Source organism: Zootoca vivipara, chromosome 6 (genome assembly GCF_963506605.1).
Source record: "Zootoca vivipara chromosome 6, rZooViv1.1, whole genome shotgun sequence".
Taxonomy (NCBI): Eukaryota; Metazoa; Chordata; class Lepidosauria; order Squamata; family Lacertidae; genus Zootoca; species Zootoca vivipara.
This window is the reverse complement of record NC_083281.1, coordinates 34,292,945-34,414,249: the sequence shown is the minus strand read 5'-3', so window position 1 is coordinate 34,414,249 and position 121,305 is coordinate 34,292,945. Positions and strand designations below refer to the sequence as shown.

General features: G+C 45.6%; 4 protein-coding genes across 9 annotated transcripts; all 4 read right to left on the bottom strand.

The window, feature by feature from the left end:
* Nucleotides 1-5,300: 5,300 nt before the first annotated feature.
* On the bottom strand, nt 5,301-66,273 carry SESN2 (sestrin 2). 4 transcript variants are annotated; one of them, XM_060275769.1, is made up of 11 exons: nt 45,339-45,832; nt 29,700-37,256; nt 22,186-22,251; nt 17,531-17,728; nt 15,371-15,553; nt 14,775-14,987; nt 13,955-14,105; nt 13,160-13,275; nt 12,343-12,533; nt 10,763-10,907; nt 5,301-9,831 (listed from the first exon to the last, which is right to left on the bottom strand). In XM_060275769.1, the coding sequence occupies exons 4-11, from the start codon at nt 17,642-17,644 to the stop codon at nt 9,745-9,747; spliced, it is 1,200 nt and encodes a 399-aa protein (XP_060131752.1). In that variant the 5' UTR covers nt 17,645-17,728; nt 22,186-22,251; nt 29,700-37,256; nt 45,339-45,832; the 3' UTR covers nt 5,301-9,744. The 4 variants fall into 4 exon arrangements, with proteins under 4 accessions (XP_060131752.1, XP_060131751.1, XP_034973427.1 ...); XM_060275768.1 differs by lacking the exons at nt 29,700-37,256; nt 45,339-45,832 and adding an exon at nt 65,618-66,273; XM_035117536.2 differs by lacking the exon at nt 29,700-37,256 and having other exon boundaries at nt 44,859-45,833.
* A 4,058-nt stretch (nt 66,274-70,331) lies between these two features.
* Nucleotides 70,332-90,266, bottom strand: FAM76A (family with sequence similarity 76 member A). Of its 2 annotated transcripts, XM_035120025.2 has the most exons (10): nt 90,114-90,264; nt 87,849-87,913; nt 86,960-87,014; nt 86,103-86,255; nt 85,042-85,199; nt 83,484-83,570; nt 82,786-82,917; nt 76,323-76,458; nt 74,564-74,665; nt 70,332-72,370 (listed from the first exon to the last, which is right to left on the bottom strand). In XM_035120025.2, exons 1-10 carry the CDS (start codon nt 90,192-90,194, stop codon nt 72,284-72,286), a joined length of 1,056 nt encoding a protein of 351 aa, XP_034975916.2. In that variant the 5' UTR covers nt 90,195-90,264; the 3' UTR covers nt 70,332-72,283. The 2 variants fall into 2 exon arrangements, with proteins under 2 accessions (XP_034975916.2, XP_034975917.2); XM_035120026.2 differs by lacking the exon at nt 82,786-82,917 and having other exon boundaries at nt 90,114-90,266.
* A 968-nt stretch (nt 90,267-91,234) lies between these two features.
* On the bottom strand, nt 91,235-103,830 carry LOC118087549 (veficolin-1). Of its 2 annotated transcripts, none has more exons than XM_035120308.2 (8): nt 103,672-103,830; nt 101,720-101,860; nt 100,526-100,579; nt 98,457-98,501; nt 97,536-97,672; nt 95,595-95,724; nt 93,667-93,801; nt 91,235-92,682 (listed from the first exon to the last, which is right to left on the bottom strand). In XM_035120308.2, the coding sequence occupies exons 1-8, from the start codon at nt 103,769-103,771 to the stop codon at nt 92,435-92,437; spliced, it is 990 nt and encodes a 329-aa protein (XP_034976199.2). In that variant the 5' UTR covers nt 103,772-103,830; the 3' UTR covers nt 91,235-92,434. The 2 variants fall into 2 exon arrangements, with proteins under 2 accessions (XP_034976199.2, XP_034976200.2); XM_035120309.2 differs by having other exon boundaries at nt 97,536-97,669.
* A 703-nt stretch (nt 103,831-104,533) lies between these two features.
* Nucleotides 104,534-118,716, bottom strand: LOC118087582 (digestive cysteine proteinase 2-like). Its single transcript, XM_035120358.2, has 11 exons — nt 118,505-118,716; nt 116,864-116,935; nt 115,219-115,311; nt 112,752-112,924; nt 112,005-112,245; nt 110,977-111,178; nt 110,664-110,857; nt 109,510-109,601; nt 107,784-107,945; nt 106,420-106,609; nt 104,534-105,361 (listed from the first exon to the last, which is right to left on the bottom strand). Exons 1-11 carry the CDS (start codon nt 118,542-118,544, stop codon nt 105,174-105,176), a joined length of 1,647 nt encoding a protein of 548 aa, XP_034976249.1. The 5' UTR covers nt 118,545-118,716; the 3' UTR covers nt 104,534-105,173.
* Nucleotides 118,717-121,305: the final 2,589 nt, after the last annotated feature.

The window sequence follows — 121,305 nt, the reverse complement described above, 5'->3', positions numbered from 1 at the left end:
TTGGTGAGAGCTGTCTGCCTGTCTCTGACCCAGAAGGGACATAATCTCCATCTGCACCTTGGAGCCTGCACTCAGGAGGGCACATTATTATTGGTGTTGCAGAGTCCAGAATGCCGCGCTGTCTGCAGAAACATTCCTGAGGCCGAGAAATTGGTGAATGATGGGACTTTGGCTGGGCCTACCCAACAGAATGTCTGTGTTCACTGCACTTTTTAAATGGATTTATTTAAATATCCCTTCCTATTCCTTTTACCTTTTTGTATCTTGTTTGTGGCTCATACAGACCATGGGATTTGCATTGGTTTTTTAAAAAATATGTACTGCATTTAGTGGTACATTCAGCACAACAACCAAACACAGGCTAGTGGGCACAATAATATTTGTATTTCAGTTACAGCAGTTCTTTTTGTATGTACATGTATACACTTATAAATTAGCAAGTGCCCATTTTATGCAAACCTTGGTCGTTTTGGGAGCAGAATAGCATTGCAAAATTCAGAGAAGTGCACATTTTGAAGGATGGCGGTGTTTTGGTTTGCATTTCTGAAGTGTGGTTCACCTTTGAATGTGATCTGAATCAAATGTCTCACCCATTCTTACCTTGGACCAGTCACTATAAGTTCTTATTATGAAATCACTACTGCACATGCAGGCAATATTATGTTTTCCACCCCCTCCAACATCTACATAATATTACCAGCATCAAAATGCCTGCCTGTGTTTCTCCCCATCCATTCAGTCAGGATTTACCCTTGGTGCAGAAAATCCAATAACTTAATTTTACAGGAATAATTTGCAGTGTGAAATCCCCATCTGAAAGCCCCCGATCTCTCACCATCATCTACTTCACAGGGTTGTTGTGAGATTAAACTTGGCGAAAGGAGAAGTGGCATGTGACATCACCCTGCATTCCTTGGAAACAGAATAAAAATGTTAAACATACAAAAAATAAATAAAGCATTGGGGTGTTTATCTGATATGTCAGGCTGTTATCCTTGCCCACTCATTCCCCTTATGTTTATGAAGAGATATAAGCCTTACGCAGTAATCGCGATCCAAGGTTCCCCACGTATTAAGCGGGGGGGAATCCACAGATGCAAACGGCAATCCCCACACAACTTGATTGTTGAAATCCTTCTTCTCCAATTGGCCTGATTGCTCAATGTATGATCAAGCCATCCACTGAGCCCTCTTGTCTCGTGCTCTCAGAGACTAATGATGATGGGAGTCACGTGCTGCTCAGAGCGATCATGTGATCCCCGGCCATTGGAGACATCCTGCACGTATTGGCTCTGTCAGCATGAACCATTTTAAGATGTGCAAACAGTAGATGTCAACAAGAGGCAAGGCTGCCCTTGCTTAACTAATCACCGGAAGCGGAGGAGATTTGCAACTGTTATCTCTTGCGTTCATGACATCGGAGAGGCAGCCATTTGGCCAAGACCACCCAAAGAAACCTCAGGACAAAGGAAGAGCTAAGCCTCCATCCCAGCTGCCACAAACTATCTCCTCACCCATGGCTGGCATCAGAGGTTGGCACCGTCAAGATATTACTGGAGCCCTGACCCATTAAGACTGGGAGGGAAAACTTTTTTCAACTGCCATAGAAAAACTGGGACGTCTTGTTGTTCCCCACAAGAGCACGGTGGCCATTTGGGGCACCTTGTCTTGCATGATTTCGGGCCAAGATCTCTCCCTGGGGAAAGCGGTTTTTTTGGGTCCACAAACTTACACAGTTCACATGACACACAGAGGATTTCAGACCCAATTTTTTGGGCCATGTCATTTTGGAGGGTATGAGGCCATATTCCCTTCTAGGTGTGTGTGTGTGTGTGTGTGTGTGTGTGTGTGTGTGTGTGTGTGTGTGTGTGGTGCATGCCATTGGTGGGCATGGCCAGAGGCAAAAGAGGGTGAAACAACAAATGTTGATTTCACCTTCAAGCCATAGGCTAGTTTCTATACATGCTCCCACACCCATTCATTCATTCATTCATTCATTCATTTATAATATCTCTTTTCGTCCAATAGAAAACATTATCTGAGCAGGTTGCAGTGAATAATAATAAAATAATAATAATAACAACAGCAACTATAAAGTGGGATCCTGCAACCTGGGGCTCTCCAGATGTTGTTGGACTACAACTCCCATCAACCTCAGTCAGCATGGCTAACAGTCAAGGATGATAGGAATTGTAGTCCAACAAAATCCAGAGGGTGGCAGGTTGGGGAAGGCTGCCTTAACGTATGGAAATAAAACATATAAACAGGAAAAGGCAGCAGCAGAATAATACCAACATAAAATAAAATCAGCAACTGGTGATAACAAATGGTGAAAAGGATTTGAAAATCCCTAAATGCTTTTTAAGACCGACACACCAGGCATAGGAAGATGGTCTTCACTTAGTGGGCCTCTCAAAAAGGCTTTGAAAATCTAAATAGGATAGCTATGTTGATTGCATAGGGAGTATCCAGATTTAGGGAGGAGAAAGTGTGGGACAGCAGTAAGTGGAGAATGAAAATGAAACTCTTCTATGAGCAAATTAATCTGGCCCTTTGGCCTAGTATCTATTAGTGCACTTAAAAACACAAAGCACTGCTCACATAGTGTAGAATCAATAATCAGGCCAGAGAAGAGCCCTCCCCGCTCCCCCCCAGCATTTAAGGTGATATATTAATGCTCCGTCTGCACTATTTTATCAGTGCTGATTGACACAAAAGTCTTTGCTTGATACTGCCATCAGGAACATTCATGTGTGAGCCCTCAGGCTATCTGCACCATACCTTTTAGCTCTTATCACCTTGGAAACTTGCTTTTTTGTGTGTGTATTGGTTGATTATATCTTAAAAGCATTCAAGGGTTTGTTCATGGAAATTAGGAAAAGCAAAAGATTAGCTTTATTTGGAAGAGTTGATCTTTTTACTTTAAAGCAATCATTTACAAGAGTTCAGCTCCCTCCGTACAATTGTCAAAATGTGTTGTACTTGCAAGCACACAACTGCAAGATATGTAGAATCAGAAACCTGTATGACTACCTTTCATCTAATTACAGGTAGGTAGCTGTGTTGGTCAAAATAAAAAAAATTCCTTCCAGTAGCACCTAAGAGACCAGCTAAGTTTGTCATTGGTATGAGCTTTTGTGTGCATGCGCACTTCTGGTTTTCTGTCAACAACCGTGTGTCTGTGCTAACTGCAGATCAAGCCCAAGGGAAGCCCCACATAGAGTGCACTGCCTTGAGACACACTTTCTCTCCCTGAGCTACAGGCCTTCCCAAAATATGACCAGTGGGAGGCCCATTTTAAGCAGAGCCCCCCCCCGCCCCGCCTTACAGGGCTGTTACACTTTGGCGGCTAGTCGCATATGAGGTTTGAAATGCCATTGAGCTCTGCCCTTATCTATCACTAACCAGATGAGTTTTGCACTCATAGCAGCACGGAACATTCTCTGCCTTGCTTCATGCCTGCTCACCACTGATAAAAAGTTTGTTATCCCAGAAGCTCTTACAAAACTGATGTTGAGTAACTCCTGTGAACCGAGAACCTTGGGATGGAAAAATCCTTCGATGCTGGTCCTCAAAGCTACTTCTAGCCCTTTCACCCCTCCATCAAACGCAAGCATCAAGCTGCTGGCCAAAGGAGACCCCAAAGGAATGACTGTTTTCAAATGGCAGTGCCCCTCTGATGTACAAACACATGCCCATTGTAGGCATCTCAGCCACGGTTGCAGTAAGGGATAGGAGGCAGGGAGACATTCAACACACATTTAGAGGGGGGGGGGCGCTACTGATGGCTACTGGTATCTGGACATCAGTTGCTGAAAACCACAGTGAGAGGAAGAAATGGCTTTCAAAGAGAATTGGACAAATTCGTGGCGGATAAGGCTGTCGAGGACAGCTACTAGTCATGGGGGTTATGCTCTGCCTTCACTTGTGGAGGTAAGCATTACCAAGAGGTAATGCTTCTGAATGCTGCTACCAGTTGCTGGAAAGCATAGGGGAGAATGTTCTTGCAGTCTAGCAGTCCAGCAGGCTCTTCTTCTGCTCTTAAATGTTACTGTCAACACAAGCACAGAATGATGGGTTCTAGGAGCCTCAGCCTGAACAAGGAAAGCAGTTCCCCTGCTCCTGAACATGAGAGATGTGGCTTAGTGGTTAAGCACACTTGCTTTGCATGCTGAGTGTCCCAGGTTTGATCCCTGGAATCTCCAGGTTGTTGTTGTGTAGTCGTTTAGTCGTGTCCGACTCTTCGTGACCCCATGGACCAGAGCACGCCAGGCACTCCTGTCTTGCACTGCCTCCCGCAGTTTGGTCAAACTCATGTTCGTAGCTTCGAGAACACTGTCCAACCATCTCGTCCTCTGTCGTCCCCTTCTCCTAGTGCCCTCCATCTTTCCCAACATCAGGGTTTTTTCCAAGGATTCTTCTCTTCTCATGAGGTGGCATCTCCAGGTAGGCCTGGATAAAACTCTGTCTCAAACCCTGGAAAGCCACTGCCAGTCAGGGTCTGACTCAGTATAAGGGCAGCTTTCTACGCTCCTAAATCCAGCTTCTCATCTTCTGTTAAAAACCAAGTTTGTTTCCACAAGTGCACATGGGGCCTCACGTTTTGCAAGAATGCCATTGTACCCAATATAATAAGTTGGGCTGCGTGTGCTTACTGTATATTCCTGCGTATAAGACTATTTTTAAACCCAGGAAAATCTTCTCAAAAGTCGGGGGTCGTCTTATACACCGGGTCATATTTCTTATATGGCGAGTATATCCCAAACTCTATATTTTAACTGGAAAAGTTGGGGGGGTCGTCTTATACACCCAGTCGTCTTATACCCCGGAATATACGGTACTTGTGGTATCCACAAGTGTTTCTCCCATTGAAGGACACGAGAAAAAGCTTGCTGGATCAGGCCAGTGGCCCTTCTAGCAAAGCACCCTGTTCTTAGAGTGGCCAAACAGATGTTTGTGGGGAACCGGCAAGCAAGATTCAACCCCAAGAGCACTCTTCCTTCCTGTGGTTGTCAGCACCTGGTATTCAGAAGCATTGCTGATTCCACCTGTGGCATCAGAGCACAGCCGTTCAGGCTAATAGCCCTCTCCTCTGTGAATTTGTCTAATCGCTTTTTTAAAGCCATCCAAATTGGCAGTCATCACTGTCTCCTGTGGAAGCGAGTTCCATAGTTTAACTATGTGTTGCACGGAGAAGCACTTTCTTTTGCAAATGTGTCCACAGGCTCGAAGACGGTTGGCAACCCCTGGCTTCATTGATGTAGGCAAGAACTCGAGTTTAAAAACAAACCAGACAGATGTTTGGAAAAACCAAAAGGCAACTTTATTTCTCAAAAAAACAAACAAGAACTGGTAGCAAAGTCACAACACTGGTACAGTCAAGAGTAAATACATTTTTTAAAAAACACACATACCACAACATAACTTATACGGAGCAGAGGTCCCATCCAGGTTCCAGAGGCATCCAAGCCTGTATTGCTGGAGGGGTGGGGAAGGGGGAGAGGGAGGGAGGGGGGGAAGGGAGAATGATGGTGTGCATGGATTGGTTGTTTTTTTTAAAGTATACTTGATGGCATGAGATTTGAGAATGGTCATTGCACAGAGACTGGGAGAAATGTGAAAGGCAGTGGCACGTTCAGGCTAAAGTCACAGACACAGCCTGCTCTCTCCGCAGGCTGTGGGACCCTCTGCTCCCCCGCCCCACACTGCACCTCTCAAGGTGGAAACAGACAGCACTTTCCTAAGAAAGACCCACCTGAAACGGGACACATGATAATCAATCAACAGAACTGCATTTGGATACGGACAGGACCAGGTTTTTCGCTTCTTAAGAACAAGTGGTGAGTATCTAAATCAGCTCAAAAAGCCGGCTTGGGAAGAAGGGGGGGAGGGCAGGAGGAAGTGAGGAAAAGATCAAAACCAGCTTGAATAAAGAGTCGAGGCCTGCTCAGCTCAGTTTAGTCACGGGCCAAGCTAGCCTTTGAATTTCACAGTGCATTTGCTGCCTTAATGTGCAATACTGCCATGGGCAAAGAAAACGACCCATTATGCTTTATGGGGGCTTTGTTTCTCCAGGGAAGCTGAGCAGCAGGCTACTCTGGTGAAGCCACTTCAAATGTATTTCCCCTGTGAAAAGCGAGGGGGGATGACTTAACCTTGAGTCCTTGCAGAGTGCGGCCTAGAGGTTTAAGTCCTTGCAGAGTCAAGGCCCCACCCTCCGCCTACAAACACCACCACAAGTCTTGCTTTGCAGTGCAGGAAGTGTATGAATGTTAAACACACAGTGACCGTACAGTGTCTTGAAGCAGAGTTAACTAAGCAGCCAAACATAAACCCCAGCCTTTTTGTTTTTCCACCCAGGGAGCAATGTGTTTCAGTTAGAAGAAAGAATATCTTTTCCAGTCTCTCAAGGCATCTACAGAGTCAGTCTGGAAAGCCATGATCACTAGTATCTTGAGAATTTACAAAAGGGTGGCTAACCAGTGGCCCTCCAGATGTCGCTAAGACCCAATTCCCATCAGCCCCCAGCCAACATGGCCAAAGGGCCAGGAATGATAGGAGTTAAAGTCCAAGAGTGTGTGGACGGCCACATGTTAATCACCCTGCTTTGAAAGTCAGCATATAAACGCCAACACCATTCTGAACTCTACACAACCAGGGGAAATTTGAGAAACCCAAGGCTCTGTACCATATCTACTGCATTGGGGGGGACGGGACACGGATGGACTGGGAAGCCATGGGGCAGCCAATGTGCTGCCTTCCAGAAGCTATGGACTACAACACCCATCGGCCCCAGCCAACATGGCCAATGGTCAACAATGTCTGTAGGGCACCATGTTGGCTATCTTAAAATACCAATTTGTGTGCTGTAAAGCCAGTCATATGAGGTAGGCCCCAGCAAATGAATCCTGTGTACCATATCTTTGACCAACAAAGGCCGAAATACTGTTTTAGCTTCCCCGCCTATGCCAGCTCTGTGATATATTTACTTTTCCTAGGGCAGGAACTGGGGGACCTGTGGCCTTCCAGGTGTTGCCAGACTACAAATCTCATCATTCCTGAATATTGGCCATGTTGGCTGGCGGCTGATGGGAGTTGGGAGTCCAGCAACATACAGAGGGGTGCAGGTTCCCCATCCCCTGTCTTAAGGCTTGTAGCATATACTTCCGAAGTCTGGACTCATCACAGGGAGCTCCTAGGGCATATTTACAGCATAACCAACTCAGAGGTAATACAGGCTCTCTCTGACCTGAGCAAATCAGGCCTGGGAGGCAAAGTCAAAGAGGCAGCACTAGCTTTCAGTCAGCACCCCCACCCACCCGCCTATCTCATCCTTCCTGGTGTCCTCCAAATGCTCTGCGCTACAACTCCCATCAACCCTAGTCTGCACAGCTTGGTTGGCCGAGGCTGATGGGAATTGTACCGCAAAATAATCTGAAAGGCAACAGGTTGGGGAACACTAGGCTAGCTTGAGCAACTTCTGCCCATGCCAGTCTTTCATATATTTCAGGAATGCTCCCTACAATCCTGTTCTTCTTACCAGTCAAGCCAACACAGGCTGTTCATGACTAAAGTTTAAAAGAGGGGGGCAGCACATATACACAGAACAACCAAAACAATCTTGCGGGCATACTCCAGGGGTTTGGTACACGCAGTTTCATGGCAACAATCCAAGAGGTAAAAATTCAAGATTGTGAATATGAAAGGAGAAAGCGCCAGAACTTGATATGCATCTACACCACCTTTAGGTATTAAAACTTTTTGAAATTATGGACACTTAGTTCCTTCTTGAAGTGTAAAAAAAAACTACACCCACTAATGGGTTAGCAGTTTGGGGGGGGGGAAAGAGAAAAGTAGCTTAAGAAACCCAACAAGGGTGTGTTGTTGTTTGAAAAGTTATCTTTAAGGTTTGCTTTTTCACAGTTTAGTGATCTACTTTCTGACCAGGGAAATCGGTTAGGGCAGATACACATGAAGAACATTGTGTGTGTGTGTGTGTGTGTGTGTGTGTGTGTGTGTGTGTGTGTGTGTGTGTGGAGCATAGGGCCTGAATGGAGTCTTTCTTGGCAAGGGGGGACCCTCCTAACTTGAGATAGAGATGAAAAGCGCACAATGTAACATTAAGGCATGATGTTTAAATGCTCTCCACTCTCCAGTGGTCAGTGCTCTTTAAATACTTCCACATGTTCACATTTCTGGAGACTGTTTTGGCAACAGGTGAGGGTCTGTCTGCGCTATACACGCAAGAGAATGAGGTGGGAGAATGGAGCACACCACTTCAGCAGCCAGAGAAGAATCACATTTTTTTCATGCTAGCTCTTTACCTACAGGGACATCCATTTATTTACTGTAGGAGAGCATTTAAAAATGGCACCTCTCGCCTGCAATCTAAACTAGTGCAGAGCATTGCATGGCAAGTGTTACCACTTTATTCTATTGCACGAACAGATCAGGCCAACCTCTTTTGAAAATGTCTGTTCAGCCCCCAACTCTGGGTCATCTAGGCGGGCCCAATGTTTCCTAATCAAAACATAGAGGAACTTGTGGGCAGGGCCAGGAGGCTGAGAAAATAACAGCTCCATAAATGCTAAACACCCAAGTTCTGGGATCTGTGAGACAGCCTAAATGCACGCATGCACGCACACACGAGTTGGGAGATGATGCTTTTTAAAGGGAGGCAAGCACAGTTGGACATCCCTATCTATACTCCGATTTTCACAGATGCAGCAGCCTTCTGTTCTGGATCTGGTCCTTGAGAATCTGTATATTCCAAAACTGGTTTCCTCAGCTGAGAGATCTCTCCATCCCTGGCCAAGAGAGAACCTTGCATTTTGCCCACTTTGACAAGGTGAAAAGAAAAAGAAAAATCTGGCCAAACTTAATCACAACCTGGTATTCTTTTGCCCCGTGTGACCCTCTTTGAAGCCAGTCGCCATATGGAGTGCAGTGATCTCAGGCAGGAAACTAAGAAACGTAGTGTAGTCACCAAAATTGCAGTGGGGAAACTGCTTGTTTCATATTATTCTCAGGGCTCACCACCACCACCCCCCCACCTTCCAAAGCGTGACCTCCTCGAACATTCACAGTCCTACATTCAAAGTCCTGCAGCAGGTAGAGAAAGGAAAGCCCGACATTGCGGCAGAGAGATCTCTTTGGTTAATCAAGTCTTTGCCTCAGCTGGTCCAGCAGCGTTGTCGTTGCAAAGGACATGGCCACGAGATCCAACATTCATTGCACTAATCACCTACTGGGTAGGGGTGGGTGTGTAGGGGGAGGTATCTGAGAGCAGCCACAACAGGAAGCCACCACCAATTTCAACACATAACAGGCCAACAAAAGGGCATTGGCAAAACGAGCCTTCCAAGATGGAGGCCGGAAGCCTGGCCATCCAAACATGACCACCTCTCTTCCCTGCTGGTGGCAGAGCCAACAAGCCACACAGCAGGAGGGGGACGGCTCCCAAGTCTCAGCCGAGAAAGCCGGGGTTAGGCAAAGTTGGTTTTCACCCCACGTGTACAGTTTGGTCTCCTGCACCGCCCTCCTTGGCCGGTCGCTTGGCAGGAGATGCTCAGAACAGTGTCAAAAACGCCACACACAGCTCTCCCAAAAGTCACAGGGGGAGCAAGGTGACAGAAGTGTCTTTCGCAACGTAGTCCAGAAACACGCCTTTGTGTGGGGAGGGGGAGGCTCCCCTAAACAGCTGGCCTGCCCCCCTTAGGGACGGCAAAGGGGAGCAGAGTCCCGTCAGGTCATGTAGCGGGTGATGGCACGCAATGCATACAGCAGGGCAGCCTGCATGCGGGCCTCCAGCAGAAGCAGGTTGATATGCACCTGGAAAGTGAGAAGGGATAGGTCAGAATGGAAAGGGGTCAGAGAACAGAGTAAACATGCCAAGGCCCAGCAGGGACTACCGCTGATGCCTGCCTGCGCCCTGAGCCCTCCTTTTTAATTTTGTTTCCTTGGCAACTGGTGCTCCTTTCCCCCAGTTATAATACCCTGGCCTTTCCCTGGGGCATTGTGGGAAATTTAAATGGTGACACCCAATGGAGCCTTTGCTCAGAGCTCAGCATTGATTAGGAGAGCAGCAGATATATATATATCCAATCAATTTCGGAGACAAAAGCTCTTATGAGAAAAGTATAAAAGTATAGGCTATATCCAATACTAGTCCTGACTCACTGAATGTATGCATTACTAACTTAGGCCCATTTATTTCATGGAAGGAGAGGTGAAATTCAAACAGGAAATGAAAATAAATCAGCTATGGTAGTTAGTCATACCTCGGGTTATGTACGTTTCGGGTTGCGTACGCTTCAGGTTACATACGCGGCGGACCTGGAAGCGTTTACTTCTGGGTTCACCGTGCATGCATGCGCAGAAGCGTTTTGCGCAGTTCGCGCATGCGCAGAAGTGCGCTATCGCGGCCGTTCGGGTTACGTACTTTTCGGGTTACGAACGGCACCCCAGAACGGATCAGTACATAACCTGAGGTACCACTGTATTGGGACCCTCCCAGTGTTGTTGGACTGGACCCAAACCTCATCAGCCCAGCCAGGGCAGCCAATGGCCAGTGATGATGGAAATTGCTGTCACACGTCATCACAGGGTGTGTGTTGTATCCTCTGCTTCCCCGTCCCTGCTATCATTCTCTCAGCCGTGAGAAACTCAGACCAGTCCCTTGAGACCCCAGAAAGGGTGAGAGAAAAACAGTCCTCCCTTCTCCTCTCCCTCACCCCCCCAAGGAAACATCATGTGGCTTTACCTTTTCAGAATGTTTGAAATGCCTCCAGAAGTGAGTGTACATGCGCTTGGTGGCTTTCTCTGGATAGCAGGCCACGGTTTTGATGTAGATTTTCAAGCTGCGCTCCAAGAGCTGGTTCACCTCCCTGTAATCATAGTCATCGTACCTGGGGGGGGGGGGAAGCGCAAAGATGTGAACGTTATGGGGCTGCCTTCTATCGAGTCAGAACATTAAGAATGCGAGAAGAGCCCCGATGGGTCGGGCCAGCAACCCGAGCAGGGCAGCATCCTATTCTCACAGCAATCAAGCAGATGCCTAGGGGAAGCCTCCATGCCAGGCCTGAGTGCAAAAGCAACTCCCTCCGCAATTTCCAACAACTGGTATTCCAAGGCCTCTGGCGTTGGTAGCAGAACATAGCCACAAAGTACATCTAATCCTCTTTGAAAACCATCCAAGTTGTTGGCCATCACTACTTCCTGGGGGATTGAATTCCACAGTCTAAGCATGCACTGTGTGTAGAGATTCTCTTTCTTTGTCCATCTTCCAACAGTAGAGTCCATTTTGACTGGCAGCAACTCCCTGGCGTCTTCTGCAAAGGAGCCCTTTCCTGGCTCTGCTAATTAAGGTACGTTTAAACTGGAAGCACCAGAGACTGAGCCAGTGAAATTCTGCATGCAAGCACATGCCCTGTACCCCTGAGCTATGGCGCTTCTCAGAGAAATGACTTCTTTAGCCACACACCAACCAACAGCACAACTGCCCCTTCCCTCTTTGTTTAAGTCAGGGGGTGAGCCCCTGCCTAATTTCATAGGGGGTGGCGAAGAAGGGAAAGAGGGTGGGCAGAAAGAGAAACCAGCGGTAGAAAAAGGTTAGCTACCCCTGCTCTAGGGAAGCTGTTCCGTTCACATGGCAGATCCAGCCGAGGATATGACAGGACTAATCCTCCCACATCCCACAAACGTGCCTAACATCCGACCTCTCTATGAATTAGGTGACTCAACTCCCTTGAGTCACACCTGTTTGGCGAGATCCGTGCAAGGCTAGTCACAGAAATCAATCCAGCCAAAACACACAAAACTGTCAATCTCCTCCTTCAGCCCTATACTAAACAAAGCAACCAGTCTGAGAAGGACGATGAATCTCAGCAGATTTCTTGTGAACCAGGCTATGGTTTAGCATCACATGACTAAGCTTTGGGCTTGTGTGCTTCCTCCTCTCGCCTACGTGTCCTCCTTGATTTGAGGCAAACCATAGTTTGCCATTGATTGTTAGTTGACATGAACCAACAAACTAGGGTTTACCTGCAAAGTTTCTTACAATTTCTAATCCCACTTTTCAGACATTTGTAGTTTCCCAAACGGGTAAGCAACTAATTAAGCAAAATGCATGAAGGATAGATGGCGCACATGAGTACAAGACTCACCCACAAAGTGCCATGCCAGGCTATGGTTTGGTGCTACAAGCAACTTGATCCAATGCTTTCCTTTCTTAGAAGTAATCATTAGGTAATGTAAAGGTCTGGAAAGGTCTCAGGTTAGCCTTGATGACACACAATGCAGCGGGGAGGGGAGAGGAGGGGAAGGGAGAAACCAAAGTCTTACCGAATGCCGAAGACACAGTGCACATAATTCCAGATGGCCCTCCGGAGCATGGATGTGTCCACACCACTGTGCATGGCTATGGTGTTATATGTCAGGTTGTAGACCACCTGAAATTTTTCATCCAGCAATTGCCCCACATCAGGATATAGGCGATTGATGAGTGAGTAGCCATGGTCCTCCCAGGTGTAATCCTGTGTAGATAATGAGACATAAGGTGAGCCTGTTAGATCAAGCCCATGGCCCATCCAGCTCAACATCCTGTTCTCACAGTGGCCAAGCAGATGCCTTGACTTGAGCGCAACAGCACCCTGCCCACCTGCGATTTCCAGCAATTGGTAGTCAGAGGGATGATGCCTCTGACAATGGAGGTAAAGCATAGTCAATGTGGTTAGTAGCTGCTTATAGCCTTGGCTGCCATGGAATGTGACTTATGCTCTTTTAAAGCCATTCAAGTCGGTGGCCACCACCAAACAGCCTCTGTGCCACAAAGCCTACTGATGCTCTTAAGTGGTTTGCCAGTTGGACAGATCTTGCCCTGCACTCAGCTACTTAAAGTAGAACAATATAGTATTGTAGGATGCACAGGTACTAAGTTAATCTATCTATAAGATTTGAACTCTGGCCTCCAAGGTCACAGCCCAGCACTTTTACTGATACACCGCACTGGCAAATATTGCATATTACCAATCTGCTGGATTGCTATCAAAGGACAGAACTGGCAGTGTGTTTTGGAAGAATTTGGAAGAAGGAGGGGGGTTGGGAGAGACTAGGAACCTTCACACACAGCAGGGATTGTGGATGCATGCAGACAAGGTACCTGAGCTCGGAAAGTCGGGGGCGTTTGTTCTCCTCTCCTGGTGAAATCCTTGTATCCAAATTCTGGGTCCTCCACAAAGCACATCACATTGGGGGGCAGGGAGTGTTCAGCAATGTCTAGTGGGAATAAAACCCCAAGAAAGATTAATGTGAGAGCATCAAAAACACCTCCCTCTGGACAGTGCTTTCTCTTAAACCAGAGCAGGTGCTATGTGCAACTAAGCTGTTCAACTAGAATACAATTGTGTCCTAATATACACCCTAGAAAAATAAAGGGAGTTTGGCGCCTAGAATTATGCTTTATCACAGTATTTATTTTGCCAAGAGAGGACAGGAATGGCACGATAGTTTCCATCTTGCATGTGTATAATCCTTCCCTCACAAAGAGAACTTGCTCTCCTTTTTCCAGCTTCAGTGGCTAAATGCAGAACACATCTGTACTATACACGTAAAGCAGCATCGTACCATACCAAGCTGTAGTTTGTTTAGGGGTGCTGAGAGTTGTTAGGAGATCCCTATTCCCTGCAGAGAGCTACAATTCCCAGATTTCCCTAGGAAGAGGGATTGATTGTTAAACCACTCTGGGAACTGTGGCTGTGTGAGCGGGATTACCTTGTTGCACTAAGTTCCAGTGCAAGAGTCTCTACTTCCCTTTGCACAGTCTGTTTTTGGTTGTTGACAGCACAGTCACTGGGAGATCCCCCCCTCAAATCTTTTCCAAGTCTAGCAGGCCGTAGCACTAGGAAACTCTCCACTCAAATGGCCTGGGTCCCATCTGAGAACTTGCCTGTCTTACCCGAGGGAGTAACAAGCAGACTCTCTCTCTTTTCCATCTCGAAGCGGGTCTCCATCTCCTCCTGGGTGACTGCCTCCTCTTCCAGCTGGCACTCTTGCAGAAGCTTCATTCTCTCCATCAGCACTTCCACCTCCTCCATAGCATCTGAGCCCTGAGAACATTGGGACAGAAACCAGTCAGTCCTCGGAATGACGGCTGGAGAGGGGCACATTTGGTTTATAAATTTCTAAAGTGCTTAATTGGGGAACGGCCATAGCTCAGTGGTACAGCACCTGCTTTGCATGCAGAGGGGTCTCTGGTTCAATCCCCAGCATCTCCAGTTGGGGGTGGGAATGTCCCCCTCCTGAAACCTTGGAGAGCCTTGGAGAGCTGCCGCCAGTGTGTAGACAACACTGAGCTATATGGGCCAATGCTCTTTACTTAAGAGCATTGCTTTTTTCGGGGGGGGGGGGATGCAGGGGTAAGCATACCCCTAAATATTTTGTGAATCTAAGTTTGGCCTCATTGAGGGGCAGTATTTAAATATGATTAGGAAAATGAGAGTGTCTCTAAACATTTTTAAAGAAAAAAGCACTGCTTAAGAGTATAAGCTTCCTAAAATAAATCTCTAAAGTTTCATAAGCCATTCTGGAAGCATTTCAGGCTGAAAAGCAGGACAAAGGAGGCTTTCAGGTAAGCAGATATATAACGTGGAAATCACAGCACTCCCAATACTCTCCAAGAATGGACCCTGCCAGTTTTTGGTGCTGTTTTCTACTGGGCTTTAAGGGCCCTCAATGCATTGAGAAATATGGAACCCCCTCCCCTCACTGCCACTCACACTGGAACTGTTCACTCCATCCTCCGAGGCCGGACTGCTATCACAACTGCGTGGCGAGGGTGGCCGAAAGACGTGGCCTCCTTCCTGGTCAATCTCCAGATTGATGCCGCAGCCAAAGACGAAGGATGCAAGCGAGTGGTAATGTGTGAGGAGCACCAGAGCCTGGATGAGTTCTGCCAGAGACCAACTGTTGTCGCCTGTCTTCAGGAGCACCTGTTTAAAGCAAGCACCACCACATTTAGCTCCATGCATCAAAAGAAGAACTGCTCATCTTTAAATGGGAAATGAATAATATTTTGCTTAGAACTCTGCTGTCCATAAGGCTGGCAAGGCTGCGCTGCGCTTCCCAAACAGCAGGGCAATGGGTTTCAACAGGTGGGCGGGGCAACCTACCTGCCCCCCATCTGATGTCATGTGATTGACAGGCAGGTTGTCTTGCCCTGTGGCCTGCCATTAACAAGAAAATGGGGGAGGTTTTTTTTTTTGTTTTTTTTTTAAAAGCAATGGCCTTATGAATCAATACACTTTCCCCTGTGGAGTTCTCAATGGATGTTCGCACAACTCCCAATTCCTTCCTTCCACGCTCAGTTACTCACCTCAATGTGTTCCTTGGTAATCAACCAGGGCCGGTGGGCCAGGATCTTGTTGATTTCGTTGAGGTTCCTCAGTTTCTGTGGGGCATACTGCAAGCCTCGCAGCCACTCTGGGTCCCCACCCACCTGCAGGAACTCCCCCATGTGGAAGCCAACCAGATAGGAACACTGATGTCTTGCAGCAGCCTGAGAAAAAATGGGGTAACTTAGTAAGAGGAGTAACTCATAAAGAAATGCCAGGGATCAGAGAACATGACCACATTAGCAACACGGGACCTAGATTTGGGAGAAAGCTTCCCACTGGGCAGTGCTTAATTTCTAAAAACAAGGGATACACAGGAAGCAGTTTTCTACTGCCAATATCATCGGCCCTCTATGCTCTCTCCAGCTTGGTGCCTTCTAGATTGCTGGGTTCCTAGCCAGCTCCAGCCAGAGTGGCCAATGGTCAGGGATGATGGGAGTTGTAGTCCAGCATCATCTGGAGGACAATAGCCTGAGGGAAGCTGGTCTACACCGATGGACAGTGGCTCCACACAGGTTCAGACAGGCATCTTTCCTGGCCAAATGTGGAGGTGCCAGGAAGGTAACTGGGGACCTGGCCTTCTGCATGACAAGTACACATTCTGCCACTGAGCAGAGGTGCCACTGAGGTGGACCCAAGTTAGTCATGTACCTCAATTTCAATGGATCTTCTTTGAGTAAGACCAACATTGAATGCATCCCTACGGCTATAGGGCCACATCCGCACCAACTGAAGCACGATTATTACCACTTTGTTATGGCTTCCCCCAAAGAATCCCGAGAACTAGAGTGCTGTTAGGCAAGCTCTGTCCCTCTCACAGTAATATTATTTCCCAAGTGGCTTAACAATTCATTCTTCTTCCTAGAGAATTATGGGAATTGTAGGTCTAGGTGGCCTAACTCAGCACCCTTTGCTAACTACAGTTCCCAGGATTCTTGGCCAGACGGACGGACGGACGGACGGACGGGGGGGGGACAATGACTGTTTAAAGAGATATGATACTGCTTTAAATGTGCAGTGCAGATGGGGCCTCTAAAATTCTAGGTCTTGCGAGGGAAGTCTTTTCTTTTGCCTAACTGCCAATCACATTACTTTTAAAAATGTTACATTTATAACTTTTATTTGATTCTCATTTATAATACCTTACTTTCTGATGTTCAGATGCTATTTTGTTTAGCTGTTTTCTATGTGGTGCTGTGGGTTAAACCACAGAGCCTAGAGCTTGCCAATCAGAAGGTCGGCGGTTCGAATCCCTGCGACGGGGTGCGTTCCCGTTGCTTGGTCCCAGCTCCTGCCAACCTAGCAGTTTGAAAGCACGTCAAAGTGCAAGTAGATAAATAGGTACCACTACAGCGGGAAGGTAAACCGTGTTTCCATGTGCTGCTCTGGTTTGCCAGAAGCGGCTTTGTCATGCTGGCCACATGACCTGGAAGCTGTATGCCGGCTCCCTCGGCCAATAATGCGAGATGAGCGCCACAACCCCAGAGTCGGTCACGACTGGACCTAATGGTCAGGGGTCCCTTTACCTTTACCTTTTATCTTCCACACATTTTTGTAGCTTATTCTACGGTGTAATGTTTATTTTGATACTAAAGAGGATTCAGAGGACTTATTATTTTGATACTAAACAGGATTTATTTCGATGCTTAGCCGTGTTTTAGGGAATGTAGAAATGATCTGGGCACTTTTTGTATTTGCTGTGTATTTAAGACATTTTAATCTATGCCATAAACTGCTCAGAGTTTTGTTTAAATATAAGCAGCATGTAGGTTGCTCAAATAAATAAAAATACAAAGTGAAACAGTGATAGAAACAGCCACTCCACTTAAAAAACAAAAAAACTGCCATTTTGTGGGTGTTGTTGGTGAGTAGCTGCCTAGGCCAGGGCAATGCTATGGCCACTGGAAGGATTAGAAACAACTCTGAGGTAATTCAGTCATAATTCAAAATGCAGAATCTAAACAGGTGCAAGGATAGCTAGGGAATAGAAGAAGAAGAAGAAGAAGAAGAAGAAGAAGAAGAAGAAGAAGAAGAAGAAGAAGAAGAAGAAGAAGAAGAAGAAGAAAAAACATTTTTAAATGAGGTGTTCTTTAAAGTCTACACCTGCTGACCCAGGTTCCCGCTTCTCCTCAGTCACTTACCATGATGGCAATGTAATGGCGCTTGTGATATGGCAAAGGCCCATCCATCCGTAGCAGGAGGTACTGAGTTTTCCAGAAGCTTGTCAGGTACTCAGGATGCAGCCCCATCACCATGGTAATGTTATCCACCCTGCCTGTGGAAACAAAGGCCTCAATGAAGAGGCGCCGCTGGGCACTCTCTGCTCCTTCTTGTAGGATCTACAACAGGTTAAAGAAAAAGAGAGGCAGAAATGTAATGGGTTGTCCAGGGGAGCCTCCTTTATTGAGCATTTGTGCCTATTAGCTTGCAAAAAGTATACGCAGAACTTAGATTGCACCCGGTCTTTAACGGGGCATTTGTTCACATTTATTTGCAGGCAGGTTATATGGTGAAGAGCTCCACTAGTTTTCACAGTGTGTTTCCCCATTTCTTCCCTAATCACAAAAAGTACAATCCTTTATGAAAAGTGAATTTGTTGTGCTAGGGTGACAAAGTGCTTTAATTCACTTTAACCGTGCATACCTAGATTTCCCAGTACTGTATGCGCTTGAAACCCTCCTGCAAAATACTGAAAGTCTGGTCTTGGCCCTGAGTGCCTATACAGTACAGTTTTTTGAGCTGCTAAAAGTACTTCAAATACACAATGTCAAATACACAATGTTACCAAAACAACCCTGTCCAAGTAGATTACCATCTCTATGGGCAGATCCAAACCATACCTTTAAAGGACATGACTCCCTACCCCTGACTAGAACTCTGGGAACTGCAGCACCCCTTTCACAGAGCTACAATTCACAGCATCCTTAACAAACTATACGTCCCAGAATTATTTAGGGGAAGTCACTTGTTTATTGCTCTGTATTTTATGCGTTTTTTAAATGTTGTAAGCCGCCTTGAATCCCAACTTGGGAGAAAGACATGATTTAAACCAGGCATCCCCAAACTCCGGCCCTCCAGATGTTTTGGACTACAATTCCCACCTTCTCCGACCACTGGTCCTGTTAGCTAGGAATCATGGGAGTTATAGGCCAAAACATCTGGAGGGCCACAGTTTGGGGATGCCTGATTTAAACTATTAAAGAAATAAACCAATGTGCTTTAAACATGCACTGGATGTGCTTCAAACATATGAGGCGGATCTGCCCCTAGTAAAGTCACAGGAAGCCTGCAATAAATCCATTCAGTTGTCACAGTTTTACCTAAAGGAATCCTCTCCTTTACAGAGAGAGCAGAGCAAAGCCTGGCAGACTTTCTGGCCAACTCGACATTGCACTTTTCAAAGTTTATTGAGCAAACAACTTTGAAAGAGAGAGAGAGAAAAATTTAGCTGTTTCCCACAGCAGCTCAAGGGCTCAGCCATCTGATGCAATCGGGTTGTTTGTTCAAATTCCAGGCCAAAAAAACAACCACCACCAACAGCCCAGCCCATCACACACCTCCTTGCCCCTCCCGCTTGGCAAGGAAATTTGGTTGCTGGAATCAAAATCCTGCCCGGTGACGTCTCTGGAAGCAGACACTGCCCTTGTGGCCAGCACCACAGAGCTGTCCAGGAACAGAACCCATATCATTTCCCCAGCCAGAGAGAAAAGGAGAAAGGGGGCATCTGTCGGCCCAGAAGGAACCCCCCACACCCAAAGGCTGCATACACACCATATATTTAAAGCACCCCTCCAACAATCTTGGGGACTATAGTTTGTTGGGGTGGTGGGAGTTGCAGCTCTGCCGGGGTAAACTACAGTTCCCAGGACTCAGGGGGTTGCTTTGAATGTGGTGTGTGCCTGCAACTGTAGGAGGAGCAGAGTCACAAAGGATTTGAACAGATTTATGCTGCCCGAAGGGTCCCGCCACCCCACCCCACCCCACGCCTTGAAAGGAGGGGTGAGGATGGCACCTGATAGGTGCAACAGTGGCCAGGGAGAGGTAGCTGACACTCAGTCTTTTGATAAGTTGTTTGTGCATACACAGGGAGGGAAGGTCACTCGATAAATAAGGAGATGACGACATCACAGGGCAACGCTCACACATGTGTCACTCCCATCACAGGAAGGAGGGGAAAAAAGCACAAGGGTGGGGGCAGCCAAGGACTTTGCTGTGGTAATAAGCAAATAGCACTCCGTGTTAAGTGTTGCCCTGCTGGAAAGCTAGCAGGCCTGGCTGTCCCCCCAAAACCAGGAAGGGGTGGGGCTGGTGATGGGGAGGGATTAACACCTCAGATGCCTCTGAACCCATGGCCAGCAGTTTTGCAAGACTGCCAGTGGTCAGGGAAAGAAACAAGTAAAAGCATCTCTGTTGCTTTAGGCAAGCAAACCACCACAGAAGGGGACAACCCTTCTTCAAGGTGCAAGGAAAACATGGGGGAAATACAGGATTTTTATTTTTATTTCAGTGCTGGTGGTGAGAGGGGTTGATTTTCATTTGCAGCCTCCCTCCCTTCAACCAAGTGAAATAGGCAGCAGCACCCCAGAAGCAACACAGTTGTACCTTGGATCCCAAAAGCCTTGCGAGTCAAACATTTTTGCTCCCAAACTCCGCAAACCCAGAAGTGAGTGTTCCGGTTTGCGAACGTTCTTTGAAACCCGAACGTCTGATGTGACTTCTGTGGCTTCTGATTGGCTGCAGGAGCTTACTGCAGCCAATCAGAAGCCACGCCTTGGTTTCTGAACGTTTTGGAAGTCGAACGGACTTCCGGAACGGATTATTCGACTTCAAAGGTACCACTGTATTTTGACACACACACAAAACATATATCCTATATACGAATAGCAAATTAGTTCTTAATGCAAATCCTTATATAGGCAAAATAGTACTATCCATGCATGAGGAGGGGAGAGACGTTAGCAGACCCAGGGGAGCGCCAAGATTTGCAGGAATATAATTTTTTATTTGTAAGAATAAAAAGCTCAAGTGGATCCCTTTACCCTCCCAAAAAGCTCACTGACAGCCAAGCATGCTTAACAGCCACAGAAATAAGGTTGGTAGGGGGGAAACCAGAACACAGTGTTCTCAAAAAGTGCATGGGTGCCTGGCCTCCTAGGGGCAGGGGAGAATGGAGTTTTCTCAAAAAGGGCATGGCTGGCTGGTAGGGCTTCTGAAGAAGAGCACTCCTCACTGCAACATTTTCTTGCAGCTCCTACTCATAAAATAATTGATGTTCTGGCATTTGCTTCTTATCAGCAGAACAACAAACTATTTATGTTATCAGTACCAGGGAACAACAAACCTGTTTTTAGCTACTACAGTTTCCCCCTGGGAATTGGAATTTATGAAGCAGTTTGACTGGCTTTTTCTAGCCTCCTTTAAGGAACATGATCCCTAGACTTCAGTAGAGGGCAGTCAGGCTCAGAGACAAGTGACTAAGGTCACCCAGTGAGCATCAGGAGCACCCACTGAGCGGGGACTTGAGGCCTGGTCTCCCAGGACCTAGTCCGACACTCTCTAAGCATAACACTGCCTTGATTAATTTTCATGGAAGCATGGTCTATAATTATCTCAATAAATAGATAAAACAGAAGTTGGAGACAGTGGTGTGTACACAGTGGTGTGTAGTGCTCAGAACAGTGGTAGGTAGAGATTACAAGACGGGGGGGGGGTTCCTGCCCCCTCTTTCCCCCCCCAAAAAGAAATTCATCCCACCCACCCAGAGTGTTGGGGCCCAGCCAGACCTCTCTAGATCTGTTCATGCAATTTACACATCTGTTCCTTCACTGTGTGCACAGAAATGCACCCAGGGCTTTTTTTTCCAGCCAGAACTCGCCAGACCTCAGTTCTGGCACCTCTCAGGTGGGCACCACTGCCATTTTAAGAGGTGGTCATGGTGAGTTCCGGCACCTCTTTTTCTACAGAAATAGCACTGAACACACATGTTCCTTCCTAACATGGATGGGAGGTGGGGATGGAAAGGAATACTAAAGTTTCTGCCACCAACCAACCCCCCCCCAAAAAACCCAGCTCCAGTTCCTTTAGCTGAAACATTCTCTCATTCCAAAGTATTACTTCCTCTAATGCCAAACCGAGGTAGTGAGTGCTGAGAAAAACGAAACCAAAGAACAGGGGCACTGACTAACAAGAGAGAGCTACTGTATTCCCATGCTCAGGACCACTCTGAGGTTTACAGAATTAAAAAATAAATAAATGGTGACGACAATTAAAGAGCAAAGGAAAGTCCTACATACGGCACAAGGAAGATAGAGGATGTTAAGTCACGGAATGTTGAGTGTGGGAACCCTGAACAGCAGGAACCCGGAATAACAGCACTCCTGCTTGTAGCCAGCATGCACACTGCACCTTTGCTAATATTTATTATTTATTGATACTCAGTTCTTTAATATTATAGCACCTGAAGACTACTAGATGCTGAATGCTTGCTGGCATATGAGAGACCTCAAGTACATAGCCTGTTTGTTAAGGGTGCTGGGAACTGTAGCACTGCAAGGAATTAACTATGGTTCCCAGGATTCCTGCCCCAAGGTAGGGAGGATGCATGTGTTTTAAATGCACAATGTGTATGCAGCTAGAGATAACCTTCCCAGCACCCAGGCATCCTCTCCCCGCCCCCCATCCATCCCCATAAATGCAAAAATAATAACTAGCACCATCAATGCAAGGTGCTCTCTAGTAAGGATGATTCCCTAGCCTGGCAGAGAGAGAAAAAGAAGTTCCAAGCTGTGCATCTTACCTCTTCCACCGGGATGAAGGAACTGGGGCCTCTTCCCAACTGCCGGGGGATTTTGACTCCTCTGTCCTGGAAAATGAAAGGAACAGCTGTTTTTTTAAACAACCAACACTCACATCAAAGGGGATTCTGCCCCACCCAGTTACCTCTTCCCTGGGAGGACAGCCATTGCTAGAGGCTGTATGTCACAGTTTGGGGGTGGGGTGGGGAGAATAAGGCAAAGCAGCAAGAGTGAAAGAAAACACGAAGGGGGTGGGGGGGGGGAGAGCGCCAGACCCTAGAGAGCAAAGGCTGCTGGAAACTTCAAGTTGGGCTCTGCTGTCTTTTCTCAACCTCCCCTTCTTGCAAGAGCCGCTTGGAACAATAGCCCCCGAGGAATTGCATCAGATAGAAGACCTGCCCAGAACTGGTTAGCTCAGTGTGAAGTTTGGGGATTTCCATCAACCTCCCCCACGTTGAAAAAAGAAAGCGACAATATCTCTTAAAGGAGGAGGAGCTGGTCACCCTTTGCTTTCGACTCAGGAATTCTGCTACCTGCTGGTGAAAACGGTCCAAAGAGTTACAGGGAGATCTCCCTCTCCCTGCAACAGAGGGCCTAGCCTTGCATCAGCAAGACGATCTCCCCAGGACAGGAGGCGTTTGGTAACCTAGTTCCTCTCTCAAACTCCACAGACCAGTGGTGCCAGGGCAAGAAGAGCTGCAGGCTGGAAGACTTTTATCTAGACAGCTGATCCTAAGAGCCACCTGCTGAATTCCACGACTAGACAAACAGAAGGCAGACAAACCCACATCACCACCTGCCACTTCTCTGCTGTGCTTTAGGCCAATGGCTAAGGGGTTTTTTAGTGAAGGCGTCAACTGAAGACAGCTTACTGCTGCAGGGTCTCTGAGCACTCCCCCACCACCACCACCACTTGAGCGGGGAATTTTCTGGCACTCCTAGACAGGACTGGGAGGTCTGTGTATATCAGAAAGCCAGGCCGACACTCCCCGCTGGCTCAATACTGAAGAGGGAAAGCTGAGCAAGCAGTGCTTATGCGCTACGACACATAGGAAAGCAGCATTGTGCCCTAAGTTTGCAAGAGAGATTGGCTACCAGTGGAGTTATTTCTATGCACAGACCAAGGCTAAGGTCCGCAGATGCAATTGCCAGCTCGCCACTGGTGAGTGCCTCTTTCTAACCTGGCGACTGCAGCATTGGAGAGAGCCTTGGATCCCCCTCCTAGAATCATAGAATCGTAGAGTTGGAAGAGACCACAAGGGCCATCCAGTCCAACTCCCTGCCGAGCAGGAAACACCATCAAAGCATTCTTGACATATGCCTGTCAAGCCTCTGCTTAAAGACCTCCAAAGAAGGAGACTCCACCACACTCCTTGGTAGCAAATTCCACTGCTGAACAGCTCTTACTGTCAGGAAGTTCTTTCTAATGTTTAGGTGGAATCTTCTTTCTTGTAGTTTGAATCCATTGCTCCATGTCCGCTTCTCTGGAGCAGCAGAAAACAACCTTTCTCCCTCCTCTATATGACATCCTTTTATATATTTGAACATGGCTATCATATCACCCCTTAACCTTCTCTTCTCCAGGCTAAACATACCCAGCTCCCTAAGCCGTTCCTCGTAAGACATCGTTTCCAGGCCTTTGACCATTTTGGAAACGATGAATCTGAATCTGGAGAAGAACAAGGATTGTCCTCAAATAGCGTGTGGATTCTAAGAAACTCCTATTCGCACTCTGGAAACTGTACTTCTGTGAGGGGTATAGGGGTTTCGATCCTGCTTTAAATGCACAGTGCATATGGGCCCCCAGAAGTTATACAGGACTTTTCAGCACCACACCCAGAGGTCAAAAAAACTTCAGCTCGATTATCTCAGTGATCTTTCAAAACAACCCTGCAGCACAGGCCCTTATGCAGAAGGAACACGGAGCAGGAAATCCAGTAAAGGAGACTTAAGTGAGCTCTTGATGGAGTCAGGAGTTGAACTAACCTCAGCTGGCTCTTAGCCGCTGCACCACACCAGGGCTGTCCTATGAAAATGTTTCCCCATGCATGGCAATTTCAGGATGAACACTGCTCTATAGGCAACCAGCAACCACATCTTCCCATTTCTTGACTGTGCTGGAGCTTTCAAAAAAGTTAATTACATCCAGCAATAACATGCGAAGTTAGTAACCCCGAGGGCTTATCATCTACTTTTGATGTGGCTGTCAGCACCAAACAAGCTGTTCACCACAAAATTAAGACATGCAATTAGAGGCAGCAGAAACTCCAGTTTTTTTAAAACAAACCCCTTAAGTTACCAAAGGTGGGAGTGTGGAGGCAGAGAGAAAGGACAAGCAGCAACACATTGGCCAACATGTCTTCAAAAGCCACAGTCATGAGATTTAAAACAGCCTTCTCCTGGTGACCTGCAGGTGTTGTGGGACCCCAACTCCCATCAGCCCCAGCCAGAACGGCCCGTGATTAGGGATAATAGAAGCTGTAGGCAAACAACATCTAGTGGGCACCAGGTTGGGGAAGCCTGCAAAAAATGCCCCTCTAAGCAGAATGTAGTGATTTAACACCGTCTTCAGGTGTCCATTCTTTCCTATCACCTCACAGAAGTTCATTGTATTTTTTAAAATGCTGCTTTTACTTATTTGCTGCAGAAATAAATAAAAAAAGTTTTCAGTGTCGTCACAATGAAGGAAAATAAATAAGGAATTAGCCTGCATTTTGGAGGGTTAAGTACTTTCAAATATCACTGCAGGCCAGATTTGCAAATGGATAAAACTGATCAAAGAATAGCATAAAGGAGCCTCCTGAAGAGCTGATGCTGTGAATTTAAAAGGCGAAACAGCCCCCACTTTATAATGGTGCGGGTCACAAACTGAAAGGAAGCATTTTACAAGATCCCCAGTGAAGGTTGCTAAGATATCACCACTTTAGTCTAGCAGCTATGTCCTTCATAAATCAGACTAGTTAAAGCAAACACTTCCTATTTTGACTAGCATTTAGAAGAGCAGAAAGAGTGATAACCCCTTAAGTCTCACTATAAGGAAACTGCAGGTGGAAGTTGACAGGAAATTTGGCAATCAAAAACAGTTACGTTTGGTGTTTTACCCTATTGTTTGTTCTTGCGTTAGTATTCTATTTTCTTTATATACCAGTAAGTACTGTATTGCATTTGTAGAGTTATAGTCATAGAGTTGTAGAGTTGGAAGGGACCAAGGGTCACCTAGTCCAACGCCCTGCAATGCAGGAATCTCAACATGTGTTTCAGTAATAAAAAAGAAACTCAGATTTAGGAACACAAGAAGGTACCTTATGCCAAGTCAGACCACTGGGTCTGTCTACCTCAGTGCTGTCTACACTGACAGGCAGCAGCTCCCCAGGATTTCAGGCACCAGTCTATTTCAGCGGGGATTGAATTTGGGACATTCTGCATGCAAGGCAGATTCTCTACCACCAAACTTGCAGCCCTAGAATCCTTAGGATTGTAGGAATACACACACACTCTTCTCAAAAAGTGAATTTTTCCAGCTGCAACAAATGCAACTATCTTGCTCAGGAGAAACACAAGTCTGGATGAGCCCTAATTAAAATACTATTTTGGTAAAAACCATTTGGGCCTTTTCATATCCCTTTCTATTTTAAAAGTGCACATAAAAAATAAGATAATCAAATACAACAGAACACTACTGTTTGAAAATGTAGGTATGCACACCAGTAGGGATATCAGAGAACATCAACAAAAATGGAAACGGGAGCAGAAATTACTGGTGTTCCCTTATTCATCCCATGTCTGGAAGGCTAAACAATCCAACAAATATTATCTGTGGCCAGTGTTGTCATTCTTCGGTCCACCAATGAAACGTGTTTGATAAATTGTTGTCACACACACACACACACACACACACACACAATTTGCATTGTGTGTGGATTAATGTAACTGATTATGTAATTAATTCACTATCCGGAAAAGAAGATGAATAATGCAGTTCTTGTTGGAAGCCAAATTGCAGTGGAACAGAAACAGCGCAGCATGCAATGCATCCAAGGCGGAACAGAAGTACATTGCCTTCTTACATCCCTACTCACTAGAATGTAGGGATGGGTTTCTGCTGTTTTGAGTGCTCACCATGGGCAAAATGTGATTTTTGTTAGCGAACAGTGAGCAAAACTGTCCTACATGTTCCCTCCATCAAGTCACGGCTGTTCTAACGCTGCTCTCTGCAAGCGTGAGAACACAAGTTGCCTGTGGGTTGGAGGGTGAGCGGGGCCACCCCCTTTTTCTAGACTTTCATTAAACATTGAAAGAGAGAGAGAGAGAGAGAGAGAGAGAGAGAGAGAGAGAGAGAACACACACAAACAAGTAGAAAAACGAAGCCCACAAACCAGTATTTACACTTGCGCAGCTGGCCAAATAAAGGGTTAAAGAAAAGCTTCCTTATTTCACAGTCTCCAAAAATGCTGACTCCCTGGAATGACACTTTTTTTTTTAATGGAAAGAGCCAGAAGCCTATATCCAGAGGCACACACAACCTTTGCCACTCTTCCTTCTCCTCTCCACCCCCCCCATGCACACACCCTAACCAAGCAAGTCTAACTCAGCTCAAATATAAAGCTCTCCAAAACTGCTGACTCGACAGACTTTTTTCCAGCCTCTGAGACACACACAAACACACAGACACAGAGAGAGAGCTTTGATAAAGGGAGGGTTAGAAAGATGAGAAAGAGGGGAGGGAGAATAGGAAGGTCAGGCCTCGCTGGAGGCGCTTCAGATTGCCAAACAGCAACTAAACTGGACTCCTTTTTTGTCGCCAGATACTAGAGCCAGCCAATCACAGCATGGAACAAACACAAGATTTTGTAATCCTTTGAGCTTCCATAAAATAAAGCTTCAAAGCTTCAAAAGTGCAATATAAATCATCACAGGTGGTCATTAGTAATACAGGCTATATTTATATCCCACTCACCTTATTTATTTCCCTGGTCATCTTAATCATCAGTCTTCCCCCCTCCCCTTTTAAAGACAGAGTAAACTTTATTAATTAATTCACTAACAGAGGAACAATGAACCAAGCCAGCATGGTCAATTCCACATCTCTAGCCAGCATGGTCAATTGCATACAGCGCAAATGTGCCATTTTGAGCGGGACGCCTTGGATTGACAGAAGCCACCCCGATCCAAATCCTGTGCTCTGAATGTGCCACCACAGCATGAGACCCAAATACACACATTCTTGGTTCCACACTGTGGCACAAGACAGGTGGCTCACACCAGAGTGCGGAACCAAAAAAATAAAAAATAAATGGAACAGTTGATGTACTTTCGGAAGCTGGCGCTGCACTTCCAGGATTTCAGCCAACGGGGACCAAAGGAGCGTGGAACCAAAAGACACATGTCTTTTGGTTCCGCGCACTTTTGGTTCCGCACAAGTGAAGGCAAGGTGGTGGCGAGCAGGTGGGCAGTGAGCGATTGGGAGCAGAGTTGGGATGCTGCGTGTGTGTGTGTTCCAAATTGCCCTCCCGAAATGTTGGGTATGCAATTGTCAAGGAGGAGAGAATAATAATTATATTATTTATATCCCGCCCATCTGGCTGGGTTTCCGTGCAACATCTGGAGGGCTGCAGGTTCCACATCCCTCTTCAAAGGCAATCACTTGTGATTAAAAGCTGGCCCTTCTTCCATTTCTGAAACTGTCTGGAGGGTGGCGACTAGGGAACATGCCATCCCAACAGTGCCTGCCCCCCCCCCCGCTTATATGGAACGCCCTCATCAGGAAGGAAGACTTAGCTCCCAAAACTGACATATTTTCAGTGCCAGGCAAAGCCATTCCTCTTTTTTTTCAGATATCGGTGGGTTATTGTTTTTCCTTGCAGCAGTTGGGGTATTCCCCTCCACACTTTTGGGGGCTGTCTGTGGTGGTTAGACCTACATTAGATGGATAACTTGTTATTTTATGGTATGATTACCTCATGTTTTGCTTCATTTTAATGATTTTGTTTTCATATGTTGCTTATTTTACTATTACTTGTAAGTAACTCTGAAACACTTGTGTAAAGCTACAGCTAATAAAACACAAATAATAAAATGCCCTCCTTTCCATGGTTTTAAGTGTGATTTCGGGTCTCTTTTCTCCATCCATCCTAATTCAATACTCTTTGTTTTGCAAAGGGATATGCGTTATTTTTATATATATCTTTAAAAAGTGAACACACGGCACAACAACAGAGAACTTAAATAACATAGGATCACTACAACCATCTGAACATAATAGCAAAAAATCTAGCAAGCAGGAGGGTATATGTTGGAGAGTGCAAAGAGGCAAAATGGATTAGGTAATAAACCATGGAAATTTTTTGCTTTGTTAGAGGTAGCATATGGTTGATCTGAGAATGGCTGGTTCCTCCACTGGTCCCTGACAGTTCCAGAAACAGGTATATTGGTCTGGCACCTGTATATGTGCACCACCATTTTGTCAATGGAAGAAATAAAATCTTGCCAAATTGTATTAAATTAATCTGTGGCTTTATAGTCTCTTAAACAGCATGTTCTTCCATTATGGCAAAGTTTCATTGCTTTGGCACACAGGTAGCTACTATTAGCCATTGTTTTCTAGCATGGATACTAGCCAGAGTTGGCATGGGGAGCCTGTGGCTTTGGGATGCTGTTGAACCAAAACTCCCATCAGCCTCAGCTAGCATGATCAATGGCCAGGAATTAAGGGAGTTGTAGTTCAACATCTGGAGGGCTACAGGTTCCCCATCACCGAAGAGAAAAACACAGAAATTACCCAACCAAGATTGGCAGGTCAGTCTAGGGCATGATTTGCTAGCGATCCTTGGCCATTGCAAAAACAGGTCTTAGGCATGCAAAACAAAAGAAAGGAATGCTTTAAAGCACTGAACTGGATTGTGAAGTTCATAATGTAAGCACTCACTTCAAAGCTTGGGTTGGATAAATTTAACTTTCTCTCAACAATAGGACAGATGCCTTGAAACATAAATCAATCAGCAAGGAGCTGTTTGTACTGAATCCCTTTGCATGGAAAAAAAACAAACCTGTGAAAGCAAGCCCAACCATGCCTCTTCCACCCCCATCCTCGCAGCAAGCCAACAGCCTGTATTTTTCACATTTGAAAAGCTCGAAAATTGCTACCAGGTCACTACCTACTTCAAGGGACTAGTCCACATGCTCTCAGTCACTTGAAGACCAGTGGTGCCAAGTTTGGCAGATACATAAAACCAGAAGTTATAAGAGTATCCCATGTAAGGATTAATAGGTGAGTCTCGGATCTGAAAAGACTGAAGAGCTGAACTTTTGCTGCCTCTCCATTCTGTCAGATGGGAATTTCCTGTTGATAATTTATATATAATCTATTTACTCTCAAGTGTTCCCAGTAAGTCAATGAAGCAGTTCAAAGCAAGTAGTTTGTCAACCCAAACAAAAAAGGTCTCTCCCCTTTCAACATGGATCTCTGATGTCAAGCAGCCAAACAACATTTATTTACTCTCATTTCCTTACAACCTACCTTGATTTTGGTCTTTCTCTTGGAGTGGGGTAGCTTCTTTTTGCCTGCCTTCACGACAGAACTTAAGCCCGATCACTTCCCATCCTCAGCGGCTTCTGTGCTTCCTGTTCTAACACATTGCATCCCTAAATAGTCTTGTGTCTGCCCACAGATGCATCACGTCACAGACCAATTCCCTATGATGCAACTTGTTTCCACCAAGAGGGTGGGGAGCTGAAACAGAGGACTCCTCTGGGAAACAGGCAAGTCAGCCCAAACGGATTGTTCTCCCAAAAGGAAAATACTCAGATTATGGATTTTTGCCTCTGCCACCCACCTCCTCTCGATGTCTGATTAATCTCATCCTCCAGCCTCCCACTGACACAGCAGTTGAACCAAATGTCCCCACCTTCTCAGTTAAGACACAAAACCCATGCACAAATCCTACACAGTCTGTTCACCCAAGCCCAGCAACATTGGCTTTATAAAACTCTAGAACATGGGCATAGCAAGGGGGGTCAGGGGGCAGCTGCCATCCCCCCAAATCAATAAAATACATAATTAACTGAGGTTCTCCCCCCCAAAAAAAATCCTGGCTACGCCCATGATCTAGAATGAATGCAGGTGAAAGGAAAAGAATCAACCTGAAAGAGGGCCTCCAGTTCAGAAAATGATTACAGCAACGATCTACCTAGCAGGGTGGTGATAATAAGAAAATAATCTGTAAATCACTTTGTACACTTTTAACAAGACAGTTCTTAGTGCCTCCACTTCCTTGTCTGTTCTGCCAACCATCTCCCCTTCAATGCAAAGATGCTTTTATCTCTTGTCTTTAAAGAAGTAGTTTAAGGCTCCCCTTTACTTTTTGATTAAATGATTTTTGGTTAACCATTTAAAAACTCCACCAACCACTTTTTTGTACCCACCCCCATGCCTCCACTTCCTAATTTCCTTTTGTTTCATAGAACGATGGGGGCGAGAGTATGTTCAGTTGACATTTTACTGAGAAGCTGCCTCATCTTGACTTCCCCATACGATAAGCAAATCAAAATGCAGCTAGCCACACTTCTCCAAATTTTGCAACGCAGTTCTCCAACAATAAAAATGTGCATATTATTGGAAAATCTGCCTAGAAATGTAAATGTAAACAGCTCAGGACTGCAATACCTCAAGAACCACTTTTCTCCACATGAACCTACCTCGACCATGAGATGATTCTCTGAGGTCCTTCTCCATGTGCCTCCTCCATGAGAAGTCTGGAGGGTGACCACATGAGAACAGGCCTTTTCTGCAGTGGCTCCCCTTTTGTGAATACTCTCCCCCAGGGCGCTTTCACTATATACCTTTAGGCGCCAGGTGAAAATGATCCTTGACAATCAGGCCTTTGATTGATTAACATCACAGAGCCTAGGGCTTGCTGATCAGAAGGTTGGTTGTTTGAATCCCCGTGAAGGGGTGAGCTCCCATTACTCGGTCCCTGCTCCTGCCAACCTAGCAGTTTGAAAGCACGTCAAAGTACAAGTAGATAAATAGGGACCGCTCCAGCGGGAAGGTAAACGGCGTTTCCGTGTGCTGCTCTGGCTCGCCAGAAGCAGCTTAGTCATGCTGGCCACATGACCCGGAAGCTGTACGCCGGCTCCCTCGGCTAATAAAGCGAGATGAGCGCCGCAACCCCAGAGTAGTCCACGACTGGACCTAATGGTCAGGGGTCCCTTTACCCTTACCCTTTTAAATATGTCGTGGGAGATTATTGGTTTGTTTTTGTTCTATTTTTATTATGTATTCTGTGTCCTTTATGTTGTATTTTTAGGTTGCGAGCCACCCTGAGATCTACGGGTGAAGGGTGGTACTGCATATAAATTTGATTAATAAATAAATTAATAATAAATATTAAATAACATTGCTTGCAAAGATGTGTTCATTGGGAGAAACATAGCAGGCTACAGGTTGCCTATCTGTGGTCTACACCAGTTGGTACCAACTCTCTTAAGTTTTCAGACAACAGTCTTTTATCAAGCCTGCCTGGAAATGCTGGGGATCGAACCAGGGAACTTTTGCACGCAGAACTTGTGTACTGCTACCGATTCCTCCACTGTAGCTACAGGGAACGGAAAAGCCGGCTCTTTGCCCTTTGCTAGATGTTTCACTCCCCCCTCAACCCCACAGAAAACACACACAACAGTATATTCAAGACGAAGCTGAATGTTGGAAGGCTCCCACAAGAGGTAGTAGTCATGACCAACTTGGATGGTTTTAAAAGGGGCTTAGACAAATTCATAGGAGTACAAGTTCGTGGCTACTGGCTATGATGGCTATTGCTCTGTCTCCATGTTCAGAGGCAGTAATGCTTCTGAATACCAGTTGCTGGGAAGCACAGGAGGGGAAATGGCTCTTGCACTCAGGTCCTGCTTGCGGTTTCTCACAGGCACCTTGTTGGACACTGTGAGAACAGGATGCTGGCCCTCGATCCAGCAGGACCCTTCCTATTCTCCAAGATTCTTATCTGATAATTTGGCAGCAAGTTTAATGCTCCAGTTCATATACTTTTTCCTGTGTTAACTTCGTGTTTGTATAGGGATTGTAATTTTAATACAAACTGTTGTGAACTTTTATGTGGCATTCTAATAAACTTTAAGGCAAAGAGGGGGGAACCCAGGTACCTGGTATTACAGGTCCCTTATAGATGGAAGCACCTCGGAGTCTGAAACAAACATTTCAGGTGAAGCTGGAAAAAAGGAAATACTGACTCTCCCTCCTCCCGTCTAAAATTTAAAGAAAAATTAAGGACTGTAACTGATCCCTATCACCAAAGTACACATGAGATACTACTACAAAAGCAGACAAAACTTCCATGCTTTTCCACAAATGCCCTGACCATCAACTGGTCCAAGGTTGCTCAAGCTCAGACACACCAAAACCCAGCTGAGATACCCAGCACATGCCAACAAAGAAAGTGCATGATAAAGCATCTTGGAATGGTGATTAGGTTTATTAAAACATGTCCTCCATAATAACTAAGGCTTATTAAAACTAATTAACCATAACAACATCCTCCTCCGGCTACAATATCTAGACTGAAGTAGAGGGTGATTGTCTCAATTTGTCTGATCCCACAGGCAACGGTGCCATCAGGCGACCAGACACCTAAACTTGGCGGATTTCAGCCTGGGAAGTGGCTCCACTATTGCTCTGAAAGAGACGATATTGGATACCCAAGTCACCCAACGAGAGCCAGCGTGCTGATTAGGTAGGGTGACTCCGCAGGAGATGAGACGCAACGCTTAGTCAGGAATTGGCAAGAGCATACTTGATAAGCAAGTCAGGAAAGGTTAAGCAAATTACAAGCCGTGCAACAAAACAAGGTTATTATAGTGTCATAAACTCAGGAGGCCAAAGAGGCTGCTCAGTCTGTTGGAGCCTATAGAACCAGAGGCAATCAGCTGAGATGGCTCTTTAGGTTGACCCAACACCCAGAGTTTTATTTTCTTCTTGTGCCACCTTTCTGTTAACCACCCGTCTCGCCTGACAATCCACAAGGTGGCTTTATCTTAAAATCCGACACCAAGCACTAAATAAATTAAACCTTAGCCACATAAACAGCAGCCAAATTACCCATCAGAACTAATACAGATCCATGGCAGATCTCTTACTGGTCCCAAGGTAAGCTGGAATAGCAGTCTTAGGCACCATCCTGGCCTAAGGGCAGTTTGTTAAAGGTGCTGAGAGTTGTTAGGAGACCTTTATTCTTGCCACAGCGCTATAATTCCCAGAGCTCCCTGGGAAGAAGGACTGTTGACAAGAGAGCCCTAGACCTGCTTCAGTAAGGAGGTAGATTCAGTGGGGCCCAGGGAGAAGGGCTGGTTCAGAGGGCCTGGGTTCATCAACCCTAGCCTAGTCAGGGATGATGAGAGCTGTTCAATCAGATCCAGAGAGCTATCCTTGCCATGGGTCAGTCTAGCTCAGGCATCCCCAAACTTCGGCCCTCCAGATGTTTTGGACTACAATTCCCATCTTCCCCGACCACTGGTCCTGTTAGCTAGGGATGATGGCAGTTGTAGTCCCAAAACATCTGGAGGGCCAAGTTTGCCTTTGCCTGGTCTAGAGCTTCCCATCTCCCTCCCTGTTTGTTAAGGCTTCCAACTGAAGCAAAGTCACGCATGCTCTCTCTCTCTCTCTCTCTCTCTCTCTCTCTCTCTCACACACACACACACACACACACACACACTGACTACACTATTCAGGGCAATTCCCATCTTCCCCGACCACTGGTCCTGTTAGCTAGGGATCATGGGAGTAGTAGGCCAAAACATCTGGAGGGCCGCAGTTTGGGGATGCCTGGTCTAGCTCAACATTGTCTACACCAGCTATGGCTGATGGGAAGTTGTAGCCAACACATTCTGAAGGGCACCAGCTTGGCAAAGGCTTGTCTATGGGGACTGGCAGTGGATCTTCAAGTTTCCAGACAAGAGTTTTTCCCAGCCTTATTTGGAGATGCTGAGAACTGAACCCAGGAACTTTTGCATGAGACCATCCCAAACGAAGGACCATGCAAGTTGCTCCTCGATGAGTATTTTTTCCCAGAAGAGCTTTCTACCTCTTTAAATATACGTAGCCCAGTTATTTTACTGACTGAAATGTAAGAACTTGGATTCTGAAATCAGTGCAGTGGAATACATTATTTCAGCTCCTGCACCACTGTTCCATTTCCGAAGGCCGACTGCTTTCTCTTATGCAGCCAAAATGGCACCACTCACACACTCACTAAAGGAAGCTTTCAGAAGGCTCAGGAGACTCGCCAAGGTTTACAGAAGCACAAAAAATACCCTAAGAAACTAAGGGAGCATCCCTCCTCAAAAAGCTCAATAGGGGCTGAGGATGTTTAATGGCTAAAGAATGCTGACTGCCTTCTGGAGATAGGGGGAAAAGAAAACCAGAAATTGAAGGTCTTGAAAGAAGGCAGTGCTGGTTGGCTGGCCCCATGAACAGAAGCACTTCACACTGCAACGTTTTGTTCCAGATTCCATTTGTTGTTCTGTGCCTATTCATCATGAAGTTGGGCATTCCTGCCCAGAGCTGCACCCTCTGCTGGCATATAAGGGACTTGACTGCTGTCGCCTATGCCTTTATGTGGGGCTGCCCATGAAGAGAGCACAAAAAATGCAACAGGTGCTATTGGGTGCTGGTCAGCAATTTCACCAGTACTTGCACTGGGCCCAGAAGCACTCTGGTCACGGGTTCAAGTTAGCCTTGGCCTATGAATCCCTCCTTGTTGACAGATAAGGTGACACAGCTAGGTGCTTCCAGTTTTGCATTTGGCTAGAAAAACAGGATATATAACCTGGCAAGCGAGTAATCTGTGGGCCATTACAGACATAACATTCTTGGCTTGGTAAGCAGAGAACCAGTATTGGGCCTGGTGTGCCAGCTCCCACACTGTGACCCTCCAGTCTCTCTTTAAACCACAGATCTCCCCATCATGTCCAAGGTGGGAAACACTCAATGTTGATTTCAGTAACCGGAGCCTTAAACCCGTAAGGTTTAAAATCCTGATGGGAGCTAAAATACAACATTGGGGGGCAGGGGATAGGTTCCCTACCCATGGCTTCTAAACTATTATTCTTATGTGCACATACTCATATGACCCCTGACATTTTTGCCCAATCTGTTGTTTCCAAACTGAAAAACTGTTCCAGCGAAAAGCCACTTTGTGATGTCACAGACATCAGGTCGTTCAGCCCTCTGTTCTGCCTGAAACTGGCCCATCTCCCCACCCCCAGAGCTCAATCCTCAGACGACTGTACACATGACAACAGCGTCGTGAGTTTACTTTCCAGAAGAGAGAGGCTCTATTCCAAAATCCACATTTGGGCAATACCTTTATTCAGCTAATCAACGTGTTACAGAATAGCAAAAAACATAAGGAATGGAGGATGTTCAAAGAGTACTTAATGAGTAATGGTTTATCTGGCATCCTAATGGCAGACCAAAGCTGAATCTGGTTTCAAATTAATGATATAAAAAAATGTAAATGGAATACGGTAAAATTAACAAGCAGAAATATGTAACTGAGCGATAAAGTAATGTAAATATATAGGTTACAGAGAGAATAACTGGAATTTAATAGCATAAAGGTACAGAATGTATATCTATGGAGATCGAAAAGCTGTGTCAACGTAGATGTTTTTTATACTTTACCTATGTACTTTTTTTTGCTTTACTATTTTTTCTTTTGTTGTTTTTTAATTTTCTTTTCTTTTCAAATCTTGTAAAAATGTTAAATGTATGTTTGTTGTATGTTCAATTTTAAAAACAAATACTTTAAAAAACAGCAACAACAGAGCTCTCTCTGTGGGCACGCGCACCGTTGCCCCAGCAGCGCCATAGCTTCCATGCCGGGGGTAGGGGTGGGGGAGGAGGAGGTTTGCGCACGCCGTCCAAAGCCTGTGGCACCAGGGCCTGGCGAGCATTGAGAGCTGAGTAGGCATTGACTTTTGATGCGCCAGGGCCTCCCGCCAGTCTGTTTTTCCTACTCGGGAGTAAGCCGCCTTGAGTTCAGCAGGGCTTAACTCCCAGGTCAGTAAGCATACAGTATAAAGATGGCGACCTAAGAAGGGGCTGCTGGGTTTACATGTTTGCTGGGCTTTCCCGCAGAAGCCAACAGAGAAATTCATTCCGTGGAGGCTGCGATCAAATGGCAGCTGAAGAAACAGCAAATCCCGCCCACCTGGCTGGGTTTATTTATTTATTTATTTATATTTGTATGTGTGCCCGCAGGCAATCATTATTATCTCATATTAAAAATTGGGAGAGGGTGGCTCTTAGTACAGCCCTCCAGTGTACACTAGTGGCCAAAATTGTGGAACCTTCTGGAAAAAATGTATTTGCTTCGGAGTAACACCAGTGCTTTTTTTTCTGTGGGGACGCAGGAGGACGCATACCCCTAAACATTTTGTGAATTTAACGGGAGAAGAAATTCACTGTATTCCTCCCCTCCTGAATTGAACTGTATTTATTCTTCCCTGGTGGTGATTTTATTGAGTCAAAATGAGAGTACAGTACTTCTAAACCATAGCTGTCTAGTTCTCCGTTTGTTTTTTTTTAAGGGAAATTCCCTCATGCTGAATAGGCTTCCTCGTGAGAAGAGGGAAAACTTGACAGCTATGCCCTAAACATTTTTCTAAGGAGAAAAAGCACAGAGTTATACCATAAAATTTTATATCAATGGAAAGATAATTTAACGAAGAATGTAATGCAATAACTTTTATGAAAATTTATTTATTACAACAGCAGTCATAAAGAAGAAACGTGAAACACACAGAAAAAATGAGATATACAGGTTAAATTGCCGCGTTGGCACTTTGCGATAAATAAGTGGGTTTTGGGTTGCAGTTTGGGCACTCGGTCTCTAAAAGGTTCACCACCACTGCTATAGGCCCTGGTGGTCTGGGACGTTCCTCTGGGTGCTCCTGTCCAACAGCCTCAGACACAATCGTCTCCCTATTTTCTGCAGTCAGTTCTGAGCCCTGAACTTGATCATCTGGTGGCCCTGCAGCCTCCAACTCCATATGAGTGTTAGATCTAAGGGCCAAGACAAATACATTTGAGCTGCATTGTAATCTTAACTGGTATGCCAGGTTAAAAAGGAATTCAAAAGAAGCCAAACTGGGTAGCTTTTCTTACAGACTGGAAGGAATGCTCCCTCAGAAAACAGGCATTTTGGTTGGCTTAATAAAGGTAATCGGTAGTGCTGCTATGGGCCAAAAGAGCTCCTTTGAGCTTGATAGTTTTTATGTAGGTTCTGGCTTTGTATGTCGAAGACGTAGAACATCCCCTTAGTGTAACTTCACCTGTTAGGATACGGAGACTAGGGAGCAATTGTGGCTTTTTGCAGCATACAAAAGGACAATACTAATACAGGAATGAAGCAAAACAGGAAATCTCGAAGGTGCATTTGAAGCACTTCGTTGAAGCCTGTCTGTTTTGAATTAGGGGACTGTTCTTTGGAGGACCACTGAGTCAGTTTCTGCAAGTGCTGGATTTAATGCAATCTTGCAGACTATGTGATAATTCTCTCTTTACATTATCAGATAGAATGCAAAACTGCCTTATCCCTCCTCTGCAGAAACCAGCTCAGAGGTCTTCCAACCTGAAATGTGCTGGGCCTTAAAGAACTTTTTCAAGTGCATATTTTAAGTCCTCTCTTCTCTTTCTCTGCAGCAGATTAGTATACAAGCAGTGAAAATGTGTTTACCTTGCAATGTATAAGTAGGGGTGAGCAAATATGTCAGTTTAGGTTTCTCTTAGTTACTCATCTCCCATGATTAATCTCTGTTCTCCACATTTCCAAATCAGTATGTGATTATTTTTTTAAAAGAGGGTCCCCATGAAAATTCATCAGCATCTTAGTGTGTACTTCTAATATACACATTTGCATAGCAATTTCTGCAAATACAATGTATTTTTGTGTACTCTTTGCACTAACACACACACACATATATATATACATACAAACACAAACACACAAACACACACACACAATTTATCGTAGCATACACATTTTAAGATACACTAATTGGTTACTGAGCACTGCATTGCAAAATTCAGAGATGTGCAAATGTCAAAGGATGGCTGTCTTCGTCTATTGTTGTTTCAGAAAGTGTGAATCAGGTATGCTCACCTCGAAATGTGAACCATCAGATTTCTCCTCCATCCCTACGTATAATTCAAAGGCTGCATTCAGACAGCTTTTTATTTCATTCTCCCAACATTCCTCTGGAAACCAAGCCTTATGAGGAACGGTTGAGGGAGTTGGATATGTTTAGCCTGGCTAAGAGGAGACTGAGAGGAGATATGATAGTAGCCGTCTTCAAATATCTGAAGGGCTGTCACATGGAGGATGGAGTAAGCTTGTTTCCCCCTGCTCTGGTGGGTAGGACCCATACCAATGGATTCCAGTTTCAAGAAAGTACCGTATTTTTCGCTCCATAGGACGCACCTTTTCCCTCCCAAAAAGGAAGGGGAAAAGTCTGTGCATCCTATGGAGCGAAGGATTCTCACCCCCCCCCCGGCTTGAGCGCTTGCAAAAGCGGAGCGCACTGGCGGCGGCTTCAGCGGAGGTGGGGAGAGGAGGAGCAGCCCGGGGGCGTAGAGATGTTTGACAGGGAGCAGGGAAGGAGGGGCGGGCGGCAGCCACCCACCGCCCGCCCCTCCTTCCCTGCTCCCTGTCAAATATCTCCTCCACTACCCCGCCTCACCGCCACGGCTTGCAAAAGCCTGCTTTTACCAGCCGCAGCGGTGGGAGGGAAGAGATGTTTGACAGGGAGCCCACCCCTCTTTCCCTGCTCCATGAAGCATCTCCTCCGCTACCCTGCGCCTCCGCCAGGTTCAGTGCGAAGCGGGGGGCAGCAGAGGGATGCTGCTCGCTCTTCCCCGCCAACCCCGTTTGCTTTCGCGAACGGGGGTGGTGGGGAGCAACCAGCAGCATCTCCTCCGTCCGTCCCCCGCCGCGTTCAGCGAGAAAGCCGGTGTTGGAAGAGGGTGGGGGAGGCAGGGGAAGCTGGACTGGTCCCTCCATCGCCGCTGCCTCCTTCACTCCCCCTCCCAGCCTTTTAGGGGAGGAAAATCAGGGGAAAAAATTCTGGTTTTCCTCCACTAAAAATGAGGGAGGTGCGCCTCGTGCGCCATATGGAGCGGAAAATATGGTAGATTCTGACTAAACATCAAGAAGAACTTTCTGACAGTAAGAGCTGTTAAGATAGTGGAACAGACTCCCATGAGAGGTGGTGGGTTCTCCTTCAGTGGGTGTTTTTAAGCCGAGGTTGGATGGCCATCTGTCATGGATGCTCTTAGCTGAGATTCCTGCACTGTAGGGGATGGGACTAGACTACCCTTGGCATCCCTTCCAACTCTACAATTCTATGATTCTTCATCACACAATTTCCACGTGTTATGTTCCACAAGCCACTTGTGGAATCCAGTGGAAACGTAGCACTCATTTCAGTGCTATTTGCTTCCAGAAAAAAAAAATCTGTTTGTAGCCCCACTAACCCAGAAAACCATACAGCTCTTTCCCACCATTAAAAATTTAGTGCAGCATAGAAGTACCGTATTTTTCCATCTATAAGACGGCCCCATGTATAAGACGCCCCCTGTTTTGGGGGACTCAGATATAAGAAAATGGCAAACAACACGGAAGTCAGCACTAAATTTGCACTATATTTCACTGCAGTTCCAGAAGTGGCTTTTACGTCACGTGAAAGCTCAAATATAATGTTGAACTGAACAGTTAGGGAAAAGTCGTGAAAATTGAATTAACTGCCATGAAGCCTCAGAATAACTTTTAGGCAACCAAACCAATCAGCTTTTGCAAGTAGGAAGGATTATGCCTCTGCCCGCCCCCTCCTCTTTTTAAGGTCAATGATATTTCATAAATGACTAACACAGGTATTTGCAGGCCAAAAACAGGCTAATAAACATTTATGAGCGATTAAACTTTTGTGAACTCGTTTGCAAGGCTGCAATAAATCTAACAGGCAACACGATCCTTAGAAGAAGCAGCTCTTGGATTGCAAAATCACTGGCTGAGATTGAACAGCCTCAAGCAGATAATCTTTCCAACTACCAATGCAGTTCAATGCATGGGTACCTGAGTGTAACCACCACCAAACATAATGGAACTTAGCTACGAGGAAACAGTATGAACCCAAGTGCATAGTTAAACTATGGATGTAGCAATGGCCTCCAACTTGAATGGTTTTTAAAGAGGATTAGGCAAATTCATAGAGGGCAGGTCTATTAATGACCATGTTTGGATGGAGAATATGGCAGTTGTTTTGCTGCGCCCTGGTGCTTTTCTAGTATATTTATTTATTTTATTTCAAAAATTTATCAACTGTTTTATTGTTAAACCACCCTCAAAGCTGTTTACAAAAATAAAACCATGAAAGGTTAGTGTGGCAGCTAAACCAAAGTGTTGTCCAAACCTAGGCTCAAAATTTGTTTTCTGCTTACAGGCCATGGTTAATGAGAGACCTTAACCACAAGTCGGTAGCATTTTAAGATCGCCCCCCCCCCCAAAGCCTTGCAGGAGGAATACCACCACTACAGTCAAGAGTACAATTTTTAAATTAAGAATCTGAAGTGCCTCACCCAATTCTGTTGAAGCAAAGAGTTTGAAACCAGAGATGCGGAAGCTGAGGCGCTTAAGACTACAATCCCCATCACCCCAACCTCTGGCCTCTCCGATTGGGGCTGATGGGAACTGTGAGTCCACCACATCTGGACTGCAATTCCTGATTCAAGAAGCTGAAGAACAGTTTGCCTTTTTGTTGGGGAAGGTATCTTGAGGGTTGGATTTCTCCCTTTCTCGCTTTTCCAAGAGAGAACTGTTTTCTCCTCAAATACGTTAAGTTTTTTTTTTGCCAACTGTCTTCCTTAGTTACAATGAGTTACATCTGTCCGTTTGGGTTTCTCTCAGTTTCTAAAGTTTTCCAATCTTAAATTCAGCTCTCCACATTGGCACATCAGTTTTAAAAGAATGTTAAAAAGTGGGATAGTGTTCAGTAAGTGCCCACCATTGCCAATTCTAAAACCTGAAAAATAAAAGTCCACTTAAACAGACAGGAAAATGATGCAGCCATACCAAACAGAATAAAAAGACTTCTGTAATTAACAAAAGGCATCTCATCTGTACTCCTCCAGATTCACTGCCCTCTGTTGTGTGAAGGTCTCCAGCTTCCTCAAGACTCCATCCCTGCTACCATGCTACCTGCTGCCACTTCTCTTCTTTCAAACACCTCCCTAAAGTCCTAGTTCCCATGTCACTAGTACACCTAAGCTGAGACAGTAGCAAGCTGCCTTATGCTGAGTCAGATATTGAGCCCATCTTGCTCAGTACTTCCTATACCTACCAACTGGCAGCAACCCTCCAGAGTTTCAGGCAGGAATCTCTCCCAGCACTTCTTGGAGATGTTGGGGGTTGACCCTGGGCTCTTCTGCATGCAAGGCAGGTATTCTGTCGCTAAGCTACAGCCCTTTCCCAGGTGCAACTGAAACAACCACATATCGTGGGCCTTCTGGCGGTTCCCTCATTGCGAGAAGTGAGGTTACAGGGAACCAGAGAGAGGGCCTTCTCGGTAGTGGCACCCGCCCTGTGGAACGCCCTCCCAGCAGATGTCAAGGCAATAAACAACTATTTTACTTCTAGAAGACAACTGAAGGCGGCCCTGTTTAGGGAAGTTTTTAATGTTTGATGCTGTACCATTTTTAATATTCGGTTGGAAGCCGCCCAGAGTGGCTGGGGAAACCCAGCCAGATGGGCGGGGTATAAATAATAAATTAATTTGTTGTTGTTGTTGTTGTTGTTGTTGTTGTTGTTGTTTCCCTGTTTATCCCTGCCTCGGCTTCCTCTGTTGTTCAATCGTTGTCAGATTTTAGATTACAAACTCCTTGGGGCAGTGACCTGGCCTCTTTTCACGATGTAAAAGTGGCATGCACCCTGATGGTACTATATTAGACTATCATCAACAATCCCTTTCCTTGTGCCGTTCAATACATACACAGGCATACAGGGAAATTAAAGAGGACCATCACTAAAGCTGTGCATAAATAATTGCAGTTGCTCCCAATTCACAGTGTAGTTCCACATTTAAAACCTTAACAAGTCTGGGTCCACTATACCTTCCATAGCATCTACTCTATTTATATGATTTACTAGGGGCTGTCAGCCCCGCTCATTCTGTAACTGGCCAACCCCTCCTCCCTTCATCCATCCCCTTTCCTATCCTTTCACAGCTCACTCAAATCTCTCCTCCCCTCACAGCTCACACCAAGCCTCTCCCCACATTGCTCCCCAAGCCCCAACTCACAGCACCCCCCCCACCTTGTAAAGGAGAGGGGAGGCACTTCAGAAAACCTCCATTAAGCAACTTGCCTGGGCCACTCACATTGCTTTATAATTCACCCCTCTTCCATTCTGAAATCATGGTGGAATTGGTGTGGCCACCTATTGGTGGCCATGTGAAACGCAGCATGACAACAGCCTTACATTTTTATGTATGTGGGAAGATATTCCACAACTCATCCCAAGTGATCTTGGGGCATGACACAACAACTTAACATACATACAGAAAATAAGATCACAATTAAAAATCATGAATCCATCTATTAAATATTATATGCATTACATAGACAGCACAGGCACACAACCTATTCAAAAAGCTTGATGGGAAGCCTATTTCTGTATTTGCTTCACTACAGACTAAAATTAGAAGAGGCATCTCTGCAAGCTGAGATGAAAACAGGGCCTTCCTAGTGGTGACACCAGTGTCATGAAATTCCTTTCTCAGAGGCATTTGTGTCAAGTCAGTTTAATTCTTACTTATTAGACATAGGAAACGTTTGGTAAACATTTCAACAGGCATTTCAGAGCCTGGTCTGAGTGTTTTTGTGTTTTTTAACTAAGTGACTGATCAAGTGATGGAAAAAATGAATTAAGAGACTGTTTTCAGTCTCTTTGTTTACTTTGTATAATTTTAGCTGTTTTGACTAGTGTAGAAAAGAACTGTTTGCTTTGTTGTAAGCCTCCAAAGCTCTATGCCATACATAGCCTAGGGAGGGGTGCTGTGGGCCAGAAGGGGTGGGCAGGGGCCACCTCTGGTCCATGGCCTAGTAGTTCTCCCTGCCTGCTCTATGGAAAGACACTGGTCAGACAGAAATAAAATCAACAAACAAATGAAAACCAAGGGATTTTTAAAGCTATTCACACTTCCTGCTCCGAATCTAACAGTGGCTGTTGTCCTCCACCCTTGCACTTAAGACAAACAGGACTGAGGAGGGGCAACTGAGGAGCTGCTGCTCTTCCAGCCAACAAGTGCCCACGCAAGGTGTGCATATGTGTGAATGGAAGCGAAGACCCTTGGCTTGTGTCTTGAGCTGCATGATCCAGGGAGGGGCTTCAGCCCAAGCCTCTGTTGCTCTTCACTGCAGGGAAGAGAGATTTAAAGACCCCTTTGCTCCATCCCAGTGGGCTAACAGGCAAAGCCAATATTGGCTCTGTCTTCAGCGCTTGCAAAATTCAAAATATGGCCTGTCAATTTGGGCTTTATGGTGTCCAGAGAAACTTCACAATCCTGATGGGAAGGTTGGGGGGGGGGGGGCGAGGAGAGGGAGAAATGCAACAAAGCCAAACAGGAGGTATTCACCACTCCATTAAAATTATACACTAGATTAACCCTTTGTAAACCATCACCACTACCATATGATATCAATACACACTGACAAACATTTTGAGATCCAAACTGACCCATAAGTATACACAAAAGCAGCGGGGCCAGGAAATCCATAATTTAAAAACCTTCTAGCAATTTAAAAACTCTCTGGCAGCTAAAGCAATCTAAAGAAAGGATGCAGTGTGATTTTCCACCCGATTGCAGTGCTGAGCTGGGTGGGCAGAAAGGTTCAAACCTATCCACTTCTCTCTGCACAGTGATGTTTCCAGGTTCTGTATAATTGGTGGGTGTCCAGGGGACCCAAAAAATTTTTTTTTTTGGGGGGGGGGTGGCGGCTAAAGTGCAATAAGTCACATTTTCTGGAGTCAATCTATAAGTTGCCAAAGGGGCAAAGATGCAACCTTTCTTCTTGAAAAAGTTATCAGTGTTTGCTTAGCTAATCCTGGAGATAGAAGTTATCTCTGCAGAAATCCTGCAGTTAAGCTGCCCCTTTTCCACCCTCGGCAGTGTGGGGCACACAGTGTGGGGCATGCCCGTACATGCTTGACCACTAGAAGAAACAAGTCAAAACGGGAACTTACTGCCTCCCTCTAATTAACACCATGCAAGAGGGAACCCTTGACCCACACAAGCCGATGACCCAAAGCAAGGCTGCAGCAATCCTAACCCCTGCTTACACATGGAACTTAAACAAAAAACAAAAAACCCAGCGGCATTTATTTGCTCCAAAAGTTCACACAGCAGAAGAGTGGGTTCTCTAGAGCACACCAGTAAGTTACCTGGGAGTCAGGCCCGGTGAATTCAATAGGACTTATTTCTGAGGGTAGCCAGGACTGCGGTAAGGTCTATTTAGCCATTTAGGGGGCCGAATGATTGGGGGGGGGCGTGAGGAGGCCATCCTTGCCGTCCTAACGGACCAACACACCAAAATAAAACGTTCGCAACCGCTTACCATTTTGCAGTTTTCAGAAGAAAGGAAGGCACATCCCCGCTTGCGCCGACGGCTCACTCTCCCAGCCCGTTTGATCATTAATCTCACTTAAGTAGCCTCCGGTACAGTACAGCAGGCACGCTCTCACCCCAGATTTGAGGGGAGTATGTTTTTTTTTCAACACCCCAAGCCTTCGTGTGCTTGTTTGTGTCTCTACGGCTGATGCAACTAGGTTCTAATGTATCCTGTTCGGGGGATCATCATAACAACCACCTTTTACGCAACTCTGCAGCAGCAACTGGAGCGCCCCCCCTCGCTCCCCCCTCCCAATCCCCTTAAAATGGCAAAGAACCGGTACGCGGGGAGGGGAAACAAACAAACACCGACGCCGCACAAAGTTAGCCAGGGTTACAGCTGACAGGCAAATGGTAACTTTCCCCTCCCCCAAAAATACCCCCAAGTGGGAGAGAGAGAGGCACGCGTCTCCCTCGTTTGCCTTACCTCTTTACTCCTCAAAGTTCCGAGGCTCTTGCAGGGTAAATAGCCTTGGACTCCGGGGGCGTCGCAACTCTCGGAGTCTGCGACGATCATGGTGCCGTGTAGCGCCGGGGAGCCGCGCGGGGAGCGCACACCAGAATAAAGTGCGCGATCGCTGTCTGCTACCCTTTCCTCCAAAGTTGGGAAGAGCTTTAAAAAGCAATTCTTGAGAGGGGGGGGGGAGGGAGGTGGTGCAAATTCTTAAGTAAGAGAGAGGGAGGAATAAAGTGCAGAGGCAAGAGCGGGCAGGCGGACCCCACCTCTCCTCCCGGGTGCGTCAAGCGTCACAGGGAGATGAACTGTCCTCCTTCTCCGTGCGGGTTCTGCGACAGAACGTCCGAAACTGACGGAGTTCTAGAACGTCCCGGTGCATCGGGGTTCCAGAACGCTCAAGAGGCTCGCGACGCGCCGGACTAAAAACTCTCCTCCAAGTAATCGCTCTCAAGAGCACTGGGGGGAGGGAGGGAAGCCCCGCCCTCTAACAGCTGCTTTACTGAGGGGGAGGGAAAAGAGGCGTCGACGCCCGTCCCGACAAGCCAATCGTTGGGATGCAGGCGGGGCTTTCCCTAGACTGGGGCTTCAAACTGCCGACCTCTTTTGCACCAATCCGAAGGAGAACAACAGCCCGCTTTGGGATCATGGGAGGCGTAGTTCCCGCCGAGGTTGTTTTTCTCCTAACATGCCCCGAGAAAGGGGTGGAAAATTTGGCGGCGGCTGTGCTGCTGCTGCACGGGGCGGGCCCGGGATCTCCGGCCGACTGGAAAGCAGCCTTGGAAGCGCAGCAATCCGCCGGGGGTCTGTTAGGGCCGGTCTAACGCGATATGCGGGCGCCTGAAGACTTTGTCGCCCTTCCGCGCGGTTCTCTGGACACATTCTGGTGGGTTGGTGGCCGCATATGCCCCTAATGCGCAATAAGGGCGCTTCCCAACGGCAGATTTCAGGGTTGTTTACAACATAAAAATACAACATGAAAGCACAAAATACATGATAAAAAAGAACAAAAACCCTACAGACCAATACCTCCCTCCCCAAAAAGTCCGATCGACTGGGGAAAGTGGGCTTGTTGCACAAGTTTACTAAATCAGCTGTAATTGCGCATCCTGAATCTGTTGGAATGTGACTGACAATCACCCGAAGATAGCATCTGTTTGGAAGTGATACAAGAGGGCAACGTTCATAACGCCCCCCCAACCTTCAAAGAAAGCAGGGCTGCATGCAGACTGTCTCTTGCTGGTGGGATTCAAGCATCTGCTGGCAATTTTAGGTTGCTCAGCTAAAGCTCACTTCCAGATAACCAGTTTACTGAGCAAACACCCTGATCTGTTTATGCCAGGTTTGTGGGGAAGTTAGACCAGCGTTTCTCAACCACTGTTCCGTGGCACACTAGTGTGCCGCGAGACGCTGGCTGGTGTGCCGCGACGTGCGGCGACGAGAAGGGCGATTTGCATTGTCACGTGCCTGGCGGCCGCCAATAAACAACACTGACCCGCCGGAAAGCAATATTTCTCCTCTTTCCCAAAGCTCAGTGCGAGCGAGCCTGGCGGCCGCCAATACACAACACTAACCCGCCAGAAAGCAATATTTGGCAAGTGTTTCTTACAGTCATAATCATAATATAGGGCGGCAGAGTTAAATTTTTTAACTTTTTTAATGGTGGTGTGCCTCGTGATTTTTTTCACGGAACAAGTGTGCCGTGGCCCAAAAAAGGTCGAGAAACACTGAGTGGGATTCAATCATGTAAAATTGGGGTTTGTTTAGTTATTAATTGCATTTCTATCCCATCTTTCCTCCAAGGAGCTCAAGGTAGCATACATAGTTCTCCTCCCCATCTTTTATTTTACCTCACAACATACCCGTGAGGTAGGTTAGGCTGAGAGACTGTGACTGGCCCAAGGTCACCCAGTGTGCTTCATAGCTGAGTGAGGACTTGAACCCTAGTCTCACACGTTCTAGACCAGCACTCTAACCACTACACCACAATGGTTGTGCAGTTCGCCTCGGTTTGGAGTTCCCACATAATAAACTGGCTTCCCCAAAAATTGTACAAAGCTGCTTAATCTTTGCCTATCATTTACTGACTATTGATTGACTTTGATGCAATCTTATGCATGGAACGTTTTTCGGGCAGTGGAGGTACATGGGGATTGTATGTCATATGTATGTTTTGAAACTTAAAAATTAAATTTCAGGAGAAAAGCTTTTTTAAAAACAAAAACAAAAAAATCCACAACCCTCAATAAACAGCTCTTCTGGAAGTGAGGGAATCATATATTGAGTAATCATCGTGATTTTTCTGCAAATGTTTGCAGGTTGCTGTCAAGTGGTGGTTATCCTGCACTTTCCACTGTAGTTTTCCATCACTTTTCGTACTGCACAACATCGAGTGAATGGGAGCAGATTTGTTGCGCAAGAGTGCCATTTGCATTGCTCCCAGGCAACCTGTTTATCAAGAATTTATCCTGAATTTGAATCCCACTTGCAAAATAGCAACAGTCTGGAAGTAGCCTTAGGAGTTGGGTATGTTCACATTAGGGGCTTGAAGCGCAGCAAAGTCATCCTGCCCCACTGCGTATTGAGCTACATTTACAAGTATTTCTTCATTTTTCAGGGAGGGGAGCTGGGGATGTCTACACCTGACTGGCATACATTTTTTGTTTTCCCTGCAGCCCCCCTTGGAACTCCTATTCATTAAGCTGCCGCCAGAACTTGCACACACACCTGACCCTGCACAAAGGCTGTTAGGGTATGTTCACATTACCGCTTTCTTTCTCATCCATTTTTCTAACCAGACTGAAGCTGGTGCTGGTTTTAGGGAAAGCGCACCAAACAGCAGTAATAAACTACAGAACTGCTAGGGATTGTGGCTAACGCAGTGGTTCCCAACAGGTGGTCCGGGGACCCCCAGGGGTCCGCGAGCTATGCCAGAGGGGTCCGCAAGATGCTATTAGAATAAAAAATATATTAAATATATTTCGTATGATAACAGATTTTTTGTTTTGGCCGCTTCCTGCATGAGCAGAGTCTAGCGCAAAACTAGAATTAGATAGAGACAGTAGTTCTTCTGTATGCCGTTAGGTGGCGCTTTACAAACACTACTGTTTTGCAAAGAGGCAGCGCGCGCATTCTACTAACGCTCACCTCCCCAAGATGCTTTGCGCGCGTCGGCTTCATTTGTGCGCTACTGCGCAGGTACCCTGTCTTCTCCATTCCCCTCCCTCCTCCCTGGCGCATTTTCTTCCATGTGTTTCATGAAAAACAAATATGGGAATCGGCTCGACATGCAGTCGGATTTCAGAGTGAAAGTTTCACGTTTGGAACCTAATATTTCAGAAATAATGGACTCAAAGGACAGATTTAACTCATCTCATTAAGAACTGAAAATTAAAACTAACTGTATACTGATGGAGTACTCTGTTGTAACTGTAAAAAACGTATAAATATAAAATATAAAAAGACTCTTAATTTGGCTCTCACTTTTTAATTTTAGGATTAGGAATTAATGGGGGTCCTTGTCACAATAGCGGCTCGATGAGGGGTCCTCGAGAAAATTTTGTTGGGAACCCCTGGGCTAACGTGTGAACAGTCGGACCGCACTAGATGCAGAGTAAGCCAAAATGTGAACATATCCTCAGTGTCAGTTCCCCGTTTGTGGAATGTCTTCTGAGTGAGGTGTGCCTGTTGTTATTAGCTGAAAAACACTCCTGTTTACCCAGGCATTTGATCCCTGAAAGATGCAGCTCCTGGCAACCTTGAAATTACTTATTGTATATGTACTTTTAAACTGCATTGTTTTATCACTGGTGTTTGTCACCCTGGGCTCCTTTGGGAGGAAGAACGGGGTGCAAGTTTAATAAATAAATAAATGATTCAGCCAAGGCAGAAATCCTATGCACCCTTTACCTAGGAACAAGCCCCACATGGGACTGACTTCCGAAAGAACATGCACAGGTATTGAGCTGTAACTGTTCTAGTTCGGAAGAATTCACAGTTTAAGGCTGTGGATTCACTGCTTTAAACATCTAGAGAGTTGATTGTCTTCCTTTATTTTCCGAGGCATGACTAAGAGACATTTTCGGTGAGTAACTGGCAAGATAGGTGTCTATTCTTTCCTTCAGTTTCTGAGATGAGTTAAGGAAAAAAGCGAGTACACAGTGATCAAGTGTGGAGAGGGCCCTCTTTTCTCTGGAATGTGCAAAACAACTGCAGTGAGAGAACAACAACAAAGTGATAAAGAGAGAGGAGTATGAAGAGGGGGAGGCAAAGGAGATTAGCACACTGTTCAAATAACATTTGTTCCTTGAACGCCCAGAGCAGTTGATCCAGAGCCATAAAATTGCCCTGAGGTAAGCAGCACTGAAGAAGCATTTCTGAAGTTACAGGAAAGAAGTAATCTACTTATAAACAACACGGCTGTTGTTGTTCTTCAACAACACTTATAATATCATCAAGGGGATGGAGCCACTCCCCAACAAAGGAAGGCTGCAGCTTTTGAGACTTTTTAGTTTAGAGAAAAGACGAGTAAGAAGTGACATGATAGAAGTTTATAAAATAATGCATGGCACAGAGAGAGTGGAGAGAGAGAAGTTTTTCTCTCTGTCTCATGACACCGGGACTCGTGGGCATCCGATGACGCTGAACGTCGGAGGTTTGAGGCCTGATAGAAAAAAGTGCTTTTATGTAGCACTTAGTTAAACTATGGAACTCACTCCCACAGGAGGCAGTAATGGCTGCCAACTTAGATGGCTTTAAAAGAGGATTAGCTATCAATGGCCACTACTAGCCACAGCTATGCTCTGTCTCCACTGTTTGGAGGCAAAGTGCTTCTGAAACCACAGGAGAGGAGAGTCAAATCCTGCTTGTGGGTTTCCCACAGGCATCTGATCAGCCACTGTAAGAGCACGATGCTGGACTAGAGGGGCCATTGGCCTGATCCAGCACTCATCTTCTATTCTTAGAATCCTTAGCTTCCCATACTCATCTCTTCCCAGAGAGCTAGTGTCAGGTAGTGGTTAGAGTGCTGGACTACGACCTGGGAGACCAGGGTTCAAATCCCCACTGGGCCATGATTCTTACTGGGGGACCGTGGGCCAGCCACTGTCTCTCAGACTAACCTAATTCACAGGGTTGTTGTAAGCATAAGATGTGGAAGGGAGAGAACTATGCACACCACCTTGAGCCCCTTGGAGAAAAGGTGGGGCATAAGTGTAAAAAAATATTCAATAGATGACAGATTCAAGTCTGTTGCTCCATTCCTGGGAAACTGAAACTCAATCCATTCCAGACAAAAGAAGCACTGATTGTCCAAAGGTTCACATCATCCTTGCCTGGCCATTCTTTGTTGATGATCAGTCTGGTTAATTCTAACGACAAAGAAATCTGTGGTGTGGTAGTTGGGAATGCAGCTTTTGAAAGCATATTGTACTTATAGGAGCACTTGAATATTGTATCAAATGGAAGAAGTTTCTATGCTGCAAAAATAACGTCTGACCATCGTTTAATCTCTCAAAGCCAAAATTAGTTTGTTCTTAGATTTCAAGGTCTGCAGCCTCCCGTTAAAGTATCCTTTATATAGTAATTTAACAGGAACTGGCAGTTCTAAGATTTTCAAGGCCCTAGTCAAGAAGAAGAAGAAGAAGAAGAAGAAGAAGAAGAAGGAGGAGGAGGAGGAGGAGGAGGAGGAGGAGGAGGAGGAGGAGGAGGAGGAGGAGGAGGAGGAGGAGGAGTTTGGATTTGATATCCCGCTTTATCACTACCCGAAGGAGTCTCAAAGTAGCTAACATTCTCCTCTCCCTTCCTCCTCCACAACAAACACTCTGTGAGGTGAGTGGGGCTGAGAGACTTCAGAGAAGTGTGACTAGCCCAAGGTCACCCAGCAGCTGCAAGTGGAGGAGCAGAGACGCAAACCCGGTTCCCTAGATTACGAGTCTACCGCTCTTAACCACTACACCACTGTGGCTCTCATCTCTTCCAATATGAATTTGGAACAAGTACTTATACTTTATTCTTGATACATTAGGAGGCAGTGTTACTGTACCTTTACAGTGGTATCTCCAATTATGAACTTAATTCGTTCTGGAGGTCCATTCTTAACCCCAAACCATTCTTAACATGAGGCACGATTTTGCTAATGGGGCCTCTCGCTGCCACTGCACCGCCAGCATGCAACTTCCACTTGCATCCCAGGGCAAAGTTTGCAAGCAGGAGCATCTACTTCCGGGTGAGCGGAGCTCGTTACCCAAAGCGTTCGTAAGGAGGACAGTACGTAACCCGAGGTTCCACTGTACTAGTAAAGATAACTCTGGCAGATGTTGCTTGCCCTGTTCTTAGTATTGCAGGAGGGGAAAAAGCCACAGCCATCTCCCCAAATCCTTTATTATTATTATTAAAGGTACAGGTTTCCCAACTTCAATGGCATCTCATCCTATCAATTCACAGTGAAATCCACACATCTTTATTCCGAAGTTAGTCCTGCTAAATTCAGTAGGGCTTCCTTCCTATCGAGTGAGTTCAGGACTGCTGCTTTAGTAAGCCATGAAAACTGATCCTTTCCTGGTCTGCCCTAAAACCTCCACTGGACACACATAGACATCAGTAAAAGGCTGTTTTTAAGATACATGAATTCTTTTTTTTAAAAAAAGGGATTAAACAAAATGAGATCATATATTTTATTTTCAGCAAATGACTCAACAAGTTGAAAACCACAAAAGAGGAAAGATATGTTGGTTGTTGACAATGTTTTTAGGAGCTGTCAGTGGCCCAGTTTGCACGTAATGCTAAGCCAAACCATGGCAAATGAGCAAACCGTGTGGGTTTCTGGAGAGAAGAGTGCAGCCACTTTGCTCCTTCTCATGTCCTGCTGCTGCACTGCTGGGAGCTAAGCCATGGTTTGACTTTGCCTTATGTCCAGACCTGAACAGGTGGTTTCTCTTGCTCTGGAAAAACCACGAGCTGCAGCCAAGGTTCTATGTTCTATGGCTTACTGCTTATGGTTTGTTTGGAGGAAATAAGCCCAGGACTGAACGTAGCACACAGAAGCGTGGAGGCGGGAGGACCAGAGGATGAAAAAGTTACTGTACCATGATCTTCTCTCCAGGAACCTGCCTGTTTGCTTGTGGCTTGGCTTTGTGTTCTGTGCCAAATGGGTCAAATATGATGTGGTTCCAAGATGGCAAATATAGACGGTATTATACCCAGGGTTATTTATACTCAAGAGTTGACCTGTTAAAATGGCTTACTTCAATCATAGATCTTCCCTGCAACATCTAGGAAGACCTTGATACCTTTTCACTGGCTTTGCTTCTGGGTGGTTGCTGTTTTCAGGTGGGATTCAATTACGGGCAAATTCAGTGATGCTATTTGATTTGATATTACTGGCGATTATAATTGATAGGTCTTGCCAAACACCCGCTTTCCCCAAATATCAGATTTTTGTGTGACTGCAATGCACACTATAATAATAATAATAATAATAATAATAATAATAATAATAATAATAATTATTTATTATTTATACAGAAATCCACTGGCTTTATTTCCTGCTGGCACAGTTTTGACACAGTACTGTATTATATTTTTGTTTTGTTTTGGCAGTTTATCACTGCATTTTTCACTGCTTAACAAATTCTGTAAACCACTTAATTAAATAATAATAATCCGAGTGGCATGTATAAAACAATAATGATGAATCCAATACAGATAAAAAAAATAAGCAGAATTTCAAAACAAGTATTCACAACCAATTCATTTCATGTGTCTGGGTGGATCTGCTGAAATAAAAAAAGTTTTTAGCAGGGGCCTAAAACTGTATCATGAAGGTGCCTGCCTCTTGTTTATAGGGAGGGGGTTCCAAAGCACAGCTACTGCAACACAATCTCACATACTGTTTTAATTCTTGTTATAAGCCACCCATAAAACTTTGTAATTGGGCAACATAGGCATACTGTTAAAAAATAAATAAAATAAAAATCTTATCCACTTTTATATTTTATTCCTGCATTTTAAAAAATAATAATAATGTATAGCTATACAAAATTTAAATAGAAATAAACAGTAAGAAATAAAACACTGTACAGATAACTCACAACTTACGCATGTTTAAATTGTGTGCATTCTTCAACTTTAGGTTCTTGGCATTTTAAAATAAATAAATAAAAAGGGGCAGAAATAGGGTGAACATCTTGGGAAAAAATACTTTGACAATTCCACCTGCCATTGAAGGCAGTGTGTTTTGACTGTATACAATTTTGGCTTTGCACAGTATTTCAGGAACATAACCCCAGCAGAAATTGAAAGTCGCCTGTACAGTATTGACAAACAGGCAACAGAATGGTAAATAGTCCAGCAATGTAATTATTAGCGATTTAACAATGGATACTATCAGACAACACACACACACACTTATAATAAATATATAATTACATATAAAAATAGTTACAGTAGGTGTAGTATAGTTATAGAGGGCAATATCTGAAGTAAATGTTATTGAGAGTAGACCCATTGAAATTAATAGATTAACTTATTCAGACTCACTAATTTCAGTGGATCTACTCTGAGTAGTACGAGCATTGCCTACTACGCTCTAGTTTTAGTATATAATTCGAAATTAATTTTCATAGGATCGAAAAAGGAAAGTAACCGATCTTATATTTTTATATTGTTCGCAACTCAGGCGGAGATGGGTGGAGAGCATGTAGGAAAATCAAACAAATACAGAAGCAAGCAACAGTGACTAAAGTGGGAGTTGCTTCCCTATAAGCATGCACAAGATTGGGCCACACATCTCTCCAAGGGTCTCACAATGCTGCTTTGCCACTTGCCACTTACTAATGGATGAAAAATAATAATACATTTGAACCTAGTTGGAAGAAACCTCAACTGTCTCCCACCCTGGTCATTTTCAGCGCCTCTACTTCACGGGTGTCAAACACAAGGCCCGGGGGCCAAATCCGGCCCGCCAGACCTCGTCATGTGGCCCGCCGAGTGCCCCAGCCAGCGGGACCCAGTAGCGGGACCTTGCTGCTGAAGCGCTGCGCCGACAAAGCGTCGACAAACAGCTGGGGGCGGGGTGTGTGTAGAAAGGCGACCAGAGCAGCGCTGCGTGGAGCGCCCCAAGCCACAGCAGGAGAAGGAGGAGGCAGCTTGCCGTGGCAGCGCCCGGCAGCGCCGCACGGAGAGTCCCGAGCCTCTGCGACGCAGCAGTGCTCTGTAGCACTTTGAATCCTCCTCCTCCTGCCATGGCTCGGCGCCTGGAAATGGCTGCTGCTGCTGCTGCTGAAGCACAGACAAAGCACCCAGCAGCGCCGTGTGGAGGAGGAGGAGGATTCAAAGTGCTACAGAGCACTGCTGCGTCCCAGAGGCTCGGGACTCTCCGCACGGCGCTGCCGGGCACCGACCCGGCAAGCCGCCGCCTCCGCCTCCTCTTGCCTCACCTCCTCGTCCTCCTGCCGCGGCTCAGCCTCATGAACGTGAGCTCAGCAGCGGCTCAGCCTCATGAACGTGCAACTCTGAGGCTTTACGCACTTCTCCTAAAACGGACACCCGCTGCCTCACGCTGCACGGGAAATGCTTTTTGCCCCTGGGTCCCTTCGCGCTCTTTTCTGGCGCTGAATCAAGGCAGCGACCCCCCCTTCCCTTTCTTTCTTCCTCTCTCTTGTTCTTATTCTTTCTTTCCCTCTCCTTCCTTCCTTCTTTATCTCTGTCTTCTCTCCCTCTTTCTTTTTCTTTCCTTCCTTCCTACTCTTCTTTCTCTCACCTCTTTCCTTCCTCTCTCCCTCCTGCTCCCTCTTTCCTTCCTTCCTTCCTTCCTTCCTTCCTTCCTTCCTTCCTTCCTTCCGTCCTTCCCATCTTTCTTCCTCTCCCTCATTCTTATTCTTTCTTTCCCTCTACTTCCTTCCTTCTTTCTCCCTTTCCGTCTTCTCTCCCTCTTTCTTTTTCTTTTCTTCTTTATTCCCTTCCTTATTTCCTACTCTTCTTTCTCTCCCCTCTTTCCTTCCTTCCTCTCTCCCTCCCACTCCCTCTTTTCTTCCTTCCTTCCTTCCTTCCTTCCTTCCTTCCTTCCTTCCTTCCTTCCTCCCTCCCTCCCTCCCTCCCTACCCTCCCTCTCCTCAGAAACATAGGATGCTGCTTTATACTTCTGGCCCTTAAACCCTGGAACCAGGAGAGCAGCTCCAGTGAGTCAACCTCAGCCAGTCCCTTTGGTGAAGGGTGGTGGCTCACTGGCAGAACATCTGTCCTGCATGCAGAAGGACCCCAGCATCTCCAGGTACTAGTAACTCTGCAAAGGTCCTGCATGAAACCCTAGCGAGCCTCCACCACCCAGTGCAGTTACCAAAAATCATTTTTCAATAAATTGTACAATAATTGTACATTTGAATATATACTTGCCATTATTCTGACTATGTTTCTGCTTTCAGAGCTAGTTATTACTTACATTATTACAAAAAACAGTAATAATTGAATGCAGTGACAATAATTTATGATAATAAAGAGTGGACACATAGTTCTACAGATACAACCGGCCCTTTGAGGGTGACCAAACTGCTGATGCGGCCCCTGATGAATTTGAGTTTGACACCCCTGCTCTACTTCATTCCAACCAGAAGCTATTTTAAAACCAGGCCCCAGACAGCAATCTCTGCTGTCTGATCTGAAGACTTCCATGCGGCGAAGTCCAGAAAACAGAAATGCTCTGCAACAAAACATCCCAGGTCTTTCTTTGCAATTCCCCCCCCCCCCCGCCCTCTTCTGCCCAGCAACAGCTTGAATCAGGGAAGCCTACCAATTAGAGGACCGTGCCTTTGCACCTTGCCTGAGAGTGAGAGTGCTTCTCAGAGCAGCCAATGAATGGGTCCTTGCGGTGCAGAGGAGAGGCGGGTGGCAGGCAGTTCCTCAGCCAATCTGGGCAAATGACACTACAAATAAAGGGGGGCCGTGGAGGACGAGGCTTCTGCTGTAACTCTAGAGGGCTCCTAACATCCCATATTGACTTTATTAGCTGCAGGAGTGGGGAAAGGCCCACCAGCCTGCAGACAACTAAGCAAGAGCTGGGGTCTTCTTCTTTTTTCGGCATTCGCCATTGCACAACTCTGTGGCTCAACAAAGGGTTTCCTCGAGGAAGATTGTGTTATCTCCAGCCACTGCTGCTTGACAATGGTCCTGGTTCTAATCCTCCTGCTGCATTCTGCTGTTGCATCAAAAATGTTGACCGCAACCACGTTTCAAAGACAGAAGACGTTTGCGGTGGCACGTCCAGCTTTTCACGGGCCTGACCCATGCCACCAGATGTGTGGAGGGGTCGCTTGATCAAGGAGATGAAGCAATTCCACCTATGGGGAAAGGTCACAGCGTTTGGGGCTTTAAAGTTTAGGGAAAAGGCAAGTAAGAGGCGGCAGGAGAGGAGATTATAAAATGGAGCATGGCATGGAGAGAGTGGATGCAGACAAGTTTCCCTCCCATCTCTCATAACACTAACGGACAAAGGAAAGTACTTCTTCATGCTGAGGCGCATAGTTAAACTGTGGAACTCGCTGCCACAGGAGGCAGCGAGGGCCTCCAACTTTAATGGCTTTTAAAAAGGATTAGGCAAATTCCCAGAGGACAAGGCTATGTTCTGCTTCCACTGTCAGAGGCATTGCGCCTCTGCATGCCAATTGCTGGGGGTCACAAGGGGACAGAGTGTTGTTGCGCCAACTTGCCAACTTGCAGGATTCCCAGAGTTATCTGGTCAGCCGCTTTCAGGATGCTGGACTAGATGGGTCATGAGATTGGGTGAGGCACATCTCAGTAAGAAGGGAGGTTCATATACAAGGAGCCACCACCGAAAAGGCCCTTTCCTGGACAACCACATCACATACTTCATCCTGTATAGGGACTACCAGGAGGTGCTCGGCTGCTGATGTTAGAGAACGAGCAGACTGATATGGAAGAAAATGTTATTGCCAGGGAAGGCCAATGAGCTGCCCTCCCCATTTTGCCCGCCCACAATTCCCATCATCCCTGACTGACCATTGCACATGCTGGCTGGGGATGATGGGAGTTGGAGTCCAATGACATATGGAGAGGGCCAAGTCAGCTACCGTAGCTCTTTCCTCCAAATATGGTGATCAGTTTGACCCTAATGGGAGACAAATGAATGCTCCTTCCCCCACGCAGAGGACAGAGGAACCCCCAAAAGAGACCACCAACAGCTGCCAGACTGTGTCCTTCTTACAGACCCAGCTACCCTCTAGGGAACCTATCAGGGAGCCTTTTTGTATTCACATCTTACAAAAAGGCCATAAGTTCAGGGAAAGTCCAGTGATGGACGGAGAGCATCTCCTCCCAGGTTCATTAACCTCCAGGCAGAGGGAAATGTGACTGTGTCAAGCCTCAGAGTGACAGATTGAGTGACAGCTGTGCCTTTTGAGGATGGAGAAGCAGGAGAAATTAGCACTGGGGCTGCTTTTCTTTACAGAAAGGTGTAAGATCAAATGCCACAAATCTGTCACCAAATCAACCCATTTGGGATCATCTCTCAACCTCAGAATCCTCAAAGATTGCTTCAGAACCCGCAATAGAGGGTATGGAGAGAGAGATTCAGTTCTTAATCTCTGCATGGAAAAGCCTTTGAAATCCTCTAGACAGGTGTCATTTGTCTATTTGCAGGTTTATTCACCAACATGTCATTCAGAGTGGATTCATGCCGGACCATCCACACACATCGTTCCATTTTGTTAGTTGTTCTGCGATGCCTCCCCAAAGTTACTGCATTATTGCTACCTGGAGCAGCAGTCTTGCATTCTAGCGCGACTAAAACAGGTCAAACAGTAACAACACCCTGAAACACTGGTGGTACGAAAAGTTTCAGCACGATATTCAGCAAGAAGCTATGGAACATGCACTGATTCAAAGCAAAGCAATATGGCCACCCCAAAACCTTTGCAGGTACAAATGGTATTATGAAAGCAGGATTGTGTATAACTGCCCTAATACCATCATGAACACATATCATCACAAATGCACAATAAAAAGGAAGTCTGGAGAGGCCCAGAGGTGATAATTCTATCCAACTATATCTGTTGCAAAATAGCACAAATGGAAACCTCCCCCCTCCCCCCACCACTGAGAAATCACTATGGAGTCATTCCTTATTCATACAAATGATATTCTACACCTTCCACTTCCATTGACCAATAATTGGTAAAGGAGCCAATCTCAACACTCTTGATAATTAAATGCATGCCATGGTCAACATGTTTACCACTAGTATGATATGTTCCTGCCTGACATGCCCTTTAATTGCTCCAGTTAATATTATTATTAATGCGCTGTTCACCTTAAGTTCCCAGGGCAGGTTGCAACATTAATATGCAATACTAAAAACAGTTTAAAATAACTTAGTCATACAAATAAGGTGGGTCCTCAAAATATCTGTATGTGTGTGTACATGTTTATTGCATTTCTATCCCATCTTTCCTCCAAGGAGCTCAACGCAGCATACATTGTTCTCCCCCTCCCTATTTTGTCCTAAAAACAGCCCTGTAAGGTAGGCTAGGCTGAGAGACAGTGACTGGTCCAAGATCATCTAGTGAGTTTCATGGCAGGGAGGGGGGGATTGTGAACCCAGGTCTCTCAGGTTCTGGTTCCGCACTATGATGCACTGGCATAATCTGACACCCCACTGTGGGGAATTTAAGATGGAGATGCATAACTACCTGCTGTAGCTATGGTTGGGTGGTGGGGAGACCAGTAGAGGAGGGGATTTCCTAAGGGCCTTTTCAACTGGTGTACCCCTCTTTCTCTCAAGCATCAGTGGCCTCCAGGAATATCCCCCGTCTCTCACTTCTAAGGCAGATCCAAGCGAAGCAAGTTCCCTATCTCCCCATCTGCTCCCTTTCAAAGAACCCAACTTTTCCTACTCCATTGCACTCCAGATCACCAATGAGCCTTTAATCTCTTCTTGTTTGCTCCGATTTAAATTGGCCTCATCTGGACATTGTTGCGACTGCGGGGGATCCTCCACTCCTGTTTTGCAACCAAGGAACGGCATGGCATCAAACATCTTGGGGGAATTAGGCCTTTGTTTGCCAAGGTGATTCAGAGAGTCTCCTAAGGGGGAAATGCTTCCATACAAAGGTTGCCGTGCAACATGGTCAGCAGTGGAAGAACACCCTGCTCCCAAAAGAGTCAGGATCCCATATGAGCAGGGTTTACCTATACTCGTGCACCTAAGTGATGTTATCCATCACTTTGGGACACTTCACAGGAAGAGATTCAGAAACGAAATAAATAATAACTAAAGGCGAGGCTTCGTTGTAGGGTAGCCATGTGTCCTATTTTGGAGAGAGCAGTTTTTAAGGGCTACCATGACTAAAGTGGTATGATACTGCTTTAAAGGTATAGTGTTTCAAAGGTATAGGTCTAAGCCCTACTCTGAGTAGACCAACTGAAGTTAATGAACTCGACTACCTTATGTCTATTGATTTTAATGGGTTTGCTCAGAGTAGGGCGTAGGCCCTCATCTGCACTATACAGTACATTTAAAGCAGCATCATACCTCTTGAAACAGACAATGGCTTTTCCTAAGGGATCCTGGGAAGTCTAGTTTCTTATGGTCGCTGTGAGCTGCTATGTACCACCTGTCCCCCTCACAGAGCTACGATTCCCAGTGTTTCCTGTGAAGAGGGGTTGGCTGTAAAACTGCACCTGAAATTGTGTCCTTTTCTCCAGAAATCCTGTCTTTTGATATAAATTTTATATCATTTGATATCGCAGGGCCACAGGTTCTCCATCCCTACTAAAACTAGATGTGCCACCAATTGTATGATCCCATATAACAGAGGTTTTCAACTCTTTTGGTTCCACGGCTCCCTTGACCAACTACATCCTTTCTGTGGGAACCCTTGTGGGGCTCAGAAGCCCAATTATGTCACCCCTTGCCTGTAGAGCTGGCAGCCCCTCGCCCCTTTTCGAACACCCTCCCTTGTGTAGTGTTCCCTCAGCTTCCTCTCTTCTGCCCTCTCCCTGGGAGTCCTCTGGGCAGCTGCCCCTGGTCTCTGAGCTGCCCCCCCTGCCCCAAAGAGAAGTGCCTCCTCACACTGCCCCACAGGGGCCTGGGAAGCACCCCCTGGCCAGTCCCTGAGGCACTATTCGTCTGGGGAGCTTGTAGCTAGGGCTGCTGCAACAAAGAGCAGTGCAAGCCTTTGGGAGGCAGAGATGCAAGAGGGCATCAGAGGAGGGAGGGAAGGAAAGAGGAACGGAGGCCAGTATTGCCTGTGGCACCCCTGACCATCATTAAAGGCACCCCAGGGTGCCACGGCATGCTGGTTGAAAACCACTGCCATATAGGAAGAGTTCATTAGGATGCAATCTGAAAAATCAACAATACTTTACACTTCAGGGAGTTCTGTGAAAGGGCCTCACATCTGCCCAGACGCGTGCTGCTAGCCTTTTCTTCCTCTCTCCCATTTTCTGGACCACTTTGGAGGCTTGGAGTCCAATCTGGACAAAACAGGAAAGACCTTGACCATGCTGCGGTGGGTGACACCTTCAGGAACCAAATGCCAGTATATGTGTGAACTTTCCAGAAATCCTGATGGCACTTGGGGAGAAGGGTTGGGGTGAGGACTAGAAATCCAGAAATGCTAAGGGGGGGGGAAGCTTCCTATCTGCAATATTTGCTTGACTAGATCAAATTATTATATCCTTTGTAATCAGAAGTAATATCTAAGACACCTGGCCTGCCATTAGTGCGCAAATAGAAAAGAAATTCATGATTGCCCAAAGGCACTTGGGAAATCAAAATATATATTCAAAAGCTTGATGAGAAGAGAGACAGAGAGAGAATTTAATGGAATAACTTCTTTTCCAATTTTACCCAGAGTTAATTTTTTCTCTGTTGACAGGCTCTCATCCAGAAAGGAAGAGTGCGGGCGGGAGGGGAAACTGGATTACAATAAATGGGGTTTTGGAGACTAATGGAAACTTCTACCATACTATCAATATATGTTTTTAAAGATTTGAAATGGAACAGTATTCATATTTACCGTCTATTCCTTTCTAATAGCCTAGCATTCTTATTAAACCTCATATCCCCAACTGCACAATCAATTTGCAGCGCAATCCTAAGCATGTCTACTCAGAAGTAAATCCTATTGAATTCAACAGGGCTTACTCCCAGGTAATAATGGGTTAGGACTGCAGCCTCAATTCTCACAGTGCATTTCTTTCTGTTGCCCCCCCCCCCACCGCACTCCTTCATGCTGGAATGAGCACTATCTGCAGCCTACTCCGAAAGCAGTATCGAACCCCTTTAAACAGTCCTGCTTTTCCTGGGAACTGTAATTTATTCAGGATGCTGAGAATTGTTAGGAGACCCCTATTCCAGACTCCCTTGATCTTCGCAAAGGAAAGGCTGCTCTTGCAACTAGACTTGCTGGAACCCCTCAGCCTTTCATCTTCCTAACACAAACAGAAAGGAAAATGGAATCAAGTGGGAGATTTCTAAAAGGAACATGTGGGTTTTTCCACACCTCTCACACCTGCTGGACTCCCCTCTTCCTCCTCTGCCCATTCTGTGGAAGATTCCTATAAAGATACCTGCAAGGCCTCTCTCTACAGGTGGGGGAGTTAGAGCTGGATAGAGAGGGAAAAATCTGTCAATTTCGGTTGCTTTCAGTTCCTCATTTTCCCACTCTTATGTTCTGTCCTCCGCATTGCTACATCAGTTAATCTTATTTTTAAAGTTCTTGTGAAAATTCACCAGCATTAAATAGTAGATTTATTCACATAAACATGTGGGGTTTTTTTAATGTAGTTTTGCCTCACAACTCACTGGGTTGTTATGACGTTGAAATGCAGGTGGGGTGGTGGTATATATAAATACATTAAATCAATTGCCAAAGGTAAAAATACAGACCGTGTAAAAATAGGGCCATGCTTGTAACATCCTATTATATGAAACAAAGGATCATGGTCAGATCATGGTCAAAATAAATAAAAAATTGTCCAGTAGCACCTTAGAGACCAACTAAGTTTGTTCTGAGTATAAAAAGTGTGCATGCACATGAAAGCTTATACCCAGAGTAAACTTAGTTGGTCTCGTAAGGTGCTACTGGACAATTTTTTATTTATTTCGACTGCGTTGTCAGATCAACACGGCTACCTACCTGAATCTAGATCATGGCATGGTCGGATACACAATGGTATGTTGCAGAAACTTAATACATGTGCCCTGCTGCGCTGGTTTCTCTTGCAACACCCTGTCTTCCGCTAATTTAAAAGCCATGGAAGTGTTTGCTCCTTTGGTTTAAGATACGCTTGAAAAAGGTACAGTAGTTGCACTCCAGTTCAAAACACCCCCCTGCAGTTGCAAGCCTCATGTGAAGTGGCAGGATTTGCTCTGCGAGGGGCCTTTTGTGTTCATCACACCTTCCAACATTTCACAAATGAAAATAAGGGCAGGTTTTCAGCAAACACATCTCTGTGTTACACAGAGGGCCTTCATCGTGCAAATGCACCTAGATAATGGAACACCTGGCACCGTGAAGGACAGCTGGCCCCTTCCTTTGCTGCGTTAGTAAAGACTGTTTTGCTCCTGCAGGCTTTCACTCTGTTTGCGGTAGTCAATGTTTTGATGCTTGATTTTTAACCAAGCCAGTCCTGTCCCTTTGGTTGATTGCCTTCTGCCAGGGTTGGGGAGCCCAATTTCAGCTCACCAGCACAGGTCCTCACTTTCCCCCACCACCCAGAAGCCATTGGATGGGCAGGGACAACCGTTTTGTCACATTAAAGGCACTCACTGGCAGCGTCAATCACTAACAGCAAGCCCTTATTTGAGCATTTTGCATTTTGATTCATTCTGTGCCTGCAAATTTGTGTTAGGGGGGCAAGCTTCATGTTAGGAGGGGGGAGGCAGAACCTCAGTTGTTGTTGTTTAGTCGTTCAGTCGTGTCCGACTCTTTGTGACCCCATGGACCATAGCACGCCAGGCACTCCTGTCTTTCACTGTCTCCCGCAGTTTGGTCAAACTCATGTTCGTAGCTTCGAGAACACTGTCCAACCATCTCGTCCTCTGTCGTCCCCTTCTCCTAGTGCCCTCCATCTTTCCCAACATCAAGGTCAGTTAGTTAAGTATTTTTCATCATGGGTGTAGCCAGGATTTTTGTTAGGGGAGCAGACCTTTTCTTTGGGGTGCGGAACCTCAGTTAGGTATGTATTTTTATTGATTTTTATTAAAAAAAAATTGGGGGGGGATGCAGCTGCCCCTCCCTGCCACTGATTGGCTACGCTAATGATTTTTATTGATTTGCTTGATTTGGCGGGGGGGAGCTGCCCACCCCACCCCCTGACTACGCCCATGATCATGCCACTTTAAACAGTCTTGTCTTTGCCCAAAGAATCCTGGGAACTGTAGTTTGCTAAGGGTGCCAAGAGTTGCATACCCTCCAACATTTCTCTGATGAAATTAGGGACGCCGTATTCTGTACCCTCCAACCACTTCTCTGATGAAAATAGCGATACCCTAAGGAAAATGGGATGTGGGTGGGGCTGTGGGTTATACTACAGAGCCTAGGGCTTGCCGATCAGAAGGTCAGCGGTTCAAATCCCCGCAACGGGGTGAGCTCCTGTTGCTCGGTCCCAGCTCCTGCCAACCTAGCAGTTCAAAAGCATGTCAAAGTGCAAGTAGATAAATAGGTACCGCTACAGCGGGAAGGTAAACGGTGTTTCTGTGTGCTGCTCTGGTTCGCCAGACGTGGCTTAGTCATGCTGACCTGGAAGCTGTATGCTGGCTCCCTTGGCCAATAACACGAGATGAGCACCGCAACCCCAGAGTCGGTCACAACTGGACCTAATGGTCAGGGGTCCCTTTACTTTTAAGGAAAAGCAGGACATTTCGGGATCAAATCAGAAACCAGGACAGCTTCTGTAAACCCAGGGGTCTCACTGGAAAATAGAGACACTTGGAGGGTCTGCTTAGGAGACTCCACCTCAAGCTGCAACTGCCAGAGTTGTTTAACAATCCCTCTTCCCAGGGGACACTGGGAATTGTAGCTCTGTGAGGGGAATAGGGGTCAACAGTTCCCAGAATTATTTGGAGGAACTCATGACTGTTTGAAGTCATACAATACTTTAAAAAATACATAGTGCAGTTGGGGCCTCTCTTCCACAGGAAATATATAGGAAGAACTTGCTGCTTCCTTCTCATTTTGGGGACAGTGAAGAAACTATTCCAGGCCTGGTCACAGACAACCTTATCTGAAATTCAGGGACTGTTGTTTCTCTATTGCCCTAGCCCTTAAATTTTATTACATTTATGGTTATATGATTTATTGGTTGCACACATATTGTACAAGCGCACAGAATGGTACTGGCACAGTTCAACATCTTGAAAAGAATTCTAGCCCTTATGGCTGCCTGCAAATATAAGTTGTTATAAAATATAGAATGTTATCATCTATGGTGACATGTCTCAGCTGAGGCCAGTAGGACGGTATGGAAGATTTTGCTAGGCCTTAATTCTGAACTAGGACTGAAAACCTATTTTCTGTTCCACCCTAGTGACCCTGTCACATTAGAAGTAATAACAAATAAGGGAGTGCCCTTGATCATGTGCAGAGTACCTGTTGGCACTGAACATCCACATATTCCCAACACAACATCCCAAACGGGGAGATAGAGCTCCTGCATTGGAGCCATTTCTCTTGTTCCACTAGGGATTTTGGTAGAGCATGAGACTCTTAATCTCAGGGTCGTGTGTTTGAGCTCAATGTTGAGCAAAAGCTTCCTGCATTGCAGGGGGTTGGACTAGATGACTTCGTAACTTATAAAGGAGCACTATATGCGTCGGCGGCTAAGAAGATCAGGAGAAAAGAACTAGATAAAATAGTGGTCAATTGCAAAGGTGATTTGGACATTTAAACTGGCACAGTCTACCTGAGAACCCCCTGCTATTTTATCGTATGCAACAAACAAATTCTAGGTAACTGTGGTTTATTGTATTTGCAGTGCCTGATGTTTTTATGGTTTTTATGGTTATTGTTGTTTTTCTGTTTGTTTCCTTTGTGAATGATGCCATGGCCTTTGGCTAGTGCAATAAAGTTTATGATGATGATGATGATTTTGTATCATAGAATCGTAGAGTGGTCCCTTCCCACTCTACGATTCTATGATATACACAAGTTGTTTCCTGTGAGCTCGTTTAATACAGGTGGTCCTGTCATTCTGCCTTTAACCTGTAACCAGCCTGCCTAGACTTGGCATCTTACCTGGGCAGCCTTTAGCATTTGTGAGCATCGCTCTCTGACCTCAATGAAAGGGCAGCTTCTGGAGAGCCTGAGCAGTAACACCAGGATCTGGTGAAGCTCCAACCCTGCTGCTTCTGACGACAATGAGGAGCGTCCATTTTTCAGGTCATTTCGGGAAGGGCAAGGTTGATGGCCGATGGAACTCAGCAGAGCCTGAGCCAAGGTGTCCATTGCTTTCCCCCGGTCCTTTTCTCCTCGGCTATGGAGCCCAACCCACTTTCCAGAGTCCAGGTGGCCCTGTGGCCCTGCCTGATGTTTTCTCTGGTCCTGTTGGATGGCACTTTGTTGAGCACCTCTGAGAGGCTGTGGATCTTCAGCCCTGATTGGCGCATTAACGCAGACCTCAGCCATGCATTGGCTTGTCATTTTTCTGAGATCAAGCGTACCTGTTCTGCAATCCTGTTTCTCTCTCCCTTCAGCCTTTTACATCTGGAAGTTTCTCAGATCCACTTGCAGCAAGGCGAGGCCACATGAGCAGACAGACATCACTAGTAGCAGTGGCACACCCACCAAGCTTGAGAGGACCATGCCTGCCTGCAATCCAGCCTTGGTGAGCCCAGTCCCCTAATGTTGCTTTCGTTCGGGTGGGAAAAGGCTGCAGAAAACATCTCAGGCTGATGCAATCTGTCGTCTCTGCAGCCGGAGAAAGTACAGAGTTGCAAGCCGTGACAGGTAAAGGGGACCGTAGCTAAGAGCAACGAGCCCTGGTGCATTCTGGGAGCTGTAGTTTTCTTTGTTAATGAATGTCCTGGAAGCTGCGAGATAAGCCCTGATCAAGGGGTATTTACAAGATGCATTATTTTCCAGAGGCAAAGCTGTGTGAAAGCAAACACACAAATACATATGAAGTCTTGGGGGTCCTTAAAGACTAACATTTTGGTACAAGAACTTATGTTACAATAAATCTGTTACAGTTGAAGGTTCCTAACAAGTCCTTTTAAAAATATACATTAAAAATATCTTCTGTCTCTCAGTCCTGCCTTGCGTCAAAATGTGCTTAGGCCTTATATTTGGACACACAGGCTGTACTTATGTATGGGATTGTGCGATAGGGAAGGACAATATTTCTGAAATGGAAATCCCATTTGATGAAAATTTATGAATGGGGGGAAAGGCTGGATTGTGTACTGGTGTGGGGGGGGGCAAATTGTGTGCCCAGATGGCTTATTTGTTTGTTTTTCACAATACAGTAAGATAACAGCTACAAAAACTACAAACAAAACAAGGTGGCATTTATTCGGGAATTTGTGAATTTTATTGTTTTTGAAATGCACACTCGGGAGCATTTATGTGCTAATTCATTAAAATATTCATGCATCTTTTTGCAAATATTAAAAACAAGAATTTGAGTGGGAGGAAAGGACCAGAGTCATGTTAAGAAGAGTTAGAGTGCCTGTGTCCATGCTGTCAGCATTTTGCAAGAGGGATTCAACCACATAGATTTGCACAAAGTCGATTAAAAGCCCTCTGTTGTCCTCGTGCAACAAAACTATGGACTTTTTCCAGGTAGGAGAAGTGTGGGATGAACAAATGACTAACAGGAAGACATTTAAACACCCTAGAAGCAAATCAGGACAACTGTTCATTGTCAATAAAGACTGGGTACTTTTAGACCTGTTGTTGTTTTTAGGTTGTACTAAGATCGTCCTCCTGCAGTTTAGGATCCTGCTGTTGAATGACTAAATTTGGTATTTTCAGGTCACACGAAAAGCAACATGGCTACCTTTGCTTTCGCATGACAGGAGCTGCCGTAGGTTTTGACACACACACACCCCTTAATGGTGTTACTGACTGCCACCCCTTTACTTTCCCCTAAAGGAGCCAGTGGTTCACAGTGAAATCAGTACTATGGGAGAACATGGTACGTACGGTCATGCTGATGGGTGCATCACTAGCTGTAAGAAAGTGATACCCAACCTCAGTAAGGATGTAAGGACCACAGAGACTACATGCCTTTGTCACAGCACTCCTGAAAGGGATGGGTGGGGGCAAGGGTATAGGAAAGTCACATGAAGCTAATGCATCCTCAAGCGGTGAGATCAGGACAAAACACCCACTGCTTAGAAAGCACTGGCAGACGAACCAAAAAATGAACCTGCATGGATATAAATTGTATGGAACCATGGGGAAGAGGGCAGGGAAGACCAGTCAGCCCACTCAGAAGGCAGGTGAAGCAGCTACCTTGGGTGGTGGATGCACAAGGGGTGGCGCCCGGCCCACCCCATTGCTTCTGGTGCGAGGCATTGCTGCTGGCCTTCTCCACCCTTGGAGAAGGAAAGACGAGCAGCAAGGCCTTGTGGAACAACGCTACCCTCTCCAGGTTTGGTGAGAGGGGGGCATTCTGGCAAGCAGCACTACCGCTCGTCTTCCCTGCCCAGGGCAGATAAGATTTAATCACCTAATATGAACAATAAAAGCATTCAACTGATCCTGACTTAAACATAAAAATTGTCAGAACACATCCATCCCTTCCAAGGGGGCTAAATATTGTGCTGCTTGCTGCATGCAAAACGCATCAGGGACTACTTTTAGCAAACTTATCATTTTGTTTTTTATGACTGGCGGGTTATCGTATGATGCAGGAACTAGTAATTTTATTATAATGGTTCTGTGCTCAGTTTGGTATTATTCTATATAGATGTGCAGCTCCCCCCCCCCCGGCCACACTGGTCACTGAGTGTAATAAGAGATTGATTGACCTAATACAGTAGTACTGTAAGTCCATATGTCCAAGTGGATATCCAAATGAAACTGACTATTCTAAGCTGAAAGGGCAGTGGGATCTTCACTGCAGTCCCAATCTTAATTAAGCTGCCTGCACCTATTTTAAAGCCATTCACAAAATTGCTAACTTAGTGTGAAGTCTAGTTTGAATGGTGAATGGTGTCATGTCTAGTTTGGCCATCACTCATGCCTGTTTTTTGCTGAATTAGGATCTGGAGCAGTAAGGAAATTGAATCAGGCCTTCTTATCATTCACACATTTGCACTATCCAATTTCTCCCCGCACCCCGGCATCTGCAAATTGGGAGAGTAGATGCTTTTACCTGTAATCCAACTAACTATAGTACACGCCAAGGTCACACTGACTTGTCAAGTTGCTGTAGTCTAGGAAACAGCTCCTACATCTCTGCATGATTGCCAGGAACAGCTGTTACGATGAATATCTACATCTCCTGTGCAACCGGTTGGCTGGAAAACCCAGATGAATTTTGTGAATGGCTGAAAGTTGAATTAGGTGACTGCTGACATTTATTCACTTATCTCAGCATTTCCAAACAATGAAAAAAAGTTTGTCTCACATTTTAACATTTGTTGCCGACACGAGCATCATAGCAGCCCACTCTACAGGGCTGTTTTAAGGACTCTTTGGAGAATATAGGCGGAGTAATCTCAGAACTAAAATGCACAACATAAATGCTATTGTTTCATTTTATTGTAATATCAGTTATGTGTTTGACACCCTGGGGCCCTTTGGAAGGAACATCTGGATATATATTTAATAAAAGCAAATACTATTCATTGTGTTTATATCCCACCTTTTTCTCCAAAGAGCTCAGGTGGTATCCACGGTTCTCCCCATTTAAACCCAACAACCCTGTGACATGGGTTAGGCTGAGAGGTAGCGATGGGCCCAGTGAGCTTCATGGCCAAGTGGGGATTTGAATCCTGGTCGCCCAAGTCCTATTCCGACACCCTTTGGGGGGAAGCGTGAGGTATAAATTTAATAAGTGAATAGTTTCGTGGGTTTCAGTTGTGTTCCATCTATAATTTTATTATGTGCACTGCTTAGAAAGCTGTTTCAGCTGTTTATAAATATTTCTAAATAAAACAAGCAAGAACATATACTGTACCATATTTTTCTGTGTATAAAACGGCCCCTATTTTGGGGGACTTCAAATTAAGAAAACACCCCTCAGCACTACCCGTGTGTAAGACGAACCCCAAGTTTAAACCTAATTTTTTGGTTTAAAAACCCTAGTCTTATACATGGAAAAATATGGTATATTCTGGTAATGGGTTGTATCCAATGTTCTGCTAAGGAACCTGTTCAGTTAGTGCACAAGGATTAACGCTTGTGCAATGGAATTTCCTCCCTCTCCCATCACCTAAATCTGATCTGGGGGTTCACCACAGCAGATGTGGGGAGGGCACAGGGTGCACATGGGGGCAGGAGGAGAGGAGACCCGTTCCACTGTGCAAGCGTAAATCCTGACACTAAAACATGATAACTGCATTGGGTACCACTCTATGCGACTTGAGCTCTGTTCACTCCCTACCCTGTCTGCATGTGGCAATCAATGAAACAGAGTAGGGGAACTCTTGAGAACAATTATGTTATGCCATGTGCCTTCCTCAACGAAACGTTTTAAAGAAGATGGTGGGGGCAATGGTGGGGGGGGGGAAGGTCTGCATTTCTCATGTTGTGCACTTAAATTTAGGGGAAGTCTGAGATTTTTTTGTGTCGCTTTGTAGAAAACTTCACTCTTTTCCTCACTTGGGTTATTCCAGTTTAGCTCATGAAACTTCTCTACATGGAAAAGAAAAATGATCAAGGACTCGATGTTCGTAGGATTTTTAAAAATCGGAGAGACTAGCTGTCATCCCCCCCACCCTATTTTTTTTAAAGCAAGTGATGATAGCTGAAGGAGACATATCAAACAAGAAACCTTCAATACAGAAAATACTGTTTAATCCTCTACATACATCAAATACCACAGTAGCACCAAAAGGTCTTTGTGCTTCATGCCGATGACCTGCGCGTGGATCAGGCCCACATCAGTGGGGGGGGGGAGGGAATGGTTTATCTTTGCCTACTCAACCAAGAAAGGCATAGGCAAAATATCGAAACATGAAACCACCAAAAGATCTCCCCCTCTCCCCCAAACCTTTTTTTAAAACATTTTTTTGTACAAATCAATGCAACTCTGTTTTTTTAAGATTGCCAATGTTACAAACATAGAAAGAAAAACAGCATCACTATAAATCACCCACTTATATGCATGATCAAGGTGTCACAGTTAAGAAAAAAGACACAATTTACAGGAAAAAATCCTTCTCCTTGTCTTCATTTTCTGTAGGCTGAAGAAGCTAAAAACCACTCCTGCTTAAATTTCTTGTTCCTAAAAATGTTCTTGAATATAAAAATTAGGCTTCTGCTGCTACAACTCCTTCTGGTGCAATCAATTCTTAATGTAAAATGTCTTTTAAACAAAGCAAAAACAAGACTAAAAAATAAATAACCCACAGCAGAGTGCGCGTTTCAATATTCTTCCTTTCACGCTCCAAGGCTTGTAGGTCTTTCAAAGTGCAACCGGACAACAAATCATCCCATATATGTATATATTTTAAAATATCCATAAAAGCCCACCTGCAGCAGATATCCCTCTATCTTATAGAAAGTTAATCTCACACCACCTCAAATTGCTGTGTTAGGTGCATGTCCATAAAGGGGGTGTGTCCCCCATTATTTCGGACTGGGTTCTGTACAAAGGAGCAACCTGGCCAAATAGCTTGCCTGGATCTCAACTGTATTTGAGCTGCTTGCTATTTCCCAAGAGATGCCTTGAGGGGCAGGGCTCAAACAGCTGCAGTTCGTCCCATCTTTCCTCTAATTGGGGGTAGGGGTTTCTTGGCCTTGCTGGCACTCCCAGCAGCTTCTTTCTCCTGAAAACCCATCATCTCGGAAAAGAAAACTAACACAACCTTCTTCCCTCACACCTCTTTGTTCTGCTGCCAAGTTAGCTGGAAACATGGTGCCTGTTCTCTGCCCAGCTTCCTCAAAACTCTGCAGAATTGGGCCTTGTTACTGCCCAGTTACCACCACATTATTGGGGACTGGCCTCACCCAACCACTGACCTTAGGAAAAGGCTCCCTTCCTCCCCTCCCAACTCCAGACAAAAGGGGTTGGGGGAATAGGAGAAATAAGCAGGCAAATCTTGATCAGGGACAAAACCCCAATTCTCAAAGAACCAATGCCATATAAGTGACGACAGCAGCAGCAGCAACAAATGAATAAGCAAAATTGCAATTCATCAACCCCCTTTCTTCCAAATTAATGTCCCCAGTATTTTTCGAAGAGACCATTCAGCCTCCAGAATTCCTGATAGACAGTTGCTGCATTAAACCTCCATTTGGTTTAACGTCCCCCAATTCTACAAACCTAAGGGAAACATTTGAGAGGAGCTCTGCATACTAGAGCAAAACGCAAGCATTCTTACGAGTAAGCAAAGTTAGGTACTGCTCTTTAAAAGGCAGGACGTTAAATGCCTTGGGGGGAAGGGGGGGGAGACAAAGCAGGAGAAGTCCGTGGAGGGATCCTATCCCAAGCCCTGTTTCCCTTACCGACTCGAGGGAGTGGTAGTAAAACTGAATGGGAAAACCCTGACATTGAAAGTATTTGTTGGCGGGCTTGGAGGGATGGTGCCCCCAGCCACCCTCATCGCTGTACTAGGACAGGAGAACAAGATGTGAAAAACCCAACACCCCAAGCATGCTATTGAACGGTCAGACGCAGAGGCTTCCACCACGTCCATTGCAACAACAATCAAAATGAGGTTCTGGAAGGATTCCAACCAAACCAGCTGGGTTTGCAGCCTTACTGCAGGAGGAGCTCCCAGACGGTGTTTAAGGGGAGGTTATTGCTCCTGACTTCTCTGTTTTCTTCCCCTTGGATAAAGCTGCGGCTTGTTTAAGGAGCTCTCGGTTCTTGGCCTGTTGGAAGAAGGATAGAATCCATGTGTTACTTGAATGGGTTGGGAAGTAGTTCCAGTCAAGAGTAACTGCTGCCGATTTACACAGAATTTACACAGAATCCGGGACTGGAAAAGAACGGGGGAGTTCTGCACTGAGAAAAGCTCAATTCTGCAACCTGAATAAATTATGCAAAACAATTTATCCTGCAATTCTCCCAGTCATCATGGGGAAGGCACTGATGCATCCACACAGCCATGGATATAAGCAATATGATCCAACATGCACACCCCTGAGAGTGTGACCCTTGGGAAAGGGCTGGAGCTCAGTTGTGAACTACGTTTTATATTCAGGAGGTCCCAAGTTCGATCCCTATTGCCTCTAGGTAGTGCTGAGAACGCCAGCATGACTAAACCGCTTCTGATGCAAGGGGACACCGTGAGAGTGCCAGAGCACACAGCAGCACTGTTTACCTTCCTGCTGCAGCGGTACCTCTTTATCTACTTGCATTTTTGAACTGTGTCCTTTTGAACTGCTAGGTTGGCAGAAGCTGGGGCAGAGCAACGGGAGCTCAGCCCATCACAGTAATTGGCAAGCCCAAGAGGCTCCATGGTTTAGACCACAACACCACCTGAGTCCTTGTAAATGATACCGCGTCTTGGTAAATGATGCCAAGCTAGGAGGCAAGGAGGCCCACCAACTTATATATTATAATAATAATAATAATAATAATAATAATAATAATAATTTATACCCCGCTCATCTGGCTGGGTTTCCCCAGCCACTCTGGGCGGCTTCCAACAGAAACATTAAAATACACTAATATAGCTTTAAAAGAGGATTAGATCAGGCATCCCCAAACTTCGGCCCTCCAGATGTTTTGGACTACAATTCCTATCATCCCTGACCACTGGTCCTGTTAGCTAGGGATCATGGGAGTTGTAGGCCAAAACATCTGGAGGGCCGCAGTTTGGGGATGCCTGGATTAGATGAGTTTATGGATAAGGCTATTGATTGCTCCTAGCCATATTGGCTATGTTCTGCCTCCAAAGTTGGAGGCAGGAATGCTTCTGGATACAGCTGGAAACCACAAAAGGGGAGTGCTCTTGTGAACTCAGGTCCCGCTTGCAGGGTTCTGACACAGGCATCTGCTTGACCACTGCGAGAACAGGATGCTGGACAAGATGGGCCACTGGCTTGATCCAGCAGACTCTTCTTATGTTCTTATTGCAGCCCTCCGTATCTTCAGGTAGGACTCAGGAAGTTACCTGTCTGAAAACCTGGAATGTTGCTGCCAGTCAGCACAGGCAACAATGAACTAAATGGGCCAAAGGTATTGAAACGGAGAGTATTGAAATCCAGAGTAGAATGTTAGTCTATCTAACAATGCAAAGATTTGCAGAACTGGTCACAGTGTTCCCAGCATCCAATCAGTCATAGAATCATAGAGCTGGAAGAGACCACAAGGGCCATCCAGTCCAACCCCCTGCCAAGCAGGAAACACCATAAAAGCATTCCTGACAGATGGCTGTCAAGCCTCCGCTTAAAGACCTCCAAAGAAGGAGACTCCATCACACTCCTTGGCAGCAAATTCCACTGTTGAACAGCTCCTACTGTCAGAAAGTTCTTATTTCTTGTAGCTTGAATCCATTGCTCCATGTCTGCTTCTCTGGAGCAGCAGAAAACAACCTTTCACCCTCTTCTATATGACATCCTTTTATATATTTGAACATGGCTATCATATCACCCCTTAACCTTCTCTTCTCCAGGCTAAACATACCCAGCTCCCTAAGCCATTCCTCATAAGGCATTGTTTCCAGGCCTTTGACCATTTTGGTTGCCCTCCTCTGGACACATTCCAGCTTGTCAGTATCCTTCTTGAACTGTGGTGCCCAGAACTGGACACAGTATTCCAGGTGAGGTCTGACCAGAGTGGAATACAGTGGTACTATTACTTCCCTTGATCTAGATGCTATACTCCCATTGATGCAGCCCATAATTGCATTGGCTTTTTTAGCTGCTGCATCACACTGTTGACTCATGTCAAGTTTGTGGTCTACCAAGACTCCTAGATCCTTTTCACATGTACTGCTCTCAAGCCAGGTGTCACCCATCCTGTATTTGTGTCTTTCATTTTTTTTGCCCAAGTGTAGTACTTTACATTTCTCCCTGTCTTCTGAATACTAATTAATGAACCAAGTTAAACAAAGTTACCTGCAATTGTTCTGTGACTTCCTTGTGAGTCTTTTCCATCTGGTTCATTTTCACCCTCATCTGGGATTCTTGGTACTGCAGATCAGCCTTCAGTTCAGTTATCTGCAGAACACACACAAGCAAAATATATTTGCCATACAGTGGGAGATATCCTTTTAGAAATCCAGTATGCTAAATAAGCTGCAGGGCTGCCCCTGGAAACAAGGTGATAAGGAGTTTTATTAACTTCCATAGATTTTTAGCTTGAAAAATGAAGCAGGAACATAGCTGAGATACAGCAAAATTCTTACAGAAGCCTTTGCCAACCTGGTGCCCTCCAGATGTTTGGGACTACAACTCCTATCAGCTGTGGCTGTGCTGGCTGAGGTTTATAGGAGTTATAATCCAGAATATCTGGAGGGCACCAGGTTCCCGAAGGCTGCCTTATGGCTTAACTTCTAAAATCATGAAACAGAACCAGTGCCCAACCATCTTTCAGCTTGGGATCCAAACACTCACAAGAGCACCTCTCCTTATACCATCCTGCCCATGTCTTGAGATCTTCAGAGGAGGCTCTTATCCATGTTCTGCTGCCAGGATAATTTCAATATGCAGCAGACAGGGAGACGGTCTTCTCTGTGGTGGCACCCCAACTGCAGAATGCCCTCCGCCAAACACGACAGGAGGCAATGTGACAATCATTTCAGCACTAGCTCAAGACTTATAGAAGTGGCTTGTTGTTTAGTCTGCCCTGATAGCTTTTAACTACCTTATTTATCTGTAGCGATATTATGAAAGATCCAGTTCTAGCTCTGCTCACCTTCCTTAGGAAGCAAAACAAGAACAGATTACAATAAAGGACCTTCTGGTACAATTGCTGACTGCAGCTCAGATGGAGAATGCACATTTCCAGAATAAATAAAGAGGGATTCCCACCCTTCAGTGCTAGTATCACAGAACACAGCAATGTAGCACTAGTAGAGAAATTGACTTGGGGCATAGGATTGTTACCATTTATTTTGTTTTCAACGATAAACATATCAATATATATATTTTAAACTTTTTTATATAAGATAAATCCAAGTGCAACATCCAAGGATGGTGGACCTAAACATATTAGCATAATATATGTGCAGTTCATTGTTTGAGCCAAAGTTTGTGCCGGCGAGGAAACAGACAAGTGTGGTGAGAAAAAAAGCTCAGCAACTCTGGGCAATCCTTGCAAAAATAGCTCAAACACTCTGTGCCATCTCCCCTCATTTTCTTAAATTTGAGTCCCCAAAAATAGGGGGCGTCTTACACATGGGGGCGTCTAATACACAAAAACTACAGTATATTATATCTTACATAAACTGCTAAGAGGTAACATGCAAGCTTTCTTAGAGCAAATAAACCGTTAAACAGAAGGTGCACACCATAAGGTTATTTGCCCTTTTGGAAAGAGGCAGCTCTAAAATATGCTAGGAGGTCCACCCATTTATCCATCAAAGTGAACATCCTTTCCCGATAGGAAGCTGAATGCAGCAGGGACACCTCTCCCTTGGCTTCCTATCTGGAGCTGGTGAAGAGGGCATGGGCTCATTCCCACAGCTGTGCTGGGCTTCAGAAACATGATGCCAAAAAAACGAGACCCTGACCTTTCCCAGGATTTGGGGTGGATGGGAAGGGCAGGCAGTGGCAGGTGGGCAGTAAGCAAGCATTTCCCAGCAAAATCAACGTAAACATTCTGAAACAAAGTGCCCCATTGTCTCACCGAGAGGTGGCTCAAAGGGGACGTTACCTTCTTCTCTTTCTCCAGAATCATCTGATCTTTTTGGTGCAGCATTTTCTTGAGAGTAGCCACTTCCTCTTTCAGCTGGGCTATGATGACAAAGTGGTCGGTGCCAGGAGAGTCCAAGGCAAGGTCTGGAGAAAAGCTATAAAGAGACAGTAAGGGGGAGATCATTAATTACTCATCCCTGGGCTCCAGTTCAGATGGGATGGTAAGCCGTGAACAAGAGAGGTCAGTCCCACAGGCTAACAGGAAAGCCTGCAAAGTCCCACACGGTCATCTAATTATCATCATTCAGTGAAATGTATTTGGAGAAACCCTTCCCAACCCTTGAGTCCCCAGATGTTGCTGACCACAGCCAATGGTCAAGGATGAAAGGAACTGTAGACCAACAACATATGGGGACCCAAGGCTGGAAAGGCTGACTTAGAGGATATGTATGTAGGGTGATCTACAATAATTAAAATAACACACATGTGCAACATCAGATGCAGGATATCTCTGACCCTCCAAAGGTGGCTGAACTCCTACTTCCATCAGCCCAGCAAGTCAGACCAATGGCCAGGGATGATGGGAGTTGTAGTTCAGACACATATGGAGGGTCTGTGTGGCATGCTTGAACTATTAGTCAAAAGCATGCTGCTCCAACTAAATATTTAAATTGTTCCAGGCACATTTTGTTACCCCCCCACCCACCCTTTTAAAAATGACAACACAGCTTCTTCTTTGGACAATTACCATTGCAAAAGTTTAGCTAATAATTGATGTGTTTCCACATTTCACGACAAAGGGGACAACGGCTATGGCTCCAATCCTATGCACGCTTCCTTCAGTGCAACTTACTTCCAAGTAAATATGCATAGGTTGATCTGCATTGCATCCAAACCATTATTATTGTATATCCTACGAAGAGGGAAGAACGTTATGCGCCTTCTTGATCATATCTCTCTCTTTGCACAAAATGAACTAATAAGCAGTTCTCCTAAATTTCTGTCTTCCCCCTTGTTTGCAGCTGTATGATATTATCCTTTTCCGTGTGGATTCATGGTAATTCTTCAGTGCAGCATCAGTTTTCCCTGTTTGGAATTTCTCTGCATTATTTAGCGCACTTGTGTATAACACTGTACAAACCGGTCTTTGTTGAATTTCAGTGCATTGCTGTCTGCCTAGCCCTAAAGCTCAACATCCCAATCGACTTTCCATATTCAATATAGCAGCTTTAAGGCAGGGTGAGAAACACTACTGTGTGAACACACCACCAAAGAGCAGCTTAGAAAATTTCTGAGCCATGGATCTTCTATAGTGTGCAAAATGAGTTCATGTGCTTTGGTATTCTTCATGCTGTAACGTTCAGTGGGCAAAAATGTGGGATGTTAAAGAATGCTGTTTCACATGCAGAGAGAGGGAGGGATAAGACAGTAAGGAGAATCAAAAGCCAAGAGGTGGATATGGCATGAGGTTTTCTAAATACCTTCAACAAGGCCATATCTATACCACAAACCTATGTGGCAGAGATGGGGATTCTGTAGCCCTCTAGGTGTTGTGAGACTGCAACTGTACTTGTCTCTGACTACTGGCTATGCTGTTTGGAGCTGATGGGAGTTGGAGTCCGACAACCTCAGGAGGGCACCGGGTTCCCCACCTCTGTTCTCCTGGCTTCTCCCAAAGAATCCTGGGAATCCACCCTCACAGCACTACAGTTCCCAGACTACCAAGCTACTTTAAATCTGCAGTGAAGACAGGAATGGCCAATTGATGGCTTGCAGGCACCAACGTACCTTGATATGTCCTCATCAAACTTTAGTCAAAGTGTGTTTGTCCATTGTTTCATTGGTAAAGCAGAACAGCAATATATCCCCAAGTGCATTTGGAGATGCACTCTTTGCCCTTGGAGACCAAGGAGACCAAGATTCCCAGCAGCAGCATGAACATGTTCCCCATGAGGAACACAATCACTGCTTTTCAGGTTAGGTTTGAAATCCAACACGAACACAACACACCATAAAGGCTACTGCCTTACTATCCCATGCAAATTTTGGATATGCAAAGAGTCACTGCCACCCCTGGTGTAAATTTATATTTTTTAATATTGTGTTGGAAGCTGTCCAGAGTGGCTGGGGCAACCCAGTCAGATGAGTGGGGTATAAGTAAGTAAGTAAGTAATTATTTTGATAATGATTATGAGTATCCTAAATCATGGGGAGTCTAGAGAAGGTGGATCCAGACCAAGTCAGACACACTTATTGTTTCCACTTATCAAGTCGCATGGATTTCAGCAGGTGTAACTACTGCCTTGGTCCAGATTTAACAACCCATTCAATGCAACCTAAATATTAATACTAGACAGAAAGAACGGCACAAATGGAAAGAGGAACCCTATGAAACAGTGAAAGTTCTTGGGGGAGACAGTAAAGAGAGAGACAGTATTTCAACAACAAAGGTAGTAGCTAAAATGAGAGTGGGAGGGTGAGGTTTTCCTGCAATACTGTACCCCGTTTTCAGAAACCATTGTTTTATCTAAAACCTCTTCTCGAAGGGTCCATTCAGTCAGCCTCTCCTACACACAAGCAAGCACCCCCCCCCCCATCTGAACTAGGAGACACATCTACATTAACATGAAGAAGCATTATTGTGAACCAGGCTGTACAAAGGTACAACCACAGCCACTCCCACGACTGTGGAAGTGTCTGCTTGCTGACTTCAACCTACAGCCCAGTTCTTGCGAATGCTCCAAATAATGTGACTGTTCATGTGCACAAGTGTGGCTGAGGCTGCTCCTGAGCGGGGGAACCTGGCTGAACAGCACAAAGAGAATTCCCCATTTGCTAAGGCAGCTTTGCACAGAAGTCCAAAAAGCCTGGAAAATGATTTATGAGTCTGCTAAGAGACAAGTTGCATGAAAACACAATTTCCTACCTTCTTAGCAAAGGAGCACGGAAATAAAAATAAAAGGTTGCCTTCTGTTCATGGAGCAATCTGTCCCTCCTGCGCCAGCCTGCTAGTTTCTCCTGCAGGGGAAGGAAAGCCTGCTTCTTCCCAAACAGTCTGGGAGTGCAGTGGCACAGGAGAGATGTACTCTCTTCTGCCAGCCCATCCTCAGCTACATCAGGGACATGGGGAATCTTATTCAGACCAAGAGCTACATTTTCCACTGGGCAACATTCTGAGGGTTACATCATGCCAGTGGTGGGCAGAGCCAGAAGCAAAAGAGAGCAGAGCAAGGGATAGCAATTTTACCTTTGCACAATTAGCTTATTTTCACATGCACAGTCTCCCTCTCCATCCAGGCAAGCAAAAGGCAATGTCTGGGTTCAAGGACGCAACTTGGCCAGGAATCAAACCACTCCTTAAGAGAAGAAAGCTGGGCAGGTAAAGGCCTGGGGAGAGTCCTGAGGGCCAGACAGAGATACCTGCAGGGCCACGTTCACCCCATATGCCCGAGGTTCCTCATTCCTGACCTACATGGAATGCCTGGCTTGCCTATGGTTACCAGGCAAGCCGCTCAGTACAAGACTGCTTATGTAATATTGCTCATTTCCAAATAACTTGAGACCCAGAGTCCTCGAAGGGAGGTCAGGCAAAGCAATCACAGGGCAGATGAGGACTCCCTTGGAACTTCATTTTTTCCCCTCTCCCTACTGACCAGCCTTGATTGAGGCAGGCAGCACTGTACAATGCTGCTAAAAATGTCCACCTTCCCGCTTACTGAATGGGCTCTTCAGCTTGAGACGCACCATGCAAAATGCAGCCCATCAGCTTCACAACTCACCGACCCACCCTTTTTCAGTCCCAGGCAGGCAGCAAAAACAGGAGGTATAGTAACAGGCTGCCATAAGCTTGGCGGGTTGCAAATGGTGCAAGTTTGCCGTGAAATGAGAAATGGGAGCTGTGAAACCGGGGAGCCTCTAGATAAAATGTGGGGAACCTTTGGCCCTTCAGAAGTTGCTGAACCGGATCAGCCTTGGCCCTTGGTCCAGCAAGTTCAAGAGAGCCAGAGGTTCCCCGTGCCTGCTCTGGGTGCTGCTGGATCTCAACTGTGCAGTTTTTGCAAAGTTTCCTACTACACCATCCAGAATATAGCAGGTGACAAGAGCCTAACAGACCTGGCTGAAAGACTAATTCCAGCCAAGTTACTCACAAACCCCAATTCTTGTGGATCACAACAAACCTGTGATTTCTTTATGCTGGTTTATGCCTGCCCTCATGTGGCAATGAAGAGAAATGGCAGGTCTGTGCTAAAAAACTGCACTCTCTTCCTTAGACTGTCGTTTAGAAGTCATAACATGTATGCCATGGTCTAGTAGGTTTAGGTGTACAGAATATAGAGTGATTAGAGCAATAAGAATTACATCAGGCATACATATATATGCCTTTATTCTTACTGCTCTAATCACTGAAGCTTGATATAGAGTCAGTAATACAGTACAGTATCTTGCCTTATGGGTGGAGAGGAGAGGACACGCAAGGAGGAGTCTTGCATCAGTGCACTAGCTCTGAGTGTTCAAGGTTTCCTGCAGTGGGGGAGCCTCCAATACTCAGGGAGGCATCCAAGCATTTTGAGATCCTGGATTTCCAGGGTTTCTAAACACCTGGGGGCCATATGTGTTAACTAGAATGATAAAAAAGCACATGAATTGTGTTCATGCTATGAACATCACATCTAGTGTGTTTCAAGTGCTCCAAATGGCTTCATGCGCATTGGCTCAGTAATCCTCACAAAGGCCCTGTAATGTTGTTTCGTTCTGTTATCCACACATTGCAGGAAGTGGTGCTGGGGTGGGGGGTGTTGGAGTCACTGAGAAAGCCATACAGTCCCAATGTCTATGCAGCATCTATGGCATCCCACACAGCAGTCCACACGCCTTACTCAAGAGTGGAATCTGGTACAGCCCCACTTGAAGCATATGCATGGTTCTACAAAATTATCCACTGCCTCAAGTGAAATCCTAACCCCTCTAGTTTAGCTCCATTTACTTTATCAGACAACTTCTCTAGCTGGGAGAGAGCTGCAGAGGCGAAAAAATTATACGAGTTCACCCCCTTAGCTCTGACCTTGGGAGCTACAGATATGATTAAACAACAAATCTGGGATGTAGCTCTCCAAAAGGATAAAGTTCAAACTGCGTGCTACTCAGCAGCAGGAAACTGTAGCAAAAACTTCATTCCAGCTGATTATCTTTATACCGTACTTACTCTGATTTAATGCTCCATCTTTTTTGGCCAAATTACTTTGCAAAAATTAAGGTGTGCATTAGATTTGATGGCACACCAGACTCAAGTGAATACGGTACTTTTGAAAGTTCTAAATACCATAGCTGGCTTTAATACCATACCATCTGCTCTATTGGAAAGGAGATACTCACACATTCCTTATAACCAATGTGTCTTGCTTTTGTCAATCAAGCATTGAAACCATTGGGCATGTATTACTGTATTACTCATATTATAAGGACATCTGTTCCTTATATATTTTAACTATTTTAACTGAATTCCCAGGCAGATCTGATAAATTTTACACTTCCCTCCTTTTGTCAGACTCCATTAAGGAAATCACTATCAAAGTAGCAAAATTCTGTGCACTGGCATGTATTACCAGGAAACATATGGTTAACTCTTACCAACCCTGCATCTTTAAAGCTTTCTTTTCCTAAAGGCTGTTGGTGGCTTTTTATACTTTTACAAGCATTGGGGTTCTCTTAAGTGCTGGTAACCTCCAGGTTGAATTACTTCAATGCGCTCTATGTGGGGCCGCCCTTAAGGTTGGTCTGGTAGCTCCACCAGGATGTCTATTTCCTCACAATACAGGAATTAGTCCTTTAGCATTATTGCGCCTCCTTTTTGGAATTCATTCCCCTTAAATATTAGACAGGCACCCACTCCGTTTGTCTGTTCCGGGCCTACTGAAGAAGTTCTGTTTTCAACAAGAACTTTCTGTTTCCAACTTCTGTTTAAGTGGAGACTTTTCCCCATCTGCATCCACACTGGAGATGTTTTTATTGTTTTATCACCTGTTTGCCACCCTGGGTAACTTTGGGAGAAAGAGTGCAGGACATAAATAAATAAATAAAAAACAAATCCTGCCAGTATCTCCCTCTTGTGTGTGGATAATGCCCCCTTGGCTCTACGAGAACACACACTAGAATAAGGAGTTCGATATTAGTGTATAGGACAACATTGTCTCAGCACATGGATTTCATGCCTTGATATTTCTAAATGCAGCCATCACAGACAATGAGGGAGTGACAGGAGAGTCGTAACATGGAACTAGACCAGACCTTCAAGCGATGGTTAATAAAGCAATTGCCAACGAATTACCTACACACTTAGAAGTCCTGGCCTACAGTCTGGCCCATGCTCCTGGATTGATATGCTTTAGGAGGAAATCCAAGAGCATGGATTGCTTCCGTAAAATGAGACAATTCCCAGGGTTGGGGAGGAAACGGGTGGGGGAGAAAATGATAGGTGATCTCACTTCAGGATGTCAGTGCCTTGAGAAACAGGACAATCATGGGCACCGAGACTCTGTTGGGAAGCAGCCCACTGCACCAACACGGACGGGGCACTCTGGATAGGGGGGCAAAGCATCTCGGGAGAGGAAGGAACGCTGAGAATTAGAGAGGAAAGGGAGGAATGAAAATATGCACATCAAGAGCGTCAATGCTAACTACACCCCGCCCCCTCCTCATTCCTTCCTGATTTTAAGTGTCAGGGAAACCCTAACCTACCCTACTATGTCACTTGCTGGGGAAGGGGGGGGAACCAACTCATTTTTTTGCACACAACAGTCACAGAACAGAAGCAAAGATTGGCAGAGGCTTTCCTTCTCCCAAAACAAAGGAAGGGGGGGGGAAGTGGGTCTCTTTTTAAAAGTATGATCTTGCTTGACAGTAGCTTTCTTTTCTCTAATATATTTCTATTCTGCACTGCCTAATATAACAGCATAGTCTGGAACCCCCAAAATACACGTATAACCATGCAAAAGAAATGCAACCTATCGCCAAACGTTTTCCCCATAATGATAAAGTTGGTCCACAAGAGCCCTGCAGCTCCAGAAGAGAAGCTTCACTCTTTAAGTCTCTAAGTGCTGAAAAGTTTTCTAATTCTTTTTTTGTAAATAAATAAAGACAGATCAGACCACCCACCCGCACTTCCAAATTTTAAGGCACTCACCTGTCTCCATTGGCTGATATGGCATCAAACTTGGGCTTTTTCTTTGGGATTTCATTCTGAATAGAAGATGTAGATAATGTTTTCTGGCTGCAAAAGGAAACAAAGCAACAAAACACACTGTTAAGAAGTTTGGCCATTCCAAGTCAGTTTTCTGTTGTTTTCAATAATTGCAGTATGCTCCTTGGAAAAAAAGAACTCTTTGTAGATAAAGCAGCAGGGTTTCTTAAACAGAAGTAAACATGAGATGACCATTAATGCACCTGTTAAAAAAAGAGGGGGGCATCCTGACCATATTCAGTGGCTACACATTTTAATACTAGTTAAATCCACAGCCAAAGCTGTGGATTTGCTGACTAAAGTAGAAAAAAACTGCAACACTTGTTATTGGGAGTGGTACATTACACCCTCCTCCCACTTTATGCTCCCAGCAACCCAGCGAGGTAACTTATGGGATGTGTGTGTGTGTATGTATGTGAGAGGAAGAGAAAGAAGGCCAGTATCACCCAATGAACCTAGATCACCCTGATCGACACGATCGATCCGACTCACAAACTTCCTTGCCAAGCAGTTTCCAAGACACATTTAAGTAGGGCAGTGTGTATGGTGTGATCCCATGTGGCACTGGGTGCAGAATTAATCAAAAAATAAACTTTAAATAGCAGCAGTGCACTACAAAGCCACTACAGATTTCCACCTTCCCAGTTGCTGCACAGGCTCCTCAACTTGTACAGAAGTCAAGAGCAAAGCAGCAAGTTTCCAGGCCTCACAGCTGGGAAGAAACGTGGGTCATGCCTGCTTAAATGTCAAAATAGTTTTTAAACAGACAGGCAAGTGCTCTTTCTCTCCTAATCACCTCCCTGCTCTAAATCCCAAATAAACCCAAAGGTGGCTTGGGTTTATTATTGTTTTTAAAGCAAGAGGACTGCAATAAGTGTTAGCACATACTTTGGTCCTCTGAAAAAGCAAACCACACAAAAAGACGAATACTTCTTATTTACGATAATGCAACAGCCTGCTATTGAGAGCTCCTTTAATAAACGATTTGAGGAACATATCCTAATATTCAAGAACATATTGGCTTACCCTATGGAAGCATTCAAACATACAGTTTTAGCAGCCAGCTCACTGTGGAAGTGCATTAGACACATTTTGGGCCAAAGTGTCATCCTCTCCCCACAGGCAGAGTTCAGGGAAAACAGTTTTCCCCCCCTTCACATTGCAGCAGAAGGCAGTTTTGCCATCTCCAGTTAGGGTTGGGAGAAACTGTTGCCTGAAACCCTGGAGAGCTGCTGCCAATCAGTGTGGAGAATATGGAGCTAGATAGACCAATGGCAGCTCCCAACGTTCCATGCCTTCTCATAGAACCCCTGCATGTTTCCATGCATGTTTGTATACATCCTATCTCAGAGTTCAAAAGGCCACTGAAGGTCTGTAGGATGGCCACAATCCTTTGGCCAGAAAAAGCAAGCCTGCTTTTCTGCTGCATACGCCTCCATATGCCACAGGAGTGCACACAGAGAGTGACGCTGCTGAGGGAGCTACACTGATAGCGCATTACCTGTTGTAGTGGGTGCCGCCGCTGAGTCGGCCATACTGTTCGTTTTCCGGCAGGCTTGTCCGGGAGGAGGTGCTCAGGTGCTTACGTTGCTCTTTGGTCTTCTGCAAGACTCTTTTATAGGAGAGTGTGCAAAGCCAGCAGAGTAGCTTCCCATCCACCTAGGTAGATGAGAAAAGGGACAAAAGAGGCAGGATGTTATCACACACTCTCCTAGACAAAAGGAAAAGCACAACAGTCAAAATGGAACTGAGAAGCAGCTCTTCTGAAACAGACCATATTTAGAAACAAAATAGTCACTACCGCAATGTGGTGACTTCTAGATATTGCTGGACTACAACTCCGAGTTTTTCTGAGAACTGGCCATGTTGGCTGGGAATGACAGGAGCTGGTATCCGACATCTGGAAGGCACCATGTTATCTATCCATTATTTCAATGAACAAAAAAATACAGTACAGGAAAGTTGCCCAGCTATCCTTTGATTGGGGGTAATATTTTATACCCAGCATATATTACTGGTGGGAAAGATACGTGCCAATTCACACAGCAATCTTTTCCCTAAAACCAGCGGATTTAAGTTTCACTCCTTCTCATGCTGGATGCCCGGCCAGATCTCAAGATGTTGGCCAGGAACCCATGTGGAATCCATGTCTCACTGAGCAAAGGAGACACCAGGGCAGTGGGTACCTGTAACAGGCAGAAAAACTCCAAGGAAATGCAGTGAGCCAATGAGGAGGAGGTGCCTCAGTCCCTATTGCAAGGGACTTAATGTTTGGTAGTTGGCTTCGAAGCTTACCCCACCTCCTGGCATGGTCAAAATAATGACAATACCAAAGTCATGATGACGACACAGTAGGGAGCAATCTGATGAGCACACACAATCATAGAATCTTAAGAGTTGGAAGGGACCCAAGGATCATCTAGTCCAACCCCCTGCAAAGCTGGAACATCTATAGGACATACTTTTAACCATGTCATGTGTTAAATGGCCTTTTGGTGCTCAGAATCTACACACAGCAGACAGCTTCTTCACTTTCCATGCTGAATACATAAAGGGACTCACTTTTTTCCTATCATCTTTCCTGTCAAAGGCACACTGCTGCTTACACTGCTCACACGAATGTGGTGGTCCGTACTTCTTCTCGGAGTTTGTACAACGCTGGCACTTGTTACCAATAAATGCAGCAATTATATTGCAATACTGGCATGGTTTGGGCTGTAAAAAACCCAGAAAATTGTAGAGATTAATGATGCACTTTAATTATATATGCAATCGCCAAGACTTGCTCCAGTGTTCTCAACATTGCCTCCCTGCTTTCGCTCAACTAAGAAGGATGAGTTTCCAAAAACACACTACATACGTTTAACTACCCTAAGCTTGCTATGACCTTTTCTTCCACTTGGTGGTCCACTGAAAACTGGCCAGAGTTCCACCCACCTCTGCTTTTAAACCACCATAGCAGGAATGGGGAATTTCCAGCCTGCATGTCAATCTTGTCACACTAGGGAGTCAAATTCTCCCAAGGCCTTAAAAAAAAAACACCCAAACCCAGTTAGTTGATGTCATTGAAGTGCAGGATGATGTCACCTGATGGATAGGGTTTGATTTTGCATTGGCTGTCACACCAGTTCCCCTGGCCATAGCAGCAGGATGCAATCCCCTCATCAGCTGACGAGCAGGAGTTAGATCCTGCTCAGTTTAGCTGACATTCAGGGCTGCAAAGCGAAATGCCACCCAATGTAACTATGATGTCAGGTGATTGACACACAGGTAGATGGCTCTACCCACCTGTCAAATTTGGTCCTCAAAGTGGGAAAATAAGGATCTGGCCCACTGGCAGGAATAGGTTTCCCACCCTTTCACTATACTATAGGAATTAAGATAAACTTCCAGTGCATAAGAAAAGAAGACAAACATACCGTCCCATAAAGTTTCACGTTCTGTGCACACTTCTTGCATATTGTGTTGGTTTTGCTAGCAAAGCAACAAATAAAGATAGAAAACATGATGTAACGTGATCTGCATTTATAGATTACAAAGCAAAAAGAAGTTTTTGAATTCTATACCATTTATGCCTCACCTGATATGGTCAATTTGTAACTATTAAGTTCTGGATACAATTCTAGAATACTGTATTTTAATTTAAGAAATAAAAAAAATGCATAATATATAAAAATGCAGAAAGACAGCATGATTTGCTGAATTGTCTCCTGTTTAAAATAGTAGGGGTTGCTCATGAGTGTTCACCTCATTTGGAGTTGTGCAAAGCTATTTCAAATTGTATTCTATATAGCAATTCTGCTTTGCATTAAAAAGGTCCTAAATTAAATCCCTGGCATCTCCAAAAAGGACATGGGAGAGAACCATGTCTAAAATCCTGGGCAGCTGCTGCCAGTCAGAGTAGACAATACTGGGCTATGTGGACCAATGGTCTGACTCAGCACAAGGCATCTTCCTATGTTTCTATGGTCCAAGCTTGCAATCCCAAGCACACCTCCTTGGAAACAGACTCTGATAGAGTTTACTTCTGAACTGATGTGTGAATTAGTTAGCAAAATAATGCTGAGTATTTTTCGCTATTGGATAGTAAGTCAGACTCCCTGACTGAGTCAACATGGCAAAACACCACTCTTATGCTTAAAACAATAGCTCAAGAGTCAACAAATGCTGAAGGCACCAGAACAGGCGGTCTTTGTTTTGGAATCAAACAATGAAAAGCCACAATTTAAGATATCTCAAAGAAGGCAGTTCCATTTCCCCTCACTGACCCAGACAATCCAGTGTAATCCAGGCTGAGCAAGTATTTACCTCTCTTGCTGGAATTCAGTTCTGCAATAAGTACATTTAACAATGGGGTGTGCAATCCGACACTCCTGAAAGAGAAAGATTTTTGAAAGTTATAAACATCTAGGGAATTGAATTAAAAGGCAAAAGCATAAAAAGACATTCGGGTTGTCACTAATGTATTATCCCATAAACTCAAGGAGTGAAATACTGACAAGGAATGGTGAAGAGAAAAATCCCATTGTGATAAAGATGAAGGCAGGTACTAGAGCGGTGACTCAAAGTGGCAAACTATCAAACAATACATCTCTGTATTCTGGCCCAGGAAGCAATTAGACAGGGCTACTGCTTTACACAGCATCCAGCTAGAGAAGATGGCCAGTGCAACAGGCAGGGTCATCTTACAAAGTTATCGTCTCCAGAGTCAAAACTCCTCTCTTTATAGTTCATCTGCGTATTTTGTTTGTGGCACAGAAAACTGCAATTCTTCTAAGAAAAACAACATAACGTCTCTTTAGCAATGAGTATGTTAATAGGGATTCATAGAGAAAATCATGGCTCCCTCACTGTTGCTCTTGATTGTAATCATTCACTGAAGAGATTCATACTGCAGCAAAGGAACAGTATGTTAGATACCACATTAGATAAGAAGCAGCATTTAACTAAGCAAGAGTGCAAAACACAAACAAGAGCAAGATGTCAGTAATTACTTCCAGTACATTTAAACCCAATTGTTTTTAAACTTGATTGTAAGTTGCCTAAGGACTGCCCTTTTTAGATGACTTAACAAGTTAATAAAACAACAATTTAATAAAAACACTAACATATTGTGTTTTTCTTTTTATGTTGTGAACCACCCTGAGAACTTTGAATGAAGGGTGGTATACAAATTGGATAAGTAATAACTAATAATAATATCGCCTAGAATGAGACACCAACATCTTTATTACTGATCTTATTATATGACTCATTTGCCCTGTTGTATGGGCTTTAATGTATTTCTTTTATGATTATATTGATTTTATTGTGAAATTGCCTGGGAGCTGTTTGGCTGAAGAATAACTTACAAAACATGCTAATTACATACTCCCATAGGCCACATCTTTCTTAATGAACACCAATTAGAAGACACAAGCATACAAATAATAGGAATAAACAAATACACTCTGACTTCACAAAGGATGTATGCAGGAAATAACTAAAGCTATGTTAAGTGGGATTTGTGCATACACTCACAAACCCAAGAAGCGCCTTCCTACCCAGTTTTCAAACCACCCTAAGCAACAACACCTACTACAATCTATAGGCCAATCCTACCCATGTTTACTCAGAAATAAGGTCGACTACATTCAGTGGGGCTTTCTCTCAGGTAAGAGCACATAACTGAAGTCTTGGCTTCTTGCTCCATTCCTTTCCCCTTCTATTGTCTTCATCAAAGCACTTCCTGAAGAAGAAGAAGAAACCAGTCCCAGAGAGTCGGAGTGGTGGTATAATAGCTATATGACACTGGACTGCAGAGGTGTGATTTTGAATTCCCACCGCTCACCCCAAAGATCTTGGGCCATACTCAAAAACCTAGCCTACCTCACACGGCTACTGCATGGATATCCAGGAGATTATGCCCCCTGTGGCACCAACAGTTCCTGTGCAGAAAGTTGCAATGCATCCTGATTTATATCATGATTTCTCTTATTCCCTTCACCCATAGTTCAAAGATCTTTGAGTACGTCATGACTCAGTCGTGCTTGTCAGGAATGATGACAGCAGCCCTGTGAGGTAGGCCAGTTGATTCCAATATGGAGTGGTGGCCAGTGGTGGGGGGAGAGAAAGAGGGGGGGGGAGGCCGAGTAATGCTGCCCTTCGATTACAGCACACCTCGGCCACAACAACAACCACCCTGTGAGGTAGGCCGGTGTTGTTTTGATTCCAGCATGAACTGGAGCAGGCATCCCCAAACTTCGGCCCTCCAGATGTTTTGGACTACAATTCCCATCATCCCTGACCACTGGTCCTGTTAGCTAGGGATCATGGGAGTTGTAGGCCAAAACATCTGGAGGGCCGCAGTTTGGGGATGCCTGAACTGGAGGGTCAGGGAGGAGGAGGCAGAGAGAGGGAGCGACGCTGTTCTGGCTAAGGTCACCCAAGGAGGCGGCTAAGCTGAGCTCCGACCCGAGAGGAAGAGAAGGGTCGGCGGGTGGGATTCTGGCTCACAGCTCGCGCTCCTAACCCCCACGGCACCCCCGTCCCCTCAGCCCCCACCCTCGGCCATGGCCCGTTCCTGGCCCTGACCTTGCAGAGCTGCTGTCCCTGGCTGAGCGCCTCGAACGGGAAGCGCTGGTGGCATTTGGTGCAAGCATAAAGCGCCGCCATCCCGCCGCTCGCACTGACAGGCGCAGCTCTAACCCAACCTGACGTGACGCTCCCGCCTGCCTACGGCGCCATTGGTCGAGGGCGGCGCCACTCACCGCTTCGGAGGCGGGGCCTCCGTTCGTACCTTGAGGCTCATTGATTCTCCGGAGACGTCACTCAGAGGTTTAGGGCGGGGCGGGCTCGAGTTGTTGCGGGAAGAAGCCGGGGAAGCGAAGGGCGGAGCTGCGTCACTGGGTGTGCCTCCGTCCACTATTGCGCAAGGGGAGCGACGTCACGGCAAAAAACTCGGGTCACCCTTAACCATAGAGATAGCCAGAGAAAATAATAGAGTAATGCGCAATATGAAACGGTGGTGGTGGGGAGGCAGAGAAAGAAAGCATGTTCTCCCGTGTATTGCTGTGGTAAAAACTGGGGGCCCTCCCTTTTCCTAGTGTTGTCTATAAGTACGGCGTGGAATTACCTGTACTATCTCTGTGAGGAAAACAGGACTGATATATCTCGAACTGGGAGTTTGAGTGGCAAAAGTAGATCAGAAGTATAGAAAGTACTGAGACAACTCGTGACTCTAAGGTTGCATCTCTGTGGATTGCCTCTATATTCCCGCATGTCTTCTGTTCTCTCGCGAGATCTGTGTGTGCTTTGGAGGGGGTGGAGGATGTTATGCTTGTTTCACATGTTTCGATTACGAAGTGGCTTTTCATTGTTATGGGTCCTCTTTGCGGAGGGCAGGTAGCGTCCTGTTCTCGCAGTGGCCAAGCAAATGCCTCGAGGAAAAACCTTGTGGTTCCCAGCAACAGGCATCCAGAAGCCCCACTGCATCTGGCCTCTGGGGCAGAGCATAGTCGTCCTGGCTAGGAGCCACCGGCTGCCACGAATCTGTCCAATCCTCTTTTAAGGCCACTCCAAGTTGGTGGCCATCACTGCTTCCTCCGGGAGCGAGTTTTCCGAGTTTTAACAAGTGTGTGAAGAAAAGTACTTTTATTTATTATAATATATATAATATATACAGTATATTATATTTATTATATTGAAAAGAGAGTTCTGGATACTTTACCATGTCTTTTAAAAATCTCTTTATTTGTTTTTCATATACAGATTGAGCAGGCTAACATTCTCATACAAATAATATTAATAATTAAGAGCTACAACAGTCCCCGAAAGCTGTCCCCATAACTGCTTCTGTCAAGCTAGCTGCAAAAATTCTAAGGGATTCTCCAGCCAAAAGTCAAACCCGAGAAGCAATATACAGTACATTCTGAATTGCCAAACAGTCAGCATTTATTGTTTGTGGACCATGCCCTGACAGGGCTGAGTCTGTAACAGCTCTTGAAGGCAGCTCCTATCCTGCCTAAAGATGTAGGGGATATCTAGATAAAGGCTGGTTGCAATACAGAGGTATGGCTATGTCTCATTTTCCATATGAAGTCATGGCTTTTAAGTTTGGATTTAAGTGGTGAAGGAACATAGGAGAGAGATAGGCCCTTATTAAGACTTAACAAATATGTGTGTGAGCACACAACTATACCAGTTCTACCTCTGGCTGGTCTGCTATGAGTTATCAGAAATAGCCGTCAATGCACTGACCACAATCCATATAGTTTCTTGTACCAAGATCCTCAGTAACGTGGCCTACTTTAAATCAAGTTCTTGTATCCAAGTCTTCCACCTACATCAGCTATTGGATGCATGGGGAAGGGTGGTTCTGCAGAAGGGGTAGATTCAGGAGCTAATATAAAGTGGGACTATGTGTGCTTGTTTGCAGTTAAAGATTGACAGGACTGGGATGAGGACACCATGGCCCTCTAGCTGTCCATAGCTGCCAAGTTATCCCTTTTTTAAAGGGATTTTCCCTTATGCTGAATAGGCTTCCTCGCGAGAAAAGGGAAAACTTGGCAGCTATGCAGCTGTCACTAGACTACAACCACCATCCTTGACTGCTGGCTGAGGCTGATAGGAGGGAGTTTGGAATCCCAAGCGTATCTGGAGAGTCACCCCTTCCCTAACCTTGACTTAAGGCTACAGAAGGTGCCTGCTCCCCTAGTCTAGTCCTTACTGATAACTTTATTGGATCAAGACTGGGGCAAGGAGGATAAGTCAGGTGTCACCTTTGTGGAGATGTCTCCTAATTCAGGCTGCCTCACAGGTTAAAATTGGAGAATGCACAAGAGATTGAAGCTGAAGTAGTGCCCAGGCCCTTGGCTGTAAAGCACCCAGCCTACGCTAGACCTTTTCTTCGCTACCTACTCTGGTCTTATTTTCATGTCCACATATTTGTAAGAGTAATGATATCCCTTCCCAGCAGCCCAGTTGATGCCATTGGCATAAGAGCTGTGTTCGCCTTTGAGATAAAGCCCATTGAGGTTAGAATGGTGACAGTCCCCATACCACCATGCACCCGTGTAGACTTCTGCGCAGCTGGAGGCACTGTTGTCATTATCTTTGTCCCGCGTTGAAAATGGCATGTTGTCGTGCACAGATAGAGAATCTCCTGGGGGGGCGGGCGGTGAGGGATGTAAAGGCAGGTCATGAGTTTACTTGACATGCATAAGAAAGGCTTATTTTAAGGCACAGGTGGGATCTGCAACAAATTGTAACAAATTCTGTAACAGGAGTGCTTCTCTTCTGGGGTCCTAGGCAGCCAGCCATGCATCCCTCTGGGAGACTAAAATAAATTGTAACAGGCCGATGCAACCTCCCCTCAGTTTCCCATTTTTAACATTCCATGGCACCTGGTGATCACTGCACACATTCAGTAGTCATCAAGCTTTTTTTTTTTTGCCAGGGTGGAGAGGTGTTCCTCCTTCTGATTTGTGTTTTTAGTTCCAATGCAAAACTCGAGAGTTCCTCCAAGAATGCAGATACCTGATACAGTATCTGTTTCTCAGGTGTGCTATTGTGGCTCAGTTTCTGTGGGCACAGGGGCTTCTCAAATTTCAGAGGCTTCCTGTGCAACACCAAAATCCGCCCCCTACACCTCTTGCCTTCCATTGGTCTTCATAGTTATGGTGCCTGCTGCAGTGCCCCAAAAGCTCTGTGCCCCGTGCGACCGAACCGGTCGTGCTCCCCTTGATCCACCTTTGCTGAGCTTATTAACAAGAGGGAGTGACGGAGACTCTGATTATATACACAAAACTACTGAGACATGGGTCGGAGGTAGAACCAATAGCTTAGACCAGGAATAAGCAAACTCAGCCCTCCAGATGTTTTGGGACTACAACTCCCATCATCCCTAGCTAACAGGACCAGTGGTCAGGGATGATGGGAGCTGTAGTCCCAAAACATCTGGAGGGCCAAGTTTGCCTATGCCTGGCTTAGATACAGTCTTACATAGCACTGAGGGATAAACTGTTGTGGAATATGGTATCTAGGTCAAAGTAATTTGCATAAACATGATAGATGTTTGACCATTGATGAAAGAACTTGCCCATCTTACTAGCAGAGTAGACCCAGTGTGGTTCTCCCAGTAACTCACCCATGTCACCACTGGAGTAAGAGCCCAGGGTCAATGTGTAGTTGTCATTTTCACTCAGGACTTTGAAGTTTGTATACAGGGCAAAAGTTTTGACTTTGGCAAAGTCCTCGGCATCGATCCTCAGTTGGTGTGTCCCTATTCAGAAACACAAAAAGTCACTGGAAGCATGAAGGAGGAGAGATAGCTGATAACTTGGCTCTGATGCAACTCAATGAGATAATTAGTTGTAGGAGAACTTAATTTTGTATTAATATCTTTCACATTTCAAGTGCAAGAGAAGATCTGAGAAGGAAGAAGACATCTGAATCTCCTCTGGATTCTCACCATAAGAGTCCTGGAACCCACAATTTGAGAATATGTAGGGACATTTGATTCTGTGCATTGGGTCTGCATTTGTCTCACATCAGCACCAAGCCACAGCAAAATGGGAACTTAATTATTTCTACTACCCAATGAAATCTGATCTAGCTCAGCAAACCACCACCTGCCATTTTAGAAGCTCAGCAGATCGACACCCTCCAAAAAATTGCTTCCATGCATAACAGCCTGTTACTACAACCAAGGAATTACTTTCTTGCAATTAGAATGAAGCAGAGCAAGTAATGTGCTATATTATTCAACAATATCCTTTCCCATGGCCCAGAAACATCTATGAAGTTTGACTCATAATTTACTTCCATTCAGCAAAAGTGCCATATAACATTTGTCAATAACCCTTAAAAAGCCTGTCAATTTGCAACTGCCCAGGCTGGTGCTGCAACTGTTAATTCAAAAAAGGTAAAAATGCTACATATCAGGTCCATCAAAAGTAATAAATCATCCCTTCATTATTCAAATTCTGTTTCCTGTAGTGGGATTTAATTACTGGCTTCCTCACATTTTTTTGAAAAAAAAAGTTTTATAGCAAAATAGCACAAAGAAAGGAAAACAGTTGTGCTCCCATGAGCCATAAAGTGGGCAGAAGCTACAAGGAGGAAATTTCGAATCAAAGACACAGGAGAGACTTCAAAATAGAGTTTTGTAACTTCATAGGCTGGTGCTGCGATTGTGTTAAGTGAAACAAATCAAGACAAATCCCCCTATCCCTTGTGGGTTTTACAAATAAAATGAGAGTACTTTTCCAGCCCAAACGTGGCCTCGTATCTTTTAAAGCTCTGGGGTGAATATGAGACTATTCTTAGCGTACACACCAGCAAGGGGTCCTCCTCACTTGAGCTTTCCCCACAGTGAAGCTTTCCTCCCTCCCGAGGAAACTTTGTGTCATCCTTGAACCAGTCTCCCTCTTCCTCCCCCTCTCGGTGCACTCAAGGGACAACAAACTATCCTTTCTGCTTTAGATAGGGGTTTTGTCCTTTTAATGAGTGTCCCCACCAAATGAGCAATAGATACCTCTGCTGGAAAGATCACAACGACGATAGTTTAGATGGCACTTTAACTTAACATTTAATGTCTTAAAATCTTAACAGGTGCACTCAAGTTTCATGTGTACAAGCTTGTGGTTTCAATAGCACTGTTCTTGTTAATCATATAATTGCAAACCTAACCAATTCCTCATCTACACCTACTCTAGGAACCTACTCCACAACCTCCCACACGCTCCCGCTCCCAAAACCCTCTCTCTCCAGAATTAATGGCTACCCATCCTCTTTAAACCCGTGGCTGTCCCGCCCCTCATGGAATGGAATGCCGTCAATCAACTAGGAGACTGGGTTTATAACACTTAACAACCTGGAGTTTTACTCAAGCCAGCCCAATCCGTCACAGTAGTCAGTCTGGAAGCACCCAGATAGGGTTATCGGAGTCGAGAGAGGACAGGAATACCTGTAGTGAAAGGGAGCCTTTTGGTAAATATGGGTTCTTCTCACAGGAGATGCTAAGGCACGTGAGTTCTATACTCCAATTAACTGGACACACAAAAGCTGCCTTACCCGAACTCGTGAGAAAATGAATGTTGTCGTTGCCCAGCCAGAACTCGGATGCTCGGTTCCCAAAGCCCCTTTTGTAGGACTCCCAGCCACGATAGAAATCTACTGATCCATCCTGTCTCCTTTGGAACACCTGGGAAGATGACAGGCCAAGCTTTCTCTTGAAACTGTGCTTTTCAGAAACAATTGAAGCCTTCCCCCCCTTTCTTTTACAAGCCTTTCTAGTTGGATGAAAAGGTCTCTGCCTCAGGTGATCATTTTGTATTGCTATGAAACAGTGCTGGTGGGTAGGTGTGGCTCGGTGACAGTTCTGAGGGCCAAATGGAGAGGGGCATGGAAGGCCTTCAGGCAAGAGTAGAGGCAGCCTGCCCATGAGGCAAGGTGAAGCAGCCGCCTTGGTGGTGGAAGCCGAGGAGGCAGTGCCCCTGCAGGCACCTCGCTGCTGCTGCTGCTGCTGCCAGACATAGTGCTGCTTTCAGACGAGATCCTGTCTCTCCAGCTTTTCAGGTAAGGGAGAGGGAGGTGATCCATGGCGGCACATTCATATTTCACCTTAGGCAGTGAATGGGATGTGCGACGGTCCCTGGGCTGGAGGTTCCCTGTTCCCACCCTAGAGCTTCTCACACTTTGGAATTTGAGTTCCATCCATGAACATCTCTGTAGACCTATGTAGTGTAAGGTAGATTTGTTGGGTTGCTTCATCCTTTGTAAAGCACTAATAAATAAATACATGTCCATGGAGGAGGGCAGCTGTTGGTGACCTTCAGTCGTGACAGGAATGGGCTTAATCTCCAGAATTACTCAACCCTTAACTACAATAACAATACCACCACATCTCTTTGGCCAGTGATGAAAGTGAAGACAGACCAATTTACTATCCAGTGACCCATCTTATTGCATTCAGTATAGTGAGATGTCATACAGTTTTACTGCTGTTCATGTTTAACAAGCATCTATTGCCAGAATTGTTCTAAGCGCCCAATGGAAATGACATAGATTCCTCAGGCACCATGTGAGCACCATGGCCATACTCTTCTTTCTAGAGCAGGGATGGGGCATCTGTGGCCGTCCAGGTGTTGTTGGACTGCAAGTCTCGCCAGCGTAGCCAACAGTCAGGACCCACCTTGGTTGTGACTCCTAGAAGACCTTTTCCACTTGGCCTGGGAGGGGGGGGGGCCCTGACTGACTCCAGCTTCAAAAAGCTAAGAACAGACTCTTGGGCTGGGATATTGCTTAGGGGGGTTGTTGTGGGGGGGTTTGTTGCTGTTATTGATATATTTCGTATCTTTGTTGTTTTTTATGTGGAGATTGTTTCAATTTGTGTACTTAAAGATGCTTTATTTATTATTGATGACTACTTTTTACTGGGACGCGGGTGGCGCTTTGGGTTAAACCACAGAGCCTAGGGCTTGCCGATCAGAAGGTCGATGGTTCGAATCCCCGCGACGGGGTGAGCTCCCGTTGCTCGGTCCCAGCTCCTGCCAACCTAGCAGTTCGAAAGCACATCAAAGTGCAAGTAGATAAATACAGCGGGAAGGTAAACGGCGTTTCTGTGTGCTGCTCTGGTTTGCCAGAAGCGGCTTTGTCATGCTGGCCACATGACCTGGAAGCTGTATGCCGGGTCCCTCGGCCAATAACGCGAGATGAGCGCTGCAACCCCAGAGTCGGTCACAACTGGACCTAATGGTCAGGGGTCCTTTAACTTTACTTTCGTTGTATTTGTAATTATGTAATTTCTTTCATGTTGTAAGCTGCCTTGAGCATGGTTTGAACAATGGAAAGGCAGCACACAGATAAAATGATGGATATATGATGAGAATTGTAGTCCAGCAACATTCGGAGGGCTTGTCCCAAAACAGCTGGAGGGCTGAGTTTGGGGGTGCCTGTTTTGGAGCTGCATGCCTAGAGCTATCAGGCAGGTTGCACAGGGGCAGCAAGACTCACCAGCCAGCCTCCTCCATCAGTCTCCATGTCACAGAAGACAGCCAGTGCTTTCTTAGCTGTGGGGAAGATGGTGTACCACCCACTTAGGGTCTCACCCTGGTCTAGAAGCTCTTTGCAGTTCTTCGCTCTTGGGCCTTCTCAAAAGACAAGGAGATTTATGTCAGGCCGACAAGCCATCTGATGAGCAGCAGCAGATTCCTCTCATTGACTTGTGCTTAACTCCCACTGAAGAGATGTGAATAGCTGCTATCTTGTAATCTCAAGGGCTAATTGCCACTATATGGATTATGTGGGTAGGCATGCATGTATGCACACCTAGGCTGCGTACACTCTACCTTGCAGCACATGCAAAGCACGTTATTTTCCTCAAATAATTCTGGGCACTGTCTTCTGTTAAGGACTGCTGGGAATTGTTACTCTGCAAGGGGTAAACTACAGTGCCCAGAATTCTTTGAAGCAAATCAGACCATTGGGTCTATGTAGTTCAATATTTTCTACATCACCCATCCCCAACCTGGTGCCCTCCAGATAGTTTGGACTAGATAGTTTGGCCGAGCGGCTCCGCCCAGCAGGAAGGAAGAAGCAAAGCGTGCGCCGGCTGAGCAGGTGAGCGAGTAAGCCAGCCGCCGCACCGAGCGAGGCTTTTTACCGGGCGGCGGGGCTCAGCTTGGGAGTCGCGGGTGGGTGCGCCAAGTGTCACCCCCTCCAGGGTGGCACCCAGGGTGGACCACCCCCAACGCACCCCCTTGCTACACCCCTGCTGGGAACTGTAACTCTCTGAGGGGAATAGGGGTCTCCCAACAACTTTCAGCACCTTGAGCAAAATTCAGTTTCAGGGTTCTGTTTATGGTGGTGTGATCCTGCTTTAAATGCATTGTGCAGATAGGGCATAAGCATGGCTTGGATGAGGAAAGGCTCTACCTTGTTGCTGGGAGCTGCCTCCGCAGTCCGAAGCACAAGCTTCTCCTATAGGGGGTGGAAAACAAACAGCCTTTGGTTAGTGAGGTCAGCGTGGGTGTCATATGTAGCTAGCACTCACTTCAAATGCACTAAAGGAAAGAGTTTAACCACAGACCACATGCTAAGCCAGACTTTGGCTTAGTGGTTGTGCTGTGCTGAGTTTAAAGGAGCAGGGAGGCACAATCTTCTCCTGAGAAACAACATGTTCATGTGTTTGGCTAAACCATGGTTTGGGGCTTAGTGTCACCAGCAAATGCCAGCCCATTTATTTATTTACTGCCATTTATGAATCGCTTCCCATAAGGTATCTCAAAGCAATTTCACAGCAAAAACACAAACAATAACAACAATTAAAAACAGTTCCAGGTATAAACACAAGTTCACATAGGAAAAGAATCTTAAAATCAAGATGTGACGTTCAGCACGTGATTGGTCCTTATGTGCTAGTGGATCCTTCTGCACCCACTTTCTTTAGTAAATAACTGCAGGGCTGCGAACAGTTTAGATTGGGACCACCACAGGGCTGGAAGGCTTTAAAAGAAGGTAGGACAAATTCTAATCCTTTCCCCACCTCCTCTTCTTGTTTATCTAAATCATGCTTCCTCAAACTCGACCCTCCAGATGTTTTGAGACTACAATTCCCATCATCATTGACCACTGGTCCTGCTAGCTGGGGATCATGGGAGTTGTAGGCCAAAAACATCTGGAGGGCTGAGTTTGAGGAAGCCTGATCTAAATATTTCATTCTTCCTCTCTTTACCTCTTGTTATAACTTACACTGCTATAACTACTCACACCCTGCTAGGTTATAATGATTTTTCATATATTCTATATATAACTTCCATTCTTCCTTAAGTTTTCCCCCATCTCTATTTCTTATTCTATTTGTAGAATAGCTGCTAACTCCAACAATTTGTGATGCCACTCAGCTTTTGTTGGCACTGCGTCCGTTTTCCACTTTTGTGCCAGTAAAATCTGAGCAGCAGTGGTAGCATACGGCATCAGACTAATTTGGTTCTTTGGGGCTTCAGATGCTGTTATGCCAAGGAGGAAGGGAAGGATCTTGTAAACAATTTTTTGAACTCATTATAAATTGTTTCCCAATATTCTTTAATCACACTTTAAGACCACCACATGTGGTAACTTGTTCCTACTGCTTTTGTGTGTGTGTGTGTGTGTGTGTGTTTTTACACTTCCAGCATTTATCACTCTGTGATTTAAACATCTTTACCAACCTATTTGGTGCCATGTACCACTTGTGAACCATCTTTAGATTGTTTTCCTTTAAAGTATAGCATGACGTAAATTTCAAGTTGTTTGTCCATACTGTAGATGTTCCCATAAGTTTAAATCAATATTGTGTCCCACATCCCTCGCCCCAAGTAATCATAGATGACTTGACCAACTCCTCCTTTGTCTCCCATTCAAGTAATAATTTGTACATTTTAGAAAGAATTTTAACCTTGGAACCTAATAAATCCCTTTTGAATTGTGATCTCTGGTCTGCAAAACCCTCTTTTTAAAAATCTATCTTAAACCTAGCATTGAGCTGATGATAACTTAGCCAGTCCATCACTTTAGAAGCAGTGACGCTTCTGAATGCCAGTTCCCAGAAACCACTGGGTTTCCCACAAGCTCCTTGGTGGCCACTGAGAGAACAGGATGCTGGACTAGATGGGCCATTGGCCTGACCCGGCAACCTCTTCTCAGGTTCTGTCAAGGTTCTTGAACCCCTTGACAGTCCTGATCTGGATATTTCTCCCTGTTGTTGCTGTCTGCATGGGGGGTGAAACTCCCACGTATACCAAAGGAAAAAAAACAGCAAGTCCAGGACCCCTACAATGCAGACTAGAACCATGGTTATGGTGAAGGGTTAATCCCCTCTCTGCCTTGTGCTGCAGTCCTAATCAAGAGCACGCACACACAACCACCACCACCGATTTTGTAAAGAAAAGACAAACCAGGGCCAATCATACACTTAACATCCTATCTAGTTTGGTCCACAGAGTTAGAATAAATGCCTCTTGTACCTTTGTCTCCTTTGGGCCCAGCTTTTCCATGCTCTCCAGGGGAGCCCTTCTCACCTGAATGAAAGAGAAGGGTTTTATCTATGTATTTAAGTGGAGCGTATTTAACTGCTCTTCAGTTGAAAAGTCTCCCAGAGCAGCTTTCACACCATCAGCTAAAACAACGCAGTCTCTGCTCACAGGCTCAGCTCACACCCTAAAAGTGGTGACACAAAACGGGAGGAGGAAGGAAGAGGGGGTGGTGGAAAGCAAACTCGGGCATCAGTTCTTAAATAGTAGCTCATATAAAGACCAGCAGGGATGAAAAAGCCCTAGATTAATTGAGGGCCAGCAAACTTGAAGTAGTACATTTCCCAGGAATATACTAGTCCTTGTTTTGAGATCTGTCCTGCTAATATTTCCACCCGGTGCTTTCCCCCCCTAAAAGAATGTTTAGGGGTACTCTAATTTTCTTACTCATATTGAAATATGAGGCCAAACTTAGATTCACAAAATGTTTAGGGGTATGCGTACCCCTGTGTACCCCCAGAAAAAGCACTGGTTCCACCTTTAACTGCGGCTCGTGTCACAGTGGCTCATAGCAGGGCCTTCTCAGTCACGGCTCCCTAACTGTTTGAATCCCCTCCCAGCAGAGATGCATTATCTCCCCACGTATCGGAGTCGGGAGTCAAACAAGATCAGGAGGGCACAGCTTTAGCTACCCAACAACCCCACACTGAGATCGGATAGAGGAGGGTAAATGAGCCCTTCTGAGTTCATTTTGAAGCAAGAAATTCTGGAAAGGGGAAATTATCGCTACAGAAGAAGGGGTAGTCTAACTGGTGTACCCCATCTTTTGAGGGGTGCTACTTTTGATGGTGACTGTGCTAAGCATAAACAACAGAAGAGTCCAGCTGGTTCTACATCTGTGAGGTGTAGTGGTTAGAGTGCCAGTCTAGAACCCGGGAGACCAGAGTTCAAATCCCCATTTCACCATGCCCACTGGGTGACCTTGGGGGCACTCAGTGCCTCTCAGCCTAATTTATTTCACAAGGTTAATGTGGGGATTAAATGAGGTGGGGGAGAAACAGGGATGCCAACTTCAGCACCTTGGAGAAAGAGGTGAGATAGAAATGCAAACAACAACAGCAACACTGCAATTGGGAAATGCAAGGGGGCGTGGCCTTCTCCACCTGGATATTGATGGTGTCCTCTTACCAGGGGGCCCCAGAGGGCCAGGATCTCCCTTAGCTCCAGGAGGTCCAATTGTTCCTGGTATGCCAGGGATCCCCGGAGTCCCAGGCTGGCCTTGGAAAAAGAATTTCCTGTCTGCCCCACACTCAGACAGCCCTTTTAGCTCTGGAAAACAAAAATGATGCAGTGATTCAAACAGGGTTCTAGGGCCACAGCTTTCTGAGAACATGATGGTTACAAGGCGAAGTTTTCTATTTCCAGACAGGATGCTGTGCATTCAAGATCTGGAGCCATTCAAGGTCAGAGCTGCCCCTACACTCCAGCAAAACTTGAGGGCCACTTTCCCTTCATGTTAACCTGCTAGGGGGCCACATTTCAGGGATGAGCCGAGCAATGAATGCGAATTGTACCGTTGTATGGTAGCTGCTTTGTACATATGCTCACAGATCCCTCTTGATCCAGGCCAATGGGTACTTATCTTGAAGTACACTTTTCAGCCAGGCCAAAGCTCTCAAGGAGGGTGCAAGGCAGGACAGGTGAGGGGGTGTTGCCTAACACAGCATCTCTTTGTTTTTCCAGATGCAAGTGGCCTTGGCTGTACCTGTGCACTGAAATCAGTTTCGAGCTAGATGCTTTTGTTTTACAGGACCAATTCAAGGTGCTCATGTTAGTGTTTAAAGCCCTAAATGAATACCTGAAAGACCACCTTCTTCACTACAGACCTCCCAGGGTGTTTAAGATCAGCAGAGGGTGCCCTCTTGCTTGTTCCACCACCCTCAAAAGCTGAGGGGTGGCTGCCCAGGAGAAGGCACTATGTCGCAGCCCCTCACAACACAACTTTGGGGGAATGCTAGAGAGGCAACTTTCGCATGGGAGAAGCATATTTTCAGGACCCAGCCTCTTTTAATGATTGTAATTTTTTAGTAAATTCCTTTTTTAAAAAAACACTGTGTTGGTATCTTTCAATATCCTGGAATTATCTGTTTGTGCATCCTGGGTTTTGGAATTCCACCGCCACAATTCCCTGATTCTATGCTGTGTTTTAAATTGTTGCAGCCCACCCTAGGATCTCAGGGTGAAGTGCAGGTAATAAAATATTTTTTATTTATGAGGGCTCATCAATTCCATCCCAAAAGCTTGTCAGCCGACCACAACACTACTGCCTCAGCTGCAGGGCAGTTGACTGGCACTGTTATTTTTAATTTCGGCGAAGTCACTGCAAATGGACTCTGACATGTCAAACAAGCCTTGTTGAGATCATACCCTTCAGTGTGTGACAGATGAAATTAGGGACACTTCTAGATATGCCCGGTGGGTAGATCCTGGTGACTCACTGGGCAGAGCCAGCACATCTTAGCTAGCCCCACCCAGGGCAATTAAGGATGTGCCAGACCTCAGCCCTGCAGCATTCTAGCATCAGGGCTGTGCCGATGCAAAACAATAAAATTAAAGGGTTCTGAACTGATTGCCTGGCAACTCTGCATGTTAGCAAGACTGGTTGTTGGCTATTCATTCTGGAGAGGTAAAGGGGTAGCTAACCCCCAGCTCAAGAATCTGATCCATCCACCACCAAGCAAAGTTTATTTGCACTCTCACTAATGTTGGCCATGCTGTGTGCATGCGCGTGCACACACACACACAAAACATAGTGCGGTCTATACAGAGAGCCTGATGGGGATGGAAATCACCTCGTTGCCAGTCCTCAGATAAATCAGCTAAGGAAAGAACGTAGCTCAGTGGGACAGCACCTGCTTTGCATGCAAAAGGTTCCAGGTTCAGTCTCCAGCATCTCCAGGTGGGGCGAGGAGAGACTCCCTGCCTGAACCCCCGTAGAGCATCTTTGAAAACAAGACTAAGCTAGATAGACCAATGGTCAGTCTTAGTTTAAGGCAGCTTCATCAGAGCCCGATGAAGGCTGGTGCTGAGCATTTGCCGTCTCCACAAACACCTCTTGCCCACTTCCAAGTCACACTCACGTGCACAGCAGCTAGTTTCTGGCTCCTCTGCCAAGCCACCCTTTATAGATGCAGCAATGAAGGTCAACTGAGTTAAGAAAAGGCTCATCCAAGTTGCCATCTTGTCCAGCCACCGCCTCCGGTGCTCATCCAGCCACTTTTTAAAGCTAGGAATGCTTTGTCCCTTAAATGCTTTTCATTGCGCAAGCAGGCGGAACAAGACGGAGTATGTCAAAGTCCTCCCACTTGCGTAATCAGTGTTCCTGGGTCTGCCTATCACAGTGGAAAAACTAAGTGTAAACTGGCAAGTTTGCACCACTTGAGGACCCTCCAAGGAAAGCCTTATAGCTTTAAAAACACTTACTTGTGAAACACTCTTATCAGCAAAATTCCCACAGGAAATTTCTGTTTTCTGCTTTCTCTTTGCCAAAGTCGTGCTTTTTTGATAAACTGAAAGGGTATTTCAGAATTTCCTCTAGGGAATTTCGCAAGAACTGCATCTGGAGCTGCTATATGGGCCATCTCAAAAGGCTGTTTTTCATTTCAAAATGCCATGTATAAATTAAGATCGATCTTAAGAAGAAACACATATACTTTAAAAGCCTAGTTTTGAAATGAAGTATCACTACCATCAGGAAGGCAGCTGGGGTGTGGGGAAAAGAGATGAGTTCTTGACACTCTGGTTCTAGCCAATCAGTACTATGCAGAGCTGGCTTTTGTTATAGGCAGACAGGAGCAGCTTCTCCCGAGTACAGTCCTGCAGAGAAATGTGTGTGTTTGGACAACAGGAAACATCTGTGGTGTTTCAATTTCACTAAACAAGTGTATTTTTATATGCACTCTGCTAATATCTTAGGAGGCATCAGGAGAGTAAATAATTCTACACCAGCCATGAATGCTTGTCTGCTGCACATCGTTTATTCACATACCGAGTTATATATGGTCAAATATACCCCCTCCCCATATCCTTGCCGCTCAGTGATTGGAGGGGAAAGGGAGTATGTCAAAAGACTGTTAAGGCAAAATGGTTTGGTGTAGTATTGAACAGTGTGGGTTACACTAATCAGAGTAAATATGGAGAGATGTTTTAAAAAAAACCACAGGAGCCAGACTGAAGTCTTAAATTATGGCTACATACACATTTGAAGCACATTTCTCTCCACCTCCCTGCTCAAGAACCCTTGGAGTTGTAGTTCATTAAGAGTGAAGGGAACTATAGCTCTGTGGGGGGGGAATCACAGTTCCGAGGATTTAGTAGGAGTGGAATGTGCTTTAAATGTGTTTTAAATGTATGGTGTGTACGCAGCCATAGGGATGCTGAACTGTGTCAGTGAACAAATGTCTTCCAGTTCAGGACTTTGATCAGACTTAGAGGAATGTGTTGTGGCATGACAACCACCCAAACCCAGGTTCCCAATTTCTAGATTAGGTGTTTCAACAACATGTGGTTCAGAAGAGGTCTCTGAAGTGATAAGGGTCATTGTACGTTGACTGGCGTGATCCTTTTTCCCAGTGTTTCGCCCTTAGGCCAGGACTGGGTAGGTGGGAGCTGTTGCCACCCCACAGTTGTTGTTCTTCATCGACATGAGGATGTAGCCGTCATTGCCCCAATATGTGGACCAAGAGTTCTTGATGAGCCAGTAGCTCTCCCCTTGGAGGTCCCCATATCCCACAGCTAGGACCGCATGGTCTAACTCCATGCTCTGATTTCCTAGAAGAAAAGAGGGACCAGGAATCAATTCACTACCTAGTGCCACAGCTCCCCAAGCTTTCCTTGTGTATACTAAGACCAGGGGTGGAGAAGAAATCAGAGTACATATTGCATATTGCTGCAAAAAGTGGTCAGCTAAATTTAAGATTGGAAAAAATGCAAAACTGAGAGAACCAAGATTGACAGATCCTTCCCTCCCTCTTCCAGGGCCTTTCGTGTGGTAAAATCTGCCCTCTGGAATGCACTTCCAGTGAACACCAGGCAAGCAACTACCTACAGAATTGACATTTAAGCACCTGGTTAAAACTCATCTGTTCGTGCAGACTTTCCCTGATCCAGCTATGTCAGTGCACTAAGCTGATCTAATGATTGATTTGTGATGCATTTTGTACTTGTTTTTAAGGAGATCATTTTATTGTTGATTTTATGCTGACAGACCTCCAGAGCTGACCTGAAGTCTCTATGTTTGCCTGCACCACTCCAGGTGCTGGGGAGAGGGTTTGACTCTTTAGGTGGGCAAGAGTGCCTTTAAAAAATATTTTATATTAAGAAGATGATGCGTGCAGCTTGTAAGCTTCAGCCTGGCAGAAGTCAGCTGCAAATGACTGCATGGACTCTCTAGGAGTCTGCCATTCACAGCTCCCTCCTCCCCTGTCCCAATTAACCTCCATCTCCAGGGCTTAGTGGTAAGAAGGAATGCAGAGGAAGAATCACCAGGGCCCGCCCTGTGACATCACCAAGTCCCATCCCCATGACATCACCAGGAGCCACCCTTGTTCTCAGAATTGGGTCCTGAAGTCTCAGGGTCTGGGAAGCATCATAGCAGGTATGACCCTGTAGCTCTGCAGTTGTTTGACTACAACCCTCTTCATCCCAGACCATTGGCCGTGCTGGCGGGAGCTGGAGCTGGAGCCCAATGACACCTGGAGGGCCACAGGCTCCCCATCCGTGCCTTAAATGGTGACTTCCATTGTGACACCTGCCTATAAAGTTGACACATCCATAAAATTCCCACCCCACCACAGAGGCTATGAACTAAGGAATGACATCAGACTCACCGCAGTTTGGCTCATAGTAGATGCCACTGGAGTAGAAGGCAAAGGACTTGTGGGAGGCGTCAATGTTCACGGCCACAGGGCCATGCTTGTAAAGAGCAGCCTTCAGGGCAGTGGTGTTTTCAGAGGCCACACTGACATAGCCAGCGAGAGTTGCAATCAGCTCGGATTCGTTGTAGTGACAGTAGCCATTCTGGTGAAGGGAAAGCAGACACACACCCCAGTTTCACTGCAAGAAAGCTATTCCAGCCTCAGATACAAGACTGCGACTCTGGGCACACTCCCTGCTTTGGGGCTGCAATTTGTACACGTACCGGTACACGTCGAGCTGTTTGTGCGGAATGCCACCACAAAAGGGAAGGAAAGCCACAGGTTGCAGCATCCAGCTTCCTGAGAACCTTATCTCCCATGTTCTAGCCATTATGAACACAAAAATAGGCTTGGAAGTATATGGGGTGTCGGAATCCAAGAGCCAAACTTGGTGCACATCTGCAATGATCATGCACATTTTGTGGGGAGCTATTGTTCTCCTGCCCTGTGGAGCCTGGTTGGCAACTCTAGGAAAGAGGCTGCTGGACTAGGTTTGCTTTTGGTCTGATTCCACAGGGCTCCTCTTGTATTCTTAACGTGCTAGTAGCAGCTCATTGGTAGGGGAGGTGACTGGCCTGGATTGCAACAAATGCAGAGCAGGGAATTTAACCCTTCCTTCTCCTGCTGTGGTCCTGGTGAAAAAATTGCCCTGCCCTCTGAAGCTGCATTCTTGCTTTGTATCCTTCAAGAAAGCTTTGGTGAGCTGTTTTGAGTAACTTAAAGAATGCTGATTCCTACCATAGTAACTCCTGAGGGCAATTTTGCACCCTAAGCCTTGACAGAGTGCCCACCCAGCTGAGAACCGCAACCAGCCCTGCCACTCTGATGAGTATACCTGGATGATTCACACATTTGTCTTATTCAGACATTCGTATTTCCTCAAGGGATCAATGATGACGACGACAGGCAGCCCACTGTCCCCTCTTCAAATTATCTCAAGTGCAATAGTGTTAAAGAAGGAAGCATTGGGCATCACTGTTGTAAGGGTAGGGAATCTCAGGCCTGGGAGGTGGGGCAAAGATGGCCCTCGTTCCCTTCTGATCTGGCCCCTGGGACTCTCCCTGGACTTGCTCCGAGCTCAGGTGCTTTTGCCCTGCTGGAATTTGTCATCAAACTGATGCCTTCTGCTTGCCTAGATGGAGGATGCAGAGGTGTGTGGATGCATAGAAACCTCTGACCTTTGCATGGCTATGTAAAGGTAAGGCACGTGGCCCCCGGAAGTTTGCCCAAGAGGAATGCCACCCTCTGGTTGCTCCAGGTGGACATTCTGCACTCACCTGACCCTGGTACGGCCCATAGGACTCTGTGCTGGCAATCCCGCCATGCTTCATAATCCACTCGTAGGCATGCCATTCCTCACCCCCATCACAGGCATGGTTTCCAAAGCCCCAGGAACAATCAATTAAGACTTGCTGTGACAGTGGAGTGAGCACTCCAGTCTGTATGGAAAAGATGGGATATTTATTTAGTCAGGACTCATCCAGAATTCCCCTTGTCCCACCGCTTTCCCCCGGGGAAACGAGATCTTTACCACTCACCGGGTTTACCCACAGATTGATGTTTGCCCCTAAAGAGCAGGTACCGTATATTCCGGCGTATAAGACAACAGGGCGTATAAGACCAACTTTTCCAGTTAAATTATAGAGTTTGATATATACTCGCCGTATAAGAAATACAACCCGGCGTATAAGATGACCTTCGGCTTTTGAGAAGATTTTCCTAGGTTAAAAAGTAGTCTTATACGCAGGAATATACAGTATTCCCCGGGAAACCGGTGGGGCAAACAGAAAACTGCTTGGAACCTAGGCATGGGACCAGTGGAAGTTTGGAGGAGCCCTCCATTAAGGCATTTTTCTTTTTTTATACCTTTTAGCTAGAAAGGTTTCCAGAGCAGCTTACAAGTCAATAATATGCCAGATCATGCCCTCTGGATTGAAATCTAAAAGAGATGACATGCAAAGAAAAAGGGATGGGGTGGACGGGAAAAAAAAACCAAACACATGTAGGTGCCAGCTTTTAAAGTTACAGTGGCCAGCTGTGGAATGCCCAAGGCAGCGGGTCTCTCAGCTGAGGACCTTCTTCTGGTCGCCCACTCTGCTCTGCAGCCTGACGGCATGAAAAGCCAGGGGTCTAAACATCTAAGGTCTCCTTCTGCACTATACATGTAAAGCAGGATCATACAACTTTCAGCAGTCACGGCTTCCCCCAAAGAATCCTGGGAACTTTGGCTTGTTAAGGGAGCTGGGAGTTGTTAGGAGGCAGCTATTGCCCTCACGGAGCTACAGTTCCCAGAGTAGTTTAAAAATCAACCGCTCTTCCCAGAAAGCTCTGGGAATTGCCGCTCTGTGAAAGGAATAGGAATGTCCTAACAACCCTCAGCACCCTTAAACTATACTTCCCAGGATGAAGAGGTACAGAACAGGTTCACAATTTCAGTGACATCGATACCACATGGAGATTCGGAGGGTGGCAACACGAGAACTGGCCTTCTCTGCAGTGCTCTCCATCTGTGGAATGCTCTCCCCAGGGAAGTTCACCTGGTGCCTTCATTATAGGCCTTTAAGTGCTGGGCAAAAATGTTCCTTTTTAACCAGGCCTTTGGTTGATCTGATTTACATCCTATGCCCTTTTAAAATGTGCTGTTTGGGAGGGCGGGCTATTGGGTTGTTGTTTTTATTTTTATTATGTATTTTGTGGTTTTATATCTTGATTTTCTTCTTTGAACCGCCCTGAGACCCCCGGATCTAGGGCAGTATATAAATTCAATCAATCAATCAATCAATCAATCAATGTGTTTAGTTTATCCCTCACAGGGCTACAATTCCTAGAACCCTTAACCAAATACCGTTTATTCCTGCGTATAAGACTACTTTTTAACCCAGGAAAATCATCTCAAAAGTCGGGGGTCATCTTATACGCCGGGTCGTCTTTCTTATACGGAGAGTGCAGGGCTCTGAGGAATCAAGGAAGCCTCAAGACACAGCCAAGCGCCCAGGTTCTCACCTTAAGAAAGAGGGCGCCTTCCAGTGTTCCTGTTGTAGCAAAACTCCAACAGGAACCACACACAGCCTGGTCTTTGACTGGGGTCACAGCACCTTCATTGGTAGGCAGAGAGAAATGGGGACAAAAATCACAGAGAAACCGATCTCAACCACACTGTCATATTAAATGCCTTTACTTTAAGCCCAAGTCGCTGTTGCATGAAGCAAATCCACACACAAGAGCACAGGATTGGCTCCATTGGCATATTTCCACCATGCCAAACTTCCCACCACCTTGCCCTTCACTCGCTACTTCCCATTATTGAATATAGGGGGGGAGGGGGAGAGAAAAAAGTAGAGTTAATTGAAATATATTTCAGTTTTATGCTGTTTTGAAGTCAGGTTTGTTTAGGTTAGTTAAATTATTATTTAATTTACATTCAAAAGCTCTTGGTATACTGCAGAGTCCTATCTTCTTCTCCCCTTTTCACTTTAGTGAAATACTTTTGAAATACACAAATGCGTTCTATTTAATCTTGTATACATTTTGGCTTGTATACAATGCAGCACTCATAAGTGCTTCGTCATCGTCCCCAGATCTGCTCTAGAGGATTGGGGGGGAACCCCCAAAGGACAGATTTAGGGGTACAGTGTGGGAATAGACGGGACGAATAGAGAGGATAAAATTGCACTCAGGGCTTATCCATAATAACCTTTCCCCTACTCTTTCCAGGCACATCCACGATTGTCTAGGGAGGCTTTTAATGTTTAATAGATTATTTTATTTCATTTTCTGTTGGAAGCCGCCCAGAGTGGCTGGGGAAACCCAGCCAGATGGGCGGGGTATAAATAAATTATTATTATTATTAAAGCTCCATGTGTGAGTGCCCTTTATTTTCCTCCACAGCTTTCCCTGTGAAAACTCACCCTTTAAAGCTCAATCTGAGCAAAGGTCAATCCACGGAAAACCCAAATGGACATTTGCTCTGATTCAGCTTTAAAGAGTGGGTTTTCACAGGGAAGGTTACTTACTTACTTAGTGCTGCTTTGGATAATTCTTTGCAACTAAATTTTGCAGATGTCCTATTTCAGTTTGGACTCCCCCCCCACTCTTTGAACTGCTACTATAAGCATTATTTCCAAATTTAAATTCCAAAACGAGGGCTTTATGATCACCATAAAGCCGCCAATCCAGACTCTCTGGCAGGGTGAGGTTGTTGTAGCCTTTGGCAGGGAAGGGACACCCCTTGTTGGGTTCACCGGTCTTTAGCCTCCCCCTCATCACCGCCATCTCCTCTGGTGTATGATCGGCCAAGTGGTTCACAGCCAGTTTGTAGGAGAGGTTGGCCCTGTTCTTGGAGTGGACGTATCTGGAAAACAATAACGAAAAGCACACATGCCTGGTGTATCTGATTTCCCCCTTTCCCATTTTCCAGCTGCAAATTATCAGTTTCCAACTGTACAATTTTTTCACCCCCGTTTTGTGTACCTCATGTTGTGGATGAAGTTGTGCTTCCTGTGCTCCATCTCCTCCTCACTCTTGTAGGTCTTTCTGAATTTCCCCTTGTAGTGATGGAATAGACGCTCGTGGTCCCGGCCTACTTCCCCGGCTCCCCCAACAAATTCTTGCATGGGATTGGCCAAGATCCTATGCTCCGGTCCTACATCTGGCCAATGTGTGCATTTTATACCTATGAGGCAGAAAGCAGAAGTGACTGCCATGACCAAAAGTCAAAATAAGATACAAATTATTCCCCTTCAGTTCTTATTTGCTTGCTTTGGGTTGCAGTCCAGGCTGGTCTTTTATTGTGGCTGCAGTCTGCAAGATTTTCTTTACACAACAGCAGCACAATAGCAGCAGATTTGTTCCGATTTAGTTTGCCCTGTGATGTTTCTTTAATGCTACCACATCACTACCACTACCACATCACTGTTGTCTTGAAGTTGGCAACCGTACTTGGTACTTGGGGCTGAAACCAATATTGTTGTTTTTCCTGACAGAATCTCGGTACCTTTAATAGAATCCAGAGCAGGCAGAGATTCAACAGGCATAGCTTTTCCATGGTTAGCTGGCAAGCTGAGACATCACCTGAGATGTGCATTTAAAGGACCCACCCTGTGACTGTAATTTGTTTTGACATATTTAATTGGAATTTTAAATTGTTCTACGCCACCCTGGAACCTGCTGGTGAAGGGCAGTAAATAACTATAACTATATATACGACTCGACTAAACGCCAACAACTATATATACCCCCCCCCCATAAATACTGTATATATATGGCACTAGACAAAATGGTGCTCTCAGGATGTCATTGGACTCCAACTCTCATCAGGCCCAGCCAGCACAGCCAATGGTCAGGGATGATAGGAGTTGGAGTACCCAGTATTTGAAAGGCACAACATTGGTTATCCCTGTGCTAGACATTACCACAGCTGCAACATGCACCCTTGTAGGTGAGGAGGAGGAGAAACAGGAGGCTCCCTATGCAAGAGGACAGCTCTGCAGTGAACTTACCATCAGGGAGATCAAAGACGCCAGAGGGGAATCTGCGGGAAAAGCTGGTGTAGTCTATCTCATACTTGTCGTAGTGGGAGCCCAGGAGGGTGTTGAAGCCCTTCATCTCATAGTGCACTGGGACAGGCTCAGGGGAAGCAATTGCAACCCACAACCTGTAGATGTTCTTCTTCTTGCCCCAATACGACGTGCTCTCCAGGACTGCGCAGGGCTGTCCGTTGTAGTCTTCCTGCCGAACAGTCTGGAGTTTGGAGTGCAAGAGAGCAGGAAAGAGATTGAGATTCTCAGTGAGAGGCTGGGAAGGGCAAGTTAGAAAATAACTTGTGCAGCAAACAAGAGCTTTTGAAACAGGCAAGGAGAACCCATGGCCCTCCAGATGTTGCTGAACTGTAACCAGCAGCGTCAGCCCAGGACAACCCACTGGCCCCAGCAAGCATGGTCAGTCACCGGGGACCATGGAAGTTGTAGTTCAGTAGCATTTGGAGGCCAAAGGTCACCCACACATTTCCTAATTTTTCACCACAATTCTCTGCTTCAAGAGTTGTTGCACCGTGGAGACAGGGATGAACAGACAAAACTGAGTGCATGGGACAGAAAAGCAGATCAGGAGCTCTAAAGCATGGTTCACTTGCTGTGTGTCTGGAGACTCAAACCATGGCATGAGCTTATAACTATGGTTAGCATAATGCACAGTTTGGTGTGATGTCTGAACTGAAATGATTGGAAGCAGGAGCTTGAGGGACTCACCTGAAATTCAGATAGGTTAGGAAAGACACTTTGAGGCCCAATGGGTTTCTCCAATGTTCCATTGATCTGGAAGCACTCCTTAATGTTGGCCTCTGTTTCTGTGGTTTCTGGAGTTACCTTGAAGCTGGCCCCAAAAGGTTTTACAAAGCTAAACTGGTAAGTGATTACCTGGCCTGGAGGAGCAAGGAAAGAAGCATTCATTACTCCATTACACCAATATCTGCCTCAGAAACTACACCTGATTCTTATTTCATTAGATCAAAGAACCTGTGGCCCTCCAGATGTTGTCGGACTACAACTTCCACGGTCTCTGTCCATTGACCACTGTGGCTGGGGCTAATGAGAACTCAAGTCCAACAGCAAATTGAAGCCCACAGGCTCCCCAACCCCATTAGAATTTCCAGCCCACCATATTGGGAAACAATATTCCTTTACAACAAATGCTGCATAAATCTGAGGTCTGCTCTTCAATCTCAGCCGGGTGGATTATTTATTTCAGAGATGACAGGAATCAGGTCTGGGGGAAAGCCTGCAGCTTTATTCGTGATCCAGAAATAAAAAGGATGCAGTGGGCCACTCTTATTCCAGAGAAGGAACCAATGGCAACCATTATAAACCTTTTGATGCGCGCACAAAACCACAGTCTTTAAAACTCTATCCTGGTCTACAGATACAGCAGAGCGAGGTAGCAAAATGAATTATGCCATTCCAGGCTTTATGGGGTGAGGGAGGGAGGGAATCCTCTCACATCCAGATTCCATTCCACAAAATAAAACCCCATACAAGTTGAAAATTTGCACACAGGGTGTGGGCTGGGCCTACATTTCCTTTCCTCTCAAATGTCCCAAGTCTTTTATTTATTTATTTATTATATGTGAGCAAATGTACTGTACAATACACCAGCCCTGGGCTCCTATGGGAGAAAAAGATAAAGGTAAAGGACCCCTGACAGTTAAGTCCAGTTGCGAACGACTCTGGGGTTGTGGCGTTCATCTTGATTTACTGGCCGAGAGAGCCGACATTTGTCCACAGACAGTTTTTTCTGGTTCATGTGGCCAGCATGACAAAGGTACTTCTGGCGAAACCAGAGCAGTGCATGGAAACGCCGTTTGCCTTCCCGCTGCAGTGGTACCTATTTATCTACTTGCACTTTGACATGCTTTCAAACTGCTAGGTTGGCAGGAGCTGGGACTGAGCAACGGGAGCTCGCCCCATTGCAGAGATTCGAACCGCCAACCTTCTGATCGGCAAGCCCTAGGCTCAGTGGTTTAGACCACAGCACCACCTGCGTCCCTATGGGAGGAAAAGCAGGGTATAAATGCTATACAGTGGTACCTCTACTTACGAATAATTCTACTTACGAATGTTTCTACTTACGAATGGAGCTCCATCCGCCATCTTGGATGTGGTTTAGATAGGATTTTTTCTACTTATGAATTTTTAGATAGGGTTGCTTCTACTTACGAATTTTTTCTCCCAATGCATTCCTATGGGATTTGACTTGCAATTTTTTTCGACTTACAAATGTGCGTTCAGAACGCATTAAATTTGTAAGTAGAGGTACCACTGTATATAAATAAATATGACAAACAAACAAACATCTAAGTCTGAGGTGATACTGTACTGCCCTGCTGCCTACCCTGTGCCCCATATGCTGGATAACTTGTAGCCAGCATTTTAAACTTCCCAGAATGCTCCTGGTCATTGTGAGAAATTTAAACGAGGGGCCCAAGCTGCTTTGCGCTGGCTGTGGTGCTGTTAGCCACATGCCCACCAGCCCAAGTTACCTCTCCTACAAATGTATGAAAGAGCATGTTGCTCTTGGCCCACCTGAAAACTGGATCGAACCCTGAGCTCCAGTGACATAGAACAGGTCTCACTACCTCTTTGGCTTCACAACACTATCTTGGGACAGTCTCTGGAGTGGCTTAAGGAGCACATTCCAGGTTTCTGCTATTATTATTCCTATCTTGTGCTTATATAACTCAGGGGTGGAGAACCAGCAGCCCTCTAGTTATCGTTGGACTCTATTGGTATCTTTGAGAGAAGGAATGTACTTCGACTATTATTTAAAGGTATTATGTGTACATAGACTTAAGTGCTTCTTTGGATACAGGCCATCATTTTCGTATTAAACCAGGCAATGGGAAATATTTCTGCCTGAGATGCTGGAGAGCTGCTGCCAGTCAGAGAGCAGGCCTATTGTGGGGGGGTCCTGGGGTCCTCCAGATGTTATTGGACTCCAACTCCCATCAGCCCCAGCTTGGATGGGAAGGATGATCAGAGTTGTGGTCCAGCGACATCTAGAGGGCTCATCTGCCATCCCTGGAGTAAACACTATGAGGCTTAACAGAGAAATAATATGACCTGGTGTAAAGCATCTAAAACTGATCCCAAACCAGGCGGTTATGTTCATGGGAGAAATGTCTTCCAACCACCTTCTTTAGCAATACCAGACTTCTCTTACCGTGATAATACTGGATACGACTTTTCCCCTCCGTCTCATTGAACCAGGCTTCGAAGGGCTCTTCTATTTCAGCATAAGGCAGTTTCAGGATCCCTAAAGGAAGCCAAATTGCAACAGCTGCTTAGCCAGAGTAAAGAAGGGATGATGATGTATGGTCAGAGGGTGGAGAGGGAGCAGACTGGGAGGAGTCGGAGTCTGAAGCTGAAGAGGTAACAGTGTTTAGTGAGCAGGAAGAGTCTGTGGCAGAGAACAGTCCAGAATCGGAGGCTGGAGAGGAGTGGGGGCAGGCTACTGAGGAAGCCAGGGAATCTCCCCCTCCTACTGTGACCAGCTCCCCTCCTCCCTGGTCTCCCAGAACATGGAAAGGAATGAAGAGAGCAGAGCAAAGAGAGACAAGATGAAGGAGCCTCAAGTTGCTGGGGAAGGACCCTGGGGAGGAGCCTTAGGGAGCGGTGGGAAGGCAGGGACCTTTAGTCCTTGCAACTGCCTCATTGGGGGCAAGACCTACTGGGAAGAGTTGCTGTAATCACTAGGCCTGCCCTTTGAATAAAGAGTTAACTTCACAGACACTGCGTGTTTCATTGCTAACCTGCCCTTGACTCTGGCTCCTGACACCAAGGGTAGGGAACCAGTGACTCTCCAGATATGGTTGGATATTGCATGAGCAATACTCAGGGGTGATGGGAGTTGTAGTGTAGTAACATCTGGAGGGCCAGAGGTTCCCCAGCCCTGCAAGAAAAACTGAAGGAAACTCCCTCTGCACACAGAGCCACCTCCATAATGAAGCATCTTTGAGATATGGGCACTGCACTTATCACAAATAATCTAGCTCCAAGCGTGCTGCATTTACATAAGACTGAGAAAAATGAGTGCAGTACAAAGAGATAAACTTTATTCCAGTGGACACCTGTCAGTTGGCAAAGAACAGAAGGCTGATAAAAAGTTAAAGTAATAAATTAACACACAAAAGCAGTGACTGATAGATGGCTGCTTATTTTTTTTGAAAGGTAATTTCACAGATGCCCATGAGAGCCCTTTTTGTTCCAACTTGCTTTGAGATTGATTTGTTTCTGTGTTTGCACTAAGCCTGCAAATTCTCCAGGTGTGCCTCTATGTTACCAGATGGTCCAATTTTGAGGACACCGCTCTCCACATTTGGGGCTGCAAGCTTCAATTAATTAATGCGATCCGTCAGCATAAGCTTTAATCAGAAACCAGCTCTGTGCTTCCTGTTGCCACAAACCATTTTTAATACAGAAATTAAGGAGCGGATCATCTTCTGCCCTGCTTCTAGTGAGCATACCTCTTAAATGGGAAGATGCAGTTCTTTAAAACAGGGATGGGGGACCTGGGGCCCTCCAGGTGTTGCTGGGCTCCAGTTCCCTTCAGCTCCAGCCAGCATGGCCAAGGGTCAAGGGTGATGGGAGTTAAGAGTCCAACAATACCTGGAATGCCATTGGCTTCCCATCTCTGCTTTAGAAATTGGGACGGAAAAGGTGTAGAGAAGACCAATAATTTATCCCTTTCCATTATCACCTGAAGTGTGTTACATACTCTGCCCCCCAACACAGGTCTCTCATCTCTGCCTAGTCTCTATAAATGATTTCCCCCTGAAGCATCCAAGGGCAGGGAAGACGTTCATTACCTGTTATATGATAGGCGCTCCCAAACCTGGGAAGCACCTGCAGACGTTTGTGTGGAGGTGTGCAGTCAACCACTGAAATGCAAAACAAAGAAGACAAAAGGATTGCCACTTGCCCACAAAGGAAATTGTGTTCAGTGCATCATAAGAATATAAGAAGAGGCTGGCTGGATCAGACCAAAGCCCCAACCAGGAGCAGTATCCTGTTTTCACAGTGGCCAACCAGCAGAGGCACCAGTTTCTCAGGAGGGCTGAGGGCCCCCCCCCCAACTTGACATCCTGACATTGTGCATGTGACTTGCGAGGAGCCAGAGGGCTGCCCTCTGAACATTGAGGGCTCCCGGCCTCCTAAAAAACCCCCACAAAATGTCGCTTTGGCCCCTAAGCCAACCAAATGCTTCTGGGAAGCCCACAAGCAGCAAATGAGCGCAGGATCAGTCTCAGACTCATGTTCCCCCAAAACTGGTATTCAGAGTCATTTCACCTCGACATTGGAGGTAGTCCACAGCTGTCCTGGCTAGCAGCCGCTAATAGCCTTAGACTCCATACATTGTTCTCATCACCTTTTAAAGCCATCCCATTTGTTGGCCATCAACGCACCTTATGATAGCTAATTCCATAGTTTAGTTATGATTATCTGTGTTTCTTTTCGGCTGTCCTGAATCTCCCACTATTCAATGAATTTGGATATGCCAAAGATATAAAAAAATCAATTTAAGGAACCGCAGAAAGAGGGGAAGGAAGTCAAATTTTGAAATGTTAAATTGATTGTAAAACTAATGAGATGTATAAATTGGAAAAGTATTAATAAAAAACTTAGAAGACAAAAATCAAAAGACTCTCCCTCCATTCAACTTTCTTGGATGACTCTGGGATTTAGTATAACGAGAGACAGAGAGATACCTCTCAATTTATTTGTTTATTTTAACAGCTATATCCCACCTTTCCTCCAACAAATTCAAAGTGGTATATGTGGTTCAGCCCCTTCCCATTTTATCCTCCCAGCAACACGGTGAGGTAGGTTGAGCAGGGATCTGAATCTTGCTCTGAGAGGCCCTAGTCCAAAACTCTAACCGCTACACTTCACTACCTCTTGCTGTTTGCTTTTGCCACACCATGCATAATTTTATACATCCTTCCCCAACTCTCCTCTCTCCACCCCAAACATTAAACCCTTTCCTCCTTGGGAAGTTGCTTCATACATACCCTCTTCAAGATTTTTGCTATTAATCATCATTATGCAAAGAATTCAATGTAAAAGAACACTTAACTTTAAAGAAACAACCTGGGCATAATTAACACAGGAGAGACCCTTTGCCTACAACAGTATTTTAAAACATACAAAAGTTAAAATACTAAAACAGATTAAAGTAACCTTAACTTCCTAAGCAAACGCCCAACAAACATGGCAGAATTGTGGAATATTGAATATAAGATTTGAAAAATGAGAGAAAGAGAGAGCACCGAAATTGGCATTCTTTCCATCTCCTCCAGCTAGATTCATCAGTGTTATTATTAATCTTATATCTGCTAGGTTCTCATACAGAGCCCTCTAGCCCCAATATCCCAGAAGGGTAAAATAAAGTAATGTAGCTGCCTAGGCAGTAATTTGAAAGAAAAAGAAAACAAGACAGTCAAACTTACCAAGAAAAGCAGCCCATACTAGGAAGATCAGCATCCCCATTGCTGCTCAACCACACATGCTCCTTCTCAGAGCCACTTTAAAAAGGAGTTGCCTTATTAAGCAGCGGCCAATTAGCCAATAGTTGAAGCCTGGCCTTCCCAAAGGGTGAGGTGAGAAACCCTGCAGAATTCACTGGAGAAAGCACCAGTTCCTATTGGCTAATTATACAGCTCCCAACAAGGAAATGGCAAATCAGGCTGCTAGGCTGTGGCTTGTTTGATGTGATGGTGGATGGTGGCCAAAGCAATTTATCTGGAGGCCGGAGGTAGGATGACATGCGGTAGTATATGAGTCCAAAGCCCTTGAACTTCTTTCAACAGCATGGAAGAGGAGATGCGTTCCCCACAGCGTAGGCAGGCATCAGCAATCTATACCAGGCAAATGAATTCGGTATGGAAAGCATCACTCCATTTGGACCCTCCTCTCTTAAGTTTTGGTCACAGGCCGTAATTGGAAATACTCTGGTTCATAAGATTGCAACGTTAAAACGGGCCCAAATGTATGGTATGTACGTTATGGAGCCTCCATGTTAACTTGGCATCAAGAGTAAAGAAGCTTTTCGGTACATGGGCTACTCAGAACTGGATCCCAAGATATATGTGCCTATTTTTTATTATTATTGTATGCCGTAGTCCTGCTTATTCATTTACTCTCCTGGGTAAGACGTCTGCTTTCCAGAGTAGCTCGAGGGCTGTGATGTGCACTCACAGATTGGTCACATAAAGAGCATCACTGGTCAAACCGCCTGGAAATAAATCTGAGCTGCCTCATGCAGGAGCCCCATTCATTTCAGTGGTGGATTGTGACCCCCTATGGTAGGGGACCGGGTGTGTGTGCCTTTTTCAGACCAAGGTCTACACTCCTGTCTGGGTTCTGAGGGCCGCATATCTGGTTGGCAGGGCCAGAAGGAAAAGGAGGTAAAGCAACAGCCGCATATCTAAGCTTTGTACAATAGGCTACTTTCTACACTCACATGCTTCTCTCTAGACTCAGCTATACAGCTGCAAATACCTGTAAAACGTTTTAAGTGTGATGTAAAGTGCATTATACAAATGTGACACTAGATGGCGATGGTGAGCTATGGAAAATTCAATATGTTTTTCAGAACATGTTTTTAAAAAGGCATTTTCACATTTTTATATGTGTGTAGATTCCACTTCTGTCCTCCATCCGGGCAACTGGGAGGCATGATACACCATGGATACATCATGGTTAGAGCGTTGGACTAGGACCTGGGAGACCAGCTCCCCACTTAGTCATGAAGCTCCCTGGATGACCTTGGGCCAGTCACTGCCTCTCAGCCTAGCCCACATGCCACATCACAGGGCGGTTGTGGGGAATAAATGAGGAGGGCAACCATGGACTCATTGGAGAAAAGGTGGGATAGAAATGCAATCAATCAATTTCAGCCAGGCAAAATCATTCACGGAGGGTGTGAAGTAGGGCTGGTGATGGGTGTGGCTTAGGGAAAGAGTGTGTGGCCTAGGGAGAGTCTCAAGGACCAGATAGAGAGAACTGGAGGGCCGCATTTGGCTCCCAGGCTTGAGGTTCCTCACCCCTGGCCCTGTGGCATAGACTATAAGAGGCTGAATCAGGGCGTTCCATTCTCACCTTCTGTTCTTCTCAACCAATGCTCAACATTTGATAGCTGCAGAACATGGTGGACTATGTTCATTATAAAAAAAAATCTAGTGTGTAGCTGCATGAAAATGCCAACTTCTATCCTAGGGGTCAACAGGAAATGGACAGAAAATAAAAAGGTGAGTCCATGGTTCCTGATGACTGTAGGTCATCCATCCAGTCATTGGTTGGGCCACATTTCGGATGCAATGTGAAGATCTGGTCCCCCTATCTCAAAAAGGACAATAGACAGGAAAGTGATGGGAAGAAAAGCAACTGGAATGCTCAAGAGTTGAGGGCTTTTTAACTTAGAAAAAAGAAGAAGACCTGTGTGTGTATATTTGGGTTGTGTCCAGATTTTCACTTTTTGAAATATGGCAGCCCTAAGATAGAGGTTTCTAAAATGATATGGGGAGAGAAATTATTCTGCTCTCATAGCAGAACTATGGAACAGCCAATGGGCAGTAGATTCAGGGCAGATAGAAGTAAGAACTTCACACAGCACAATGCTAACTTGTGGAACTCATTGCCACAAGATGTAGTGATGGTCTTTTTCTTAGATGGCCTTAAACAGGAATTGGACAAAAGAATACCTGCTCATGGGCTTGCCAGGAGCCTCTGCCTCCCCACAATCATAAAGTCAGGGATGGGGGAACTCAACTCTGTGACTCTCCAGATATTGTTGGACTCCAGTTCCTATCAGGCCCAGCCCTTGGTCATGCTAACGGAGGCTGATGGGAGTTGGGGTCCAACAGTATCTAGAGGGCCATAGCTTCCCAACCCCAGATAGATCCTTCAGCTGATCCACCAGGGATATTCTGCATTCTTAAGTAGCAACGCAAGAAAATATAATATATTGAGATTTCATTCCTATGTCGACAAGTCTCATTCATCTTGCTCAAAATCCAGCTGGTTTCTTACCCAAGGTCAGGAAGCAATTTGTCCTCCTCCTTCCTTGTGTTGGTATGTTCTTTTGGAAGTCATGACACAAATAGCAAAGCCAGTCCTTTGAACCAGATTCTGTATTAGCATGTAACGTTTTGTTATGCACTCAGGACAGTTTGCCTTGTTTGGTCAAAAGTGACTTGATGTTTTCTTTTTTAAAAAAACAAGCAATTTTGAATACTTTAAAAATATATAT

Excerpts from the sequence above, each read along its gene's own strand:
- SESN2 (XM_060275768.1), bottom strand. The coding sequence starts at position 66,022 with ATGACAAGCCAATGCATGGCTGAGGTCTGCGTTAATGCGCCAATCAGG. Across the intron at positions 13,276-13,954 it reads TCTGCTTGTTACTCCCTCGG|ACATTGCTGAACACTCCCTG; the intron begins GTAAGACAGGCA and ends TATTCCCACTAG. Across the intron at positions 9,832-10,762 it reads ATTTCAAACATTCTGAAAAG|GTGCATATCAACCTGCTTCT; the intron begins GTAAAGCCACAT and ends CTCACTTTCCAG.
- FAM76A (XM_035120025.2), bottom strand. The coding sequence starts at position 90,194 with ATGGCGGCGCTTTATGCTTGCACCAAATGCCACCAGCGCTTCCCGTTC. Across the intron at positions 87,914-90,113 it reads AGGGACAGCAGCTCTGCAAG|GAGTGTCGGATTGCACACCC; the intron begins GTCAGGGCCAGG and ends TTTCTCTTTCAG. Across the intron at positions 85,200-86,102 it reads GGAAAGATGATAGGAAAAAA|GTGGATGGGAAGCTACTCTG; the intron begins GTGAGTCCCTTT and ends TCATCTACCTAG.
- LOC118087549 (XM_035120308.2), bottom strand. The coding sequence starts at position 103,771 with ATGGCAACTTGGATGAGCCTTTTCTTAACTCAGTTGACCTTCATTGCT. Across the intron at positions 98,502-100,525 it reads TGGGCCCAAAGGAGACAAAG|GAGAAGCTTGTGCTTCGGAC; the intron begins GTACAAGAGGCA and ends CACCCCCTATAG. Across the intron at positions 97,673-98,456 it reads AGGCAGCTCCCAGCAACAAG|AAGGCCCAAGAGCGAAGAAC; the intron begins GTAGAGCCTTTC and ends TTGTCTTTTGAG.
- LOC118087582 (XM_035120358.2), bottom strand. The coding sequence starts at position 118,544 with ATGGGGATGCTGATCTTCCTAGTATGGGCTGCTTTTCTTG. Across the intron at positions 112,925-115,218 it reads TCGTATCCAGTATTATCACG|GCCAGGTAATCACTTACCAG; the intron begins GTAAGAGAAGTC and ends TTGCTCCTCCAG. Across the intron at positions 112,246-112,751 it reads CTAACCTATCTGAATTTCAG|ACTGTTCGGCAGGAAGACTA; the intron begins GTGAGTCCCTCA and ends TCCAAACTCCAG.